Source organism: Siphateles boraxobius, unplaced genomic scaffold (genome assembly GCF_051911475.1).
Source record: "Siphateles boraxobius isolate OS27281-9 unplaced genomic scaffold, OSU_SipBor_1 11, whole genome shotgun sequence".
Taxonomy (NCBI): domain Eukaryota; kingdom Metazoa; phylum Chordata; class Actinopteri; order Cypriniformes; family Leuciscidae; genus Siphateles; species Siphateles boraxobius.
The window spans coordinates 12,593,877-12,722,561 of record NW_027508711.1 but is presented as its reverse complement, the minus strand read 5'-3'; the positions used below and the strand labels follow the sequence as shown (position 1 = coordinate 12,722,561).

Below are 128,685 nucleotides of genomic sequence, written 5' to 3'. Positions count from 1 at the left end.
CAGCGTTGTTACCTTTTATAGCTTTTACTTGAACAGGTATGATTGGCATTAAAGTCCTCTCATTACCGGCCCCTGTATGACCGCAAGTTTGAGCAGACACTACTTTACACCTTTCCTTCAACTCTTTCCCAGATACCTCATTGCGATAGATGTACAGGATAGTTGGATGCACTTCTCCACAAACCTCACATATCAACCGATTGTCACACTCCCTGCTCATATGTCCTGTCTTAAGACAGCCAAAACAAATTCCCTTGGCTTTCAAGAATTCAATCTTGTTTCGCTGAGTCTTCTTCAAAGTAAAACATCTTTCCAATGGATGCTGATTTGCACAGAACAAACAGTTTCCATTAGACTTAAATACCGGGCAGTATCTTTGCTGTACTGACCCAACGTCAGTCTTCTTATTTGGAATTGAAACAGCAACATCAGTGGCAAAACTACTCCCTTTAAATGTTTTGCGGACTTGGGGTTTGAATTTACCCGTACCCTGTTTGTCCTGGATATCTCCAAACACAGGATCAGATGCAACCCTGACCTGTTTTTCAATAAACTCCACAATGTGTGAGAACTTTGCTCTGTCTTGACTGGACTCCATAATCTCACAAGCCTGAGCCCTCCATTGCTCTCTCAGCCTGTAAGGTAACTTTGTAACAACAATCTTCATGTTGCTAGGCATGTTAAGTTCTTGCATGTATGAAAGTTCATCGATGGTATTGCAATATGTACGCAAGAACAAAACATAAGCCTGTAATCCCTGCACATCCTCTGCCTTTAAAGAAGGCTTTCTCCGGATAGGCAGTAGATACCTTGAATTCATTGCCAAAATGCTCTTGTAGTAATCTTTTGGCCAATCCATAGCCTCTGTCTGGGGCCATTTGCTGGCAACTGCGGATCAGGGCCCGTATTCATAAAGAATCTTAATGCAGAGAGTAGCTCCTAGTGACAAAATTCTAAGAAAATTCTTAGAAATGTGGGTGTTTACTCTTAAAATTAAAGAAAAAATCCTAGTGTGGCAATCACAAGGACCACTAAATGTTTTAATCTAGACTACGCCACCCTGGGAATTTCACCCAGAGATTATTATCCCCGCACAAGTTCCCCACTAAAGACAGAACGACATGGAGACACGGGTATGTATGCAAAGTACAAAAGTTTATTTTAATTTATAATAAAATCCGGACACAGAAAGGCAACAAGCCTCAAACACTCAATTACAATTACAATGTTCACAAAAAGAAAGCTGTGGCCTCCATTTAAAGGTGCCCTCGCAATGGATATAGTACGTTCCACTACACACTACACGCTACACACTCACAGCACAAGAGCCCCAGTGAAGTGAGCAGTCACGGCACACGGTGTAAACACCACCACCAAACAGGGAGAGGAACGATCAATTCCCCACGCAAATAGGGCCACAGCTCCTAAAAGATACACAGTCTCCACACCACACACATACCACAAAGAAAAAAAAGAAAAATGTTTATGCAAGCTAGCAGGTGTATAAAAAGAATTCGTCCACCCACAGGCCTCGACGATGAACCTAATAGGCCCAATTCAATAAAGAAAACTATAAATAATGCAATTGACCAAATTCAGTAGTTTTTAACCAAAAATCAATAAAACAAGGAAAAAATCTATGAATGTTATACACAAATCAAAACACTTCAAATGAATAAACAATAAAAGAAATAAATCAAAATGTACAAATATTATATTAACAAAAAAACAATTTATACACAGAAAGAAACAGAAAAATAAACAAATTAATCCTTCTGCAAAAACAAAACAAAATAAAGCAAGAAAAATCCAAACAAACTCGGCAAAGCACAAGGTATTTCAAAATCTTAAAGGGAGCCAAGCATCCGATGATCCAACGCAAGGTGCGTGTAAGCAGAGACTATGATAGTGTAATTTGAGCACAACAGTATCCAAACATTGAAAAACGACTCATAACAAAACAGCGGTGTCACTGCACGAACTGTAGTTCTCCTGAAATTCATTAAAATTATTAAAAGTCAATCTAGATCTACATATATATTTTAACAGAAGTTAGATGGTGACCTACCGTAGCCACGGGCTCAGGTACTCAAAAGGGACATCCTTTTAATGGTTCACGGCAGTCATCATTCACACATCGAATCTTAAACTAAAAGAAAGTTAACGCCGGCGAGTTGCTACTTGACCAGTTGCTATACTTCATTAACAATCAATTAAAACCTGTCATACCCGTACCTGAAGGGCGCAGACACCCGCACAACAGCCATCCAAAGGAAGCCAAAACCACGCTTGTAGTGGGACACAATAGGTCGCAGTAGCGTGCGGCACGAGACAAACAGGCGAGAGTTCGCAGAAGACGCGCTCGGAGCGGTCACAGCAGCGTGCAGCACCAAACAAACAGGCGAGACCTCACCGAAGACGCGCTCAAGCCTAAATACAGGCGCAGATTAATGACGTCACAGAACTTACTATAATGCGGACAAGTGGGCTTCTAGCTCATTATGCCACACTAGTAAAGAAAAAAGTAATTCAGAAAGCATCTTAACCCTTAAAAGTCTTATGGTCAAAATTGTTAGGAGCACGGATGAGGACTTTTAAGAGGCTTAAGAGTTTCTTTAGCAGAGGAGAAAATGGCAGAAAGACGAAGAGGGAGAAGAAATGTGTTGCAGACAATAGATGACAGTGAGTTAATAAGACACTATAGATTACATCGTGCAGGGAACATGTTTGTGACCGATTTGATTAGAGACACAATAACATCTCCGACACAGCGCAGGAATGGCGTAGTGCCAGAAATTAAATCACTGCTGTACATTAAGATATTTGGCAGCTAGGAAAATGCATCAATGCAGCAGTGATTATTTGGGTCTGTCACAACCTTCTGTAAGCAGAGTGATCACAAACAATTACAGCATTCCAGAACCTCTTATTGTGTCGCAGTTCATTTTGTTTACACTGGACATTCCCACCTGGCAGGCCCAAAAAAATGCATTTATGAATATAGCAGGCTTCCGCACAAGCAGGGGGAATGAACCATAAATAATTTATTATTAACTGCTATAGGCTCCCACGTCTGCTTCTGTGCTGTGACACCCGGCCTGAATTTTCCTTTAAGGATGGCCTTGTGTTCATCCACTAACTGGGCTCACAGTAAACACTGTTCCTGTGTCCAGTTGAGCTGTCTTGTCCTTCGTGTTTTTTATTCCATGTTTGCTACATTAAAATCAACATTCAAACCACCACTTAAATAAACAGTGGAAAAAATGTTATCATTCTAATCCAATCAAATACCTTAAAGGAAATTAACAGTATGGTAAATAAAAAAAAGGATTTATATTAGAGGTGGGCATAGATTAATTTTTTTTAATCTAGATTAATCTCACTGTAATCTTGGAATTAATCTAAATTAATCTAGATTAAAATAGTTCATTTGAATTCTGCCGAACCCATTCAGAATATGTGTGCTACCCAAATAATGACTAAAAGTAAGTCTTTGAGAATAGTTCGCCTCGCGTAGGGATGTGAATTTCTGCCAAAAATGCCATTCGACAATAGAGCAAAAGTCGAATATCGTAAAAAATTTTTTTACAGAAACGCACACTCACAAGGGAGGCCAATTTCATCTTTAGCGATTTGTCATCAAACAAACTGTTTATTAATTGAACAAGTAACATGTTTTCGTAGTTTTTTTTTACATAGTAGGCTAATTGGAAGAAGAAAAAAACAATAAGCACGACGTAGCTACAGTCCGTTTTTGCATCGCAAAACCAGATGCTCGTTTGATCAAAAAATAATGTCATGTCAAAATGGTTTTATGTGAACCTGCCTTTACAGGCAATAGCCTCCTCCTTTTTAATCAAATTAGTTTTCAATCAATGTAAACTATTCGTGTGAGTGACTATGCCCCTGCGCAATACACACACATTACCGCGGGATGACGGGTGTTCATTTCATAAACTGTAGGACTACACAATGGTAACGTTAGCTTATTTAACCTGTTAACCTTTGCTAGTGCGCCGACGCTCTGAAGCGTTTTTTTGGAGCCTATAAATTAATGTTTATGTCCAAAAAACTGATAATGTCATACTTTTTAGTAGTGCTATATGGCGTAATAATCTGTTTGGTTGTAAAATGTATTACCTGAATGAAATGAAATCGAATGTCTCGTCCTGTGGAATCATTCATTCACAGACAGCTTACGAAGATGTTCAACTAATACATATCTTCATCGCTGGCAGAAATATGATGCATTTGCAGATTTGCTTTTACTAGACTAAACTAGATCCACGGCCACTTCATCCAACGATCTTGATGTTCTTAAATCTTCCTGTTACGAATCCGAGTCGAGTGTGATTGAACGCGCTTATGACGATTAAGTGCGTGAGGAACTGAACAGATCATTCAGACTGATTCGCGAACCGATTTAGACAGATAGGCCAAACTTGTTTGATGAAGTCTTTGAACAGAATCGACTCAAAAGATTTATTTGTAAATTGAGCATCGCTCATGCTCATACAAAGATACAGCGCGCTTGGAATAAACTCATTTAACAATATGTAATTGCATTAAAAAAATGTAACAAGAGGAACGTCGCCCAACGTAACATGTAAAAGTATACAGCTTGTGTCCCTGACAGGAAAATACCCTGCTGCGCGATCTGTGACAGTAGGCGCGGCGTCAATTATGTCAAATATACTACGCTACACATTGGAATTGCGCGAAAATGTAACGATATTCTAAAAAGCTATTTTATGATCTCAACCCAACTTTGAGAATAGATTAACGGCGATATTTTTTTTATCGCCCGATAAGAGTCTCACATTAACGCAGCACGTTAACGCCGATAACGGCCCACCACTAATTTATATACACATATATAATGTGTGTGTGTGTGTGTGTGTGTGTGTGTGTGTGTGTGTGTGTGTGTGTGTGTGTGTGTGTGTGTGTGTGTGTGTGTGTGTGTGTGTGTGTGTGTGTGTGTGAGAATGGTCAAATAGGAAAAATTACGCATGTAATTTCAAAGTGAAGGCTTAGAATAGACCCTATACTTAAAATCACTCTTTTTTTCCTTCTTGGACAACCAACCAATCACAGTCTTCAAAACATTGTGTCATACATAACAACGGGGTCAGCCCCGCCTCCTCACTTAGATAAAAGTTTTTGTCTTTTCCTTACTCATAGTCGCTCTCAGATCGGTCCCGAATCGCTCTTAAGCTAAGACTCCTACGTAAAAGATTTTAAGCTAAATTAAGAGTTTTCTGAGAGGATTCTTAGAATCTTTATGAATACAGGCCCAGATATTTAGGTTGTCCTCTTGTAAACTGCCGGAGATAATACAAACAATCCTTTTCATTATTAGTTTTCTCTTCAATGCCATGTTCAAATGCTCTAATAAATGCAATATACTGCAATGGGTCACCATCAAATACTGGGATCTCTCTTCTTGGTAAGATACGAGGATTTCCTTGCTGTTGAATGAGATAAGATGTTAACTCCTCTTGTCTTTTTAAGACTTCAAACAGTGGATCACCATAACGAGGAAGAGCATGTGACGTCTGATCGACTCCCATATTGCTTTGTTGCTCTTGAGCAGAATATTGGAAATCAGATTGTTGAGCTGTGTGGAATATTTGTTGATTTCTCCATCCTTTCCTTTGATCCTTTCCTTCTCTGTTATGACTCGTGATACAGAGATCAGCCGCTCCAGCTGTATTCATTGGCTTTGAATTCTCTGTTGCATATTCGTTTGCATCGGGATTCAAACACTTTGGCCGAGAAGAATCAAACTTAAGGTTATCATCTTTATTAATCCCAATTGATTTTGATCTTGAATTGCGTGAACATTTGCTTGGATTATCAGCCCTTTGCAACACAGCGATTTTTGCGTTTGAAGCTGCTATTTGAGCATCCAACTCCAATTGTTCCTTTTTCTGTCTCAAATCCTCCTCCTGAGCTTCAATTGCATTGGAGCTTCAAATGCTTGGTCTTCAATGCAGCAGCTTGTGCCATAAGTGCAGCCCTTTCTGCCTCTGTTTGAATGCATGTAGATGCTATAGCTGAACTGCGGTGTCAGCTGCGTTTACTACGTTTGGAGGTAGCGTAAGACACATTTGAGACGCTGTCTCCAGGACCAACATCACTACATACTTCACCCATTTCAGAGCTTTTCTGACCTTTTGTTGTATCTGATAATCATTTGTTCACCCGTTCAATTAACTCGTTATTTGCTATCAGTTTGGCTTTAAACCATATTTCATGTTTTTCAGCTTCATCAACAGGTAAAATAACCAACAGTGACTCATGTGCTTCTTTAGCCTCTGAACATAACCTCATAAACTCAGGCAGACAAAAGACAGGCGTACCTCAGGTTCATACTCTTTGTTTTCATCAATTAGCCCAGGGGTAGGCAAGTTCGGTCCTGGAGAGCCGCTGTCCTGCAGAGTTTGGCTCCAACTCTGAAAAAAACCACACCTGCCTATAGCCTTAATAATTCTGAAGACATTGATTAGCTTGTTCAGGTGTGTTTGATTAGGGTTGTAACTAAATTCTGCAGGTGAGCTGCTCTCTAGGACAGAACTTGCCTACCCAGGAATTAGCCTGTTAATTGACTATTAGTTTCTGAGCCTTGTGTAACTTAGCCTTTCTTAAATTTTGCAAAGTGCATTGGAATTACGCAAATGTGTGCACACAATATCACATTGCCATGTTAATGCTGCAACAACGTACCTACAATCCAGTCGAACAATCGGCCCTTTAAACAGCCAGATGAGCGCGCGGCAATCCAATGCTGACACCAACAAGAGTGGGAAATTTAATCCAAACGAATCCACTGAGTAAAATCCAGCCAGACGTATTGACGAGACGATCCTCACATGCAGAAACACAGAGACTTTATCCAAACAGCCTCCCTCGGTCCATTGAAACAAACGTGTTGACTTTTAGCCTACTCCAGTTGATCTCCTTTATCCAGTGAAGCAAAGTTTTTGACTTTTTGTACTGGCTTTCCAGTGCTCTTGCCGTTGATGATAGGAGTATGCAAGTTTAGAACGCGTACAAACAGAGTCCATGCAGATGGTTGTAGATGCATAAAAAATGTCTCTTTATTACTGGCTTTATTAAACATGATCGTGAACTTCCTGTGGCCTTTCCTTATACACACAAAGCCATACCTTATACAGTAGATCGCATTGTCACAGTGTTGGGTTTGTGTTCCCCAGGTGTCCACTAGAGGTCCTCGTTATCACGGTGTCCTTCACTATTGACTTCATTTCCCAGCATTCTGTCTGTCACTGTCACTCATCAGTTCATTGCACTCAGCTGTTCCCCGTCATCATTGTTCCCAGCTGTTCATTGTTAGTCTTGTTAGATCTGTGTATATATTCCCTGTCTGTGTTAGTATGTGTACGGATTCGTTGTTTAATGTCCCCACACTTCCGTTCCTGTTGTTGCTTCTTTCTCGTGTTTTGTCGTTTATTCTTGGACTGTCTTTCTTGGAATTTGACCCTTGCCTGGACTGGATGTGAGTACGGATTACCCCTTTTAATAAATACCTGCAATTGGATCTACGCTGTCTGTGTTTGTGTTCGTGACAGAACGAATCCATCGTCACAAGATCCAGCGGTATGTTTTGCCACATCTCTTCCCTAGCCACCGAACGAGAGAGAAGGGAGTTGTTTAAGGGGACCCGGTTGGTAAAGTTCCGTGGGACCCGTGGAGGTCGCCGCAGAGGAGGTGAAAGGGAGATGTATCACGTCCCGTCTCCACAGTCAGAGACTGTTCACGTCCCGTCTGCCCAGCCAGAGACTGTTCACGTCGCGTCTGCCCAGCGAGAGACTGTTCACGTCGCGTCTGCCCAGCGAGAGACTGTTCACGTCGCGTCTGCCCAGCGAGAGACTGTTCACGTCACGTCTGCCCAGCGAGAGACTGTTCACGTCACGTCTGCCCAGCGAGAGACTGTTCACGTCACGTCTGCCCAGCGAGAGACTGTTCACGTCACGTCTGCCCAGCGAGAGACTGTTCACGTCACGTCTGCCCAGCGAGAGACTGTTCACGTCACGTCTGCCCAGCGAGAGACTGTTCACGTCACGTCTGCCCAGCGAGAGACTGTTCACGTCACGTCTGCCCAGCGAGAGACTGTGCACGTTCCGTCCGCCTTCCTGGACCTGGACTATCTGGAGCGTCTGGCTCGGATCCTGGACATGCCCGTGTCTGCTGTTCCAGAGCCGGAACCAGTGTCTGCTGTTCCAGAGCCGGAGCCGGAGGCAGAGCAAATGGGCGTTCCAGAGCCGGAGGCAGATCCAGTGCCCGTTCCAGAGCCGGAGGCAGTGCCATTGCCGGTCCCAGAGCCGGAGGCAGAGGCAATGCCTGTTCCAGAGCCGGAGGCAGAGCCAGTGCCGTCTGCCTTCTTGGATCTGGACTATCTGGAGCGTCTGGTTCGGATCCTGGACATGCCCATGTCTGCTGTTCCAGAGCCGGAGGCAGAGCCCATGCCTGATCCAGAGCCGGAGGCAGAGCCCATGCCTGTTCCAGAGCCGGAGGCAGAGCCCATGCCTGTTCCAGAGCCGGAGGCAGAGCCCATGCCTGTTCCAGAGCCGGAGGCTGAGCCAATGCCTGTTCCAGAGCCGGAGGCAGAGCCAATGCCTGTTCCAGAGCCAGTGCGTGTTCCAGCGCCTGAGCCAGTGTTTGTTTCTGTGTTTGTGTCTGTCATTTTGACCATTTCTGTTCTAGTGACTGTTCCTGAGCCGGTGTTTGCAGTTCCTGAGCCGGTGGCTGCTGCTCCAGAGGCAGAGCCAGTGCCTGTTCCAGAGCCGGAGACAGAGCCAGTGCCTGTTCGAGAGCCAGTGTCTGTTCCAGAGCCGGAGGCAGAGCCAGTGTCTGTTCCAGAGCCGGAGGCAGGGCCAATGCCTGTTCCTGAGCCGGAGGCAGAGCCAATGCCTCTTCCAGAGCCGGAGGCAGAGCCAGTGCCTGTTGCAGAGCTGGAGCCAATGTCTGTTCCAAAGCCAGTGCCTGTTCCAGTGCATGAGCCGCTGTCTGTTCATGAGCCGGTGTCTGTTGCTGTTCCTGTGCCATGGTTGCCCTCGCCCTCTTCACCGCCCTGGCCGCCCGAGGGGTCTTCACCGCCCTGGACACCCGATGGACTGTCTGCTTCGCCCTGGCCGCCCGATGGACTGTCTGCTTCGCCCTGGCCGCCCGATGGACTGTCTGCTTCGCCCTGGCCGCCCGATGGACTGTCTGCTTCGCCCTGGCCGCCCGATGGACTGTCTGCTTCGCCCTGGCCGCCCGATGGACTGTCTGCTTCGCCCTGGCCGCCCGATGGACTGTCTGCTTCGGCCTGTCCCCCGGTCTTCACCGCCCTGGCCGCCCGAGGGGTCTTCACCGCCCTGGCCGCCCGATGGGTCGTCTGCTTCGCCCTGGCCGCCCGATGGGTCGTCTGCTTCGCCCTGGCCGCCCGATGGGTCGTCTGCTTCGCCCTGGCCGCCCGATGGGTCGTCTGCTTCGCCCTGGCCGCCCGATGGGTCGTCTGCTTCGCCCTGGCCGCCCGATGGGTCGTCTGCTTCGCCCTGGCCGCCCGATGGGTCGTCTGCTTCGCCCTGGCACCCCCGATGGACTGTCTGCTTCGCCCTGGCCGCCCGATGGACTGTCTGCTTTGCCCTGGCCGCCCGATGGACTGTCTGCTTCACCCTGGCCGCCCGATGGACTGTCTGCTTCGCCCTGGCCGCCCGATGGACTGTCTGCTTCGCCCTGGCCGCCCGATGGACTGTCTGCTTCGCCCTGGCCGCCCGATGGACTGTCTGCTTCGCCCTGGCCGCCCGATGGGTCGTCTGCTTCGCCCTGGCCGCCCGATGGACTGTCTGCTTCGCCCTGGCCGCCCGATGGACTGTCTGCTTCGCCCTGGCCGCCCGATGGACTGTCTGCTTCGCCCTGGCCGCCCGATGGACTGTCTGCTTCGGCCTGTCCCCTGGCTAAACCATCACCCCCTGTTTCTTTTCCCTTTCATGGACCTGGCCCCCCATCCCTCCCCCTGATCCTCCACCATTCCACCTCCCTCCTGAACTCTTGTGTTTTGTGTTTTGTCTTGGAGCGTCTGGTAGCCGCTCCGTAGAGGGGGGGTTATGTAACAGTGTTGGGTTTGTGTTCCCCAGGTGTCCACTAGAGGTCCTCGTTATCACGGTGTCCTTCACTATTGACTTCATTTCCCAGCATTCTGTCTGTCACTGTCACTCACCAGTTCATTGCACTCAGCTGTTCCCCGTCATCATTGTTCCCAGCTGTTCATTGTTAGTCTTGTTAGATCTGTGTATACATTCCCTGTCTGTGTTAGTATGTGTACGGATTCGTTGTTTAATGTCCCCACACTTCCATTCCTGTTGTTGCTTCTTTCTCGTGTTTTGTCGTTTATTCTTGGACTGTCTTTGTTGGAATTTGACGCTTGCCTGGACTGGATGTGAGTACGGATTACCCCTTTTAATAAATACCTGCAATTGGATCTACGCTGTCTGTGTGTGTGTTCGTGACACACATACAAGTAAAATCCACCTTACGAGCTAATTATCTAATTATACACAGCACCACCCAGTGGACAAAAACGTTACTATCCCCAAGATGGCTCCTACATAAACACAAAAATACTGAGAAAATCAGTCACTGCTTTTGACTAAATAACTTTTGTAACTTTATTTGATTAATCTGTATTTCATTTTTACAATGAAAACAATCCAAGATAATTTCACATTTAATTCATTTATTCAGTTTTATAGTATGTCTTACCTAAACAGCCCTACTACTGTTAGACCTACCTGTAATTTTATTCCATTTTATTTATTTGTGCTATCTTTAGTAGCTTACATTTTTCATTTGTTCTTATTCTATTACTGACTGTTTTGTTGTCTTTTTAAAAATTCAAGCTCTACACTAATATAGTGAATTTTTTAAATCTTTTTTTTTATTTCACAGGAATGCTATTTGTTAAGCTCTAAGCTGTTCCTAATCACCTCTAATGCCTGGCGCACACTACAGGAGTTTTAGGCAGATTTATGCCCGATTTCCCCCTCCCAAGAATCTGAGAAAATATCTTGTCAGGACCTCGATCGGTTCCGATGTTCGGCGCAGATTATCTGGTAATGTGAGGCCTTCAAAGATCGAATCTTGCACCTCCCAATCTGCTCTCACACAAATCGGGCTCGCCCCGATCATATCAAACATGTTTGATATTTATCGGGATGAGCAACATTGTGATTAGGTCAGTACTGTCACAATAGCCAATAAGAAACAAGTAGGGCTGTCGTGGTGAAGGAATTCCATTGAAGTAATTTTGAGAGACTCATCAGCGTGAAATGCGCATAGACTGTAAAAAAAAAGCATATACGGTATTATCTTTATTTATTTATTGCAAAATAAAAAAGTGTTACACTGTTGTCACTAGGCACGAAGACTAATACATGTTCAGTAATGAAACCGAAACAAAAGAAAGTGGAGTAAACAGAAGATACAGTGTCAAAATAAGGGTCCACATAATATAACAGAACATAAACCTGACACTAAGCTTGTTAGATCATTGTTAAATAACAGTTAGTTACGATCCTGGAATCTCACCTAACGAGAGGCTTACTGCTGATATTTCACCAGTATCATCATTGCTCGTCTCTGCGTGTTATTCACAGATGCCACCTACGTCACTAGAAATAGAACGCTGCCATATTGATCTCGCCCGGCGCCACCCAAACTGCCCATTTGAATGAGGGACAAAGATAGAGATAGATGGATAAAATTTTAATTTTAGGCTCCGATCCTTATTTGTTACCCCCAGTTTTCTTTTGTCCTTTTTCATCTGCCCCAGACTTGCCCCAATTTGCCTTCCATGATATATATATTTACCTTGTGCATAACCCCTCCCCATACAGTGGGGATCGTTTGAAGGCGTTCAAAGAGTACATACGGGTATCAATATGCTGTTGCTGGATGGGTTACAAACGTAAAAGTGCGGCACCTGGCCACAAAGGATTTATATTTAATCATGGGAAATGTTGGTATTATATAAAAAATCATATGTATGATTTTGGTGGTAGTTTGCTCTGACTAGGTAGCGAGTTGTTTGCTAGCTAAGTGGCTCAGCTGGTAGCTTGCCAGCTGTTAGCCACGGCTCACGGCTAGCTGTCATTAATCTGGATTAGCCCTGTCGCGATAGTCAATAAATCAATTAATCGCACGATAAAAAAATGAGCTCGATAATTTTTCCGGCCGCGATAATTTCCATTTGCATGCTTTGTTTTCCTCGTGTCTCTGAAACAGAGCTCAATTCATTACTCGCGCGCTGTATAGGAGTCTATGGCTGCACGCTTCGGCTCGGGTGTGTGCGCAAAGAAAGATGAGACATGATACAATATTAGACATTCATACAATATGAGACATTTCTTCTATCCTTTTCTTTTGGTATAGAATAAAATACCAGTTCGGGGTTCCTCTTTCGGCTGTTGTTGCAGCCAACTGCACAACATATTGCAGGCATTACTGAGACCGCCGGTCGTCAAGATGGCTGCGCAAAGCTACAGTGACGTCATGTGAACCGAACAAATAGACAGGCTGTCACTCAGTCCAGTTACACAGTTAGGCCACTAGGTGGCGGCAAGAGACTGCCTTTGAGTGAGTCATACATTTCCGTTGAATTAACAAATAAATTCGGATTCATTCTAATATATATGTAATGAAACAAGTAATTAAAAATATTTTTATATTTAATTTTAACTTTGATCTCCACTTTATAAGGCTCAGCTGCCCATTCCGGCACATGGGCAAGGCAACACTGAAGCTGATGCGTCACCTCAAAGAGATTACGCCATTCATTAGAAATATCCTTAAAGGTTAAAAGGATGATTTTTTTTTTAAAGATTTCACTTTCCTTGGTCACGGCAACCTTTTCCATATATGACTTGATCTGAAGGACGGATAGGCTATTTAGTTTACATCCACTTTTCCGCTTCCGATCTGTTGCGTGAGATCACGTTATCATGGTGGAATCATATCTGGCATGATAATCTTATTAACATTGTGTAGTGTGTGATGCGCCACGATTTTCAAATCTTGTAGTGTGAGCATGTTTAAGATTTGAGGGTAGAAAATCTGCAAAGTTTCTCCTAAAGTGTGGCGTGCAACCAGATTTCAAAATCGGTTAGGATTTTAAAACTCCTCTAGTGTGAGCCAGGCATAAAAGAGAGAATGGAAAATGTTGCACATGTTGCTTGCCAATAAATAAAGAGTTGTCATTTTCATGATACTTCGTCATCTCTTAATCTTTTTAAATAGGTAGGGGCCTACTTAAAATACATTGTTGTTAAGAATAGTATTATTTATCTCTGTGATCATAGGTGACTGTATTGACAAATACTGCTTCCAGTAATCTGTGATCAGCCCCAAAAATCCTGACTGGAGCACCCTTAGGTGAAAATGGTTTTGAGGCGATCGTTTGATTTTGCCTGAAAAGAAAGGGGTTTTGTGAATGTAGTTTGACGAGTTGGCTTTGTGTTTAATGTTGTAAGAAAATGGGTGAACGGTGAAGGTTTCAAAAAGTCGGGCCGGACTTTGAACACTGTACATCTCACTCCTGAGACCTTATTGTGAACCAGTGAAGATTTGAGGTGTTATGCCGAATTCCAGTCAAATTATGTTGTATATTTTATTTAATTATTCAGTGCAGTACCACAAAGGTATAATGTGAAGACAATAATTTAGTGGCATAAATGGGCAAAAATGCCCTGTCACAAGCTTCTATTGTTTTTTTCTGGTTTGTGGTTAACCCTCCAGTAAGAGGCTGGATTATTGGTATAATCTCATTACAGTGAGGTGATTTAACTGAGATTGAGTCAAGGGGTCAGTTGAAACCGGTTCAAACTGTGTACAGTATGCACACACACACACACACACACACACACACACACACACACACACACACACACACACACACACACACACACACACACACACACACACACACACTGCTCTGTGATAGCCTATATTTCTGCAAAGGTACAGACTATTTGTATTGACGACATAATTAAACAGGTAGGCTACGCTTAAGTATATTTTATTATATAAATTGTGCAATTGTTTGTTGTCTATTAAATTCAAATGTTCTTTATTAGACAGCATAATGAATCAAACTTGTTTTTCACTTTGTGCTTGCCATGTGCCAAATAAGTGATGTTTCACAAGATTTTGGTCTATACACTGATAACGTGTGTAATCGTTTGGCTCATACTTGTAGGCTACAAGATAATATTATGTACTAATTTATTAAAATGCACTATTGAGTTTTAACTTATTTTAATAATCACACTTTCTTTTTTGCTTTAATAGTATGCTGTCTTTTTGGTTTAATTAAAAACAAGTAGTTTGTTTTATACAAGTTTACACAGTAAGGTACGCTAGTTCCAGTCATTGAATTTGATTGGTCACCAGTAGGTGGCGCCAAGTCTTTTTATGTGTGTATTATGATAATTGAATCATTCATTCATTCTAAAACGATTCGTCCACTGATTCATTTAGAAACGCCGTGACTCAGTTGTGCTCCTCGGATCTCCTTTGGCGGAGAAAAATAGACGACATAACGGACATTATTGTACAATGTAAGTTACTCAATATTAACGTATTGTTTATTGAACAGTAGTATAAAATAAAAGCATGATCCACACTAGCAGTCCTGCTGTCGTGATGGACGACATTTCTGAAATGGAGACTAAATTAGTTCAGTGGTCAAAATCACATTGAAATCTCAATAAATAAGAACGGGAACATTTTTTTGTTGTTTTTTTTGGTGGGGGGGTTCCATACCATTTTTATTATTAAATTGTTTGCGAGTTTAACTGACACTAGCTGGGTTTAATGCAATTCCCCAAAAACCATACTAGGAAAAATAGTAATAGCAAAAGCGATGTAGGCCTACTCAGCCGTGTAACGTAGTGTACTTTATAGGGTTGGTTAAGTTTGTAGTTAAAGCTGTGACTGTCTTCGAGTGCATGACGTGTCCAACATTCCACACTTCTGCTGCGTCCCAATTCGTTTAATTATAACGTTACAATGTACTAAAAGAATGTACTGTTTTTGTGAAGAAAAAGTAGGCTACATACTTTTGAGTGTGTAGCAGAAAGAGTAGGCTTGCTTTGGATAGGCTACTTCGTCATAACGGACTGCTCTAGGTCATCAGTCACTGAATCCTGTCACAGTTTAAACTGCCCTGTCAGTTAACCTGTCACAGGTAAAATCATCCACATTCAATTTAATTTAATTTTCCCTACCGTTTCGGAGAGCAAGTTTATCTGCCAGTCGTGTGTCTTTCATGCGGAGACTGCTCATGTGTTTGAAATTTGTACATTTAAAAGTTAATGACCAAGCGTATCTTTACAAAAGTTCACAATGCTGTTGCAGATCAAATATAATGTGGATAATATTTAATATCTTTTTGATTATTGATCATTCAAACCCCTTTATCTAAACAACTCTCTTAACCGTCGGTCTCGCACATCCGTAATGTTTGTAGATTTTTTAACACGTTTTAACGTTACTCATGTTTGTTGTTCTAATCGAATCTTTGTCAAACGAGCAATGGGTTGTGGCCAATTTTAACCATTGAAGTGTGTATGGATCTGCACTATGGGCAAAATTATTCTTATTTTATTTTTTTATTATTATTTTGTTTATTATTATTATTTACCTAGAAGTATACTTAAGCCCGGGTCGTGTTTGCGTTCACACAGAAGGCGTTCTGGCAATTTCCCGGCTATTTCCCGGCTATTTCCCGGGATCAACGCGCTGTGTGAAAGGTAGAAATGTAGTGGTCAGGTTACTGAAATGGAGCAGCCTGATGTATGCGGCTGACAAAGCTGAAGACATCCTTGGAAATGAGACAGTTCGAGTGTGCATAAATCTGCGCTTCAGACTCAAAAAGTATAACAACCGGGCATCTTTGGTATAATCTTTTCAACATACTATAATTTGGGACACACTAATTGTAATTTTGAATATTTAGGACAGATAGTATGCAAGTTGGGACACATTTGTTTTTTCCCTTTCTTCAGGTTAAATCATCTGAGTATTTAAAGTGCACATTTTCTTTTTGTAATTTGTTGTGTGAACTGTGAACACACTTCTCACACTTTATGCTACAAAACGGCATAGAATATTGCACAGAGAATGCAAATTGGAACGCACCTAATATGTACGATTTTTGGATAAATATTGCAAAACCACTAAAATAATGTTATATATTTTGTTGACTTGTGCCCTTACATTTTCCCAGCAATGTTTAAATCCTGTGAAATCAGCTATTTTTACCGGTGTAATGGTCCGTGTCATTGCGTCATCTATCAATGACATCATATCCGCGCTACCCTTGATTTCCGGTTTTACTTCCTTAGTAACCATGGAAATACCAAAGACGCCCTAATATATAATGCATTTTATTTGACAGGTGAGGAACTATTTGGATACCCTTTAAGCGACAGAAAACAAACCATTAGCTGCGTTTCCATTACAGATTTGAGCAAAACTTTTGCAATATTTTCTAAATGTTGATAAAATACGATTGCAAAATGACAGCGTTTCCATTAACCGATGTTATGCGACTAAAACTTAATTTTTCCCTCTCCTGATAAGTCATTCCAAAAATCATGGCGAACGATGTTGGTATGTTACATATATCGCAACCCCCACAGTGACTGCTCTAGCAATTATTTTTAATCGAAGGAGACGTAGGCGTGATATCCAAGCATTAATGGAAAGAAAAGCCCCTTATATTTGGGAGCGGCAGCGTATGAAGTGTTTCTGGGAGGACTATAGTATGGCGTTATTTTTTAGTCAAAAGTTATGAGCGTGTAAGACATGCTCACGAGCACATTATGTTATTTCACACGCGCAAAAATGAACCTTCAGCTGGCATGATAAAAGTACTCGCGCACAAATTCAACAACCGAGAGGTGTACAGGTAGCTGCGAGCGAGCGCCTGGCATACTCTCATAGGTTAACTCTGCTTGTACAGTGGAATCCTGCTCGCGCGCAGCGGGCTTCTGCTCGCGGAGTGCTGTTTTGCTCGCGCAGTGGATTCCTGCTCGCTCAGCTGATTTCTGCTCCCTCGAGTCTACATGACTTTTGACAATTTGGGGGCGGAACCAAGGAGGGCACTGACCCTCTTATGATTGGTCACTTTAATCGTAATCACAACCACAGGGACATCTTTGTACTTTGATTGACAGCTCTCATTACAGGAAGCACGGAGTCAAAGTATCTGACGGAGTTTTTATTATTTTTATTGAAATATCAAGATTTACAGACAAACATGGCTGCATAACTTCCTTTTCTTTAGAATAGGATACAAGGACAATATAGTCAGAGGGAGCAGCTCTTAATACAACAAGAATATAAATGTAGTCTTAGTACAAAAATAAGGATATTTGTAAGCAAAATAAACATTTTAATAAATAAACGGTAAGGAATTATAATATAACATGACATAAGGGGAGAATTCAGTCTTTGTTCATCCATTTATCTTAGTTGGGAAGTGTTTTAGGGCAGTGGTTCCCAACCTTTTTTGGTCTGAGACCCCCTTTTTCCCAAAAAAATATTTTAGGGCCCCCCTTCACATTTAATGATATTATCGCTCTTGTAAGCTTGCAGCAAGGATGACAAAATATGTTGTTTTCAAACAAATGGTATATTTACTATAACCAGATATGTTTATGTACAAATAATAGCTTATATTATTGAAAATACAATAACAAAAACATCAGTAGGCCTGTTGTAATTTAAAAACTGCAATGCAAAATTGAAATGCAAAACCTAAAAATATTCCCACTGGTGTGTAGGTAAAAAAAGAAAGAATATAGGCTATTATTAAATGACTGCTGTCTGGGGCCTCAATACTTGCAAGTTATTTGTGAGGCTTTATCAATGTGAGGCTTTATTTTTTACGTTTTTGGCGCTTTAGCGAGCTATAATAAACTTGCGTTTATTAACAGAATAATGCGTCTTTCGGAAGAACATTGTAGCCGGAACTACTTCTCTCTGTGTACGTCTATGACGAGTCACGCAGGTACTGGGCTACTCCGCAGCGGCAGCGATCCGAACCAGTGTAAAATAGTCCCAATGTAAACACTTATTATAGGTGTACCATAGTGGTTCAGGATAAGACAAAAACACGGATTGATAGATTCATGATGAACTCGCTCATTATATAAATTTTGAACAGGAAAAAGTTAAGGACTTTTATTTAATGCTCATTGCTCCAAACTTTTCAAAATATGACGCGACCCCCCACAGAGCTCGCTGAGGCCCCCTTGTGGGCCGCGACCCCCCTGTTGGGAACCACTGTTTTAGGGTATCATATATTTTTTGTGCTTTAGGACCTTTCAAAGCTTTTAAGGATTTTATATACAGTTTAAATTCTTTTTTTTTTTTTAAACTAAAAAAAAAAAACTCCGTCAGATCCTTTGACTCTGACTTCCTGTAATGAGAGCTGTCCATCAAGGTACAAAGATGTCCCTGTGGTTGCGATTACGATGAAAGTGACCAATCATAAGAGGGTCAGTGCCCTCCTTGGTTCCGCCCCCAAATTGTCAAAAGTCATGTAGACTCGAGGGAGCAGAAATCAGCTGAGCGAGCAGGAATCCACTGCGCGAGCAAAACAGCACTCCGCGAGCAGAAGCCCGCTGCGCGCGAGCAGGATTCCACTGTACAAGCAGAGTTAACCTATGAGAGTATGCCAGGCGCTCGCTCGCAGCTACCTGTACACCTCTCGGTTGTTGAATTTGTGCGCGAGTACTTTTATCATGCCAGCTGAAGGTTCATTTTTGCGCCTGTGAAATAACATAATGTGCTCGTGAGCATGTCTTACACGCTCATAACTTTTGACTAAAAAATAACGCCATACAATAGTACGCGATTTCACAGAGGAACTGTGGATTCAGAATTTCTGGATGAATAGTTAAAGGGTTAGTTCACCCAAAAATGAAAATTAAGTCATTAATTACTCACCCCCATGCTGTACCAACCCCGTAAGACCTTCGTTCATCTTCGGAACACAAATGAAGATATTTTTGATTAAATCTGAGAGGTGGATCACTGCTACATAGGCTGCCAGAGGGAATGAAACTTAACGGCCCAGAAAGTCATTAAAGAACATGTTTAAATATTCCATGTGCCTACAGTGGCTCAACTATAAGTTTATCAAGCGACGAGACTACTTTTTTCCCGGAAAAAAAAACATAATAACGACTTTATTCGACTATTCCTTTTCATTCCTTGTGGGCCTGAGACGAGAGTTCAAGAGATTTCCACAACGCATGCGCGAGAACTGAACAAGAAGTATTAGAAGAAGAACGTTCTCTTCTCAGTTCTCGCGCATGCGTCGTGGAAATCTCTTGAACTCTCGTCTCAGGCCCACAAGGAAGAAAAGGAATAGTCGAATAAAGTCGTTATTATGTTTTTTTTTTCGGGAAAAAAGTATTCTCGTCGCTTGATAAACTTATAGTTGAGCCACTGTAGGCACATGGAATATTTAAACATTTTCTTTAATGACTTTCTGGGCCGTCAAGTTTCATTCCCTCTGGCAGCCTATGTAGCAGTGATCCACCTCTCAGATTTAATCAAAAATATCTTCATTTGTGTTCCGAAGATGAACGAAGGTCTTACGGGGTTGGTACAATATGGGGGTGAGTAATTAATGACTTAATTTTCATTTTTGGGTGAACTAACCCTTTAATAAAGAATAGTTAATGAATAGTTTAACAAAGAACTCTGTCTCGTCTTCTGTCCAAACATACATCTTTCTTTACACATCTTTAAAGCATGATCATGTGAAGAATGACGTCAGGTGACCTGTAAATGCGGAAAAAACGTTTTGCAAAATAGTATTTTTTCGAATTGCCTGAGAAACCACCTCATGCAAGTGTAAAAATTTGTATGTGATATATGGGAGATTTTGCAAAATGGACGTGTTTCCATTGGGCGTATTTTTAATTTGCAATTTCAATTTGCGCAATTTGAAGGGTAATGGAAACGCGGCTATTGTTATATAGCTCAACACCGTTCATCTGTGAATCTCTTGTTTTCTTGATTTACCAAGAGTAACATGTTTGAGACAATGCTAGTGTCACAGTTTGACTCTTTGTTTCCCCCTTTTCTTCAGTGTTTTGGTTTAGTCCTATTCAGTTTTCCCGCTCCTCGTTTGTCCTCAGTTTAGTCACCTGTGTCTAGTTAATTTGCCCCAGCTGTGTCTTGTTCCCCTATCTGTTCTCTGTGTATGTTAACCCAGTGTTCTCCCTCACTCCTGGTCGGTTATTGCGTTTATATGGTTGTAAGTGTTGCAGTTCCTGAGTTTTTGTATATTAAATTCCTGTTAGCAGTTATTCCTCGTCTCCTAGTGCTTCCTGCCTACACACACCGTGACAGAATAACCGACCAAAAAGATGAACGTGATGGCTGAAGACAAGCTCGCCACCATTCAGCAGAATGGCCGTTCTTTGGAGAGGTATGTTGAGGAGTTCCTGGATGTTTCCCATCTAGTGAACTGGGGTAATTCCACAATTAATGCCTGTTTCCGGATTGGACTGGATGATGATAATTTATTCCGTCTCATCTCCGTTGATGATTGTTATAAGTCTGTCCCGGACTTTATTAATTATGTCCTTGAATTACATGACTCTGATTTCCTCGTTGACTATGCAGAAGCTAGTCAAAATCATCATTCAGTCCCTATCCGGAAGTATGTAGGCCCAGTTCACATCGATCCGGAATCTTCTACATACCTCTCCAAGAGCTCCGTGTCCCCCGCTTCACCCAAGATGGCCGAGCATTCATCGCGGGTCCCATCCAGCTCCGAACCTGCGCCGCTGGTCCCGTCCAGTCCCGAGCTTATGCATCGCGCCATACCCACCGTACCAGTGGGGATCTTGGTAGTGCTTGAAGAGGAGGATTCGCTTATTGACTGGGACACAGAGCTTCCGCCGCTGATCCCAGCCAGCCCCGAGTCATCATCGCTGATCCAACCCAGCCCCAAGTCTTCACTGCTGGTCCCAGTCAGCCCCAAGTCTTCACTGCTGGTCCCAGTCAGCCCCAAGTCTTCACTGCTGGTCCCGACCGGCCCCGAGCCATCATCGCTGATCCAGCCCGGCCCTAAGTCTTCACCGCTGGTCCCGTCCGGCACAGAGCCTTCACCGCTGGTCCCGTCCGGCACAGAGCCTTCACCGCTGGTCCCGTCCGGCACAGAGCCTTCACCGCTGGTCCCGTCCGGCACAGAGCCTTCACCGCTGATCCCGTCCGGCACAGAGCCTTCCCCGCTGGTCCCGTCCGGCACAGAGCCTTCCCCGCTGGTCCCGTCCGGCACAGAGCCTTCCCCGCTGGTCCCGTCCGGCACAGAGCCTTCCCCGCTGGTCCCGTCCGGCACAGAGCCTTCCCCGCTGGTCCCGTCCGGCACAGAGCCTTCCCCGCTGGTCCCGTCCGGCACAGAGCCTTCCCCGCTGGTCCCGTCCGGCACAGAGCCTTCCCCGCAGGTCCCGTCCGGCACAGAGCCTTCCCCGCTGGTCCCGTCCGGCACAGAGCCTTCCCCGCTGGTCCCGACCAGCACAGAGCCTTCCCCGCTGGCCCCGTCCAGCACAGAGCCGCCTTCCCCGCTGACGCCGTGCAGCCCAGAGCCCTTTTCACCGCTGGCGCCGTCCAGCCTAGAGACTTTTTCACCGCTGGCGCCGTCCAGTCCCGCGAACCCATTACCGCTGGCTCCGTCCAGCCCAGAGATCCTTTCACCGCTGGTTCCGTCCAGCCCAGAGATCCTTTCACCGCTGGTTCCGTCCAGCCCAGAGACCCTTTCCCCGCTGGTCCCGTCCAGCACAGAGCCTTCCCCGCTGGTCCCGTCCAGCACAGAGCCTTCCCCGCTGGTCCCGTCCAGCACAGAGCCTTCCCCGCTGGTCCCGTCCAGCACAGAGCCGCCTTCCCCGCTGGTCCCGTCCAGCACAGAGCCTTCTTCCCCGCTGACGCTGTGCAGCCCAGAGCCCTTTTCACCGCTGGCGCCGTCCAGCCTAGAGACTTTTTCACCGCTGGCGCCGTCCAGTCTCGCGAACCCATTACCGCTGGTTCCGTCCAGCCCAGAGACCCTTTCACCGCTGGTTCCGTCCAGCCCAGAGACCCTTTCACCGCTGGTTCCGTCCAGCCCAGAGACCCTTTCACCGCTGGTTCCGTCCAGCCCAGAGACCCTTTCACCGCTGGTCCCGTCCAGCCCAGAGACCCTTTCACCGCTGGTCCCGTCCGGCACAGAGCCTTCACCGCTGGTCCCGTCCGGCACAGAGCCTTCCCCGCTGGTCCCGTCCGGCACAGAGCCTTCCCCGCTGGTCCCGTCCGGCACAGAGCCTTCCCCGCTGGTCCCGTCCAGCACAGAGCCTTCCCCGCTGGTCCCGTCCAGCACAGAGCCTTCCCCGCTGGTCCCGTCCAGCACAGAGCCTTCCCCGCTGGTCCCGTCCAGCACAGAGCCGCCTTCCCCGCTGGTCCCGTCCAGCACAGAGCCTTCTTCCCCGCTGACGCCGTGCAGCCCAGAGCCCTTTTCACCGCTGGCGCCGTCCAGCCCAGAGACTTTTTCACCGCTGGTGCCGTCCAGTCCCGCGAACCCATTACCGCTGGCTCCGTCCAGCCCAGAGACCCTTTCACCGCTGGTTCCGTCCAGCCCAGAGACCCTTTCACCGCTGGTTCCGTCCAGCCCAGAGACCCTTTCACCGCTGGTTCCGTCCAGCCCAGAGACCCTTTCACCGCTGGTTCCGTCCAGCCCAGAGACCCTTTCACCGCTGGTTCCGTCCAGCCCAGAGACCCTTTCACCGCTGGTTCCGTCCAGTCCTGAACATTTTCATGACCCAGTCACTCTCCCCATTACATTTTTTGGGAGGGGCCAAGGACCCTCGCCTTGGCCCCCCCGAAGGGTCCTTACCACCATGGCCGCCCGAGGGGTCCTCACCGCCACGGCCGCCCGAAGGGTCCTCACCGCCACGGCCGCCCGAAGGGCCCTCACCGCCACGGTCACCCGAGGGGCCTTCACTGCCACGGCCGCCCGAAGGGTCCTCACCGCCACGGCCACCCGTAGGGTCTTCACCGGCACGGCCGCCTGCACGTCCTGCTCCGCCCTGGCCGCCTGCACGTCTTGCTCCGCCCTGGCCGCCTGCACGTCCTGCTCCGCCCTGGAGGCTTCCTCCTCCAGACCACGCCCTCCTCAGCCTCCAGGGCGCCCACCCCCCCACCCCATTGATGTTATACGGCGCGAGGTCGCGCCTTTTTGGGAGGGGGCGTTCTGTCACAGTTTGACTCTTTGTTTCCCCCTTTTCTTCAGTGTTTTGGTTTAGTCCTATTCAGTTTTCCCGCTCCTCGTTTGTCCTCAGTTTAGTCACCTGTGTCTAGTTAATTTGCCCCAGCTGTGTCTTGTTCCCCTATCTGTTCTCTGTGTATGTAAACCCAGTGTTCTCCCTCACTCCTGGTCGGTTATAGCGTTTATATGGTTGTAAGTGTTGCAGTTCCTGAGTTTTTGTTTATTAAATTCCTGTTAGCAGTTATTCCTCGTCTCCTAGTGCTTCCTGCCTACACACACCGTGACAGCTAGTAGCTAACATAGCATAATCAGAAAAATATTTATTTGTAGTAACAGTACAGCATTTTCTCCACTATACAATTTATTTTTAAATTAATTGCATGCCATTTAGCAAAACAAGTCATCCAGCTTTATTAATACTATATTCTAATATCGATCTAGCTTATTGGAATCTACTGGAACTACTAGCTTAGTGTCTCATACCAGCCACCGAGCGAATGCACAGAGTAACATTAACATAACTTTTTACACACAAAAACGTATTTTTAGTACGATTGTTTTGAGCGAGTAAAATAGCGCTGTTACCCCACAATTTTAATTCGACAGATAAAGTGACCTGTATGAGTAGTAGCCTAATTCAGCAAATGCTGCTGATTCATTAGAGTTAAATATTTAAGGTGCTTTAAACGATGTCACAAGTTTTTTAGGCCAAAACATTTTTTGTCATATACAGCAAACATCTCCTCGCTAGCTGCCTGTCCCCTGAACACACTGTAAAAAAACGCGGTCTCTACAGACACCCCAGGCTCCACAAACGGCAACAAAAACAAACTGGGCTAACCCGCACCACGAAACATAACAAACTGTTCCAGCAAATAACAGACAAGAAGGATTTGGGGGTGGGGTTTGGGGGGGTTAATGCGTGATTGAGGAGGAGGGAGGGTCTAGCTAGCCTCCGTTTTGTTTGACAATACTTCGAACGTCAACAAGAAGTGACGTCACCCAACATCGCTTAGAGCACCTTTAACGTGAATTTAAGTGACTAAATGTAAGTCAAGTCACCTTCATTTATAGCACTTTTAACAATATCGATTGTTTCAAAGCACCTTCAAAGTGATAATAGGAAATTAAAGTAACAGAGATTGTGTAACAAAGTTCAGGGAAGAAGGAGCTTATTCTTTAAACTTTAAACTTAACTTTAATCATAAGATAAACATAAAGAACAAAACAAAAGGAGCGGCAGCGGCCGACTGCAGCATACAAGCATAATAAAACAGCAACATAAAATATCCCAGGCTCTCTGCCCCACTCTCAGTAACGTTAATAAAAATTATTACATTATCTCATCCATGAACATTATTTCTGCCCGAGTCCAGACAAATTGTTTTCCATCGGCTGTCGAGGTGAAGACGTCAACTCCCATGATTCCACACTTATTCACATCAAGCTACGCCTTTGCTATTGCTTTGAATAAGTGAAATCTAGCGACAAAACTGTGCCTTTAACAAATATATATTTTGTAACATTTTTAATTGTATTTCTTATTATAATTTTCACAATTATAACATTTTTTTTTGCTGTGAATTGGTAGGTGTGTTTTAAATGTGTGGTAAAACAGGGAAAGTTCATGAGACAAGACACCAAAAAGCAGGACTGTCCCCAGAATATAGGCACATGTGGTCATTCTAATATTATGATTTACTGCGGTCCAGCACTCTTGATTGTGTGATTTTGTTTAAAAATAAAAGCATATGCTATATATATATACACATGTATATATACACACAAAAATAACACTAACATGCTAGGATTGACATTGTCCTTTTCCACAGTGGCCTTGTTTTTGGGATGAAAGCAGAAAAGGTCAGTTTTGGGGTGAGTAACGAGTAAATATTTAACTTCTCTTTTCCAGAGGTGCCTGTGTGTACATGACCAGGGGCAGCTTCTAATAGCTACAGCACAACAGAGATGGTAGGATCACAAATACAAGGACTGTGGGAACACATCCACACATGAGTGAATTAAGAACCACTGGAAACATCTCACCCGTTACCATATTTAGTGTAAGTACACTCACATTACACTTTAGCATACTTTTAAAAATAGTACTTGATATGGAAATAATAAAAGAATATACTTAAGTGTGTTTTGAATGTAATGTTTTTTGCAATTTAAGAGTGCTTTTTAAAGTAGGGCTTATGTACAACTTTATATGTGATATCTTAATTACTTCTGTTGTCTTTGAAATTGAAAAGTGTTCTGCTGAATGTTCTGACAGGCATTGAAACTTGTATGTCATACAAGTATATCTACTATATATATATATATATATGTATATAAATATACTTGAAATGACACATTTGTAATTAAATTCAATTAGATTTCACTTTATTAATGGAATTGTCTTCCAAAAATGATCTCCCATCTCACAGCGTTTAGTGTCTCACATCCGTACACATCCACATCAAATAACAAAACGTAATACAATAAACGCCACTTAAAACAAATACAACATATAAGTATGTAAATACATAACTGGCTGCAATGCATTGATTTAGTCCTTTCTATTTTTCAGAACCCTGAGGCTTACTTAGATCCCCAATTCTGATTTATAAATTTTACAGAGTGATGAACAAAATCTATTAATTCTAGCATATGCTACTCTTAAGTCTTCTGTTGGATAGCAAAAGTTGTTCATTCTCATACAAAATATGAGAAGGGACAGACATAAAATGAAGTTTAAATTTTATACATTTAAAATGGATTCACTTTAAATGTAATATTGAATAACACTACAGTTAAATTAAAAAGCTAAAGTGAGTTGTTTTCCTTTACAGTGATCAAGCGGAAGTGTGTCTGACTTTTAGAGAACACGTTCATTCAGTGGAAGACATGGCGATAGCAGCGCTGGAGTTGATGGGTTTCTTTTTTGGCCTTTTTGGCATGCTTGGGACCCTGGTAGCCACTCTTCTGCCATATTGGGCGACGTCCGCACACGTTGGCCCCAACATCGTGACGGCGGTGGTCAGCATGAAAGGTCTGTGGATGGAGTGTGTGTACCAGAGCACTGGGGCTTTCCAGTGTGAGACCTACAACACCCTTCTGGGACTCTCCACTGATCTACAAACAGCCAGAGCCATGATGGTCATCTCGTCCATCTTCTCAGTCATGGCCTGTGCCGTGTCTACCGTCGGCATGCAGTGCACCGTCTGCATGGACGGCTCTTCGATCAAGACCAAGGTGGCTGGGGCAGGTGGTTCCCTGTTTCTCCTGGCAGGGCTTTTGGCGTTGATCCCCGTGTCTTGGAAGACCCATGAGGTGGTGCAGACCTTTTACATGCAGAACATGCCAGCCGGGCTTAAGTTTGAGATTGGCGACTGCCTGTATGTGGGTTTGGCTTCTTCGCTCCTGTCCATGCTTGGTGGAGGGCTGTTGAGTGCATCCTGTTGTGATGATTTAGATGGTAGCAGGGGAACCAGACGCCATTACCCCTACCCTGACCGCACAGTCCCGCGCGGACAGCTCCTTTCCATGCCTTACCATCCAATTACTCTGCATTCCACCACTAACCCCAACTTTACCAACAAGAACCAGACCCTTAACAGCCATACAAGCACTAGTACCCACTCCAATAAGCCCGCCCAGGATCCCAGGAAATCATCTCGGCAGAACACAGCAGCCGGGTATGACGTCACCGGTTACGTTTGAGGATTTTCCTAATCTTTGCCTAATCTGTCGTTTTGTACCGTTTCTCCTAAAAGCACTAAAGTGATTAATGCTTGAACCGTCAAAAGACTCTTATAATAGGTTGGATTGATGGATTAAGGCGCAAGCAGAGCGGACACATTTCCAGAGAATTTGACTGAACAGAATATGAGGTGCCTTTTGGTTTCGCGTCTCACATTGGACAATGCTGTTCTTTGTTTGGAGGTTCAAAAATACAAAATAAACAGCTAGATGATTTTCAATATGAATCGACAGGATCATATGCTAACATGCAGAGCTAATATTTGAGAATGACTTTTCAGCTGACAGCTTTTATGAAGGACTGTATCATAAGTGGACTTAAACATACAAAATGTTTTTGTAGTCACATGGTTTTTGCAACATTGACTGTTTTACACAGCTTGTTTGAATATTTTAATTTGACAGTAATGTTCACTTTGTCAACATTAACAAATATACATGCACTCACTTTGAGCTCTAAATTATCATATTCACTTTGTAAATAAAGTTTTGGGTTGTTTATTAGTCTTTGGCTCCAGACTCTAGGCCAGAGAGGCTAGCAGCTCAAAAACACTATGATCCTCTTCTCTTAGAAACTACGAGAGAATTTTAGAGTAAAAATGTGAAAGGAAGACAAGTATATGTTGTAGTTGAGTTTCAAGTCAAATAAAAGTAGGCAGGAGTTTAAACGGTTCCGGGGATCTCCACGGGGTGAAAGTCTGTGCAAGAGTTTAGAGAAAACTGTTTTTTTTTTTAAATAAATAAATACAAATTTTAAAATAATAAACAAATCATTCAGAAATTATCCTTTACACTACAATACTATAGTGAGTAGAAATGTAATGTAATAATGTAACAATTATTCTCATTTTTTCCCCAAATAATATTTTACACATTTATATTTTTGACTTTTTAATAGATGAAAAAAGCTTTTTTTATGTTTTGGGACAAAGGTCCCTCACACAAGGATGATCAAATTTGGCATTTAAGAGTGAAAACCCTAGGCTATGATTTTCTCAGGATAGAATAATAGACATTCTTGATACAAAATAATTTTAATTCAGTCTCAGGTTAAAATTACATATTTGTGTGAAGGAAATATATATCTTGGGTCCGATAAGTGGTCGTCATTTTCCCTTTAGTTGTTCAATTTAAATGGTCTTGCATTGTGATTGATTCATTTTTAAAAATAAAAATGTCCATTGTAGTAGCTAATAATATGCCCTTAAAAATCATATATATGACTTTTATTAACGTTTTAAATAAATTGCTGGCAGTGATTGGATTGTCATCCTATTTTACTAAGAATAAAGAAGAAAAGAATATAGTGCCTTTTAAAAAAATGATTTAATCTTTGTAAATTTCATGTAAATTAGCATATCCCTGGGGCAGTTCGTGATTGGGTGGATTATCCTACTGAACTATTTGTTGTTCTTCAAGAAGAAGGGGTTATTTTTGTTTCATTAACTACCCAAATATGTCCTTATAGACACGTACAAAACGATATACTAAAGCCTGTTACTTTTATGCTACGTGACGTTATCATATAAACAAAAGATTTACAGTAGAAGCACTCCAACTGAAACTCGACAGCATTGATTTTAACTCCATTTTAATGTGTAACTATGTGGGAAAGATAGAATAGCAAACATGGCACTGAAATGTAATCGATTCTTTTGGCGAGTCCAGTACTTGCAGGGTTCACTGACTGCGAGCCAAACGTTGCATATAGTTTACAGAAGCAAAAGTAAAACATCTACTACACATTGCAACAGCAGATATCAGTATCTAGATCATGTGTCACTCTGCTTCTGCTGGTGACTGTCGGAGAACTGTTCATTTTGTGTTAATGGTGACTTTAGTAATGGAGAAACAGTGGCATCTGCTGGTCAACAAAAGAATTACAATTATACTTTGAGCCGTTTGTTTTGGGATTTATTTTATTAGAGAGATTCACAATGTGACCTTATTTCAAAATGAACAGCATATAGAATGTATTATTTACAAAAACAGAATGAAAAAGCCACTTAAATACATTTAGGCAAGTTTCTCGTTGCAGGACTGTTCATCTTTTTGTATTGAAGAAGGGTTGTTGGGATCTACAGAGGATCCATCAGTCTGTGCATCAGTCTCTTTATTTCTTTCTCTGCCAAACTCAATGATCAGAGGCTTTTCAAGCAGCTTGTAGCCATTTAACAAGTCTAGAGCAGCTTGGGCACTGTTGACATCTGTGAAACACAGAAGGCAATTAATCCAGATGTTACATAGCATACTGTACCAGCAACTGTATACTTATGTGCCCAGATGCGTTGTATGAAGTTCTGCATTAAAGGGATAGTTCACCCTAAAATAAAAATTATGTCATAATTTACTCGCCCTCAAGTTGTTCCAAACCTGTTTCTTCTCATTTCAACCACTAGCTGTCAATATTAGAGGTCGACCGATAGTGGATTTTACTGATACTGATAACTAGGTTGGACCGCACTGGCCGATGAACGATTAATCAACCGATAGTTTTTAAAAATGGATTCCAAATGAAAACAAACGTAACACATAGTGCTGAACTTTATTACAAAAATTGAAAACAGTACTGAACTTTTTAAATATAAAAAATATTAATATATTAATTATACCTTGATCATTCATGTTAGTTCATGTTGCATTAAAGGTGCATTGCGCAACAATTCATGTTAAAAATATCCGTTTTCTCACCCATACATGCATAAACAATTGCCTGATGGGCTGAATGAGCCCTTCTCTGATCACTGCAATTGCCTCTATAATCCTGTACAGTAAAATAAATAAGAGGGATTCGGGCTCGAATTTGAGACTGGGCGTGACGTCATGCGCGTTCACGCTCACCAGGCTATGTCTCGCAGGTTTGTGTATTCGCCGGCGCCGCCATTCTCCGCATCAGCGAAGACAACTCGTGCGTCAAAGGTAGAAGATGGATCCGTAAGATATAGCCCAGTCTCTAATGTTTGATACGGCCAATCTATGTATGACAACAAATGACGATGCGTAAAATGTGTAATGCTTTAGCGTAAGTTAGATACATGTACAATCAGAATTGGTTTTACTACCATTGTTAGTGAACAGTTTCATAAACTAGGAATTGTGTTCGGAAGAATAGTACATCATGAAACATAAAACATATCCAAAAAAGCATATCCAATGCTAACTATGTTTTTGTGTATGGCCTACCGGTAACGTTAGCCTTGTGTCCATTGCTAACATGCTAAGGTGTTCATGTCATTGACCAACAAGGAAGAACGCCGTTGCATTGGCTATATTGTATTTTTCGGTAAAAATAGTAAATTGTTCCCGTGAATGTGGTACATTTTGTATGTAGTATATATGAGGTATGTGGGAGCTCGTATTCTATCAAAACAAGGAAAACGTAAAATGTTTTGGTATTGTGATAAAATACATGTTTTATTCTGAACATTGCAGGAAGGGAAATACAATGGTAAAGGGGTAAATATTTTTACTTTACTCATACTGTTTAGCAGACTAACTATTTACTAAATAAAGTATTGACACATTTCACATTAATGTTTGTCAGTGTGTATTGTCCCTGTCAAAATATCTAAATCAGCTACATGTAGTTTAGTGATTAGCAAAACAGTTCAAGATTCTTGAGTGTGATATAACATGCTGAAAAATATGACCGATAATTAGACAGAAATTTTGAGTAAATTATAACAGAAAAAGGATGTATTGTTATTAGAATATTCTACTTAGCAAATCAATAACAGGCTGAACCCCGCAAGTCTGCGGCGGATTAGCCTGTTTGTCTTTTATGAAAACGTCATGGTGACATTTGATTGTTTATTACCTTGAGACATTTGAGTGAACGTTGTTGACCAACCGTGTATGGTATGATTATTATTTTGAGCTTTTGCGAAGTAATCAATTATATTGTTCATGAACGTGTTTTCATAACAATACAATCATAGGTGGATACAGTAAACACATAAACAAAGTTTTCTACTACCCCCGTTTTCCCCTCACACATAAGAGTAATTAACTCATATGTGTTTCCTTCCATATATTTGAAATCACTTGCAGATTTATAACTTTATTACCTCTGAAGACATTTTGGCTTTACACCAAAGATCTGTGCAGCAGATGCTCCTTTAAGGCTCATTTATACTTCTGCGTCGGACATACGCCGGAGCCTCTACGCCGTAGACTACGCATTGGTTTTAATTTATACTTCTGGAGAGGTGCACGTCAGGGTACGCCGAAGGGTACGCGCGCAGAAGTATAAATTGGGCTTTATGAACAGCTCGTGCTCGTGCATGCGTGCGTGTGGTCCATGAGCGTGCACAACTCTGGTTGCAGTTTCGCTTGTCGCCAGAGGGGGCGTAGTTCTGCAAAAACTCAGAGACTTGCGTTTTGCACCTTTAACTAATGTTAAGAGACACAACTTTAAAATATAAAAACGTATTAATGTTGAAATTAACAATGAACAATACTTTTATTAGCACTCTTATTGTAATGCGTTACAATTTCATATAAATGCAAACAGTCAAGCTTACAAACAGCCATCTTTAAATATCTACACAAAGGCCATAGCGTTGAAATTAGACACATATGTATACTTTCATACTTTATTTGCCTCCATTTTAGAACACTTGATTATCTAATCAAAATAACAAAATATGTATTACAGTTGGTCGAAACTGAAACTGAAATCGAACGCGTTTCCGATTTGTTTATGTGTCTGTCGGCTGCATGACGATAAAGTTTGCTTTCTCATGACAAACTTTAAATATTCAACTTCACTGTATTACAAATGCATAAAAGTGACCAGCCAGACATAAACTAATGCAAATCGTATACTCGTGACATTAAACATTTGGGTCAGACACTCGAGGTACTGCTAATGTTAGTGTCCTCTCAGCCTCGAAGGCAAACATACTGCTGTACTTTCTCTACTAATGCTACATCTAGACAACAAATGAATTACTTTATAATGATATGAAAACATGTACTGTAGTGTACCGTACATACAGTTTCATTGTTTTAAATCCGTATTTGAAATGTCCCTCCCTCAGCCTCACAGTGGTTCTCAAACTTTTTTTTTACCACACCCACCCCCAAAATTTAATAAATAAAAACGAAAAGATTTTTTAAATAAAAATAAAAAAACGTGCAATGAAAAACACCTGCAATCCACTAAGTAATGTCATTATTTCATATAACAGTAAGTATTGAGAATAATAATACAGTGTTATAATAATGTTACAGTGATGCTTTGGATGACCAATATATAAAAGTGTAAATATATGACCGCTTTTGACAGCGCCTCACGTCACGAGCTCAGCTTCTTGTTCGTCTTTTCACTGGAACACGGACAGCGGCTTGAGTGACGAGTTCACAATAGCAGCTTGGGTTTCAGTCCGCTGAAGAGGTGCTTTTCTACAGCGAGCAACTTCTATGTTGGGCTTGTTCCAGCGGTGACAAGTCAACGGACTGAAGAAGAACGATTCAGTGTACGGCTGTTTTTTTTCTATTTTCTGCTGATCTCCCCCCCCATGCAGTTTCCTTTCGCCCCGCCAGGGGGCCCCACACTTTGAGAACCACTGTCAAAAGAAACTCCGTGAGGCGCCAGTGATATTTTATTTCGCCTCTAGAGGTCGCTCTCAGTCGCTCCAGTAACGGACGCAAACTGAAAAACAATCATTATGGATTTTTGCAGATAACCATTGGTTCCAGCAATCGGTTATCAGTGTCTATTAATCGGCAAAACTGATCAATCGGTCGACTTCTAGTCTATATTACATACTGCACCTATACTGTATGGTTGTCTGTTATGGGAAATAACATAGCACAATGGAGTCTTTCTCTTACCAGGGAGCGTAATGAAAGCCTGGCCCTTGAGTCGGCCAGTCAGCAGGCGGTACAGAATGGGCTGTTTGTCGTCCTTCTGAAACCTTGAAAAAAGAGAAACCAGCTGAGCCACGGTTGCTCGTGGACTCATGTTCTTCACACACAGGACCTACACACACAAGAGACACACAAATGTATTCTGATGTATAGAAACAGCTTTGCATACATTACCATACAAAAGTCTGGGGTCAGTAAGCTTGTTTTTATTTTAAGAAATTAATACTTTTAATCAGCAAGGATGTGTTAAATTGATCAAATGTGGCAGTGGAGACTTTTAAATTGTTACAAAGATTTCTATTTCAAATAAATGCTGTTCTTGAACTTTCAATTCATCAAACAATCCTGAGGTTTTTTTTTTATCACGGTTTCCATAAAAAATTAAGGAGCACAACTGTTTTCAACTTTGATAAGAAATGTTTCTTGAGCTTCAAATCAGCATGTTAGAATGATTTCTGAAGGATCATGTGACACTGAAGACAGCAGTGATAATGATGCTGAAAACTCAGCTTTGCATCACAGGAATAATTTACATTTTAATTAATATTAAAATAGAACATTTTCTATTTTAAATTGTAGTAACATTTCACAATATTACTGTTTTACTGTATTTTTGATCAAATAAATGCATCCTTTAAAAACATAAAAGAATCTTACCAACCCAAACATTTGAATATAATATATAATACAGCCCATTTTTTAAATGATATTATAATATTCCTTACTAATTCATTATTTCTTTCGTAAACATTTGGTAACATTTCTAAAGCAGGTATGTTGCTATTATCCACACTTACGTTGGATGGATTTCCTCTCTGGTAGTTCTTAAATCGGGGAAAATTCCGTATATCCTTTTCTGTCTCCCGATTGTTCTTGATCTCTTCATCTGAAATTTCCTCTATCCTTCCGCTTACTGTAACAGGCCCATCATGCCCTTGGGCAAAGGCTGCACTCAGTGAGCCAATGGACTGACTAACTGTCATTTTCATAGTTTTAACTCTTTTTTCATAAGACTGTGGTTGGAGGACAGTGTCCGATACAGGGCTTGAATACTGGGCAATGTGTTGGTCTTTGGATGGGCTGGAATCATAGACTACGTGAGTTGATTGGTCAGTTTTAGAGCTTGATGATTTACATTGGATATTTTTGGCAATTTTTGGTTGAGGAAAACACTCTGAAGTACCAGCAACATGTTTGTTCTGGCCTTCAAGAAAGTCTTTATAGAAATGGTCCATTGTGATGGCAGATGTCGCCCCCTGCTGGCTGACCAGTGACTCTTCTTCTGTGAATAGAAAAGACAGCAAAGATTAAAACAGAAAAAGCCCCTACAGGTGTTATTTAGTACTACTATATTCTCAAACCTCGATGGTAAAGGGCAGTGAGGAAACTGGAGCGGTCACTGCCGTGGAAAAGAGCCTTTTCGATCTCCATCTCCCTCCGGGAAAGCGGCCGACTGCTCGAGAAACGCTGAGGTCGGGCCAGCAGCTCCGCATGTGCCACCATTTTATCCCGGATGGCCTGTAGGCGCATGTTCCTAGCCTCTGGAGCCACACAAACACCTCTGTCCTGTAAAACAGTGAATTGGGTGACATTGCACTGAGTGACCTACAGCTTTTACATTTCTCACTTTCCTTACAGTTCAAAATCATTCGGTTTAAAATCCACGTAATGTTAAAACTCCAAACAGACCTTCCAAGAGCTCTCCGGCTGGTCCCTGCATCTCCACAGCTCTATTTCAGCTTCTGTAAGGCCCAACTCTCTTAGAGCGGCCAGTTCCTGATCCCCGTCCTGCAAAGCCTGGAACTGGGACAGACTCCTCACACCCGCTGCCTGTTCCCCAAAAGGCTTGTATACGGCTGCTGGAGCAAAGCATTTCTTCTTAGCGACACACCTACAACAATGATGTGAATGAGGAAATATATTACAATTATAGATTTGATTGCCTATAAAATACATGATTTCTTAATAATAATATATATATATATTTTTTACAAGTTTATTTAAAAATAAAAACATTAAAAAAACAACAGAGTGCTGCAGGGCGGAAGCCCTTTTTTTTTAGGCCAAAACACCAGAACAGAAACGAGTTTGCATTTTAGCACTTCTGGTTCCAACGTCCTGATGTCAATGGGTTTTTGGTTTAAATTATGACACTGAAATTCATTTATAGCCAATGTTTAGCTATTTACTTCAGGCGAATGTATTTTCAAAATTCATAACATTTCTGTTCATTTGTGAAGATTGTCATGATGAAAAAACATGTAAGAATCCAGAGTGATACTTATTTACAGGTTGGCCTACAAAAATATGTCCTCCCTGAAATGCTCAATTGCTTCCAACTAAATAATCAGACACCAACTATCAAGTCAGTTACTGCTATATATGTGTGTGGACCAAATTAAAATCAATTATAAAGCCATGTTTAGTTATGATAAACTGACCGCTCAATGTTTACATCTGTATCCAGTTGCTGTAGCAGCAGATTGTGTAGTTGTCTCTGGCCCTCTGTCTCCTGTTCTTCAGGGATGGGCACATCATCACAGGCATGACGTGTAACCCTGAAAATCACAAAACATTTCTGTCAACCGTTTTTCACACCAAATGCACTCACTTTAAACTCTCCCCACCACAAATGCATCCTGATTTTTTTTGCAAATATAATTATTACTTTTATTCTAACCAGCATAAACTAAAATAGTACATGATAACACTATCAAGATGTGTAAGTAGAATTTAATAACATATTTTTTTTATTACAATTACAAAAATTTTTGCATTTAATCCTGATTCATGAGGTAGAAAGCTGAAAATGACCATGTCAAATACTAAAAATTAGCATATCATGAAAAGGGTCTCTAAACGAGCTATTAACCTAATCATCTGAATCAACTAATTGACTCTAAACACCTGCAAAAGATTCCTGAGGCTTTTAAAAACTCCCAGCCTGGTAAATTACTCAAAACCACAATCATGGGTAAGACTGCCGACCTGACTGCTGTCCAGAAGGCCATCATTGACACCCTCAAGCAAGAGGGTAAGACACAGAAAGAAATTTCTGAACAAATAGGCTGTTCCCAGAGTGCTGTATCAAGGCACCTCAGTGGGAAGTCTGTGGGAAGGAAAAAGTGTGGCAAAAAACGCTGCATAACGAGAAGAGGTGACCGGACCCTGAGGAAGATTGTGGAGAAGGACCGATTCCAGACCTTGGGGTACCTGCGGAAGCAGCGGACTGAGTCTGGAGTAGAAACATCCAGAGCCACTGTGCACAGGCGTGTGCAGGAAATGGGCTACAGGTGCCGCATTCCCCAGGTCAAGCCACTTTTGAACCAGAAACAGCGGCAGAAGCGCCTGACCTGGGCTACAGAGAAGCAGCACTGGACTGTTGCTCAGTGGTCCAAAGTACTTTTTTCGGATGAAAGCAATTTTTGCATGTCATTCGGAAATCCAGGTGCCAGAGTCTGGAGGAAGACTGGGGAGAAGGAAATGCCAAAATGCCTGAAGTCCAGTGTCAAGTACCCACAATCAGTGATGGTCTGGGGTGCCATGTCAGCTGCTGGTGTTGCTCCACTGTGTTTTATCAAGGGCAGGGTCAATGCAGCTAGCTATCAGGAGATTTTGGAGCACTTCATGCTTCCATCTGCTGAAAAGCTTTATGGAGATGAAGATTTCATTTTTCAGCACGACCTGGCACCTGCTCACAGTGCCAAAACCACTGGTAAATAGTTTACTGACCATGGTATTACTGTGCTCAATTTGCCTGCCATAGAGAATCTGTGGGATATTGTGAAGAGAAAGTTGAGAGACGCAAGACCCATCACTCTGGATGAGCTTAAGGCCGCTATCGAAGCATTCTGGGCCTCCATAACACCTCAGCAGTGCCACAGGCTGATTGCCTCCATGCCACGCCGCATTGAAGCAGTCATTTCTGCAAAAGGATTCCCGACCAAGTATTGAGTGCATAACTGAACATAATTATTGAAGGTTGACTTTTTTTGTATTAAAAACACTTATTTTATTGGTTGGATGAAATATGCTAATTTTTTGAGATAGGAATTTTGGGTTTTCGTGAGCTGTATGCCAAAATCATCAGTATTAAAACAATAAAAGACCTGAAATATTTCAGTTGGTGTGCAATGAATCTAAAACATATGAAAGTTTAATTTTAACATTACATTATGGAAAATAATGAACTTTATCACAATATGCTAATTTTTGAGACGGACCTGTATATACATATATATATATATATATATATATATATATATATATATATATATATATATATATATATATGTATATATTATGTAAATGTAGGTTTAGTTGTGAGTTTGTTATATTATTTATTTGCTGTCAGAAAACGCGAGGTACACTTAACCATAGACATCATATAGAGACAGTCTATATGATGTCTATGCACTTAACCACCATCCAACAGATATACGCGTGTTTCCTCATCATTAACCCTTCACAAATGTATAGCAATCAGCAAGTAATGTGGCTTGATTCATCAGTACAAGAGCTCATATTTAATATGGCTCTGTGGGAATAAGTCTTCATATATTTATCATAATGCGGCAAACGTTCACGTACTTTCAGACACAAGTTTAACTTGAAAACATAAAAATACCCTTTCGCTTACCGCTTCATGTTTACACCAGAACCACACTTCCGGTTTCAACAGAAAGGAAACGGTTGAAAGGATCATGGGAAATGTAGTTTAAATCAAAGGACCAGTCGAGCAAATCTCATTCTTGCTCTGCAAATACGCACATCTGTGTCAAGACCTAATAGGATGCAGAACAGTGATATGGGATCAACTTCAATTAAATGTGGATATTTATTGATCATATCAAATCCAACACTCATAAACAATTTAATTAAAATGGAAAAAAATGATGTTTTATTGAACTGCCCATTTACAGAATCTAAGCTGACAATTTTTTTTTAATTAATGCTTATATATATATATATATACTATGTGTGTGTGTTTATACTCTTATACCCTACAATTTAAGGAGGTGATGGCTGAAATTACTGTGATGATAATGAAACTAAACATTTATAAATCACAACATTATTAATGAGTGCCTCGTTTTCAAATTTTTTTCATAATTTAAGAAACCAAATATTACATGTTTATACAGTAACATAAAAATTGCTCCACAACCTGTCATCACAACCTTTTTTTTTTTTTTTTTTTGTATACTGAAAATGCCAGAAAATATGAGTTTCTGGCTGCAATAAACACAATTAGGCTAACATCATTGTCTTGGTTAAACCTGGATCTAAAGTCCTTAACAGGGAAAAACAGCCACAAATGTCTTCAATTAATACTTCTAATAATCCTAGAACAATAGGAAATGACATATGGTTTGCTAAACGTCCTTTTGAATAGAGAACATATGGCTTTAGTTGAAAAAGATCTGCTTGCATAAACCGCTACGAGTTAAGTCATGATTTTTATTTCTTAAGGCTGTTCATGACTTTTTTTGTGTCAATAACATAAAAACGTAGATTGGTCTAATTTGATATCAAAAAGTAAGACTGTCTGTCCAATGACTAATGGCTATGTTTATGCAACTGACCCCACTCACTAGGCTAATGACGTCACAGCCATGAGTACATTTACATATGATCGCCCACATTCGCCCATGGTGAAATCACAAGGAGATTTATATTGTTTCTAAAAAGAAAAAAGAAGAACCCGGTGTTATTTGTGTGCATCTAGATGTGGGGTAAATCCATCAAACGTTGTGCCGTTCCCGGCTGTAGGATCGAGCCCGCGTCTCTTCACAGCCTTCCAAAGGATCCCAACTTCAGAAACGAATGGCTGAAGTTTCTCTTTACTGATATTCCCTATCGTTACAGTCCGACATTAACGATCTGTTCAGCGCATTTCAGTCCGGACTCTTTTGTGAACCTGTCACAGTTTAATGCAGGCTACGCAAGTAAACTCTTATTGAAGGAAGGGAGAGTGCCGACTATATTTGACCCGACACCAAACCCGCAAACCGTAAGTAAGATTTCTTACTCTTTTTTACATGTGAAGAAGTTGGCTGGTGATAACAGGTGTAATCAGCACACAAAACCCGTAAGTACACTAACGATAAAACACCTTGTAAAGTTATTTGCTCCTTATCGCTTCATGTTTCCCATTGTACAAGAACTTCCTGTTTCAATAGGAAGTGAGCAGCCTACGTGAAGAGGATTGTGGGGAATGTGGTTAAAACCAACGGAAAAGGTAAAGGTTTGAGTGATTTAGACAGTATGATTATATAGAAGCCCTCATTCATTAATAAACAACTTTTCTTTTTAATCATATGATATAAAAACGAAGAAAACAAACACAACTGAAAGGTTTTTGAGACACTAGCAATGTTTTAGTGATGACCCTTAAGTTGTTTAGGCCTTGTTCTTTTTTGTATCACATTTGTTGTTGCTATATTTTCTTTTTTAAATATTTTATGCTGCTTTAAAAACAGAGTAGACATACTGAGTACCAGGTTGAGCACTTAAATGCATCCCCATATTGGCTATAATATAATTTTAATGTTAGCCTACTCTTTTTTTTAGTTTATGCAAACTAGCTTTTTGTAGCTTAGATTTCATAAATTGGGGCAGAATGAGTTTGTCTTTTATTTCAAGAGAAAGCGAATAGGAATATGCTGCTGTAAAAATAAACAAACATAGATTGTTAAAAGAACCACAAATAAAATATATCAAAATTTGTTTGGCCTATTTTCAAAATGACAGGGAAGTCATGCATTGTCATGATTTGCTTTTTGACATACGAGGATTCTGATTAAAATTAATTTTTAATTAAATTTAATTAATTAAATTTAATTTTTAATTAAATTTAATACCATTAACCCGTTAGGAAAAAATAATCTTTTTTATATATTTAAAGTATATTCAATCACTAAAATGGGGTATATTAGCGGGGGAAATTCATCAAACAATATGTGCAACATATTCCATTCCCAATCTTAGAGGTGATTAGGAAGTTAGGAACAGCATAGAGCTTAACACATTAACAATTCCTGTGAAATAAATTATAATAATAATAAAAAAACAGTCTTATCAACAGAAAGCAATTGTATGTCAAACCACACTGCATAGTTTTCACTGTATAAATTAAATATGGTCTATAGAGAGGCCATAGAATGGAAAACTGTATTTACCTTGGCATAGTTGATTAATAAGAATTCTACATGGAACTGACATACTGTGAGCCTCAAACACCATTGTTTCCTCCCAGGGGCGTAATTTGTGGGGGGGGTTGGGGGGTTTAGATTTAATATTTAAATCTATGCATTACAACCCCCCCATTATTTATACCATGATCACAATATCAGGAGGCATACCCAAACTTGAACCCCCCCAATGTTCAAACCAAATCTACGCCCTTGTTTCCTCCTTCATATGTAAATCTCTGTTTGCAAAAGACCGCTGAAAAACGGGTGAATCCCAACATAACACCGACTGTGACGTTGCATTCATATTTATGCCCCCAAAATTTGCATATACCAGCCCATGTTCTAGGCCAGGCAGTGTTAACATGGACCTGCACAGCCGAATCATCAGATCAGAAGTTGTGCAGGTATTGTGAAGAAGCAAGCAAGGACAATAGGGAAAATGGCAGATCATGGATATAAATGTTATGTTCCAGGCTGTGCAGGGGATGTGAGCAGTTTTCATACCCTTCCCACAGAACAGAACTGTCAACAGGCATGGTTGATGTTTATCTACAACAAGATACCGCAACATTTTAATTCAAAGTTGTTAGTTTGCTCTGCCCATTTCACCACTGACAGTTTCTCTAACCTAGGACAATATCAAGCAGGCTTCGCTCAGCGTTTGATAGCCTAATAAAGAAGGGGGCAATTCCAACTATATCGCCATTACAATCCCTACCGCAAGCAGTAAGTAACGTTAGTGATTTTATCCACTTCTTGACTGTTGAAGCCATTTCTGATAAATTTAATTTAACTTTCTTAGTGAGCTAACAACACAACGATAATTTACCCTGTGTTGTCGAGATTGCGAGAATGCAAGATGCGAGTACATAACCTTAGCTAACAAGCAAGTAGCCTAACGAGCATAGATATGACAAATAGTATGACGACCGATTTACAGAGGTTAATATTATTTCGGGCCTTTTTTCTTTAATACAGACACATGTTTTTTAATTTATAATAATGACATCTCATAATTAACCCATATAGAGATTGCGCTGTCAGAGTTTGGCAATATTCACACATAATTTATACACATAAAACATGATATCAGAGTTTTAAAATCAAACACATGAAAAGAGATCAATGGGTCACGGTTTTTTAAACCAATGAGCATTAAGCTGTGTCGTCAGCAAGTCGTTTCCCATCGTGCTTTTGATCAGGCAGTTGTGGAGAGCAACTGCGCGCGACTGCAGAATCCGACACGTCCGCCTTTCGGTCGCAAGAGTTTTTTGACATACGTCAGCATAACATCAGAGCAAGTCGTAACGATTGTCATTGTCGAAGTGTGTTTGATTTTACATTTTAAAGCAAAAATATTATATATCGGTGACAAATAAGACAATAATAGGCTACCAAATACCTATAAGCCCTGGTTTTGTGCATACAATGGGAATGAAATCTTGCAGTGCTGAAAAATGAAAAAACAAATACATTTTTACTAAAACAGATGCTATTATGTCGATCTATGGCAAAATTATTAATGTGCTCAAGAATGTATTTAAGCAATAAATGTCCATATCACTTCCCCACTGGGTATTTTTTAAGCACTGCACATTATTTACAGCAGTGATTTTTTTAAATATAGTTATGCAGCTCTGAGTGTTAATATTTGAAACTATTTTTTATCATGAACACGCAATGCAGGGGTGGATAAATAAATAATTTTCAAAAACCTGATGTTACATTCACAGATAGTCATGTTAACAGGTTGACACTTATTTAGGCCTAATAGGAACCTTTATAATATAGGCTACAGAACCAATATATAGGCCCTCATATTTTATTATCAGGTTAACAAGGAAACATGAGTTTGCCATTAAACATTTTATTTGCTCTTTGTATCAAATAATGCAAGCATTGGACAACAAATCTAGTAAAAAAATAATAATTGTGCTTTAAAATTTAAATCAGCTGCTTGTGTTTGGGTTTGTCCAAAGTCTTAATTTAATACAGTGAATTATCATCATTCATAAAATCCTGAGTTTTTGCAGATCCACCGATCCTGATGGAAATGAAGAAGCCAAGTGAATGATGCCTAATGTATGATGCCTAATGTAAAAGTACACTGAGGTGCCGTCACCAAGTGTTCGTTTTTAAACAATAACTTCATCTATTCTGTGTCTTAGGTACAATAAAACATTAGCCAATATATCCTACCATGTTAAACAGATAATAAGATACGATTAGAGTTAGCACTTAATATTTCTTTAAAACGGCCAAATCATTCACAAAATTGTAAACAAAGGAATGCGCATACTCAGGCTTGAAGCTTATACCAGTAAGATTGCTATATTATATACCAATTAACTTGGACAGGTGTCGCCCCGCCCCATCGTCCAGACTGTTCTATGGGGTACTACTACAAATCTGTAAAACAGCCAATCAGAGCAGAGCTCTGGCCCTTTTAAAATGAGGTAATAACAGGTCATTTCATTCTCGGGACAAATCCTAGGGTTGTAAATGGGGATGTAAAACCGTATCTGGAGAATTTTCACCGTCATTTTTACCTAAGCAGTGTTCGAATTATACCGTGAGCTTCGGGCCTACAGCTATTTCGACTGGTGACGTAACTCTCCATTTCATAGGCTTACACACGAGAACCACTAATCTATATGCGAAATTCTGCGAAAGCTTCTGTAGTAGTTCAAACACACACATTTGAGCACGTATCCATGTGACAAACTTGTCCGTGAGATAATAAACAACTGCTTGCATTAATGCAACCATTCTTGGCTTAGTTTCACCAAGATACGGACAATATTGGTACAGAGAGCCACAGGAGCTGCGTGAACTTTTAGCCTGCTAGCTAGACTATGACTCCATTATAGATGAGAGAAACACTATGAACAACCAAATTAAGACAGTTCTGAAAACCTGTTTATATGACGAGCTGCTCATAACATTTACCACAAAGCACAACACATGATGATATACATGGCAGTCAAAACTATAGGCAGAGATTAAAGTTGATTCAGCCACTTACTTTTAATTTTTCGCCGACACACCAGGTAAATGTTTTGACAGCTAGTGTGATATCATAGAACCATAGCAAAGAACACAGTCTGAACGTACCAGAAAAATGGTACAGCCCAAAGGGGAGTGAGGGTTTGAAAATAGCATTTCATTAGATTATTTCCTGAATTGTTGGTATGTGATGGTAATGCTGCATTTAAATACATACAATTTTGGATAGGCTAACATTATTATTACATTTTATTACATTTTTTTCAGTACCCCCCAAATTATTATTTTCATCACTTTTGGGAGGATCCAAGTCTCATTTAGGGGGGTCGGACCCCGCCAATACCCCCCCGTAATTCGAAATATGCCTAAAGGCTGATTTATACTTCTGCGTCGGACCTATGCCGGAGCCTCTACGCCGTAGACTACGCTTTGGTTTTAACTTATACTTCTGCATCGTTGTCCGCGTTGATGCACGCAGAGGTAGCATGTGAAACCCGAGGGAGCGGTTTGAGCAGACCAATCACAGCGCTTGCATCCGCGTAGAATTGACGCGTTGTTACATTTTTGGAGAGGTGCACGTCAGGGTACGCCGAAGGGTACGCGCGCTACGCACAGCCTACGACGTAGCTACGGCGTAAGTTAGACGCAGAAGTATAAATTGGGCATTAGCCACATACCTTCTATGTAGATATCAGAGAACAATTTAAAATATTGTATCAATGCATTCTATGGCACCTTTAATCATACTATATCTACTAAAAAGCAGTGAGTGATTTTCTCTTTGTCTTATGTTGTTTGATTAACATAAATGACTCAGACGACAGCGGGAATATTAGGCTGCTGTCACTTTAAAACCGGTTGCACGGATCCAATAACAATACATATGTGACTATTTCCCAAATGTTTATGTTAATTTAAGACATAACCAAGCAAATTTTAAGCAAATATCACCAAGCTGGAAAAAAAAAACGTTATAACCGTTTACCTGCAAGGTGTGGTGTATGTGCCAGCAGGGTGCGTGTATGAAAATACATACGTTGACAGGCAGGTAGGACATCGTATCGTTGCATTCGGACCTAATTTATTTATATATAATATATATATATATATATATATATATATATATATATATATATATATATATATATATATATATATATATATATATACACACATACATAGTATACATACAAGTGTATAAATATCTGGATGTGAAGAAACTTTCAACCAGGATAACAAAAAATGTTTCTAGGGCAAATCACCTACCCTGCCTTTAACACTGAGAATTAGAATAATTGTAATGTGACGGTTGGGTGCAGATGATTTATTTTTAACAGCAGAGTCAGATGACGTTAGAGATGATCCAAGCATCTCTATGAAGTGGGTTTTCATGAAAAAAAAAATGAAAAAAAGAAAACCTAAATAAAATCCGACCTGCAAACAAATACTGGATGAAAGAAAAACACTCCCAATAAATGCCCAGTGATTCTAGCAGAGCATTTACTGTGTTATTATATAAGCATATTGTGCATCATTTACATGATCTAGGCTACTACTACATTTGATGTTGATTTGATAGGAAACATAATTGTATTATTGCCATTATTCCAGTTGAAATAATTTTAAATGCAGCTTAAGTATTTGACATATGACATATTAACCTTTAACTTTAATGCACTGCAGTCAGAGCCATATAGCCTAGGCTAATGTGTTGTTTTTAGATAAATCGTTCAGAGGGAAGCTTTATGCATTTAGACAGACTAGCTCATTAATAGCCTATTCGTATTATTTTTAAATTGTAAAGAAATAAAGATCCATCGTTGATTGTCGAAAGAATTCCAGGTACTGTTTACTCTGAGTCAACAAGATTTCATGTTGCAGTTTTATCGTGGAAGTCTATTCTGATTGGTCCAGGAGCTTTCTACTGTGCAAAAGCAGGGAGATTCGCGCTCGCGCATTACATTGATTTGTCATTAAAATAACGCCATCCCCCTCCCCCAACTTGCGATTAATTTATATAAAAACTCTTTGAACTGTCACTTTCAGATGTGTCCCTTACCGCTTCAGGTTTCCTGTTGTAAGGAGACTTCCGGTTATCACAGGAAGTGTAGGTTGAAAGGATTATGGGAAACGTAGTTGAGAACCAATAAACTAGACTCCTCAATCCTCTGCTAAGAAATTCTGTGAGAATAACTAGTATAAAAAAGACGTTTCCTAAAAATAAATAATATTTAATAATAGTACATAAACAATATTTTCATTTAAAGCCAATAGAAAGAGATCTTATCTGAAATATATTTCGGTTTTAACGGGTAACTAAACCCTAAAACAACTTTTTTTTAGTTAATGATTAGTAAGACTGGGGCTTTATTAGTGCTGTTCATTGATTCGAGTAAATGTTTTGACATTGGGTATAAAGTGTTTTAATTCTACAATGTATGTTGTAAAAACGTCTGAGTGCAGCCCTCTTCAGGTTGAACGGTGGAGTTGAATTTTCATATTGGAAGTTGTTTCGCCATATGATGTAAACAGGCACCAGCTCACCACACCCTTGGCATAGGCTCAGCCCCTGGTATAAAAACATCTTGTTCCATCAAAACCACTGTAGCGAGTCAGGAGTTGGAATTGCAAGTATTGAAAATGAACAGGATAGCTTCAAGTTAGCGTAGATGTTTAGCATTAGATTTTATTTAGTACAGTGGTTAGGATGGGACGTAGGTGAAGTGTTGCTGGTTGCAACAGCACTGCTGGACTGCATAGATTTCCAGCAGACTTGGAAACTAGGCGCCAGTGGTTGCATGCACTTCGCCTGGAAGACCGTGAGTTCCTGCCTAGAGCTCAAGTGTGCAACCTGGATTTTACGTAGGATTTCCCCTTGAGTTACCCTTTAAATTAAACAGATGCAGAATGAAAAGTTCGCTGAGTGGTAATATATATTTTAAAGACCCCTAGTGGGCCTCTGCACCCCAGTTTGAAAAATCTTGATACAGAATGGTATATGACGTAAATTTTTACGCCAGAACACAGAAGCGAGGTAGCATTTTAGCATTTCCAGTTCCATCGTCCAGAAGTCAAAGTTTTTTTAATGGATTTTTTGTTTAAATGGCTGAAATAAGGTCTGTGGAGAACACAAGCTCAATATACTTTCATGTTTTATTCTAAGACATAAAATACATCATTATCACCCCACTTTTATTTTTTTTAAGCTGTTACATGTCTTGAAATGGTGTAGTGTGAGCGACATTATTAAGTTAATAACTAATGATCTTTGCAACTGAAGTGAATCAATCAAAACTAACTTTAGCTGGACCTTAACTTTATTCAATTTCATTGAAAGAGTTGTTGGAAGCTTATTGGTGGTGAGGTTGAAACCGTGGGACCGTGGTGTAGGCTAGTTCGTTTATAGCCTATAGCTTTTCACTTCAGGTGACCGCGTCCACATCTATAAGCTTCAAAATTCACAAGATTTGTTCATCTGTGAAAATGATCTTGATGGACAAAATGTGTAAGTATGATATAATAAACTTTTGTTGGTCACAAAGCTTTTTTTTGTTTTGTTTTTTTGTGTGATAATTTAAAAGCCGATGGAAAAATCCTATTGGTGAGGAAACAGTGTGATGCTAACTGCCAATTGTCCTACAAAGGGATGTCATACCTGTACCACTCTATAGACTTTTATTATTTTATACAGCTAATTATATTTAAAGTTCTAATCCTACCAATATTCTGCATTTTAGAAAGAAAGTAAAAACACTGAATTATTTTAAATGAGGACAACTGTCCCTAAAGTAAGCAAAATCAGATAAAATAAAATTTCATTTTGGGGCCATAAATGTCTGATTTTACCTTACATTAGGGGCAATTGTGTCTCCAAACCTCCACACATCAATGAATGAACATGAGGTATCATCTTTGGCAAAAAGACCACAAGAAGCTTCGAACATCCGGTGCAACTTGACGTCATTAGGTGAGTTGACCCAGGTTGTGTGATGATGATGATTCTGAAGTCCTATTATCGCAGTGGCGCGTTTAGCGCCGCTGCTCGGGCTACACACACACACACACACACACACAGCGGCTGTGATTGACACAGCGAAGGGGTGGGGACGCAGGGTGGGGTCAGCAGCAGGGAGAGGCGGAGGAGAGACTCACAGCTCGAGCCCAACCTTGAAACACGGCAACAAACACACACTGAAAGACGACCGGGGCGACGGAAAGAGGGTTTATTTCTCGACGCCGGGGATATGATTTCTGTGATCCGCCGAGGCAAAGAGAGCACCCTTCTCCTCTAATACTGAGGTGGAAAAACTGACATCGACTGTAATTCAAATATCACCCCGCCCGATCCGATCGACCCCCCCTCCACTCCACCCCTCCGCCGCCGCTTAGATACCGAGATGCACACGGAGACTCGGAACAAAAAAGTAAGTCCGTTTATCGTTCGCTATAGACTCATTTGCGACGTAGCTGGTAGCTTTAGACGGCAGTCTCTGTCCTATTTCCATTCTGCAGGAGTTCCTCATCTATGAGCAGTTACCCGGTTTCGGTTTGCTCGCCGTTAACCGTAACGAGCCTTTAATAGCTGAGCTGCTGGGTGATTACTTCACTCCTCTGCCTGCGCCTCTGAGCCAGCCCGTTATCCTAAAGCCACCTAACGATAATGCTGGTGCATTTGAAATACTTGTGCAACTTGTGAGAAAGTCAGTGTGTCACATCCGTCAGGGTCGTCTTATCTGCAGTGCTGTTTTAAAGCTGTGAACGCAGGAAGGAAGCACGCCGAGTGCCGCTTGCTGGAGAGACACCATCTTAGCTGATTTCTTAAAGGGACAGCATCCTTGAATTTGCATGCGATGAAGAAATTGTTGTTGCTGCTGGTAATTCTCTGTTCTATCGGCTTTTGTCATCCGCTCTCAGTTCTTAAAAGGCTAAATATTAATGTGTTGCCGGCAATGCATTGCCCAATAAGAAACTGCAGCTTGTACTCATCTAGGACTGTCTGTAGGCTACTGAAAACTGTCACGAACATCCCATGACAAGGTGGGGGTCACATTTGTTGTGTGCATTTGTAAACTGTCTGTTTATTTGTTGTTGTTGCACGAAAGTATGTTCTGGAACTTTTAAAGGGTAATATTGATATTTAGAGCTGATAATGCCTGTCACCATCACAAAATAACAGTCTAACAGGATGTTCAGCACCCCAGCACACAGCAAAGAGGATATTTTGTTATTTTGGAAAATGGTTTACCAAATGAACACATGTGATGGCCCAGACAATGGTCATTATTCAGAAATATGAACTATTTCACAGCAGAATGCAGTGATAGTTCAATCACAATCAAGTTTATGTTAGACTTATTATTTTAATATATTTGGACACTTTTAGCTTATATATATATATATATATATATATATGTATATATATGTGTGTGTGTGTGTAATGGATCTAAAAGTATCCAACTCTCTTGCAATAATCAGCCTGGCCAATATATTTATCCATCACTAAGATGCATTTTTAAGGTAATTAATGGTAATAGTGGTTTCCCAAATTAATTGTCAGTTATATAGCAATGCCTTGGACAACAGTCATTATTGCAAAAGAGTTGACAGCAGAATGCAGTGATTGGCCAATCAGAATCAAATAGAGTCTAATTTATTAAAAGATAAACAAAAACCATCCAGCTTATTGGATGTGATCATCTCAATATGCCTAAATGTCTTGCCAATATATTGATCCATCTCTACAAAGACACATTGTTAAGGTATTGCACATTTGAATCTACTCTGTAGAGCAACCCGTAAGTGTAAAAGACATGTAATCGCACACCACTTTTTGCCTTTAATATCTTCTGTTGGTGTGTTCTGCACTTGAGCTCATTTCTTTGGAGCAGCGTCTCCTGCAGGAGCAGTTACTGAAGGAGTCAGGGAGGTGAGTGGACTGAGGCGTTATCATTGGAGGAACAGAGAGTGCTCTGGGCGTGCCAGACAGCTGGTAATCATTAACATCTGTGGACAAACTTTGGTCAAAGTGGTTTGACACTCATCTAACCCTCTGTAGGTCTCAGCCTTTGGGTTTTGTCAGGTTGACATAGTTTCAGGAGGCTGTTTTAGGTTGAGGCATCCATTGGCAGCCCAATCAAGCCTGCTAGCCAGGGGGTGATGTAAAGTGTATCTGTTTTTAGGAGTTGAAACAGTTAGGGACTGTCACGGTCCAAGAGCACAGTTATTTTTAGGAGAAGGGTGCAGTTAGCCCTGGGTGTGACTGAGGTTGTGTTTTTGCAGGGCGGCTATGGTGCACGCCTAGCAGTTTCTCTCACTCCCTGTCTTAGATCGCCTCTCGTGTTTTTGACTGCACTTCAGTCACACCCTTAACCTGTCCTAAAGCTTAGCTCTAAAAGTGAAACACAATTAGTCAGTGTTCAGTTTTGTATAAACTTGATTCGGTATCACTCTTCCTCCCTTAGATATTTCAGGTAAGTCAACAATATGGTGTAGTGCCTCAACATCACATGCTTTGTTGACCATTGCCCCCTCTTAAAAGGCTCATTGTCTGCTCTATTGTCAAGAATGTTAACCATATGAAGTTGGAGCTTCTGACACCTTCAGTTTCGGCCTTACACTCTGAATACAGTACAGTGTGTGAATACAGATACAGGTGGGATAAGTCCAGCATGTCTTTTATGATCCACTAATACAAGGTCATAAAAGACTCTCACACTCAGTCAGGTGTAAAATCCCTTTATATTCTTACACCCTGCAGACTAGGGTCAACATTACACCTGCAGATCTGAAGTTCTTCCTGTTGTTCACTAGTTTGCTGTTGTGGATGCATGTATGATTAGTTAATATAAATAGTCTTTTTGCAGCTTAAGTCATAAGTGAAAAACATTTTATTGTAAAGCTTGTATTTCAATAAATATTCATCATTTCAAGGTTGAACATAAACATTAAAGTCCCCCTGTAGTCATTAATTATATCCCTTAAAACTAATCTTTGATCACCAAAATGACATTTCAATGTTTATTTTCCTGTGAAAAAAAAAAAAACGTAACGGTAACGGTATAAACACATAACGGTAATATGATAGCCTTTTGCTTGACTACGTTATCAAACGACTAATGTGTTGCTATTGTTACACAAACCATGTTCTCGTTAGCTGTCTCAGTCTGTCTTCTTAAAATCAGCATCCTTAGAAATGCATTCAACATCATAGAATGTCAGTGGAGAAAGGGATATAGTTCATCATAACATCATAATATACATCATATATATAATTCACCTGCTATGTTGTTAAATGTACACAATTTTTCATGTCAACAGAAAAAATATACTGCTATGGCTGCTTTTGAGATTCCCGTGCTTCACAGCAAAATAATGATGATATGCAAAACCCGCCGGCACGTTGAAATGATATGTTACAAGGTAGTTTGTGACGTAAGAAACACCAGCGATTTCAAACCGTGTTTTTGAGACTGTCTCTGGTTCACTGCAGTTTTATAAACGTTTATTTCTGTTGTTCTGTATTCTCTGTTTCATTTCCGACTGTATAACAGTGGTCTGGGCCAGTTTTGCCACCTTTTGGATTAAAACTAATTAGTGCATAAAAAATTTCAAGGTTCATGTGCTGATGACTAAATGTGTTTCTCGCACACTCTACGTATAAAAACAAAAGTATGCTTTGGGCTTTAATTAATAAGCTTCGAACAGATACATTCACATTTTTGTAGAGGTCGACCGATTGAGCGGATTTGCCGATTAATTGTAACGATAAATCTGTTTTTGGCAAAAATCTATAGCGATAGTTTTTCCATGTTGCGTCCGTTACTGGAGTGGCTGAGAAGTGTCCGCTGTCATTATACAGTACGAGAGCGACCTCTAAAGGCAAATCACTGATGCCTCATGGAGTTTGTTTTGACACGTGAGACTTCGCTACACAGAGTGGTACACTTCAGATGCAGATTTAAAACAGTCAATGAAACGGTACACTACAGTACATGTTGTCATACCATTATGAAGCAATTCATTTGTTAGCTAGAGGTAGCATTAGTAGAGAAAGAACAGCAGTATGTTTGCCATCGAGACTGAGAGGACACTAACATTAGTAGTTACTTCAAGCGGTTAAAGTGGGGTGACAAAAACACATGGAAGTCTAACCCAAATGTTTAATGTCACGATTGTTACCATCTTTTTGCATTAGTTTATGTCCAGCTGGTGACTTTTATGCATTTGTTAGCCAGCGATGTTGTATATTTAAAGCTAGTAATGTGAGAAAGCTAATTGACAGAAAAATAAACAACTAAGAAATATGTTTTGAATGTACACACACCGATGGCGGCAAGCTATGACTCAGTAGGTGGTTCAAAATCCTGCCGCAACACTCATATAGTTTTCCATTAAATTACATAATATATGTCCCAAATAAATTGTTGTTAATGTGTGCATAATGACTGGAATATTGTGCATTAAGCTAAACGTTTGTCTTTCTGTGGCTTTAATAAATTGTAATATAGGCTTATATATATATATATATATATATATATATATATATATATATATATATATTACTATTAAAGCCACAGAAAGACAAACGTTTAGCTTAATGCACAATATTAATAAATTGTAATATAGGCTTTCATATATATATATATATATATATATATATATATATATATATATATATATGAAAGCCTATAATACAATTTATTAAAGCCACAGAAAGACAAACGTTAAGCTTAAAAAATAAATAAATAAATATATATATATATATATATATATATATATATAAACAAATTTTCTTCATTTTAAAAGTAAATTAAATGTCCATGGTTCAGTACTATTTTTTTGTGTAATAAAGTTAAGGAGTATTTTACTTAATTGGCCATTTTATTTTCATTAAGTATCCAAATTAAAAATTATCGGTTAATTATTTGGGTATCGGCAAGTGCGGTCCAACCTAGTTATCGAATCACAAAATTCATTAGCCTGCTGACAGGTTTTATGAGGGTTTTAGGTTTAAAACATTTTTTTAAATGTTATTAAGAAAAGGAAACCTTATAATCTCAAGGAAATCACAAATGAATCAGCCCTCTATGTCATTTGTAGAAACGACAGTTCGTTAAATGCAATAATCCAGTCCTAGCTTGAATTTTAAAAATGAATTTTACGACCATTGACTTCAATATCACCATCTGCCCCCTTCATTTATTTCGGTTTCTCAGCAGCTTGGTTTCTAATAATCTATATTTTACACTAATATCCACCGTTTTCAGCTCAGTGCTTGTGCACATGGTACATTATTCTACTGAAAGGCCTCAGTATCAGTTAATAAACAAAGACATATTTGAGCTCGTGTTTTTGGTCCTCCACTTTTAAAATTGTAATGAAGCTGAGTTCACAACCCAGTTTGCATCTATAGTGTGACATTTTCAAGTGAAGAAAAATTCTGTACATGATGTGTGTGAAAAATACATTTGTTGACGTCAGCCAAAGAGTAAAGTCCTTTCAGAGTTGGGAAATGTATGACTTTTTTCCAAAAACACAATATGACCAGAAACATGAATTAATAAATTACGCCTATATAAAGATGAACTGGTACCGATAGTATTACAGAGATAGTTGTATTAGTACATCTGTTAACTAAACGTATTAAGCCATCAAATATCATTCTTATTCTTTTGGTCTCTCAACCCAATATTTGTAAAAATTACAAATGGAATGAAAATGCAAGTTTCTGTATTGCAAAGTACCAAAAATGAAAGTACTGGTACTTGTTCTGGAAAAAGAGGTTTTGGTGCATCCCTAAAAGTAAATAAGATACATTGTAATTTAATTTATTTTTAAAATAAAAATAAGATCAATTTCAGCTAAAGCCTTGAGATTTTTCTGTTTTTTTTTTAGAGCTTGTGTAGGCTATATTGCTGGTGGCGGAATAAACAAACGTACATTCGATATAACCAAAGAAGGGTTTTTTTTGGTGTTTTTTTTTACTTTGGGAGCTGTCAAGAGGATTCGGTTGTCCGAGAGAGCAGAGGAAGTGAAACACCAGCATACTGGCTGGAAGGAAAAATAAGACTTGTAAGAAAGAGGTTAAAGGGGACTTGCAGCATTATGTAGTTTAGCTCCCAGACCTAAAAGAAGCAAACCAAGTTCGAAGTGAGGTTTTGGATGAGTGGGGGCTCTGGGGTGTGTTTGTGTGTATGGTACGGGACTGTAAGGATATTGTCCATGTCTCCCCAGATTAGAGCCGATGTGACAGAATGACCCCCTACCATTGCAGCACAATCATTAACCAGAGAAAGAATCCCGTCCCCATAGCAACCCCTGCAGTTCTGCCAAACTGTCTGCAGTGAAAAAGAGGGAGTGGGGGTGGGGTGCTCGGGGTGGGGAGGGTGTGTCTCAATGTGTGTGTGTGTGTGTGAGACTATTGATGCAAGCCATTGCTCAGAATGTGAAGATTACGTGATTTGGAAAACTAGCTGCGAACCTTTGTTTCTGTAACCCCCTCTGAACAAATGCAAATGCTGGACATTTGCATTAGCCTTTTACTGTAGCGTAATTATAAGGAGCGAAGGCGAAAATGTGTCTTTCTACATTCTTCCAGGGAAGTGAAGGCTTGTCTGCTCAGGTATGTGATTTGGGAATTGCAGCTTGCCCCTATACCTTTAAAGTTGACATCACCAGCTCCTTCTTGCTTTTTTTTTCTATCTCGGTGCAGCTCTGCAGCAGAGATGAGCTGCCTTACAGAAAGACAGAAACTTCTTCCTTCCTGTCTTCAGTGCTCGTCTGCTTCACAGACATTTAATGGCTTGAGACGAGGTGAAACATTGAGGTTTACACATTGACACATTTGAGCGACGCGTCATTTGAAGAAACTTTATTTCTGCTGGTATGCAGGACAGACCTGGAGGTAGAGGAATGAGCAGGTTTAGACTTTTGTGCGTGTGTGTTTTAGGGTGGGGAGGGCTATGAGAAGTAGCAGCAGAGTTTGCGTCAGAAGGGTGTGGTGAGAAGTTCAATGCTATGGTGACTGCCAACCATGAAGAGAAAGTCCTACTTGTGAGCTTGTTGGAATTTATTTGCAGCTAATATATACACCCAACCATCACTGTACTCTTAAATAAACAGTAGACCCCAAAACTACAATTGTGTTATTATTTACTCTTCATCATGTTGTTCCGAATCCGAACCCTTATGATGTTAGTTTTTCATAGGAACACAAAGAAGAATTCTGAAAAACGTTCAGTTTAACCACTCTGTCAAGCTCCAAATAGGACCGAAAAGATCTTAAGGTCCTGTTCAAACCTGGTATTAAGATGCGTTTTGGTTGATCGGATCCCAAGTGGATGATGCTAAATGCAGGTGTAAATGGGGTGTAATATTTGTCCACTTTTAACCACTTTCAGGGGTATTCAAAAACGCATTAGACTGGATTGCTTTTGTAGTGTAAACGCTAAAACGCTGTTAAAAATATCCTGTTTTAAAAAAGAAGCAACTGTTGTTGCCATAAATTTACTGTAAAAATACTTATAACCATATATTTTATTAAATATGTTAATATGCCAACTTAAACTACCAAAATCTGCCTTTTTACCTTTAAATGTTCATAAAACATGGTCAATACTTGTATATAGGCGCTGCACAGGGTCATACATACAAAGACTTAACACCATCAAGGTAACTTGCATTACGCTAATATATTGTAATAAACATTAACTAAATAACATACAATGTAACACAAATTACTCTAATGTAAATTACTGACAACAAAATCAAAAAAAACAAAATGGTTATAAAATGCAATCATATGTGGTGTAATGCAGGGAACTTCTGGGAATGTCCTTTTACTGTAAATATGGTAATTCATAGTTTTTACTTGCAAAAACCATTTGACAGTATGTTAAACCACTTGCAGTCTTTCACCGTATATGGTAAGGTAACTTACAGTTAACCAATTAACATGTTTTTATTTTTCTGTAAAAATTACAATTTTAGAAAATCGATTCCAATTCTGGAATCAGATACTTAAGGTCAGGAATCGGATACTTGTTATAAAAAAAAAAATCATTATGTGTCATTACAGATAATCAAAGAACAAAAGAAAATTGCTCACTGATCTTGACTGAATAACTTTTGAAACTAAGTATTAATCTATATTTTATTTTGTATATAAAAAAACTATGCAGTGTTATTTTACATTTGTTTTCGATTTCTGAACTTTGTTCAGTTGTATTTATTTGTGCTATATTGATAATTTGTTTATTTGTTATTGTATTAGCAACTGACTGTACACTTGCCTTTAATAATGTTTGAAATTTACATTAGTTAGTCTAGTTTATTAGTTAGTTGTTCTTTAGGCTGCTGATTTTTTTCATAGTAGGTCTATTCAGCTGCAACAGAACGTTTTGCAAAAAGACAGAATAAATATGTTTGGTATCCATTTTTGCCTCTTTTTTTTAACCATGTTGGAATCAACTGTGAATCAATAAGCATAATCGGAATTGGAATCGAAATTGCTAAATTTCACATGATACTTAACCCTAATCAGAGCAGAAAAGAAAACTGTTCTCCGAATGCTTTTCCTTCGCCCATACATTTACCCGCCCAAAGACACTTCCCTTGAAGAAATCAGGACAGAAGTGGTTGAAAGTGGACAGAAGAGAAATATTAAAACACCAGGTGTAAACGGGAATCTATAGACCAAAATGCATAATACCAGGTGTAAACCAGGCCTAATGCTATTTAACACCCTTTGGAATTATTTTTTAACATGTTTTGTTGGCCAAACCTCACTGACATTAATGACGCCGTGTTTGATTTAGGAACTACTGTGGAAATGCTCAGTAAATAATGGCTTTTAAATTTTGGTATATTACAAATATCTATCAAATGGCTTCAAAACACGTTAGTATACAAGTTATGTGAGCTTGCAAAGTAGTAAGTAATGACAGAATAAAAATTTTTGCAAGAACTATTCCTTGAAAGGCTTTTTGCAATTAGCATTTTCTGACATGCATTGTTTTAGGGTGATATGTGTTGAAATGGAGTCGGTAGCCCTTCTTTTAGACCTTTTGTAGCCCAGAAGCTCCTTCTTCAGTCATCCAGTTGGCCTTGACTTAATCAGGTGATTCTCTATTGGTCTCAACTCTCAGCTCAAAAACTCCTTAGGTTCTCTTTTCGGTGCTCACTTACTCTCATTTCATCTCTCAGTAGACTCCTCTGAGGCAGGGCCTCAGTTGCACACAGCCCTTTTGTTCCAGCACGACTTCTGTGCGTGAGGGTGACATGACTCTGTCTCACAATTCTTGCAGTAGAGGAAGGGTGGAGTTGTAGGCAGCCAAGAGAAGAGACTTCCCTCAAGGTCAGCTTCTACAGTCTCTGCTTTTAGGTGGCCTAAAGACACCTCGTACTGAATCTAACGACTTCCTATTTTTGCAATCAACCCGCATGCTCTGGTCCAAAAGGAATTGGCTGACTTTTTTTGCTTCTTCTATGTTGTTTTTGCTCTGCAAAGTTCTGCAGAATAGATTTAACATGAATCGTTGGTCACTTGACATATAGGTCAAACAACCTCATCCTGTCCTTAACCTCCTGTCCTTTAGGTGCAGTCACATTAACCATTGTGTGGTGAATTTCTGCGCACAAAATCCAGTAATTTCAATAAGAATCCGCATAATAAAGAGTCCTGATCGTGTCAGGGCAAAACATTTCCCCATGCATATTTTGCCAAAATGTAACGGCGTCTTTAATGGGAAGTGTTGTCTAAAATAAGCTGCAAAGTGGACCAGACTTTATGACAATTTTCAAAAGTCTGGCTTTATGAGACTTATTTCAAAGTCTGGCTTTATGAGACTTATTTCAAAGTACTGTGGTATTACCATCTGAAACCATCACTGGTTTCACAACTGTACTTTGTAAGGGCATAGTGCTGTAAAGGAGAGAAGCCCAACACACAGGTTGGTTTTTGGCCAAAGGGAGGCGATGTACCTTTAAGAGGGTAAAGGAAAGAACCAGAGGGTAGGACAGAGTGCTTGCAACAGTGTGTGTCACAGAACCCTCTGCCTGACTATCCCCCTTACACACCCTATGCAGCTGTGACCTTACATGTGTATCCTCCCCTTCTGCCTCTTTTCTCTTTCCCCGTCTCTCTCACTCTTTTTCTTTCTCTTCTTTCGCTCTTGGACCGATGAGTTGATTACATAGAGGAACGCAGTGACAGCACTGGCTGGTACACAGAGTAAGATGTGCCCCAGGCCCCAACAGACTGCATTAAAATTACACTGTTCTGACATATTTAAACAGCAGCGGAAAACATGTACACGTACACACAGACCTGCACATGCATATGTACAACCATAGCTCTTGTTTTCTTGACTAAAAGAGTAGTACCAACCCCCCACCCCCACCCCAAGTGATGTGCGGGCTGTCTTCTCCAATGAACACTAAAGGAACATCTCATTTGTTTTCGTAGTTGATCCGCGAGCACCTTATTTGGCAGGGCATGGAGTTAGTGGAGCAACTCTGAGAAAAGCAATGACAAAGTAAGTTTACTTGTCAGTCAGTTACTCTCTTAGAGGTTGGTTCACTTCACACTCATGCCAGAACTTATTTTACAGCATTCAAGAATTACAGCATATAGGACGGGCAATTTAAAATTGTGCCTTACATCAAATGTCAAAAATGACAACTGCTCAAAGTTCTTACATGTAAGAAGAGCTTGCATCCTAGCAAATAAAGCAAGTATGGAGACTTAGATACCGTTATTTTACATGAAGATGACAGTGGAGAAAGGTATAACGGTGCAAGACCGAGTGTGAGCACATAAAACAGTTCACAGAAGCTTTTTATATAAAAAAGAGAAGAATTTAAGAATTTGACATTTTAAAGACCTGATGAAATTCCTTACAAGTAAAGTTTACTATGCTGACATATTTCCAATTGAAATAAATAATCAGGGTGGAACATTGGATGGTGAGTTTTTATATAAGAAAATAGCCTTTAGCCTATGTAACAGCTGTGAGCAACGGTTTGCTACTTGCTATTGCTAATTTTACTAGACAGAAATTTGTATACTCCAGTGATTGCAAGATGATTCATCATTATTTTTGGTCTAGAAGAGAAAGACATGCATTTTAAATGTGTATCTGATATAAGTTTAAAAAAAAAATCAAGATATATTTAAAAAACTATTTATCTGTCAAATGTTAATTTACATTAGCTTATAGAAGCATCAAAGCAAAAAAAAAAAAGAAAGAAAGAAAAAATCTGATGTTTTTTGCATTGCAACATTCTTTGGCAGATTTAACATAACCTGTTGGTAAATTTAGATATCGGTCCAACAATCTTGTCCTGTTATATGGTGTAAGTAACAGTCTTTAGGGAAAGAACCTGCTGAATGTAATGAACTAGATTTAGAATTTATCTTGATTTTCATATTTTTCAAATATGAGTATGCGAGAACATTCTTTGTTTAAACCAGATTTATACACCACCAGCTTGCTCCCTAAACACTAAATTGTGTCTCATCAATCAATAGGGCAACCACCCGTCCCGCTTTGCTTTGTACCGCACAGAATTTTCACTCATTGTCCTGCACACGTCGCATATTGAGAATATGTCCCGCATTAGTCTGTTGGTTTTTAATTATCATATTAAGAAAACGTGCATTCGTTCTTTTGCCTTTTTAAGAAAGCATTTTATTTATTCTTTTTGCGGCTTAGTTTTTCACCTATATTTAACAGCGCTTCGTCAGAAGTGCAAATACAACAGCCATTTTTTAAAATCTTATCCAATGGTTGAAAAGAGAGGAGTAAACACGGTTGTGACGGCTGTCAATCAAAATGTGGAGCGGTGATTCATTCCATGTATTTCCTTTCAGAAAACAAATGGACAATTTGGTTTTAATAATTTAACAGAATTTATCAACTTGTTGCCTGCTGTGGTTGTTCTAATTAACATCCTTTTCTAAAAATATGAAAGTTTTTGGTTTAATATATTCTTAACATATATAAGACTGTCAATGAACTAATTTCATGTTGTTTTATATTTTATTTGTTCATTATTTATTTTGTTGGATTTTAGTTGGACTTTAGTTGGATTTTAGTTCAGAACTGTTTCAAAAATAGTGATCTGCATGATGCCTGCTGCCTTTGGGCTCAGTGATGTTGAATTTAAATGACATGTAAAATAAAGACATGTTATGTTACAGTGTGATGTAATGGTGTTTTCTGGAAGGGAATAAAGAACAAAATATATATCAGCTGAAAGGCAGAATTCAAATGTTTTTATTAATTATATAGACATTATATAACAGTTTCAGGTTATGTTTTAGTGTTGGTAACATGTCCCACACAAATTTAGTATTCGTACCACTTTTGTTTTTTTTGATGGTGGTCACCCTATCAATTAACCAAGCATTTTACCTGACTTCCTTTAGAAGAGCTAAGATCAAAAAAGCACTATCAGTGGAACTGTGCAAACTAATAATTGGAAAGAAACATCCAAACTAGTGCAAATGTACCAAAATGTATAATATACAAAAACAAAAGAGCTTTAAAGGAGCCGTATGTAAGAATGTTGCCAAAACTGGTACTGCAATCACTTTCAAATTACTGTAGAGCGGTGTATCCCCTCTCCCTCCTCCCTGACTCGAGGTTGCCAGATAGGCTGCAGGATACAGCAGGAACGTAGGCTGCTACAAGAAGCTTTTTCTGTTAATTATGTTTATGATTCAAATGAGAGATGTTTTGCAAAGTAATTACATATCGCAAAAATGTACTAATGGCGATTAGCCAAATATAATCGTAAAGATGTACGCTCGTATGTGACAGTACATTGTTAGAACAGTAGCTGTTAGTCTAACTTGTAACGGTAACGTTAGGTATCTGTCATTAACGTAAGTACAAGCACAAGCCTCTGTCACTGTGTAACCGATATCAAAGATAAAGCTATTCATTTAGCTGACGCTATAAGTGAAAGCGACCAGCTGTATTTTTTAACTTACCCTGCAGTACACTTCCATAAAGCTAAAATATGTGATGTGAAAGATTACGTGTCATTCTATTATTTTTGGCTGTAGAACTTGCATGATAATGTTAAACAATAATGGGCGTGCTAATGCTGTTTTCCTCAGCGTCTCATCATAATGACAGAGAAACGGGCTCTGATAATGCATTGCTAATGTTAGTAATGACGACTCACCGTTTTTATTACCCAAACAATTCCTTACCTTTTCAATTCGATGACCCACCTCCTCCATATGAGCTAACGTAACGTTACTTTGCACGAACATGCATAACTTTGTTAGACTGTCATGAATATTTGAAATGTCCATTTACATCAAGTACAAGTTAGCCAAACATAATGAATCTTACCTGTCCAGGAGAAAATTAGCAACGTTGGCGTCTGACTTCAAATTCTTCTCCGTTTTCAGCCGTCTCCATCTTTCAAAGGCATCTCCTATACAGATCCTTGTTTTATTTCGGACTTCGTCACGAAGTATTTTGGATACATAAAGAGTTTTTTTTTGGTTTTGCAACGTTAGACATTTTTTTTATCCGATTCCGACACGTTTGTAGCTGCAGCTGTTGTAACTGGCAGAGCTGGCAACCCGGATGCCGCAACACTACTGACTTCGTGATTGGTAGATAGGTGGAGGGTGGCGCATCAGACCAAAACACAACATGACAACATCAACATCAGTTGAGGGCTGCAACTTCACTTTTTAAATGACAATATCCTGGCCGGACTACTGTTGTCAGTGATATAAGTATTTGAAATGAACATGATTTCTTAATGTCTAGTGACATATCAGGGCCATTTTATGATTAATTGAAATAAATTTCTTACATACAGTTCCTTTAACAAGCAAGCGAGATTTTTTTTGTCCCACTTATTCTGATTAGGTAAAAGGTTAAGGAAACTTTCTTCACAATAAAGTAATTAGTGTATAATAATCCATGAGCAGGATAATTGGAGACAGAATCTCACCTCATTACCTATCTTCAAGCTTTGCCATGCCCCATGTCAAAATCTGATCTCAAATCAGTTTCATCTGTCGTATTTTGTGTATTCACTCTGTAGAAGAAAGCTGTTTTTCCCCTCTCTGGGCTTATGGGCCATTGTGCTAGACTGTAGACCAATGTGTGTGAATGTCAAATGTCAATGTTTATGCGCTAAACCACCCCCCCCCCCCCCCCCCCCCCCACCCCACCAGCCTCTATTTATTTATTCTGTGAGCTTACATTTTTATGGCAAGAGTTACATTAACAAGTACCTAATTAACAAGAGTTTAGTTTCTTGAATTGCATAGTTGGGTTAATATCTACAAAAACACTAGTTAGAGCAGTGATATGTCCTTGGTACAATGTTGTGAGATGGTTGTTATGCCATATTCTGTTTTATTTAGATACCCATTTATCAATACCGAAAATGAGTCTTGGATTGAATACAATTTGGGACATGGACTTAACAAATTTCCTCTTAAACTCTGAATGGGTTCACTCTTAAACTCCGCCTCCACTTGCCTCCATCATCCAGAGAAAGAGTGGGGCAGCTCTTGCACTTTGGAATTTGGGCAAAGGTTTTACTTGTGTACAGTGGTCAGAGAAACTTGTAACACAACAGCAGGGTAGATGGAGAGGCCCTGCCTTCCCTCCCCGCTGTTAGGAAAATTGTCCCACACCACTCAGAGAACAACACACACCTCCCTACCCCCTCTGCATGTTCTTCTTCTGCACCCTCTCAACCACTCCTCACAGGGGGGTCCAGTCGGGCCTAGTCGTGGTATGGAGCATGAGCCAGCGTCCAATCTCTGGTTACATGATTGTGCAACATGCAGCTTTGAACAGCCTTTCGGCCCTTCAAAGCTGAAGTCCTTTAACTTCCTTTTCAAGGCCTCATGCTAGGACCAGTCCCTTTTGGTCCTTGTAAGGCCTCATCCACACTACTGCGTTTTAGTTTAGAAACGGTGAATTAAAACGAATATGACCACACCAGCGTTTTAGCTGCGTATTAGAACTGATCTCCGTCCACATTAAAACGACTGAAAAAGCGGATCACGTCACCATTCACCTACACTGAGCAGGCGCGTGCCGGTGCAAACAGGAATCAGATTGACTATTCCTCAGATTTCGCCGAGGTTGATAAGTGCTGATCTGGACATTTGAAAGTTTTCGCACCATTCCTCAGGTACCACAACTTCATTGATAAAATTATCCCACCATGCACTGGTTCTTCCCGGCTTAACCCAAAACCGACGCTCCATGTATGGTCGATACCGCCGCTGCACACGGGAATTGTCACAGATCGCTCGAATAATAGCTTGCCTCCGGCGCTTGTAGGCAGTTATAGCATTGTGAAATGCAGAATTTACTTGCAATAACGTAACTGGTAGTCCAGGCTGTTGTTGTATGTTTTCTTCCATTGTATGATGTAGGGGTGTGCCATATCATACCGTCCACGATAATACCGGTATACATTTTTACATGATAAAAAAAGTGTCATATCGCGATATCAATGATATAGCGACGCGATGACGTATGGCGCATTTACGTTCCCTAGCACGCACAACAACAACACCTGTCTGAGTGCGAGAGCAGCCTGTCAGCCTCCGATGACGATTTAGCAATTTCACAAACAGCTTGAGTGTTCAGCGGGGCTGCCGACGCGCGTCTTCTCTCGCGCGCGTTTAGGAGTTGGGACATGACTAAATGGTCTCTTGCACAATCGGGCCATCAGTGCATCGTAACTAAAGTTTATAATTTTCAAGTCTTCTTAATTCTAATCAGTTTAAACATTCAAGCGGTTTTAAACTATCCAGTAAACTACTCGCGCACTCTCTGAGAGAGCTGCACTGCGTGCATACATAGAGTACGGTAGGCTACAGCTCGCAAGAAACTAAAGTTATTTTTCGCGGATTATATCGCTTTAATGGGGGGAAAAACGAAAAATTGTGTCAAACTTCCGGTCTTGATAAGTATACTCATAAACACAGTCGGTTATGTATAAAACGCATGTGACAGTGTGACAGACAGTATAATGAAAACAGCAATGGATCCGTGCACTAGCTGTAAAAGTGACAGCAGCCATAGGCTATGCGTCTGTCATTAATGTTGTCGTCAAAACAACAAAAGATAGCTTTAATTGTAATGAATGCGAATTATTAGCCTATGTATTTAATTTAATCAGGAAACAGAACTAAAAGACTATGTGTTATTTTACATTTGATTACTTTATTATGTTTCTGTAGTATTTCTGAATACTGGTGTTAGACCTACACACATTTAACATTTAATTCAAAGATTGAAATCAAGCTTCCTTGTGTTGTGTAAACTCTTAACAACAAAATTACCACATTGTAAAAACGCAATGAGTGAGCAAACATTTAGGCGAGATAAACATAATAACAAAATTTGCAACAACAACAAAAAAAATGTCTATATCGTCATAAATATCATTATCGCAAATGTCCTTGAAATATCGTGATAGAATTTTGAGGCTATATCGCCCACCCCTAGTATGATGACACCCAGAGAGCTGAGCGTGAACCTCTGCGTCATCGTTTCTAAAGTCCTCCGTTTTGACCCGTCTTCACTAAAACGCCCTCCGGAGATTCAAAACGCAAAACGGGGTCGGCAGCGTTTCTAAACTTCTCCGTTTTAGGTCTTCGTTTTTGCCGTTTTAGTGTGGACGGGAGGTTCAAATGTAGCAAAAGGTCTGCGTTTCTAAACTAAAACGTAGTAGTGTGGATGGGGCCTAAGTCTCATGATTTTCTGTTATCAGATTCTTCATTCTCAACAAGAAATAGGTGACCTTAGATCATCTGACATGCATCAGTTGATGGTCAAGTTTGGAGAACTGGGATTCAAGGTTTGGAAGCTCCTGATATTTTTTCTGGAAGTGATCAAGAGATATAATGTTCCATGGCACTAGGGCTGGGTATGTGCTGCTAACCGTTTCTTCAACAACAACTGGTTTATATCATGTAGATTATAGGTTACCTCTTCACCCAACCAAGTTTCAGCACTTCCTTTTAAAATGCTTAAAGTCCCCCAGTAGTCAATTTTATCCCTTAAAACTAGTCTTTGATCACCAAAATAACATACTTAAACGTTTTTTCCTTAAATTTTTTTTCATGCCTTTAAATTAGCTTGAATGTTACTCTGCACCCTTGCCTCATTTAGTAGATGAATATGCAAAATAGCCCCACCTCCACTCACTCGCACCAGCTCAGAGATCCACTCCTTGACTATCACACGTTGACCTGATTGGTTATAAGGTAGTTTGTGACGTCAGAAACACCAGCTATTTCAAACTGCAATTTTGAGACTCTGGTTCACTTCAGTTTTAAGTAGAAAATACTCAGCAATGGTTTTGACTTATGAATTTGCACATGGTTTGTCTTAAAGAATTTTAAAAACACCACATAGACATAAACAACAGTAAAAGCTTGATTTTCACCACAGGGGGACTTTAAGACGATGAGGATTGTTTAAGGTAAAATTTCTAAAGTTGTTCAAGAGAGCCAATAAATGAGAACTAAAGAATGACTTTCTTTGGAGAAGGAGGGGTGGACAAAAGGGTGTGTGTGGTGAGCAATGCAGTCCCAGACGGCCACTCTACCCACGCTGCACTGAGGCGGGGACTGGTTTGCCACGGGGGCTTGGGAGCAACTGAGTGAGAGAGAACGCCATGACCCAGATTGTGATGGTTCTCTCTTCCTCTCCCCCTCCACCCCCATTAATTCTCTTGCTTCTTCACATCATTTTCTTTCACTCATTTTTTTTCTACTTGATTCTCTGCCTCTGCTATCCTCTCTACTTTATGCTTTCCTCTCTCTAATCCTTGATGTTCTCTCTCTCGGTAATGAGAGCCCCCTCCTCTCTCCATAACTTCCTGCTGGGGTATAGAGGGGCTGGGGTCACACCCACCCCACCCTCTTTTATTCCTGGAACTACCCTCAGCACAAGCTCCCTGGGGAGGATTTACACACATGTATACGCAAACATACTCTGGTAATGCTTCCTCACCGATATACATCATCATCTCTCCAAAGGTTTTGACAGTGGACGAATACTCCTCTCAATCATTGAAGTGCTCATATACTTTTATATTGCTGGAGCCAGTCTTGTGTGTGTATAACTTGCAGACAGTGTCCAAAAGCTACTTTATGCCAATAGAATAGCATTGAGAGAAAAAACGTACTGGCCATGAAATTGATTTTACATAATTTTTTATGAATAATGTTTTACAAATATTTTTATCCTTTGGGATTGTCGACATTGGTATTATTTAGCTGTGTTCTTCCTTGCATATTTGTGAAAGTGCAGCTCATTGTGACTGTTGAGATGAGGCATTCTCCGTCATCTATTCTAGCTGCAACTAAAACAAAAACATACAGACTTATCATATTTTCAACTTGGTGGCTCTATGTGAGGAATATTTATTGTGTTCAAAAGGAGTTTGAAAAAAGGAAACCTTGATAAATTGACAAATAAATGATACAATCTCTAAGACTTTAAGTCTTTAACTTTCTTCAGACCAAACACTCCTTGATAGATGGAAAGATGTGTTGTGCAAGATCCTATTTCCCTTGGACACCAAACCGATTTCATTGGCTAAGACAATTTTTTATCGGTATATTATTCAGTGCCTAATTAGAAATAATAGAAAATGTACTGTGTACTTAGGTTTAATCTTAAAAAACAATTTCCCCTTTCGTTGTGGTTCTAGTGTACTTCAGCAAATGACAGCCTATCATTCATAACATTTGTCTTAAATGTGCCAATTAAAGTCACACAATTTTAAAGCCACAATTTTATTTACTCACCAAAGCCACTTAGTGAGTACTTTTTGGGCCCTGTTTACTGGCATTCTGCTCTCATTCAGTTTTAAATAAGCATTTGTTTCCAGCTATCTCAGACAACATTAGCAATCAGAAGACATTTTGTTCACCGTGCACGTGTTTGCTGTATGTCCGTGCCAGGTTGAGAGGAGGGGCACATTGAGAACGGCCACACCCCAGCTTATGGGGGGCCACACCTCTTTGTGGAATCCACTGCAGCTGGGTCACATGACCCCCACTCCCACCCCCATGCTTAAGCATTCCCACATTTCTCCCTCTCTCTCTCCACTAATACCGCTGCTCTACTCTGAGACAGGCCTCTTTCCCTTGCTATTCGGTCTTAAAGAACTGGGTGTGACTGCTCTGCTCGAAGAGGGAGGTGACACAGGATTGCGGACTACTCCTCCCTGCTTGTTCAGTTGTTCTTTCTCTCATCTTGTCTTTCTTCAGCTGGTCAGTCTTTAGAACCATCTCTTGAACCATTAGAAACATTTTTTTTGCCTTTCTCTTCCTTGAGATCTTCCCATTTCTGTGATTTTTTTTTCCCGCTCCATTTTCAGACATCCCCCACATCTGATTGACCTGTACTTGATTTCCAATCATCTCTTTTGTTCCTTGATGTCTCTGTGTCCTCCTCCCCCAACTATCTTTAGCTTAAGAGAGAGTAACTATCTTCTTACTCTTCTCACATCAGGCTGTTGAGGCTAATGGATTCTCTCTCTCTCTAGCCACTGTGACCTCCTGCTAACTTTTCTTTCTTTTTGGATAACTCAGGTCATTTTGTTCAAGCAAATTGTAGGTTTTACAAATCTGTTCAGAGGTAAGCATCCTGCTAACTTCTCAGACTGTTGGTCAAACTACATCTCAATGCTCTGATTAGCCCTTAAGTGTTCTCTGTTTTTCCTTTGCAGTGTCAGACGAGTCCGAAGAAATCCACTGCAGCCACTTCTGAGCCTGTTGAGGAGATGCCATCCATACAAATCAAGTCTGAGCCAGAGGAGGTGGAGTGTATGGTGGTGAGTGAGCTTTTGTAATGTGGTGTATGTTTGTGTGCAGGGTTTGAACTTCCTAGTGGGAGAGTCCTGGGAGAGTATGAAGCCTAGAGTTATTGGAAAGGGGTGTGGTTGCAGTGTCGTGAGAATGAAGTCAGTGGTCCTCAGGGTTCCTCTAGACTGGGAGAACTTGGATCTCCTCTCTCAAGATAAGGCCAGGGCATAATATAAATGTTAGGCCAATGTTTACTTTATACTACAAATGCATTTAATATTTTTTTTAGTTTTAAATAATGATTGTCTGGATTATATAATTTGTACATTCAGTAGTTGAAGTCACAGTGAAATGGAAGATTTCTGAAATACGAGTGAAACGGATCATGAAAAAAGAAAAAAAAAGTAGGATGGAGTTCTATCTATCGGTTGTTGATTGGATGGAGGCTAAGGATGTGCATAATTAACTGGTTAACTGTTAATCGACAGACTGATTAATGCTATCAGTTAAAGGTATTGTTCATCCAAAAATTAAAATGATCTGATCTGATGACATTATAAAGATAAAATGCAGTTCATGAATCCCTTTAAGTGAAATATATTTGTATCATAATAATATATATATATATATATATATATATATATATATATAAAATTTAATATATAATATACATTTTTTGGGGTATTTTTTATGGGTCACAGACTTTTATCCATTTAATTCTAATTTAACAAATCTTGTCAGTTAACAGTTAATGATCGGTCAAGGAGCATTGGTATAAAAAAACGACAGATCTGAATGCAATCATGGAATTGATTGTAGGAAAGGAGGTTCGGAGGATAAAAGGTTTATGTGGACTAAATGATTGGAGAAGGTATACGTCACTAGAGGGAAGTTGTTTCACCATATTTTTTTAATTAAAAATGATGTGGTAAAATAAAAAGAGAAAAAAAATTAAACATGCATAAATTAATCATTCACAATAAAATCAATGATATGCATTTAGACAATATTTTTATATATAGGGCAATTTTTATTTAAAAAAATGTAGCTTTTAGGCATCTTTTGCATATATGCTTTGAAAAATTGTTTTTCTCTTCTGGGAAAACAGACCACAAATGTTTTGTCCAATCAAAAAATAAAAGAAATCGCACAATGCTCGTGGTGAAGAACCACTAAATTAGACAGGAAGGTGCTGTCTGAGGGAGATGCAAGATGACCAGCCATAGATTTTTGTTTGATGTTTACTTTCTACCATGAACCTTGCAAACTTTAACTCTTGACTTTCTCGGAAAAGCTCATACTAGCTGCCTTGCAACATAACACAACTTTGTTTTTCCTGTAGACCAATACAAACCCGTGCACCCTGACTCCCGGAAATTGTGTGAAGTCAGTGAATCAAATTGAAGTTTGTGTTTTTGTAAAGCACTTCCTGTTTTGCGTTCAAAATGCAGCAGAAATGCATACCATAGACTAGAAGTAGAGAGTAGGAAAGACCTATATACAGCTCCACCTATCAGTATTCCTCAGAACAATGTTTGGGAACTTGGAAAGGCTTCCATTACTAAATATACGAGAGAGCATGAGGAAATGAAAGAGTGATCATTAACTGGCATTCCCTCTGCTGTGTGGTATCTTATAGACCAAAGCTCCCCATAAGGAAGCATTACCTAATATTTTTACATGCCAGTTCTCTCACCCTCCACTTTTTGGTGGTTTCTTTCTGTACCTTTCCATTTCTGTCCTTCTGTCTTTTCTTCCAAGTCTCGCCAAAGCCCTAATAGGATATATCTAGGGAGGCTTCCGTTCTACTGTAGTCATGGCAACGAGGCTCTGGCGGGAGTTGGAACGACTGTGATGTAGCCTCCCCAATACCCCTTCGCCTGAACACACACACTGACACACTACCCCACCCCCTCACAACACTCCCACTCCCACACAATACAGTCCTTAAGCCGTAAGACACACATGGAACACCACATACCTGCGGGGGTACAGACATGCTCACATCCACATACGCCATGCATGCCCGACATGTACACACTCACTCTGGAACTAACGGGTGCACTCATGCAAAAAGATGTGCTCCACACCCTTTTATCCTCATCCTCTTCACACACATATACACACACAGCCTTCTCTGTGTCTAATGCGCTTTTACCCAGCCAGCACTTCATAAAGACTCGACTCACCAGTTTTTATTATAGAACAGCTTTGCCAGGGGTGAAAAACCTGAAAAAAAATCCAATGGGGAAAAGTTCAGGTCAGCTGCTGATCTTTTCAGTGAGATTTTCAGTTTGGGCAAAAAGAACCTTGTATCTGTTGTCCATTTCACATGCGCTATCTGATACGCCATGCAGTTGCGAAAGGGAAGTTAGGGGCTTGCAGTCAGTTGCCAGGTATTTCAGGTAGTCTTGTGCTCAAACACATAACCGTTTGTCTATCAAATAAATTTCCGTAAACAGGATAATATTGTAATCTGGTAGGCTGGTGAGGCCCAGGGCGGGTAGTATTGTTTGTGAGAGTTAGGGATGTAAATTTACATAAATTCCCATAATCAATTGTTGTTTAAATTAAAGGGTTAGTTCACCCAAAAATGTCGTACCAAACCCAGAAGACCTTTGTTCATGTTCGGAACACAAATGAAGATATTTTTGCTTTCTGATCCCTCCATAGACAGCAACGGCACTGCAACTTTCAATGCCCAGAAAGGTAGTAAAGACATTGTTAAAATAGTCCATGTGACTACAGTGGTTCAAAAGTAATGAAGCAATGAGAATACTTTTTGTACGTAAAACACAAACAAAAATGACGACTTTATTCAACAGTTTCTTCTCTTCTGTGTCAAATCTCCTACGCTATTCGCATAGTAAACAAAGTGCAACGCTTCCAGATTCTACGCCAGAACGTCGCCTCACTATTGGCCGACGCTGGTCACGTGAGCACCACGACACATGCGTGTGATGCTGAAACGGCAGCTAGCCAATAATGAGCCGGCTTTCTGACGTAGAACGCGGAAGCGCTGCACTGTTTACATTACGTCAACAGAGTAGGAGAATGTCGTGGAAGAGATAGTTGAATAAAGTCGTATTTGGTTGAAAGTTGAAAAAAGTCATTTTTTTGCGCACAAAAAGTATTCCCGTCGCTTCATAACATTACATTTGAACCACTGTAGTCACATAGACTAGTTTAATGATGTCTTTACTACCTTTCTGGGCCTTTAAAGTTACAATGATGTTGCTGCTTATTGAGGGGTCAATGGATTTCATCAAAAATATCTTCATTTGTGTTCTGAAGATGAACAAAGGTCTTACGGGTTTGGAACGACATGAGGGTGAGTAATTAATGACAGAATTTTCATTTTTGGTTGAACTAACCCTTTAATGATCAATTAATCGATTAAACATTAACCATAACCTCTTAAATTCGAAGCAGGAGGCGCTTCTAAGTTATCATGTTACTTAACAACTACTTGCTTAACCAACACAAAATGTGTTGTTTCAAAGCTTAGAAGCATAGCTTTATAGTGATACTAGGGAATATGATCAACACTTCACATTTGCTGAGTTTTAGAAGTGCTCTAAAAATTAACTGCTTTACATGAAAATTTGATATGTAAAATCATATTGTTACAAAGGCCTCAACTAGCAGAATAGAATGGTATATTTCTTTCAATTAGACTACTGAGATTAATGACCCTATTTGGTGGTGCAGCTTTGTTTTTATGCCTAAAAAACTTGGCATAGTGCAGCACCAACTTTCATGTTTGCCTTTAGTTTTGTTTCGTTTCATATTGGATTTTTAGTTTGCTTGTCTTTGTTCCCATGTTCTCGCTCATCATTAGTTACTATGGTTTTTGATTAAGTTCTCGCACCTGTTTGATATTGAGTTTGATATCTTGTGTATACAGTATATGCCCTCTGTTTCAGTTCCTCATTATCTGAGGTTGGTTGGTTGGTTGGTTTCAGTTCTGTTACTTTGATTCTCTCTTTTGTGTTGTTGTATTAAAACTACTCTACTATTTGAATGCATACCTTTCTTTTCGTCATCCTTTGTGGACCTAATTTTGAAACCATCATCCTGTCTTTGAATTTTAGTAGTAGTGGCTACCCACTCTACTGCTGTTTTTTGTAACTTTTGCTTATTTATATATAAAAAAAAGTTTATTAATACATACAACTAGGGCTGGAACAAAGTATTATTTTTTCAATCGATTAATCTTTTGATTTTGTTTTGATCAATCGAATAATCTAATGATTTTTTCCCCCACCTGGTTAATCCATATAAAAAAAAATTCTGAATAATTGTTTAAACCTTTGGTTAATTTACTGATAAATGATAACCAATAATTTATCAATTAATAATAACCGAAACTAATTTATGCATGGACTTTTACTTAATTATATTATTTATCACAAGAGACAAGGTTTATTGCAGGCCTAATTAGGAAAGGTGTTTACCATGGACAATTTTTGTCACAGTCAATTTTTGGGGTTTACAGCAGTAACTGCTTACAAGTGCAAATCCGGAAATGTTTTGCTCATTCAGAAGATTAAAATACCTGCTTTAATTTTTTCAGCTGTATGATCCAACAGCTGAAGTCACAACCACATTCTAACTTAACATACCGTTAACCATAGCAACAGTGTCAAACATGGCGGCGATGTCCATAAAACCGCAAAGTTTTGCCATGACCAGTGCGTACTAATTAAATGAATTAGTCCAATCGATGCGCGTTCCTTAGATATTTTTAATAACCAACAACAAAGTTTAATGCTTTGTATCGAGTTGCAGAGAGTACGTTTGAGCCGCGCGTCTCGCAGCCACTGCAGCTCGTAAAAAAAATATATATATTGCTGTATGTAAAAAAATTCAATTTAGATGGAGTACGATATTTTTGTAATGACGACTGATTTTCAGCATGTCCTGGAGCCGCCATCATTGGGGAACATAATTATCTCGACGAATCGACGCATTTCATTCAAACCGACAAATTTACTTTATCAATATAATTCATTACGTTGATGCGTCAATCCAGCCCTAAATGCATCTTCATTTTCCGAGACAGGAATGCAAATAGTTGCTTTAACATAGATAACTGATAATTGATTAGTAACCAAAACCGCTTTTACTCTCTCATTTCTGTGGTGGAAAGTAAATTTGGTGCACTCCCTTGGGAATATAATTATTGGTCATCAATAAGGTCAGCAGAGGGTCATAATGCCATCAGTTCATCATTCCTAACAATATTAAACGGAAGCATTTTTCACCATAAACTCATGTATAGTTTCAGCCTCTCTTTTGGTCTACCAGTTTGTTCTGCTTTTCTACACTGTGAGAAACATGGATCAATGTTCTCTGCGCTGCCAGCCTTTACCATAAGCAGTTCCACTTCTGTCCTCATTCATATGCTTTCAGTACTTTCTCACTGGACTGCTCGTTCACTTTGGATCTTTGATATGTTAAAAGTTAGCTGTTATTGTTTTTTTATTTGTTTATACTGCAGTGTATCCACGGCGAGATTTAAATCTGACACCCAGCAGAAGATTATAGCATACACTTGAAAGTGTGTAACTTATGGACACTTCAATTGTAGTCAGCTTTGTTGATTTATAATGGTAACAATTTTGTTTTGACACGTCATGCCATACTGCGCCATAGTGTAACCTGTGTAACCAGTTGTTTACTGTTGCCAGTTATGTTGCGACTTGGCACATTAATATAGAGTGTGTGACTAACTATGCTTGTATCAGGTGTTTCATAATGGCCTCAAGCATGGCTTATCTACTCTGTCTGATATTCAGAATATATTACTGTTTTTAAGTCGCTAGATAAAAAAAAAAAAGTTGTTATGTATGTTATATATGAAAAATTCCCAGCAAAAATAAAGGTTTGTATACAGTTAACATGATACCAAAAAATCCTGGTATCATTTTAGATTTTGGTCATATACATACCATAATTATTATTAGACCTTAAAGATGAACTGAACTGAAATTTGAAAAAATTTGATATAGCAGATGTATTTTATTTAACCTCATTGGTACAATTATTAAAATGGCAGAATTTGTTAAAACGGATAAAATGGTACGTTGAAAATGTTGTTGTTGTTACACGGGCGCCGCCATGTTGGATTTCAACATTCGACTACATCACTGGCATGGTAGGCTACTCCGTTGCCAACCAACACCAGCAGAGCTAGCTTCTCTCTACCCCCTGCCTTGTCAACAAAATTATTCTAGTCATGATTTCTAGTGTTTAATCCTAGGTATGAGAGACAGATGTGTTGAAAACGTCAATAAGTACATGAAGCGTCTGACATCAAATATTTTATTTAGCTACAAGTCCAACGCATACTAGAATCCTTGATATTCAGCTGAGGGGAAAAGATGTAACGTTAACGTTAGTTCACTGCACAGGATGGGAGCAGAATCTTATTCATCCTTCCAAAATGCCCCCTCGCCCAAAGAGTGAACTGCCGGTACGCTGTTAACCTTAACAGTCGGAGAAAAGGATATAAGTTAGCCTAGCCTAGCCCAGTCGCCAATTCGTAAAATACACTGTTACATACCAGCTACTTTTGGGGCGCTCCAGCGTCTCAGCTCGGACATCCCTTAGAGATAGCATAGCCACCTCCAACACGTCTCTCTCACCGCACAGCATCCGAAATGAACGGTGCATGGTGATGCATTTTTGACGATCAATAAATGTTCCAGGTTGACCTCTCTTCAACAGATTGACTCCGGTGCAGTGTCCTGTTTTTTTTTTTTTTTTTTTTTTTGCTGCTTAAAAAAAGCTATATTGATATTTTTAGTTTAAATGTTTAATTTAAATTACTTTTAATTGTCATAAACAACATGTTATCAACGTTGATTTGTTTCAGTTCAGTTCATCTTTAAAGGGACTATGTGTAGTTTTTTTAGGTATTTTATTATCTAAAATCAATATTTTTATTCATAAATATGTCCTCAATGGTGTACAAATACCTCAGCCAATTATCTGACTTATCCTCTTAAACGAAGAATTTATTATCTTTATATACATGTGACGGGTAGGTCCACGGAGGCTTCCATGTCGTTCCGCCATCTTGAAAAACTATAATAGCAGAGAGGGTCAAGAAGTACTAGACCAACACGTTTCCACAACGCGTTTTCGTTCAGAGCCAGCGTCACGTGACTGAAAGCACCAGAAACGGAGGAGCAGAGCAGTGAGAGGCACTTCATGGCCCCGGCAAGTTTAAAAGGCTGCATTGCACTGTTAATATTCATACTGTAACATTTGTTTGTTCGTTGTGTCAAATTGCAGTTTGTTTGAAATAACAAACCTGTTCACCTGAAGGAAAACTCGACGTTGTGCTATTAGAAGACATCCTGTCATAGCTTTTTGGTACATAACAGCTACCGTAGATGCAACACGCATTTGAAAAAGTGAGGCGCTGGAGAGCACAATTCGTTTGAATGCAAAATACAATTTCACCGCTAGATGGGAGAAATTCCTACACAATGTCCCTTTAACCTAATGTCTCTGTGAAGTTGTCTGTTTAAGTTATATATATATATATCAAATGTTTTGTAAGCAGTTTGTTAGCAATGTTGATTTGTGAAGAACTCGTATGATGTGTTGTTTGTTTCTCACAATTAGTTTACGTTTCTGTCTGCTTCTGGTTAACGCAATCCAGACGTATAATTAAAATGAAATAGTAAAAACATCACACAGATCAAACACAAAACACGATTTGGATAATGACAGCCACAAGGCTTGTCTTTATCACAACACTCACTCGCCGCCTCAGGCCGAGACGGTTTCCTACAACTGCTAATAGATATTGAACACACTCAATTATCATCCCACACAGCACTAGTGATAATTGGGTCACTTATGGATGTCGTTCACCTGACTCCAGCAACACATTTTTACGGGATTTCTTTAGCTTTGAGCAATGGACAACACGAAAAGTAGAGTGGATGAAGGGTGGGTATGCAGCGAGGTAGCAGGGTGGAGAACCATAGAGAGACAGAGAGAGAGGAGGGCGGGATCGGGAGAGGGAAAATGAGTCAGCTGATATACCTCCCAGTTTCCATGACAACCGGAGGCCTTTCCCACCCACTCTCCCCTTATTCTCTGTTTCGCTCCCACTCGCTCTCGTTTTCTCTCACTCGTTTCCTCCCAACACCTTCAGTTACACAACTCTGTACAACCTCTGTCTGTACCTGGTTGGATGTAGGGGAGAGCGGGGCACAACCTAACACATTTTGGTTTTGGCTCAATTATTAAAAAAATTATTAAGTTAGATTCATCTTTCTTTTTACACAAGCAACATACACATCTCTGCTACAAATGAACACTTAAGTTTTTTTCTAGGGCCTACCATTTTCGTACAGTTGCACTGAAAGTGACAGAAGTCTAAATGTTACAACTTACCCCATATGCGGGGTTAATTGTAACAGACAGAGGGGTTAGTTGTAACACTTGTGTGAAACGCACATAATTCAGTACTATTGTATCTGTATAGTTTGATATAGTTTGTGCATCTGTATAGATAGATATCCATACATCCATCCCTAATCCAATCATCATTCTGTTATGGATCAATATCATGGATAGAGATATAGGAAAGGGCTGCACAGGTTTGCAATAAATAAATAAATAAATAAAATCATCAAATATTGTAATTGCAATTGAATTACATTTGTGTGTGGCAGCTGCATGTAAAATTATTATTATTAATAATAATAACAGTAAAAATGTTTGCATGAGGCATCATTCAAGATCCTTACTGCAGAGGGATTTTAGTGGGTGTAGCTTGTGCACATACATACGCAGATCTTTGCTTTGACTATGTGTGTATAAATGGGAGTGTCGCCGTTTGGCTGTGTTGAGCTGGACTCGTGTCAATTCCAGGCCTTCTCCTCTGCCCAATCTGGCCAGCCATTGTCCCTGTGTTTTTTGGAGCTTCAGCTCTGTACCCTCCCTTTCCTTTCCGTCCCTCCTAATCTCCTTCCTCACCTCATTATCTCCCTTATACCCTCGTTTTCTTCAAATTTTCTTCTATTTTTCTGCCTCTACAGAAAGAAGAGCCATTAGATGATTTTCCTGAGCCCACAGACCTCCAAATCAAATCCTCCCCCCCTCCGCTCTGTGACATCAGCGCCCGACACAACGATGACGACCAGACGGAACCCGTGGACCTGTCTCTCAACAAGCCCCGCCCCTCCCTGCCGATAGCCTTGACGACCTCCACCCCTGCAAACCCGACTCTCCAGAACATAAGCGCCACCATCCCGGCGGTGCTGTCGGCGGGCTCCATACTCGCGTCCACGCAAGGGGTCGGAGGTCAGCAGATCCTCCATGTCATCCATACCATACCCTCTGTGAGCATGCCCAGTAAGATGGGGCAGCTGCAGACCATCCCCGTGGTGGTGCAATCCTTACCGGTGGTCTATACAACCGTACCCACGGATGGAGTGGCCACCGCCGCAATCACAGTACCTCTCATCGGGAGCGACGGCCGGTCGGAAGGATCAGGTGAGATGGCTGTGCACTCTGACCTTTGAACTGAAAGAGATATAGAATGAGCTTAAAACCGCATACATCTATACAATAGCTACAGTAGTAGTACAGTGTAGTAGCTTGTAAGTAAGAGTCATTAATGGTAAAAGTCAGTGTAAATACCTTTTCATGTGAGCAACAATTAATTGCGATTTTATCCAAAATAAAAGTTTGTGTTTACATAATATATGTGTGTGTACTGTGTATAATTATTTTGTATTTATGAATACACACACATGCATGTGTGTATATATATATATATATATATATATATATTTTTTTTTTTTTTATTATTATTTATATATAAAATATTTCTATTTATATATATATAATATATAAATTATATATATATAATACAAATGATATATATAATTTATATATATATAATATATAAATTATATATATATAATATAAATGATATATATAGGCCTATATATACAGTATATAAATGCAAATATTTCTCAAAAATATACATGCATGTGTGTATTTATATATACAAAATGATATACAGTACACACAAAACATTTGTATTACGTAAACACAAACTTGCAATGCGATTAATCACGATTAATTGTTGCACAGCCCTAGTATGTGCTGCTTTGCTGATGACAAGACTTGAAATCCGAGCAAAGTTTAATAATAGATCTGAGTTAGTAATCTACTTTTTTTACTTGTTTGTTACCAGAACTGTGAATCGATCAAATATTTAATGAAATTGAAATATAATATTAATTAATAATAAAAGTATAATATTATTAAATATTCACATTTTATTTATCATAATATTTTCATAGTTTAAACATTTAAGTTTATTTTTTTAAGGAAAAACAATATGCACTCTACCATATTAAAATAAGTTATTTCATTGTAATAATATTTCACAATATTACTGTTAAGAAAACTTTTTAACAGCTGTGTATGCTATAATTTAGTCTATAAATGGTAGGGAAAGTTTTATCATTGAATTAATGGAGATGTAATCTTACATCAGTTCCAATCATCTCTGAAGGTTCAGATCAGTTTTTAGAAACCATACAGAACAGAATCCAGAAGTTATAATGTCAAATTTAATGAATCTGTTTATGCTGGTAAAAATAGTGTTAAAGGGGTAGTTCACCCAAAAATGTAAAAAATAAATAAATCTGTCATCATGTTGTTCCAATTTCTGGGTGAACTATCCCTTTAATTACCTTTTTAATGGTATCATTACCTTTAACAGCTCTCGTTCTTGCTGTTTTTTGACATCTTAAATTAAAAATTAAAAATCTAATCATTTGTCATTTGACAGGCTCGTTATACTTATTTTTTTTTTTAAATCCTCAAAGCTACTAAAGCACCAGTTATGGAATCCAAATCACATTCATTCCTATTCAGTAGAGTAACATGCTTTTGCAAGTACAAATGTTTTTGTAGTCATGCGTTAAGTGGTATTTTAAAGTTGGTCAAAAGTAAGAATGCAAATATGAGTCTGGGACGAATCTTGTCTCCTGTATTTAAAACTGTTCATATGGTTTTGCTGATCTTCTCATTTTTAGCTCTACCCGTTTCCTTCAGGAGGTCACACCCTTGGTCACACCCTTTTACAGTTTCGTGCCATTGCCGTTTAGTTATCTGTGTTCAGACGCAGCTTCTACCCACACATATGGATGTGCTTATAAAAGACATAAAAGAGGATTTCAGGGTGAGGCAGAAACAAGCTTAAACTTTTAATTAAAGGAGATAATGAAACAGAAACTTGAATTCCTTTTAAATAAAGGCTAAAAAATGCTAAGAAACAAGTACAGGCCGTGTTACAGTTTCACTCACGGAAAGGGTTTTCTGAGGTTTCTGATTGAAAAAAAAAGCTTTTTTGTTTAAAAGAAACGATACTCGGTTACTAACGTAACCTCGGTTCTCTCTAGAGAGGGAACGAGTATTGTGTAAGTTTAGCTTACGCTACGGGAAAGATTCATCTTCTCGAGATACTATCCTTTTATAGAAATTATTAGAGAAATTATCCTTAATTTTGTATTCCTTGTCAACGCAGTGCAGCAGCTAGCAGACCTAGAGCAGGCCATCTCGCGTGCTCATTGGCTGCCCTGCGGCAACTGCTGCAGCCTACCAGTGAGCCCGGCGTGACGTCACGCCCAATGAAGGGCGCCCGCGCCTTCATAGCGCCACAGCCCGCCAGAATGGGCGTGGCTTAGCGTTTAAAAGTAAGGGCTGTAGGCTGAATTCTCTGGTTTTTCGTCGACGGAAGCAAAGTCGCTCGTGGCGCGAGCACGGCCGGTTAAGCAATACTCGTTCCCTCTCTAGAGAGAACCGAGGTTACGTTAGTAACAGAGTATCGTTCTCTTACGAGAGGTTCTCTCGTATTGCCTAAGTTTAGCTTACGCTACGGGAACACTTTGTCAACGCCGTGCGCGCCAAGCATCCACCATGAGACCCCGAGCTATCAGGGGAACCCCATAAGTGCAAAATAAGGTGGCCAGCCACACGGGCCATCACTTGTACATAAGCACACGTAGGAAATACAGAGCAGCGCGCTGGTCTGTATAGGCACAATGCACATACCCTACTTAGTGCAGCTCAACCAGGAGAGCTGAGTCATGTGAGAGTGATCTGAGCAGGAGATCTGGGCAGAATACACCTCTCCTTCAAACTGACAACAGTTTAGCCTGCAAGGCAGGAACTTCTAGGTTATAAAACCTGACAAAGGTAGACGGGGAGCTCCAGCCCGCCGCTACACATATGTCATGGATAGAAATTCCACTGTACCATGCCCACGAAGAGGCCACGCCTCTCGTGGAATGAGCCCTGATGCCCAGAGGGTATTGCAGACCTTTCGACGCATAAGCGGCTGCTATAGCGTCCACTATCCATCTGGACAGGCTCTGTATCGAGGAGGCGAGACCCTTGGTGCGCCCACCAAACGAAACAAAAAGCTGTTCCGAACGCCTGAAGTAGGCGGAGCGCGTAATGTAAAGTCTCAGGGCACAGGCAGAGGTGATACACATGACTTTCGCTGTCAGATGCTGGGAGAGCTGACAATGAAATTACTTGCGCTCTGAATGGAGTGCCGATCACTTTAGGGACATAGCCATGTCTAGGTCTGAGGATGACTTTAGAGTCATTCAGCCCGAACTCCAGGCACGACGCAACTGGCTGTGCGTCGTTTCTGCGAACGCTGCCACGGCCGCCACCTATACGTTGAGTGTGGATGGGGATCTTCCCTTATCCAGCAGCTCTTGTAGGAAGGTGAGCAGATGCGCCACCCCGCATGTTCGCGGGTCCAGACCTCTGTCGGTGCACCATCCAGAGAACACCGACCATTTAGACGCGTATAGCCTTCTCGTGGAAGGGGCTCTAGACTGCGTGATCGTGTTATTCACTCCTTCTGGCAGGGCAACGAGTACCCGTTGATCAACCATGCATGCAAAGACCAGCGCTCTGGATGGGGATGCCAGATCGTACCGCGAGCCTGAGAGAGGAGATCTGCCCTCACCGGAATCGGCCACGGAGCTGTATGTGACAGCCGTGCTAGTTCCGGGAACCAAATCTGATTCTCCCAACGCGTGGCTATGAGGAGCACCCAGTGGCGCGTTTCCCTGGTTCTCTTGATCACCTGTGGCAACAGAGAGACCGGAGGGAAAGCATATAGCGGGAGGCTGGGCCAAACCTGGGCCAGCGCGTCCTCGTCCTTCGAGAAGAATGTCGGGCATTGAGCGTTGTCTTTTGACGCAAATAGTTCGACTTCCGCTCTGCCGAATAGGCACCACAGTTTCTGGACCGTTTGGGGGTGCAGGGACCATTCCCCTGGGGGAACATTGTCCCTGGACAGTTTGTCTGGGCCGTCGTTCAAATGGCCAGGCACATGTGCAGCCCTCAGCGAGCGCAGGTGCATCTGAGACCAAATAAGGAGGCGTTCCGTCAGATTGTAGAGATTTTTGGATCTGACACCACCCTGACGGTTTACATAGGATACCACAGACATGTTGTCCAAGCGGACAAGAACATGCTGGTCCTGTATGAACGGCAGGAAGCACTTCAGCGCGTTCTCGACCGCTATCATCTCCGGACAGTTTATGTGAAAACCCTTCTCCTGGTTTGACCACTGGCCAAAGACCGGTCTGCCCTCGAACAGCGCGCCCCAACCTGAGTTGGACGCGTCTGTCGAGATGACTTTCCGATAAGAGATGGTTCCCATCATTACTCCCTGCCGGTACCAGTCGGCCACTAACCAGGGCTGCAGAGCCGCTATGCAGGTCTGAGTCACTCTGATTTTCTGGCCGCCAGACACCCAGGCTCGGCGGGACACGCGAGCATTCAACCACGTTGGAGCGGGCGCATGCGCAGTAGGCCCAGCTGAAGCACCGCTGCAGCTGATGCCATACAGCCCAACATCCTCTGAAAAGTTTTCAAAGGGAGAAAGCTGCCCTTCTGGAAAGACGCGGCTAGGTGGCGAACACGGCGCGCGCGCTGTGTTGATAAACGAGCCGTCATGGTCACCGAGTCCAGCTCTATTCCTAAAAAGGAAATTGACTGGCTGGGCAGTAATGAGCTCTTGGTCCAGTTGACCGTGAGACCCAAGGTTTCCAGATGACTGAGAAGCACTGTTCTGTGAGATGGCAGTTCTGTCTCTGACTGTGCCAGTATCAGCCAATCGTCCAGATAGTTTCATTATTCGCAGCCCCTGACTTCTCAGGGGGGCGAGCGCCGCGTCCATGCACTTCGTAAATGTACGGGGATTTTAGGGACAGGCCGAACGGCAGAAAGGTGTATTGATATACCTGACCGTCGAAGGCGAATCTCTTTAAATTGCCTGTAACGGGGTACTATCTGAATCTGAAAATAGGCATCCTTCAGATCTAGAGAAATAAACCAGTCTCTTGGGCGAACGTGCGCGAGGATTTTTCTGGTCGTAAGCATTTTGAACGGTCTTTTCGCAAGTACTTTGTTCAAATGTCTCAGATCTAGGATAGGTCTGAAGGCTCCGTCCTTCTTGGGTACAAGAAAATTTCGGCTGTAAAAGCCTGACTCGCTCAGAGAAGGTGGTACCTTTTCTATAGCCCCTTTGCACAGCAGTTTTGCTATTTATGCGTGAAGTAGGTGTGCTACTTCCGCATTCACTATCGTCGCGGGCGAGGCCCGGGGGGAGGTTTGTGTTAGCAAGCGTGAGTGCTCTCTGGCGGGCACGAGACTTACATTCATAACCTGCTTTTTTGATCGTGTAACAGAGCGGGCAGATAGTGGGCACAAACCTGTGGACACATTTCTTACAATCAACACTCAAGTGGCTTTTCTGCGCTTTATGAGAGTGTGCTCTGTGAGTGACACGGGATTCGGAGTGGATATGTGTAGGGGTGAACACTGGGGCGTGGGCGCTTTCACTACACTTAAAACACTGACGGCGTGAGCCAGACCAGACATTATACTCTTTTTGAGATTTCTCTGGCTCGCCGTGAAAACGACGTTTGTGTGCAGGCGAGAGGGTGAATAAACCGGCTCGTTGGCTACTATTTGAACCACTGCAGTAGCCTGTTTGAAGGGGACTGACAGGGAAATGAACTTTGACGACGGTCCGGCCGCAGCGGGACACGCGCGTCTTTTCTCTCTCGCTGTTAGGAGGGCTTCGCGTGCTCAGACTTCAGCGTAATTCTTTGCCGAGGCCCTCCGGGGGTCGGCGGTCTGTGACGGCTGTCTGAGCGCGATCTAGGGCGGCCGCCCTGGCGTCGTTGCGAAGGCTGTGCTGGACGCTGGGTGCTGGTTCGCACAGGCGGCTGGCTCTTTCTCTCACGAGAGCAGCCTGTGGCGGAACTCGAGCATCGGGGCAGGAAGAGGTTCATGGCCTGCGTGGTCTTCTGCACCTCAGAGAAGCGGTCAACGATCCCGTTCACCGCTGGGCCGAAGAGACCAGTGGGGGAGAGCGGGGCGTTCAGGAAGGTGGCTCGCTCAGATTCCCTCATATCCGCGAGCGTTAACCAGAGGTGCCTCTCTGTAACGCGCCCATGGCTCGTCCTTTGGCTTAGGCTGCGGCTTTGGTGGCGCGGAGAGAGAGATCCGTTGCACTTCTCAGATCCGTAACCGCAGCTGGATCCCGGCCCTTCTCATCCCACTCACGGAGGAGGTCGGCTTGCAGGATCTGAAGCACAGCCATTGAGTGTAGAGCAGACGCGGCCTGGCCGGAGGCGGCATACCCTTTCTCGGCGGCGCCGTCCACTTGGGAGAGTGACGCGGAGGCCTGTGACTGAAGTCTTGAAGAAAAAGATGTACTCCACAACTTCGTCAGCTCCGCATGAAGTTCCGGCAGGAATGGAGCGGGCCTAGTTGCTGAAGCTGTATGGCGGCGGCGACTCTGAAGGAAACAGCCGTCAAGCCTGTTCGGCGCGGATTCCTCTGGCAGCGACCACTCGAGCCCGAGACGGTCAACAGCCTGTGTCAGCAGGCGCATCAGTTCCGCATCAGCTCCAGCGCGTGTACGGGTAGATTCCTGGATCGACGAGGTGGCGGAATGAAGCGATTATTCCTCGCTGTCCGATGCCAGGAGGGAGCAGCAGTCTTTCGTGGCGTGTTCCTTGGCCTCATCCTCCGATGCGACGGCAGTGAGGCTCGTAAACGGCAGCTGCGCGTCAGTGAGGAGAGAAGGCGAGGCTCGAGGGAGGTTCTCCGGCGAGCAGGTCGCTGTGGCCACAGGTTCCAGCTGTCTCAGGTAACGACGCTTCTTCCTGCGCGGTCCCACAGAGGGCGGAGTGACTGCTGCGGTGTTAAACGCCTCGACTCCTCACAGAGCTCTGCGTGTTCCAGGCCCAGGCAGAGAGTGCAGATCAGGTGGCGGTCTCCGGCGCTGAGCGGGGCACTACACGAGCCGCAGGAAGTGCGAGGCATCTTGAAAAAGACGCTCGCTGCTCTTTTAGAATATTTTTTAGCAAGGCAAAAAGGATACGTCGCCGGATAACGTAGCTCGCACGGATGACTGAAGGTGCCGAAGACGGCCGGCTTCCTCAGCGCTGTCCTAAGCTGGCTGTTCGCTGTTCGACGGCGGCGGTGGCTTCTCTCAAATCCAGCGATGCGAAGAGCTCGCTGAAGAGACGAAAATCAGAGAATTCAGCCTACAGCTCCTACTTTTATACGCTAAGCCACGCCCATTCTGGCGGGCTGTGACGCTATGAAGGCGCGGGTTCCCTTCATTGGACGTGACGTCACGCCGGGCTCACTGGTAGGCTGCAGCAGTTGCCGCAGGGCAGCCAATGAGCACGCGAGATGGCCTGCTCTAGGTCTGCTAGCTGCTGCACTGCGTTGACAAGGAATACAAAATTAAGGATCATTTTTTGGCTTCAGTATCTCGAGAAGATGAATCTTTTCCGTAGCGCAAGCTAAACTTGCGCAATACGAGAGAACCTCTCATAAGAGAACATTGGAACATGGACTTGTTTCATCATCTTTTGACATAGCATTTCACTTTTAAGCAGGACAAATACAACTTTACCATAGTTTCCCCTCAAATTCCATAGTTACAATGGTAATTAGTGGTCTTGTATTATTACTATTGCTCATACTTGGGGTTATCGATTTAAGGCAAGTCATTTCACTTGGTGGCCATCTTTGAAACAGCTCCTATTTTGTAATTGGAAACATCAAATTCTCTAAAGCTGCTCACTAAGCTAATGATTAAATTTCGTTTTTGAAATCACTAATGAAATCTGACGATCTCATGCATTTAGTTTCTAAATGCTCAAATCATGACCAAAAACTGGATTTTTCAGAATGGTCCAGTCAATGCACATGTGTGTCTCAGAACACTGACTGTTTTTATAGAACCAAAAGCAATAACTTTACCAAATGTCGACTGGTTCTTTTTAGGGCTGCACGATTTGGGGAAAATGTCATATTGTGATTATTGAGGTCAATATTGCGATTGGGACATGCGATATAATAAACAAATGGTTTCATGAGTCAACTTGCTTGGTTCTAAAGCAAACTGCACACACAGATTAGTGATCATTCTGAAATGTGTATTTCTCAACTCGAACTAGCAACAACAACAAGCCATTGATGTCTGGATAAAAATCGCAAAAAAGAACTGTATTCTGGTGCGCGGTCTGTGCATGCGCATGATACTGGCGCGTATCTTTCTGTGAGTCACTGTCAGGACATTCACAGGCAGCGCGCTCTCTTTTGTCTTGTGCATTAATGGTTTAAAAGCATTCGCACGAATAAGAGCGGGATCATGTAACACTAGCCAAAGGATGACAAAAAATAACAGATGCTGTGTTAATAAGCGTTAACAGCCCTAATTTGTTTATTTCATATAAAATCGCAGCATTTTGCGTCATATCATCGTATAGGCTTGATATTGCGATTGCGATTAATTGTGCAGCACTAGTCCTTTTATTTAGAAGGCGGGATTTTTCCACCTTATTGCACTTTGCACGTTCTCCATTCATAGTGATATAAGTGCACTGTCTTTGTATCAATAAAGTCTTTGGGGATTTCAAACAAACCCCTTAGACTAAGTATTAAACCGTAATATATTTTTTGAAAGAACCTATGCTTCACCAAGACCAAGAATGGTAACCCATACTTTGAATTTGTCTTCTGAATTTAGTTAATTTAGTTAGTGAACAGTACTCACATTAGAAGCAGTGAGTAGGGAACACACACACACACACACTGAGTAGTGGGCAGCCATTTTGCTGCGGCGCCCAGGGAGCGATTGGAGTTTAGGTAACTTGAGAATCAAACCCGCAACCTTCTGATTACCAGTCTGACTCCTTATTCATTGGGCCACATCTGCCCCATTTTCTTAAGAGTGAAATGGTTTGTTCCACCTGGGTCTTTTCCTTCCTATTGCCCTTTTAATTTCAGGTCTTTCAGTCTCCCCTGAAAGACACCATGCAGGTCTTGGATCGTAATAAGAACATTAAAACACACCAAAAATGAATAAAATTTGCTGAATGTTTTTTAATGGGAGAACCCCACCCAAATAACACTACGGAAAAAAATGCTAATGCTTGTTTAACACACTGATTCAACCCCAAAGTTTAAACTCAGGGAGGAGTTGTCTGGCTCCTTTTGATTTCGGTTATTAACTTTGTATGTAGCTCTTTGAAACCAAGTAATGTAATGGAGAGATTATGAAGGTCAGTAAATTGTGTTATTTGGGTGGGGATCATCTTCAAAGAAACCATAATGTAGATCAGTTTCTTTTGGATTAAATTCTTGGGAAAACTACCAAGGTGGAGGACTCAGCATGCTTTATTGAACAGGCCCATAGCACCCCATGTTGTCTCCAATGAGAGGCTGTATATTAAGTACCTCTGTAGAAGTTTTTTCTTTCTTTCTTTTGAGTAACTTGGGACAATTGGATTTAGGGAGAGTAGACAATTAATAAATGGGCAGCACCCTTCCCCCTTTCATTTAGAAGATAATCTTTCCAAACTCCTGGGCATCTTCAAATCATCTCCTTGTCGGTGGTTAAAGGTCACGTCAAGAGATATCAACCCAGTACTCATCTAGCCACACCCTGTGTCAACATTGAACATGAATTTAACTTTTCTCTATTTCTTCATCCTGTGGACTCAAGAACTATCTGGTTGCCAAAAACACAAAGAAGATGTTAGGTTCTGGAAGTGATGTTGTTTTGAATTAAATTTTCGTCAGGAATGCTTTTCTGTATTTGATATAATTGCTTGTCCAAGTGCTTGACTCACACCTCATTTCAGTGGGAAGCTTTTTTAACAACCCAAACATGTGAACTAGGGGTCGACCGATTATCGGCGCTGATACTAAGCATTTTTATGGTTATCGGTATCGGCCATTTTCAAAACCGATTTGCCAATAAAATATTTTAATTTTGAAATGCGCTATATTTGGCTCTGACGCAGCCACCCCCGTCTGAACTCCCCACTCTGTGGACTAGACCAATGTCCCCACACATTTGATTTGTTGGGAGTCACGAGTCCGGCCAATCAACGTGGAAAGCTGAAGGCACTGAACACCGAAAGCACTTGCTGATTCACTGATCACGCATCAGTTGTCTCTCAAAGTTAAGGCAGCTACAGACTTTGCTGAAGTAGCAATAAATTGCTACACTGAAGTTGCAAAACACCTCAATGTAATAGGGCCCTGTGATTTCCGCGATGCAGAAAACATGGACTGAATTCCGGAATCAAGTCGTAAAAACGGAATTTACTGTATAAAGCGGAATGTCACAGAATCTGTCAACTTTTCGATTAATTAATAAAAAGCAGGTCAGTACAAATCAAATCGAATTTCAAACCGCAAAAAGACTATTTAAATATGAATCCGGCGTGTTTCTAAATGAATGGCGCAGAGGTTCATTTTCCACACACTGGAGCAGCCGTGACGCTTGCGCTGTTTTCAGCCTCAGCCGCATCATTTAAATGACGACATGATTGCATAAACATCATCTCCAGAGCGGCTTAGTCACTTCATGAGCTTTTTAATGCTTCAACTGAGAAAAGTTATCGTCATATCATAAACATGCAGAAACTCAAAGATCTCCACGGCAACCCGTCAAAGTAAAAGTTAGTTTTTTCATAGGGCCCTAAAAATGTCATTTTAGTTTAACTGTAAATAAATTGAATAAGTTTGATGATTTCAATTAATTAGAAATGCTTTTGAATTACTAAAATTTTATTTAACCATTAAAATAGAGTCTTTAAGTTTTACAAAATGTTTACAGAATGCGGCCTGCACCTTTTAAGCTATTATTATTAATAATAATATTATTATTAACAGTTCTCAGATTTAAAGATATGTTTAAAATCATTTTAAGAAAGTTTTTGTCAATACCCTTTGTTATTCTTAATTTTGACATTAACTTACATTTTTACACCAGACATAGGCTATATATAGCGGTTCAAAATATCAGTTATCGGTCTACTTGATCTGTAATAATAGGCATCGGCCCTGAAAGTCACATATTGGTCGACCCATAATGTGAACAGGACTGATAGATAAAGTTCAGGAGCCCACGGCAAGCCCATTGAGTTTTAACAGACACCCTAAAGCATGCAGTGGGTTTGACGGGGGGTAATTGGGAATGAATAGGGGAAAGTCACGTGAGAGGAGACAATGCCTCTATGATGCTATAATTGGATATGATTGGTTCGTGCAATAACTCACACCCCTTTGTACACGTTTGTGAATCAGTCTGAAGAACAAAATGATGATGTTAAAGGATTAGTTCACTTCAGAATTAAAATTTCCTGATAATTTAGTCACCCCATGTCATCCAAGATGTTTATGTCTTTCTTTCTTCAGTTGAAAAAGAAATTAATGTTTTTGAGGAAAACATACCAGGATTTTTCTCCATATAGTGGACTTCATATAGTGTTTCATTCATGTTGTCGACATGTCCGTTAAGAAGACACTGTTTTTTGTGTTGTGAAAGCAAAAAAAAATTAACTTCCAAAGGATGACTCGAATTGACACTGTAAAACTGACACCATTGTTACTGTTTGTATCATTGCGTAAACAAGTGTTGAGGAAGAGCTGAAATTCAGATATGGATAGAGATGCGTTTTGTTTCAGACACGTGCTGTAAGCGGTCAACCAATCACAACAGACTGGGCCATCTGACCAATAAGAGCAAAATAGGCTCTTGGAAAGGAGGGGTTTAGAGAGACCGAATCATTCATCGAATGTTTCAGACACTGTGAGAAAAGTGGTGATGCTGCAATGCAATGAGAAAACAAAAAATTAGGAACCTTTAAAATTATATAATAGTGGCACTTAAATACTATAAAATTATTGTCATTAAAGGGTTAAATACTTAAAAAAATATCGAAACTCATGTTGATTTTCCAATTCAACATTTCACTCAAATTTCTTTTGTCTGCTTTTATATCATGTCATTTCAGTGCGTATAAAGCCAGGCTCAACCTCTCCAGTGGAGTTTCAGTCTGACAGTGATGCTGAAAGCGGAACAGAGTCTGGATCAGCCTCTTTCAGCACGCAAGGGATGGATCCCAGGTGAGAGAAATATCCCATATACATCTGAATATCTAAATCCCGGGATATGTACAGACTCAGTGTGTGGTAGATCACTGACATCCTGGTCTAATGGCATCACTGAACCACTCCTCTGGATGATTATGTAACCTTCAACACACTGGAGGCCCATGGCTGCTCTTTGCGTTGATTTCAAGCTGGATGCATCCTCTTCTGGTGTGTGTGTTGCTGGGCAGGGTTCTCTCCAAACTGGGTGTAAACAATGTTACATAACTTGCAATGTCGTCACACCTTTGAAAGAGGGAGTAAAATGCAAAGAAGGACAAACAGAAGTGGCAGGGTGACAGGGCAGGATGGAGTACAAGAGGTTCTTTTGCCAGTGTGTGTGCAATTGTTCGGACATGCGGTCTGGTGATTGCTGGGAGAGAGAAATCCGATGGAAATGAGTTGAGTTGGGGGGGGGGGGGGGACGGACTGGTTTGCAGCCAGGGAGTAGAAAGGAAGAGGCTGAGAAAGAGAGAGGAAGGAAAGGAGGGGAGAAAGAGATGGGCTGAAAAAAAACCATGGCAGTGGGAGAGGGAGGGGGATTGGAGCAGGAAGGGAAAGGGAGAGAGATCGGCATTGAACTGGAAGCTCTCCAGCTGTATGGAATTTACACGCACACACACATACACATAGACACACACACACACACACACACACACACACACACACACACACACACACACGCTTGCTCTTTATCTCTCCCTGCTGGCCAGTTAGGATTGTTGCACTTGGGGTCGTAATGGTGCTATTTACATATATAATTATTTGATGCAAGAATCATTTCAGGTTGTGTTTTTATACAGCTAGGTTATTTTATGCATGCATATAAATTAGAGTCACATATTTGATTACCTCTCTATTGGTTATATCAAACCCCTTCTCTAGTTGTCAGATAAATGTGTAGTTCCAAGCCAAACATGAAACTATGTAATGGCAACTAAAATGCACTTTCTTATTTTTATCATCTTTTTGTCTGGGGCTTTGTGCCTTTGTTTTCTATTAGAGCTGAGTCAGTACAATAGAAGTAGAGGGGGAAAGCGCCACAGGTCTAAAACACTGCAGCTTGAAATGTTACTTAAAACTAGTGAAATGTCAAGTTGATCAAAATTATACCATGTAATGTAAAAGAAGGGGTGATTCATCTGGAGACTTGGTATTACTTTTCTGTGACACTCACCCTCCAGTTTCTTGTGACCAATATGTAATTAATTTCTGTAATTACAGCTATAATAACACCGTTGACCATTTACTTAATTTGACACACATTTCAACATAAATGATGTATTTATAATCAAGTAAACCTAAGGCATCTGTCCAGAAAATGTTAATCTTGGAAAATTACTAACAATATCAAAGTTATACATACATTTACTTTATAAAATCAGTAAAGATTTTACAGCAAAAATATATAGAAATATACTAAAAGGCCTTTTAAACTTGCTAAAAAAAGTATATACAATTAGACAAAGGCATGTAGTAGATTGTAAACAACAGGTTTTTGATCATGTTAAGAGGCCTTAAAGAATTGAGTATCGTATCATACCATTGGCTTTATAGGGTTAAGAGTGTTGCAATAAAAGTTTTCATTGTATCACTGATCTAATTTGCTCACTGTAATCCAGGTGATGGATTAATCTGTTTTATTCATGAAGATCATGCTGAATGTTTGTACCTGCCTTCACATGCTCAAATGCGCTCTTAATCTTTAGATAATCCAGGGATAGGTTTGGTATGACTTGAATTGATCGCCACACCCTAACAGCGGAAACGTTTCACTTTTTGTTCCTAGTATGAATACAGATGTGGACATTCAAGTTGACCCCGACTCGCCGGACATGAAGAGAAGACGTGTGCACATGTGCGATTATGACGGCTGCAACAAAGTCTACACCAAGAGCTCGCATCTGAAAGCCCACCGGAGAATACACACAGGTATGCCTTTTTTCTGCTGTTATTTTTGTCAAAATTGTAATTTATTTATAAAAATCATAGAAATTATTTATATATCATCTATCTACCTATATATATATATATATATATATATATATATATATATATATATATATACACACACAGGTCCTTCTCAAAAAATTTGCATATTGTGATTGTGAAGTTAATTATTTTCCATAATGTAATGATAAAAATGAAACTTTCATATATTTTAGATTCATTGCACACCAACTGAAATATTTCAGGTCTTTTATTGTTTTAATACTGATGATTTTGGCATACATCTCATGAAAACCCAAAATTCCATCTAAAAAAATTAGCATATTTCATCCGACCAATAAAAGAAGTGTTTTTAATACAAAAAAAGTCAACCTTCAAATAATTATGTTCAGTTATGCACTCAATACTTGGTCGGGAATCCTTTTGCATAAATGACTGCTTCAATGCGGCGTGGCATGGAGGCAATCAGCCTGTGGCACTGCTGAGGTGTTATGGAGGCCCAGGATGCTTCGATAGCGGCCTTAAGCTCATCCAGAGTGTTGGGTCTTGCGTCTCTCAACTTTCTCTTCTCAATATCCCACAGATTCTCTATGGGGTTCAGGTCAGGAGAGTTGGCAGGCCAATTGAGCACAGTAATACCATGGTCAGTAAACCATTTACCAGTGGTTTTGACACTAAAGCTTTTCAGCAGATGGAAGCATGAAGTGCTCCAAAATCTCCTGATAGCTAGCTGCATTGACTCTGCCCTTGATAAAACACAGTGGACCAACACCAGCAGCTGACATGGCACCCCAGACCATCACTGACTGTGGGTACTTGACACTGGACTTCAGGCATTTTGGCATTTCCTTCTCCCCAGTCTTCCTCCAGACTCTGGCACCTTGATTTCCAAATGACATGCAAAATTTGCTTTCATCCGAAAAAATTACTTTGGACCACTGAGCAACAGTCCAGTGCTGCTTCTCTGTAGCCCAGGTCAGGTGCTTCTGCCGCTGTTTCTGGTTCAAAAGTGGCTTGACCTTGGGAATGCGGCACCTGTAGCCCATTTCCTGCACACGCCTGTGCACGGTGGCTCTGGATGTTTCTACTCCAGACTCAGTCCGCTGCTTCCGCAGGTACCCCAAGGTCTGGAATCGGTCCTTCTCCACAATCTTCCTCAGGGTCCGGTCACCTCTTCTCGTTGTGCAGCGTTTTTTGCCACACTTTTTCCTTCCCACAGACTTCCCACTGAGGTGCCTTGATACAGCACTCTGGGAACAGCCTATTTGTTCAGAAATTTCTTTCTGTGTCTTACCCTCTTGCTTGAGGGTGTCAATGATGGCCTTCTGGACAGCAGTCAGGTCGGCAGTCTTACCCATGATTGCGGTTTTGAGTAATGAAACAGGCTGGGAGTTTTTAAAAGCCTCAGGAATCTTTTGCAGGTGTTTAGAGTTAATTAGTTGATTCAGATGATTAGGTTAATAGCTCGTTTTTCATGATATGCTAATTTTTTGAGATAGGAATTTTGGGTTTTCATGAGCTGTATGCCAAAATCATCAGTATTAAAACAATAAAAGACCTGAAATATTACAGTTGGTGTGCAATGAATCTAAAATATATGAAAGTTTCATTTTTATCATTACATTATGGAAAAGAATTAACTTTATCACAATATGCTAATTTTTTGAGAAGGACCTGTATGTATATATATATATATATATATATATATATGGTTAGGTTTGTAATTTGGGGTCTGTAAGATTTGCAAGTTTGAAATGAATTAATGCTTTTATTCAGCAAGGATGCAATAAATTGATCCAAAATGACATTTATGAAGTTAAAAAATTCTATTTCACATAAATGCTGTTCTTTTAAACTCAAATAATAAAAAAAATTGATCAGTTTCCACAAAAATATAAAACAGCTATTACAATGTTTTCAGCATTGATCATATTAAAGTCCCCGTAGTCAATAATTGTATCTCTTAAAACTCATCTTTGATTACCAAAATTACATATTTAAACTTTTTCTTTGAAAAAAACTTCTTCATGCCTTAAAATAGCTTGAATGTAACTCTACACCCTTGCCTCATTTAGTATACGCGGTTTTATGAATAAGCAAGTTACCCCGCCTCCACTTACTCACACCAGCTCAGAGATCCACTCGTTGGCGATCACTCGTTGATGTGTAGTTTGTGACGTTAGAAACACCAGCGATTTCAAACCGCGTGTTTGATTCACTGCAGTTTTAAGCAGAAAATACTCAATGATGTTGATTTATGCATTTGCACACGGTTTGTCTTAAAGCATATTAAAAACACCACATAGACATAAACATACACATAAACTTCTTTAAAAGCTTTGGTTTCCTCCACACTTTAAGAACTGTTTCCTGATTACCAAATCAGCCATATGAATATTGCCATATTGCCATAATTTCTGAAGCATCATATGGCACTGAAGACTGGAGTAATAATGCTGAAAATTCAGCTTTGCCATCACAAAAATACATTATAAATTATATTAAAATAGAATATTACTTTTTTTACTATCTTTTTGAGTAAATAAAAGTAGCGTTGGTGAGCATTAGACGCCGACCCAAACTTTTAACAGAAGTGTGTATATATGTGTATATTTTTAAGTTTGTATTTATGTATATAAATCAGTCATATTGATTGACGTGATGCTTTTACAGGCGAAAAGCCGTACCAGTGCACATGGGAGGGCTGTACCTGGCGCTTTGCCCGTTCGGACGAGCTGACGCGACACTTTCGCAAGCACACTGGCATCAAACCCTTCCGCTGCACCGACTGCGACCGCAGCTTCTCCCGCTCTGATCACCTGGCACTTCACCGACGGCGCCACGTCATGATGTGAAACACTTTTCCCGCCTCCCTCCCCAGCCCTCACCTCCCTGCCTGCTCCTCAGGAGACATGCGCGCCCATCCGGGGAGTCCAAACGCTGTTGACGTCACCTCCCCAGTCTCCGGATAAGAACATGTGTTGGATATGGAGAAAGGGTGACGCAATCATATTGGTTACCCCTCCTGGTCAGAACATGACTGCAGTTTTCAGCTAAGCTTCTTAAAGCCACAAACCACCCGTCCACTGGTGACCTCCACCTTCATCTAGTACAGATGTCTAGATGCATGCCTGATCATTAGCCAATACTTGAAGGGACTACAAGGAAGGTAAACCGTACGCAGCACTGCTGTCAGCAGAGAGTGAAGATTGGGGAAGGTACCCCTTATCGAGAGTTGTTGAAAGTTAGAAAAAGATAAAAGTAAAGGATTTTATGCAAGATGGTTTGGAAAAAGTAAAGTTATGTAATAAATGTAGTCATTTTAATGAGATAGGTGGGTTGGAGATACATCTACAGCTGCCTTGTTGAATTCTTACGTTTTATCCAAACTTTTTGTTGTCCTAAATTTGTATACACAAGCTCTACATGCATCTTAGGGCCTGAACGTTTCTGTGTGGATGGAAGTTAACGTAGAGCGCATTGTAAAGACAGCTGAAGATGTACCCTCGTTTTACAGTTCTTTTTAAATTTTATTTAACAAATCAGTTTTTATATGTACCCTAACCCAAATGAGAAGTAGAGGCAGGGGGCTGACAAGACTGTGAATTTTTGTAAAATATTTTTTTTTTATTAGTATCTGTTGTCTAAGCATCTTCCCAAAAATAGTTTGGCGCAAAAAAACAGTATTTCTTTTTGTTTTTTAAAAGACATTTTTATTGCCAATAATGGCATCTAACATAAAGAACACCTTTTGATGGGCGTTAATCTAAACTTCAGATATTATTTCATAAGGCTGTGAAAAAAAAAATGTTTTAAAAAAAGCAGCATAGCTGGCAGGGAAAGGGGGGGGGGGCTTACTAAAATTGTCGCGTGTGTGTGTGTGTGTGTGTGTGTGTGTGAGTGTGTGTGTGTGTGTGTGTGTGTGTGTGTGTGTGTGTGTGTGTGTGTGTGTGTGTGTGTGTGTGTGTGTGTGTCTGTGTATAAGCACACTTGTTTGCATATTTGTAAAGAAAGACATAATCAGAGATATAATAGTAAGATGTCTAGATGCATTATTACTTCTAGCCCATCAGAGCCTTAATTGAAGTAACCGTGCAAATCTGGTTCGATACTGGGACCCCTATTTTTGTGAGGCACCCTGAAAATCCCTATTTGCACCTAGTTCACAGTGACAAACATGTCTTAACAACTCCTGCCCTGATATGCATGATATGCAAAAATACCCCCTCAACCATCAAAAATATGTTATTGGACAGAGATATTATGAAAATGTGTGGCTGAGTCCATGTAAATCTGCGAGGAGAGGGTATATCCTGGACACTTCTTCCTTCTAACTAGCACTCATTGCCGTGGTCATAATTTCAATCGCTAGCAGCTGATTAAGTGCGCATTATGCCTTTTTTCAGAAGAAACGCTTGTGCGATTCCAGCCTTTGACAGTTAAGTGCATGTCTGCAGCAGCTGCACGATCAGTGGTCCAGAGAGCAATGTAGTCGTAATATTTTGTATTGTTCTCTTGCTTCAACTCAAAGTTACTAAGCACATCTTTCTAGAAGACTATATGCATTTGATTGCGATCCCTTTCTTTTTCTAAAAACTGTTCATAGACTTACAGACAATGAATAATTAAAGAGTTAATGTACATACTGTATATAATCTACAAAGTTCTTGAATAATGTAACGGGTGGATTTCTATTTTGAACACTGACTAGATAATGTGAAATACTCGTTTTCTTTCTCTTTTTTTGTTGTTTCTTTGAATCTTTTTTTTTTTGAATCCCTTGAAATGAGTCCCTAATGTGTTGTACACCCCTAAAGTGTTGCATGGAGAGTAGAGGTTTCTTTGTGAAGTCGGTGAGCATGTCAAAGCGTTGGTGCCCTGACAGATGTGGCCTATAAGCACTGATAATCCACATGAAATGTGTGCAACCATGGCCATTCGTAGCATATGCATGGCCTATTTATAACTACTACTAAGACATGCTGGTAAAACATGTACCTTCATACCATCCTAAATTGAAATTATTGTATTCCAAGATGGCTTAATGTTAGGAGTCAGCCTCTTATCAATGTTGAAGTGCCCACGACTGAATTTTGTGACATGCTTGTCTATCTAAAAGTATGTTTGCTTTCATTACTTGCATATGATTTGTTTAAAATAGTGTGCGACCTTGTGCTCAAATCATGAAAGAGTTTGGGTTTCGTGTGAGTGTATGTGTATGTGTGCAAGTGTGGTTATCATTAAATTCTCTTTTAAACTTTCAGAATCATAGGTATTTTATATTGAATGCAGTAACTTATGGGCCAGTACTATATTACTCAGTGCAATGCAGTTATCATTATAACAAAACAAGTAATTAATGTTATTTCTTTTGTATTTGTACAGAACAAGTCTGTGTAAAGATCAGCGAGGAAAACACGAGCTTTTTGATACTGTGAGAAATGGTGTTAAAAGTCAGTTTCCCTTGTACAGTTGTGATTACCCACTCCTTTTATAGAATAAAATGTTTTGGTGCAACACGGTGCGTTGTGTATTATAATTCAGGTCCTGTCTATTTTTTTCCCCTAATAGTTTTATAACAATTTTTCCAACAAAAATGGACCCCATGCCCATTTCATTATTAGTCCAGTCATTTTTTGAAAAAAGGTTAAACAAATTGCAACAGAAGCAAACTCAACTGACTTTGTATACTCAATATGTTCTGAGTAAGGGGGGGCCCAGAAGCCCCAAAGAATCCCATTAGGGGAAAGTTTCGAAAAAGAACCAAATTTAGCCTATTCATTCTTTTTCTCACGTGAATAGGGTAACAATTTTAACCTTTAGATATCAACATGAAAATTACTGAGTTGATTACTTGCATCAAGACAAACAAAAAATGTATTACTGGTTTTTTGAAATTGTTTAACATGGGCAAACGCTGCATAATCTAATTACATATGTGCTAATTTGCAGAAATACCCAAACAGATCTAAACATTGGGTATAGCAGGTGAAAATGTCTTGTTGAATCTTGTTGACATATAACAGTAAAATACATCATGTTAAGGTCCGAATGGAACCCATTTGGGCTACCCATGAACATTAATACATACAGGCAGGAAGAAACCACCTTTATTAATTATTATTGCAGAGATAGGGTTTGGGCATTGAGTGCATTGTGTACGTAATTAGATTTTTTTGATCCAGACACTTTATTTTACCTACCTTTTGTCTTCTGCATTCTCCTTACCCTTGTCTCCTGTTCTTCCCTCAGACGCATCCTCCAGAAACAGTCCCTCGGATCCAGTCACAAACCCCATCTCTGCAATAATAATTAATAAAGGCTGGTTTCTAAAGTACTTCTTCCTGCCTCTATGTATTAATGTTCATGGGTAGCCTAAATGGGTTCCATTCAGACCTTAACATTAGGTCTTTTACCTTTATATGTCAACAAGATTCAACATTTTCACCTGGCTATACCCAATGTTTAGATCTGTTTGGGTATTTATGCAAATTGGCACATATGTAATTAGATTATGCACCGTTTTATCCGTGTTGACATCAATTTTTTTTTTTTTTTTGTCGTGATGTAAGTAATCAACTCAGTAATTTTCATGGTGATATCTAAAGAATACAACTTTTAACCTATTAATGTGAGAAAAGGAATGAGTAGGCGTATGAATAGGGTATATTTGGGTCTTTTTCTAAACTTTCCCCTAATGGGATTCTTCTAGGCTTTTTTTTTTCCCTTACACATATTGATACAAAATCTTGCACTTCTGGTGCAATTTGTTCAAGGTTGACCACCATTTTGTCTTAAAATGGCTGGACTATATGATCTGTCTCTTAAACATCACCCAATAATGTAAATTATGTCATTTACTGTCATCAAATTGTTCCACACCTGTATGAGTTTCTTTCTTCTGTTAAACACAAAAGTAGATATTTTGAAGAATGTTGGTGAACACTAACCAGACAGTTGACGGTACCCATTGACTTAATTAGTATTTTATTTTTCCTACTATGGACAACTATAGGGGGGTTCAGGTACGACGTCACTTTGTAGGCCAACCGGCAGTTAGTATCACGCTGCTTCCCTCGACAAAAACCCAATAGGATTTTCCCACAGGCTTTTGGATTATTGCTAAAAACAAGCTCTGCGGTCAACAAAAGTTTATGATACTCGCACGTTTTGTCCATCAAGATTATTATCACATGAAGACAACTTTTATGAATTTTGAAGCCTAAATGCAGTCGCCAGAAGTAAAAAGCTAAAGGTAACGTTAGTGTATAAACGAACTTCACCACGGTCCCACAAATTCAACATCATCATCATTAAGCTTCCGACAACTCTTTCAGTTTTTATCTACAAACATTTTCCCAGAACTTTTGAGTAAGAATAGTTTGTAAGAGCACAATTGTAAGCATAACGATGCTGTAAAAGAGGAGTGAGCTTACCTTTTCGGCGTGATGACACGTAAAAGCTTAATAAAAATCACAAGTGGGGTAATAGTGATTTATTTTATATCGTAGAATAAAACTTTACAATGTCTTGAGTTTGTGTTCACCACAGACCTTATTTCAGCTATTTAACCAAAACCCCATTAAAAAAAACATTGACTTCTGAACGATGGAAAATGCTAACTCGCTTCCACGTTTGGGCCTACAAAGTGATGTCAAACCTGCGCCATGCACTATGGCTAACATCAACTGTCTGGTTCCCAACATTTTTTTTAAATATCTTCTTTTGTGTTTAGCAGAAGAAAGAAACTCATACAGGTTTGGAACAACATGAGGGTGAGTAAATGATGACAGAATATTCATTTTTGGGTGAACTACCCCTTTAAATGTGACTAATTTATTAAGACGAAAGTATGATCCAGGTGTTCCTGGATCAACATCTTTGTAGGATTATCACTGTTCAAATCAAGTCCCTCACTTTTGGTATCAGTTTCACTCAAAATACTGTACCCGAGGGTTTATATACTCATTTTGTTTATTTTAATATGTAAATGGCCTTAATTAAAAAAATCCATCGGTCAATGTCTTCAAAAATTTGCTGTGTAACCATGAGACGGTGCTGAGATGTTCTGTTGTTTCAGTCAGCGACTGCAGCGGTGTGGCGCCCTCTAGAGGTGCAGATGAGTAACAGCTCAAGGCAAAGCTTTGTGCGGTGGCCTCTTTTAAAGTCTTATCATTCAACTGGTATCAAATAGGTAAATATGTATTATGAAGAAATATTTTATCATTTTGTCCATAAAATTGCCCAGCATGGTCTAACCATTAAAGTCAAAGTCCAACACTAACTCGGTCAGGACTTTAGTTTATAAGAAGTGGTGCTCTTCCTTTGTTTGTTCTTAAGAATATATTACCCTAGTGTCTGCTAGGATAAATTATGGTCAAAACACAATCTTTATGACACTCACTTCTCAACTGGTGCAATAATGATTAACACAGACCCTGAGATAGGCTATACAATAGTACATTTCAGTTTATTAACTTTACTTGGAAAAAATCTTGAAAACTTATTGCCTCAGAAAAATATAGTAAAGTTTATCAATATATTCAAGTTTTTATAACTTGGATTCTGAGTTTTACTGACTTAATTTACTGAGTAACAGTGTACTCCCAGAGTTCATTGCAAATAAGCAATTGCCTTTTGATTTATTTGACCATTTTATTTGCTGTATTGTGTCAGTACTAGCATAATAATAGCCTATATATATTTTTTGTAATGGTCAGTCTTATTAATTTACACATTCATTATTGGTTGTAATTTATATGTTGAATGTTGTGTGACTAAAGCAAGATTGATTGTAAGAAATTGATACAAACAACAAATAACTGATTTGTTTTTGCATCAATGGAAAATAAGTGTAGTTATATAAATGAAGTTCCAAGTGCCCAACAAAAGGGAACACAAATCACCATAAGGGTTGCTGACAAGACCATTTTAGGAAATCAACATCAATTTATGAAGTGCTGTTCTCACACAAATTTTGGTTGAATTGACAATTCACCATTCAAGATGACTGAAAAATGAGCAAAGGTAACTAGGGAGAAAGATTAGTGCAGAAGTGGAGGAATATTCTATTAAGAATTGCCCCACTTCAGATATTTTGCTTGACAAAATAGAAGTCCTACACAAACCAGTCAAGAAACCTCAATTTTCTGAGTTACAAAGGCATAGTAAGTGAATAGTATATTACTAAATTTTTACAATTAAATAATAATAAAAAATGGTTTAAGTAAAGCAATGGTTAGTAGCCTACAAGGTCTTGGTTTTTGAGCGATGTAGCCTACATTCATTGATCCCTTCTGCAATTTCAGCAAACAAAAGTAAAACAGACGACATTTGAATAATCTGAAATATCCCTATTTTCTTTTTTTCAAGACATGTTAAAGTCTCTTCATTTCTATCAAGCGGTAGTGTAGGCAAGTTTTAACTGGATTCGCTCTGCCGCGATAAGCACAGTTAAAACCTCAGGAATGAGCGAGGCTTAAATAGGCCTATGTTTAAGAATACCTAGGTATTCTCAACAATAAAGGCAGTTTTACCTTTACTCTGGGCAGTAGCACTCACTGTTTTGAAATAGTTTACATATTTTCATCTTTTCATCTCCACAGAACACGCTGTGAACGGGTGTTCCCCTCATCAGTCATCATCTTTTGTTATAGGCTGGTTTTCATTCTGTAAATTATCCTGTCAGACTGTAATTATTAGTTCTCTGTTTCAGCTAAAAGCTGTTCCCCACCCAATTTTAGTCCTTCATTAACTTCAACTGTTGGTGTTTTTTTAATTTTTTTTTTTTTATAAGCTGACTCATTGTTTTAACAATACAGCGTTTAACAATATAGCCTACAACTTAATACCTTGTGGAAGGCCTGGCTCCAGCTTTGAGATGTAAGGTGGGCCAAGTGATTCCTTTAACATTATTTATTTATTTTCGTAAAAGATTTTGAATCTTTATTTTATAACAAAATGAGCAGGTCTTAAAAGGTACTCTATATATAAACACACAGGGCTCAATGATTAGGAGTTTACTGGCTACGCGCCCAGCCAAAATTTTCACTGGCCCCACCACAAAAATAAATAGCTAAATACATAAATAGCATTTTATTAAATAACACTAAATAAAGACACTTATGAACAAATTACTAGCAATAAGCACAAATACAAAACAACAAAGTAGAAACAAACAGATTTTAGGTAGGTCTAACAGTATCAATACAAAACATTACAATGTATAAATTAGATATTAATCCTTATTAAAGTTTTAGAGCTACTAAAAGAGCAACTACTAAAGAGCAAAGTTTTAAGCTACTGTCACTTTAAGAACAAATGCATGGAAATACACATCAGGGCCCGTATTCATAAAGATTCTAAGAATCCTCTCAGAAAACTCTTAATTTAGCTTAAAATCTTTTACGTAGGAGGCTTAGCTTAAGAGCGATTCGGGACCGACCTGAGAGCAACTCTGAGTAAGGAAAAGACAAAAACTTTTATCTTAGTGAGGAGGCGGGACTGACCCCGTTGCTATGTATGACACCATAGACATCATGTATGACACAATCTTTTGAAGACTGTGATTGGTCGGTTGTCCAAAAAGGAAAAAAGAGTGATTTTAAGTATAGGGTCTTACATGCGTAATTTGTCCTATTTGACCATTCTCACACACACACACACACACACACACACACACACACACACACACACACACACACACACACACACACACACACACACACACACACACACACACACACACACACACACATTATATATGTGTATATAAATCCTTTATTTTATTTACCATACTGTTAATTTCCTATAAGGTATTTGATTGGATTAGAATGATAACATTTTTCCACTGTTTATTTAAGTGATGGTGTGAATGTTGGTTTTAATGTAGCAAACATGGAATAAAAAAACAAGAAGGACAAGACAGCTCAACTGGACAGAGGAACAGTGTTTACTGTGAGCCCAGTTTGTGGATGAACACAAGGCCATCCTTAAAGGAAAATTCAGGCCGGGTGTCACAGCACAGAAGCAGACGTGGGAGCTTATAGCAGTTAATAATAAATTATTTACGGTTCATTCCCCCTGCTTGTGCGGAAGCCTGCTATATTCATAAATGTATTTTTTTGAGCCTGCCAGGTGTCAAGTGTAAACAAAATGAACTGCGACACAATAAGAGGTTCTGGAATGCTGTAATTGTTTGTGATCACTCTGCTTACAGAAGGTTGTGACAGACCCAAATCATCACTGCTGCGTTGATGCATTTTCCCAGCTGCCAAATATCTTAATGTATATTTTTTTTCTGGCACTACGCCAATCCTGCGCTGTGTCGGAGATGTTTTTGTGTCTCTAATAAAATCGGTCACAAACATGTTCCCTGCACGATGTAATCTATAGTGTCTTATTAACTCACTGTCATCTATTGTCTGCAACACATTTCTTCTCCCTCTTCGTCTTTCTGCCATTTTCTCCTCTGCTAAAGAAACTCTTAAGCCTCTTAAAAGTCCTCATCCGTGCTCCTAACAATTTTGACCATAAGACCTCTTTTAAGGGTTAAGATGCTTTCTAAATTAGTTTTTTCTTTACTAGGATTTTTTCTTTAATTTTAAGAGTAAACGCCCACATTTCTAAGAATTTTCTTAGAATTTTGTCACTAGGAGCTACTCTTTGCATTAAGATTCTTTATGAATACGGGCCCAGATTTTTCCCAACCGTTTACTTTTTATTTTAACATATTTAAGACGGTTTTAAATGGCGTTTTAACGTAATTTTCAATGTATTCGTCCGTTTAAGTGCGATTAAAACTTTTCTCAAACTCAAGATAACTTGAGTTCCCTTTCGTTGTCACTCCGAGTTACGTCGGATGACGACGAATGGGGTTTCGCTTAGAAAGCCTATCAACTTCGAGTATTACAAAACGAGCCAATGGCAAAGAAATGCCATGGGTCTGCGGAATTTGCATGGCGTAACTCCGCCCCACCTCGTGGGTATAAAAGGAGGAAGCCGGCAGCAAGCAGATATGTTTTCGCTTCGGAGCCAAGTGTATTCTTCTCTCCACAAGCCATCTCTGAATTGTCAGCTTTACAAACGAGTACCTCGAGTGTTGGTGTGACGGCGATCTACGGCGAGAGCATGCTTCCTGCTGATCTGTTGCAGTGGTCTGCCAGTCGGTGCGTTTCTCCCCGGGTGCTTCAACACTTGAGTTTTCTCTCACTAAAAGAGCTTACACGTGGCACGTCTTTTTAAAGACGGCTCGCCCGTGCATTTCTGGTTGCAGCGGACTGGTATCGGACTCTGATGGGCACGAGCGCTGTCTAGTGTGTTTGGGCTTTGATCATGCTTGAACAGCGCTCGTGGGTGACTCATGTTCTCGCTGGGAACGTGATCATCGCGTCATATATAGGTCGAGACTCGGTGAACTCGCAAGAGTGAGAGTCCCCTCATCCACCCCCCGATCTTCGGCTGGTGGCCAGGGTGACCTGAGGGTTACGGTCTGGATCTAGGCGCCGACTATGTGTCCGTGTCCCCAGCCCCCCTCTTCAATGACGGTGCCCGCTAGTGAACTGCTGATTCCCGCGAGTCTACCCTCTGGTGGCCCGCGTGTTTCAGTTGAAGCTACAGAGGAAGATGCCATGTCTGTTGCAGCATCACTAGGTGGGTTTGAGTCTTCTGGAAGTGAGGGCTCGTCACAGCTGCCACCTTCCGGTGTGCATACGGCTGTGCCTGAGTCTGATCCGGAGATGACGACCATGCTTTCCTGGGACGATGGGTTTTGGGTAAGGCCGCCGACCCTCGTCCACGGCAAACCCCAATACCTCTCTTCCCGGACGTGCATGATGAGATCTCGAAGTCCAAGAAGACCCCCTTGTCTTCTCGGGACCGCTCGCTGATCTCATCCGCCTTTCCTCCCCTCGATGGGGCCGCTGCCCATGGGTACACTGGGGTTCCCCCGGCTGAACGCTCTGTTGCGATGCTATGTGTCCTCAGAGTGCTTCTTCTCGGCGCAATCCTAAGCACCCGCCCGTGGCCTGTAGTTTTTCGTCTACGCTTGTGGCGAGATCCTATAGCACCACGGGACTGGCAGCCGCCTCACTGCATGCCATGGTCATTCTGCTGGTCCACCTGACCCAACGAGGGTTACATACGTAACCGTAGACGTTTCTTTTGTGTCTTCTTGCGTGTGAACAGTTTAAATTTGTTTGAATGTTTATGAAGACTGTGGTCACGTTCTAACACTGCGTTCTACTTTCTAAATAACAAGCAGAATTTATGTTCAATTGAATGTTGTTCATTCTCGGAAGCTGAACTGAACATCACACCAATTTTGCAATCAGTTTAAAAATAATAATAATTGTAGTTTTAAAAGTAGATTCCACTTGTCTCATACAATATGATATGCTTAGATGCATAATCCGGTTGTTTGCCCACACTATGAGTTAATGTATAAAACCCAACAAGCTGAGTCAGAATTAATTAGCAGTGGTTTTTAACCCAGCATTCCAATAACTATTGACCCTCATAAATAGGCAATGGAGACAGACATTTCCATGTTTTAAGTATTAAACAAGTACTATTCAAATGTCATTCCACTCTCCCAGAGTCAAGGAAGCATGTTAACACACAGAACACTTTGAAAAGACACTAGCTATGAAATGTGATTATTCTTTTATTTTCAAAATTCTGTATTCAAACTACTACATACAAAATGTTAAACTGATCACTTATTATGCAAGACCTACACACTCAATTCACCCACATTCAAGACAAACGTAGCAAAATCCCATTTGTTCATAATAAAAACAATCAGCTTCAAAGAGAAAAGTATTTACATGTAGTTAAACTTTAACAACAGTATATGTACAGTACTTTTTGATCCATCAGAGTTCCCTTCATAAGAGCAGGACATGTACAAAGGGAACTGGAGAACTTTTTAGACCCGTCTTGGAGCCCATTACAAAAGCAAATGCTACGATGTCCACAACAAATACAAATTTGTTCTTGGGAAAAGAAAGGGATTGTTGTGCAGTTTCAAAACTTTCCACATATCGCAGTCTCTTCACTTATTTTCTTTAAAGTTTTTTACCTTTATAAAACAATCAACTGTTGTGTGAAATACAAATTTGGCACACATGGTCAAATGGGGCTCTTGTGAGCTCATTTTTCACATTCATCACAGTCATACAAAGAGCTGAAATGTCAAACATTCGACTGATCTGAGCGCTACTTTTTTACAATCTCATAAAGATTTGTATCCATGGATACACAACTGTGAGAACAGCAAACATTTCTTTTTTATCGCAGCATCTTACCCAAAAGCAAACAACTTTTTTGTGAGTGGGAAATTCCATATAAATAGTATAGACTAGCGTCGTCTAAAATGAACAATTAACTATCACCTTGGAATTAATAAATCAAACTTTACATTTCAAGTTATTAGGAAGACACTATATGGTCCCGAAGGAACATTTCCAAATTTAGTCAAACAAAATGGATGGAGGTCAGGTATAAAATTCATAACATCTTTTCACATTAATCTACAAACATAAACACGTACAAAACATATGTACATTAGTATACATCCGGTTGGAGCTCTTTGCTGTGATGTCCAGTCCTCTTCATGACAAAATGTGTGGAGAGCTTTCATTAGTTTGATCTTCGTACACGTGAATGACTGTGAAATATTTAGAACAATAAAACTGTTATGAAATCCGTTAGTTTTGGTGGCGCTTCATGTGCAGTGCCAGGTGGTCTGAACGAGAGAAGCAGCGACTGCAGGCGATGCATTTGAAGGGTTTTGCGCCGGTGTGTTTGCGGTAATGCCGTGTCAGTTCATCCGAGCGTGCGAAACGCCAGTCACATCCTTCCCAACTGCATCGGTATGGCTTCTCACCTACATACAAAAAAAGAAAACAGAGTTAAATCTCATTCACTGAAAAAAAGAACTAATATTTACTTTTCTTTAACACGTTTTTGCACACAGATTTTTAAAGTAAATTTAATATATGGAATCAAGTAAACTCTAGTTAACTAAGTTAAGTAAAATTAACAAGGAAAATAAGTAACTGTAACTTGGCCAGTAAAAGTTTGTTGTAATTTCTACTTAGTTGAAGCTTACTTTGTAATATTTTGTTTAAGTACAAATTAACGCTGAATTAAACCAGGCTTTTAGTGTGTGCTTGGAAACATCTAAGTAAACAATACAAAAGATATTACGTATAACTTCTATTGTGTTGGTATGTTATCTACACAATAGAATTTATGCGGCACCTTAACACAGAAACCTCAATAGTTGGTACATCTGGAAGACACTAGTGTGCACCTGACCTAGTGTACACCTGACCCGCCGCTAAACCTACCCGTCACTGGGATTTAGACAAATCGTACGATTTAGCCACCTCAAACTCAATCATGTACGAATTCGTATGAATTGGTCGTCGAGATATTGTTGTAACATTCCATGGATCGTTTTTGAGTATGAATGTGTCATTTTATTTAGAAAATTAACAGATGTCACAAAATGTCAAGCTACTAAACCTAACAACACAAGAAATGGTAAAACTGTGTGAAAAAGCGATTTTTCATGCCGCAGTGCATGATGGGAACACCATCAGAAAAGTTAAAGCTGCAGTCCGTAACTTTTGGCGCTGTAGTGGTTAATAAACACAACTGCATGCGTCTTTCGTAAGAACATTGTAGCCAGAGCTACTTCTCTTTGTTTATTCTTATGACGAATCACGCAGGTACTCGGTTAATCCGCGGCGGTAGGTGTCACGCTCTGTCTAAAATAGGCCGAGTATAAACACTTATTATAGGCGTACCGTAGTGATTCAGGATAAGACATAAACACGGTTTGGAAAATGGATTCATGATGTACTCACTTATTATATAAATTTTGTCAATTTTGAAAGTAAAAAAAAAAGTTAGGGACTGCAGCTTCAACTTCAAGTAGCTTCAACTTAATTTTATAACATTGATATTGACGCTTTAATTTCTACAAGCTTGAATTGAGTACTAATACAGAATTTACTTTGTTTTTTTAATTATTGCCTGAACTAACTTTTTCATGTAGAAATTACATTAGTTTTTTTCCTGTAGTATTTACCTCACCACAGAACAGCTTTAAAAGACGATACAAAATGTTACAAAACTACGGAACCTTGAAGAAAATATGTATATGGGGAGTGAGCTTCAAAATTGGCAAACAGAAAACTTAAAACAAACGATGTCATTTATTTGATTTCAAGGCAACGTTTCGAAGTCCAGGCTCATACAAAGTCCAGCTTGAACATGTTACAATTTGTGCTGTGACATTTTTAAATGGCAGTTATAGAGGAATTAGACATGTATGTGCTTGAGGTTTGGAGAGTAATACAACTCCCATGTGTAAACACGGAAGTCATTTCCATGGCACTTAGCACACACTGATAACATCAGACATTGTGAGGTTTGCCACAGCACTGAATCCTGAAAAGACAATGCTCATTCAACACTTTTTTGATACTACCACCACAAAATTCACACCAAATCACTTTATGTTATGAATAGACTAAATAACGTGTATCTGTATGTTTGTGCATGATGGAGAGAAAAAGGAGAAAGTGAAAGAAAGAGTTTATTATATATTTTTATGTTATAATTCAGATCCTATATGTGTTCCATTAGCAGCTGTCAAATGAAAGTCCCATCCGTTCTTTTGATTAACGTGCCATTTCATGACAACTGGAGTTTGACTGACAGATCTAAGCAGGTGCTTTTGTTTGGTTGCTTTTCATGTATAATAGCTTTGTGTTTCGATATGGAAAAAAATCTTTATTTAGGTATATTAAAGGTATGTTGTTGTGCATTACCTGAATTACTGTGAGCAAGGCCCAAAACTTTTTTTTTAACCCCACCTTACAAAAGTGTGGCAGATTATTTAATTTTTTTACTGGCCATGGTTTTAATTTTTTTTTTTTTTTTTTAATTAACGCAAGATTTTTTTAAAAATGTTTTTGAAAGTTCATAATGCTCACCACGGCTGCATTTATTGTATCAAAGATACAGTAAAACATTAATATAGTGAAATATTATTACAATTTAAAACATTTGAATATATTTAAAAATGCTATTTATTCATGTGATGGCAAAGAAAAAAAATCTGCATCATTACTCCAGTCTTTAGTGTCACATGATCCCTCAGAAATCATTCTAATACGCTTTATTAGAATTTATTATTATTAACAATATTTTTTGCTTAATATTTTTGTGGAAACAGTTTTTTTTCAAGGTTCTCAAGGACTTTACTTTAAATTGAAATCTTTAGTAACATTATTAATGCCTTAACTGTCACTTTTGAACAATTTAAAGCATCCTTGCTGAATAAAAGTATTCATTTAAAAAAAAAAAAACCTTTCCTTTGTCACTTTGGAACCTTATTATAGTCCAACAAACACTAGTTTTCTATAAGAGTTTACCCACGTAACATCAAACAATAATTGTTCTGAAATATCATGTTTCAGTTCAGCTACTAACTTTACCACAGTGAAACTACACAGCTCTCAGATATGGGAAATAACTGAAGAGAGTACAACTTCAGCTCTTTGACTGGCTGTTTGAATGGAGCTGAAAGCTCTTTAAGCTTAGCACTCATCCCTCCTCTTTTTCTAAACATGAAACCAAAATTCAAAAGGAGATGAACAAACGTCCTTCTGACAAAAGACTCCAATAGCTCAGGGTCTTGAACAAGGTAATGCATTGCCCCATATCAAACACTTTAGCTTGTAGAATCTGTGTTGAAGGGCCAACAAGCTCAAACAACAGAGATATTATTTGGTTAGCTGGAGGTTGTGCAACGGCTAATTTGTTATCGCAAAAGCATTTTACTGCGCACACACAACCATTATAAAGACATAAAAATGTGGAGGTTGAATATGGCTAACCACGTAAATCGACATACAAATTGCTAATTTTAGCATTCATTCAGATTCACTTAAAGAGATCAGTATTACAACACTATCATCATCGCTTATAACCTCCACAACTCACAGGGATAGCCATAAAATCACCATTGTAAGATGTTTATCAGTGGCTTCTGTTTGAGGAAGGTGGGCAACAAGTTCCATTACTAAGATAATACAGGCTTTCACAAACGCACCAATTACCCCCAAAGTAATTAGGGAACATTTATTCTAGAACGATGTACTGAAAACAGAAAAGTTTTCCCTTGTGCATTTCACGTACAACGTCCCCAAAACAATCCCCATTTACACAGATTCGTGAAAATGACTAAAAGTGCAGTATTATTCTACCAGGCCAATAGTTGGCGACGTCACTTTGTAAAGAAACACTTCCTGCATATAGAGTAAACATGTAATACGCATGCGCATGACTTCAGTTTTCACAAATTTGCGCTTTTGTTTACGCTGTATCATTTTAAAAAAAACTTGTACTTTGAAACCCGTTTTCAAAAGTCGTGTTTTCAGGCCCCAAAACGCTGTTGCCGTGTAAATGAATGGCCAAAACACGAGGTTTTGTAGTTAAAAACGGTTTCGTGTAAACTGCCCCTGTGAAAGTTTTGCATTGTGAAAGCTGTTAGGCTAGCACTTTATATACAGGATAAGGCTGCAAGAATATATTCTGTACAATTCCTGTGAAGCATGTTTAGATATGCTCCACCATACTGGCAAAGTTTTTTTTTTTTTTTGAAGAGCCGTTAGCATAACCCAAGCTAACTGCTTAAATTACTACTTAGGTTACAAAGCTAACAAAACGTTTTGCAGGCTTGTATTTAATTGCTTAGTCAGAGCACATCTAGTACATCCTGACATAATTTTTTTGATCTTATGAAAAGAACACATCATTCCTGAAGACATTAAAATTACCAGGGTTATAGACCTGTTTTCACTTTCATCTGTCAGCACAGAATGTTCTAGAGCTCTTAACTGTTGTTTGACAGTTTTCAGTACGGCGGGATCTTTCCCAACCCCCGACATCTTTTGAAATACAACTCCACACCATGTCCACCTGAGGAATGATGACCTGACGTGAACAACAGAAACATATGCTGATGCACAGAGGGTTAAACAACCCAGAAGACATTTCCTCAAAATTATATTATGTCACTTCTTGCATAATGTTCAGTTTTATCCAAAACAGATGAAAGTGAATCTAGCAATATTTGATCTTGTTGGTTGTATAAACGGCAGTTCGACAATTAGTATGTCAGGTTGAGCGGTGCTAAAAGGTTAATGCAATATTCCATTTGAAAATTTTGTGAAAATACTATTAAATAGATAAATAGTTATGGCTCCAACTGTATTACTCAACATTCTATATTACAACTCCAACTCGTGCTGCTGGGCAACCGTTTACAGACTACAGGCTATTCAACTTTTCTTTAGATTTTTATTATGTGGGCTGTGGAATTAATGTGTCAGTTTAGTGGAATTAATTGTTTTTTAAAAATAACCTATTAAAAATCTTAAAATGCATTTTTCTCTTAAATTACCTTATTTTAGGGGCTTTTCTCAGCAAATACATTTTTACATATACAAATAACCGATTAATTTACTGTGATTAATAATCGTGCCATTATTTGATCATTTTTAAATCATATTTTTTTTTTGACAGGCCAAATTAGTAGAATACATTTAGCTATTTATTAAACATTGGTGTATTTTATTATACTGCAAAAAGCCACTCGAGGCTGTTTTTGTGGTACATTTAGTGGATTTAATTATTAAAAAATAAACTATTACAAAACAATATCTATATCAAAACACATTTTTATATATTGAATTCTTCATGGTCTGAGGAGAAAAGCAGTGAGACGCGACATATTCAATGATTTTGTTCGCCAAAATAATGCAATAAACCACACAAGGCCATATTTTTTTTTCCCCACAATTAAGGTAGTTTTAGGCACTCATTTGAATCATGCCAGGGATTGACCCTTAACTGTAGTAAAATACGTAGTAAGGCAAAATCTCTTGTGCAATCTCAAAAGTGCTTTAGTTTCATCCATGCTAATACTCGATTTCCTAATGTACCACATGGGAACATTCGTATAAGCTTAAACACGAGTTGTGAAGATACCTCTAGGGCACCAGTAAGTCGGAATACAGCAATAATGATACCTCAGGCTACAGGGAATCCCTCTGCATTCACGGTGACCACCCCGAAATGTTTAGAAGAAAAAAAAAAAGAGATAACTAGGCGGAAAAGGTGCTTTTATCAGTTTAACAGCGCTTTTAAAAAAATTGCACCCTTTGGTGTTGGGAGGGAAGATTTCGGTTTAATTCTAAAGTGTGCTGGGATTGCAATGGGTTTCATCTTACACAGAGTTGAACACACTGAAACTGCCAAGTTCTTTCCTCCCGGCAACTCACTCCCCCCCCGAACACAGACAGAAAAAGCAGGAGGAACAGGTTTTTCCTCCGCCACTTGCCGATTGCCCCCTCGGGAAAGCATGCAGGGCTTGTACAGGCATGCAGACACAATGTGTATAAAAGCATGAAAAGAGAGTCTATTAATCTCTCCCTCCACCCTGTTCTCTGTCTTTCTACATCGCTTGTCCTAGGCTGTCATCTTCTCTGCAAGCTGTTGCTGTATTTGTAGCTTTTGTGTTGATGGTACATTGCATCTGGTCAAGCAGTAACAACTGCTTCTAACTTTAGAAGAATAGTTAACCGCCCTCATGTTATTCCAAACCTGTATGTCTTTCTTTCTTCTGTGGAACACAATAATGGATCTGTCGTTCTTTAACATGCAGTTACAGTTAATAAAAGTATCAAAAAGGTGATTCAAAAGAACTATGAATCACCAGTAATAGTAATATTCCAAGTCTTCTGAAGGCAATATGACTGCTTTGTGTGAGAAACAGACCAAATGTAAGGCACTATTCACTGGTAATCTTCCCTTTCAGTGAGCTTTTAACCGATGCAACTGCATCACCACCTAAATTTTCCATGGATCCAAATAATCTTATCAGATTCCAATCTAAAATTATCAGATTGATGGTGCAACAGGACTGAAAATCCTTCATGTAAGCCCCTCAATCAATCCGATTGAGCTTGATCCTTGATTCGATTGAAAGAGATGGTGTCGACCTGAAAAAACCTGATCAATAGGAAAAATATAAGCATTTAAACGCTTAAAGGTGCAGTAAGCAATTTCTAAGAAGCATTGTTGAACATATGAAATCAATCCAAACAAACACTCCTCCTCCCTTCATTGCACTGCCCCCAAAATGCATAAAACTCACAATGCAAGAGTTTATGTCTCTTTATCATAGCAAAAGCAGAGCAAAATAAAGCTTTGCGAAAAATGAAGCAAAGATGATGAACGAACGACAAGAGAAAACAAAAAATTAACAGAGTACACAAGTCGCACACACTCCAAACCAATGCTTCTCACATCTGGAGCAGAAACAACACAACTTCGGAGTCCGTTTTCAGGCCTTCCCGCTGAGGTCTCTCCAGCTCTTGGAAGCTTTTCTATTATTAACACGGGGCCTGAAGCTCTTGCCTGATCAGAACTCTTCTTTTTCCAGTGATATTTCTCTGCTTTTCTCTTTTTTAATGTCTCTCAGCCATCTGTCTTCCAACAGTCTTTCTTCAAATCTTCTTCTTGCTCAATCTCTCTCATGACTGGACAGGCTGCCCCCTGCTGATTGGCTCACTCTCTCTCCTCCCCCATCATGAGTGGATCCGCCCCCTTCTGCTGATCGGCTCACTCTCTCTCCTCCCCCATCATGAGTGGATACGCCCCCTTCTGCTGACTGCCTACAAGTTTGTTGTGGTACTCGGGCTGATCCACTTTCAACAGCATGTCTCAGTAATCGCTTACTGCACCTTTAAATCCAACTTTTTTCTCAATTAGATTAAAAAACATCTTGCGTACATGCTCAGTGCCATGATGCTTATGCTTGCATTGTTTATGTCTGTATGTTCATGAACTTGTCAGTGGAGGAGACTGAATATATTTACTAAATATTAGCTTGTTCTTCTGACATATGTCAGGTTTCTTTTTACATTTGTCGTTTTGACTGACGTTTTGTTCAGAATACAAGTAATGCACATGTAATATGTGAATGGGATTGAAATGTTTTAGGTTCATATTAACAAAACTTTCGTAATCTTAGATTGGATTCAGTCTGATTGAGGAAAATTGACAAGGGCGGATGTCAAGATTACGACTTACATTTTGTTTGTTCCTCACACAAAGCAATTGTATGACTTCAGAATACTTGTGGGATACTTTTAAATTGCTTTTGCACCGTTTATGAAGCTTGAAATCCTCAGTCTCCATAAACTGAAATTGGATGGAAACGTTCTTCAATATCTCCTTTTTCTGTGTTCCACGGAGTTAAAAGAAAATCATATGCCATTGAAACGACATGTCGGTGAATACATTATTGCATAATTTTCATTTTTTGGGTGTCTGTGTTTGGTTTCTTACCTGTATGAGTCCTTTGGTGTGCTTTCAAGTGAGAGCTCTTTGTGTAAACTTTAGTGCATCCTGGTACAGAGAAAATTGCCCAAATGTTAGTTGACAAAAGTCCCTGATAATCTCTGCTCATCTTCAGGAAGGCATGGTACATCATGTAATCCAAACTATTTACTGGAAAGGCACACTAACCTGGGAAGTCACAATGGTGAATTCTTCTCTTCTCCAGCTCAGGGTTGTTCCGTCGGTTGTATCTGGGCCCCGTGAGGATGCCCTGACCGTGGGCCATTAGCATGGAGTGAGGGGTCATCTGTCCAACCTTCATTCCCATTCTACCCTGGTACGGTGGGGGAGGGGAGGTAATGAGATCCACCTGGTTCTCCGGACTGCCGGGCTGGGAGTTGGGAGGCGATGGAGGCAAACTGTGTGGCTGGGGTGAAGTGAAGAACGGCTCGGGCATTACAAATTCACCAGATTGCGCTGTCAGGGCAACAGTGTTCAGGTTGAGCATGGTCCTGCTGGACGAGCCGATCCCGTTTATGGATTGACTCTGGGAGAAGGTCATTGTGGTGAGGTCGCTGCTGCTGATGGGCATCTGGTAGACTGACGGCTGCTGAGGGCCGATGTGGAGCTCGTCTGCGACAGACATGTCGGGTTTGATGAAGAGGCTGTTGACCGTCTGGGGCACACTGAAGACGGAGGTGAATTCGGGGAGCGCCTGAATGCCGCAAGGTTCGTCCACGCCAGGCTCGGTTTTGATCTGATGCACCGGAGGTTTATTTGGGCGGTAAAGGCCAGTGCGAAGATGTGTGGTATTGGGCAGGATAACGTTGATGTTGAGACTGTAAGGGGCAGGCTTCTCATCTGCAAAATACTCATCCACCACTGAGGCACTTTCCCGACGGTACTTCTTATCCATCATGTTTAGGGTAAGCACCGGGCCGCTCTGGGGCAAATATTTATCCATCTCCATCCGTGTCTGAAATGAACAGAAGATGATTATTATACAGTACACTGTTAGAAATAAAGCTAGGCTACTTTATTGGCATTGGTGGTTCCATGAAGAACTTTTAACATTCATGGAATCTTTCCATTGCACAAAAGGTTCTTTATAGTGGAAAAAAAGGTTCTTTAGATTATTAAAATGTTCTACACACAAAGTAAAAAAAAGGTTATTTTGAGAACTGCACACTGAAAGGTTCTTTGGGGAACCCGAAAACCTCCTTTTGGAACCTTTACTTTTAAGAGTATGCCAATAAAACTCTGTTACATCAAAATATTTGCACATAATAATAGTGATAATATTATATAGTAATACTATTTTTTATAATAGTAATAAACTTTTTATGCTTCAACTGAATATTTTATTAAAATGTTATTTTGTTGAGTGCAATCAAACTAAATTGTAAAACGAAAAAAAAAAAATTAAAATCTGTTTTAATATAAATCATTTGCATAACCAGAAATCCAGATTGACAATTGACAGGTATTTTTATTTTATTTTATTTAGCTTATTTAATTTAGCACTTAAATTAAAATACAGTAATTTATTTATGACTTGTTCAATGCCAGAAAATAGCCAATTACTTTCTCTATTTTGGAAAAAAAAACACACCAAAAAATCTAATTTACTTAATTTTCATTGTATATAGTAGGTATAACTAAATTATTTTAAGTTGTATAACAAGACCAGAACTGAAACTGAAATGGATTTATGAAAAGGATAAATTTAATTGGATTTTTTTCCCTTAATTAGGAAAAGTTTATTGAATGACATTTTTATTTATTTGTTTGCATGCAGTCCAGGTAGATATCTTTGTGTGTCTTGGTAATGAATTAGCTGGAATCAAACTGAGATATCTGTTCTGACATTTTACTCCTTTCACTTTTCAGTTGTTCAAAAAGATTGTTTTGAGCGAAGGGATTTGGCTAGAATATACTATGTATTGTCTTTCACACTAGATGAAGTTGATTTGTGATTACAGTGCCTGGCACAAGCATTGGGAGATCATCATGCACACAAAGCCAAGAGCTCTGCATAGTCTCTAATGCAGCACAGAGTAAACAGAAACCTCTATAGGTGTGGTGGCCATGAAGGACTATAGAACACAAAGCAAAACCAAAACAGTGACATGTGATAGCAAGAGGAGATATTGGCACAAACAATGTACAAAAATAGAACTCTAAAAAACGAGTGCACCCAGGAGAGCCATTCAGTTGCAACGGTGCTGTAAACCCCCGAGACTGATAAAGAACCAGATTTACCAAACCAGTCAATTGACAAGTCAAATGTGCGATGATGAAATGGTTAGCACATGCAAAAACCTGAACAACATAAATTCCTGTCTTGAACAAAACGTTCCAGGTTTATACAGTCCATAGCGTCTGCAGCGTGTAACCAAAATAAAGACCACTAGCGAGGAATGCTTCTATTTTTCATATTTCTCTAATACACATTTCATAACAAATTATATTTATATTATTTTATATATGAAAAAATTTATACATTTCAGAATGATTATTTACATAATCTTTTTACTTTAAGGACAGCAGCACTCAAGCTTAAAGCTTAAAGACTTTGGCTACTACCCTTTGTAGTCATGTTGGTTTCATAAGTGGTAATCAAATCAGTTGATATTTCACTGGTTTTGTCCACCCTTCTGTTAAACTCTCACACAAATGAATTAGGTTGAATAGCTGTTAAATTCAAGTACACTATTAGATAATACCAATCAGTTGTGTCAATAATAATTTTATGTAACAATAATGTTCAGTCTGTGGTGTAAAAAGGTCACATTTGCAATTAAAGAAAAAAAACACTTAAGCAAAACATGGTCAGGTCAAAGTGTCTGAATACATTTTGGTCCCGAATTTTTATAAATTTTACTGGTAGTCCACTGTATTTGGGTATAATATTTCACAGTTTACTTTATTTTGCTATCCTCACTTACATAAATGAACTATAACGTCCTGCACCCACTAGTAAAAATAATATTACAAATGATATCTGGAGTCTGAACAATTTTTGGTTTGACTATATATATATATATATATATATATATATATATATATATATATATAGTAGTTTTGGTAACAATACAAGATTATGCTAAACAACTTATAGTTATCTTTTACATTCTTGGACCCCACATTAAATACACAACTGCCTTTATTGTTGTCCTCACGGCAGTCATTATATTAGACAATAAACATTTCAAAAGCACTGCAATGTCCATCTGTCTGAAGTGGCAGCTATGTCAACAATAAGGCATGTATTGTCGAAACGCATTTCCTTGGCAACCCACTGATGTGGTTTCATGTACAAATATCATCTTTTGAGGTAACTCATACCCTAACGTGTGAGGTCATGTACTCTCTGGGAATGTACAATGAATGCTGACGCTTCTGCAGCTTTTCACGTAGCTGTGGATGAGCCATTTACTGCCGACGATTGTACTACTTTCAGTGTTATCCTCAACAATTCCACCTTCATCCCCATCAGGCCAGCTTGGAAAGTTAAAACCCACGTAATTAATGCAAAATAGCTTTCGCTTTATCTCCAGACCTGGCAAGCGTACTGACCCTGCTCTTAGTCCTGGGCACAAACGGGCCTTGTGTTGTGGTGGCACTGGAAGAGAGGCAAGTGCACATGGTCATGGCCTCCGTTGGCCTTTGAGACCTGGTTCTGTTCACTGGGTATGTGTTACCCCCTTTCCACCAAAGCATTTTGAGAGCCGGTTCGGAGCCTGTGCCTACTCGCGAACCAGTTCTTTGTGTTTTGACAGCCAAAGAACCGGTTCTCGGCCAGGAAAACTGGTTCCAAAGCGGCACCAACTCTTTGCTGGACTAGAACCGTTCTTTTACCACGTCTTGCTTACGTCGGGGGCGGGTTTAGATGTGTTCTAAACATCTTTTCTGACCATAATATAGGATCGCAAAGCCAGGAGAAACATTTGCAGAAACAAGTCCGCCGTTGTAATTGTTATGCTTGAAGTTGGCGCAAGCGTTTCAAGTTTTAAAAAAAAAATTATTGAAAACATTATGTAAGCAAAGAAGAAAACAGTCACAATACAGAACAAATAAACGGAAAGAAAAAAAAGACACAAGACAGGGGTACATAACTAATCAGAAAATATTACAGATCAAAGGAAAAGATTAAAAGACTTACATACTTCAATTGTTTTTAAAGCCTTCTTGGTACACGAGTTAGAGATAATACCAAAGTAATGTTGTCCTTGCAAGCGTTTCTAGCTAAGACGTATGGCGACGTACACAGTGACGTAACGACCTCGTTCGTTGGGCGCTCTAGTCAGTGGAAAAACAAACAGGTTTTGAGGAGGTTCGCAAGTTGAACCAACACCGAACCAACTTTGAACCAGCACCAGTTCCGAACCAGTTCTTTTTTGGTGGAAAAGGGGTATTGGAGGAGACTGAACAGCAGCTGAACCCTGGCCCAAGAACTGAGTTAATGATTGGAGAACATTTACAACTGCTCAGTTATGTATTTTAGGGGCCGATAACGACTGGGAGCCGAGTTAGGCATAAAAATAATCTTTGAGATAAATATGATGGTGGTTTTTGTGCTCCTCAGTATCAACGTTCTTTAAAAATATGGCTCACTTTCTTAAAAAATGTCATTCGCTCTTAAAAGGATTCACCCAAGAAGAGTCCTTTGTTATTTGTTATCAGTTCTCTCACCCACATGCTGTTGCAAAGTTGTATGACTTATGACTTATGACACACACACACACACACAGACACACACACAGACACACACACACACACAGACACACACACACACACACACACACACACACACACACACACACACACACACACACACACACACACACACACACACACACACACACACACACATACAGTGAAGAAAGCTTTGTCCATACAATGAAAGTCAATGGGGCCCAAAACAACATTTTACTGCGTAGATCAAACACACACACACACACACACACACACACACAAGGCTCAGAAGCCTCAGAAACCCGGAGATGGGTGCGTTTCCCAAAGCCAACTATGGTCGCAAGTTCCGTCATACCCAATAGAGTTCAATGGAAATTGCGATCATAGTTGGCCAAAGATTGCTTTTGGGAAACGCACCCTGGAATGTGTCGTTCTCAAAGTTTCCCACCCTATTTCAGGGTCCAAGTAACTGGTTAGCCTAAAGACCTTTTTCCGAATTACAACACAAAAGGTCTTTCCCTTTGAAATAATTGCCTTTTATGGCCCAAAAGGAATTCAAAAAGATGGAGATTTCCACAGATCCCAATAAACCAGAACTGATAGCCTTCTTGACTGTTTACTAGAGCCATAACAGCACAAATCATTCGAGGGCAGATGGAAACAAATCCTTTGAGACAAAAATGATGTTTTATGGCTTTGGGGGAAATAGATAACAGTTGTTTTGGCTTTTCAGGCCAATGAATATTGAAGGAACCATCTTGACTGCTCTTCACAGCAGAGGATATGACAAGTGACCTTCCGGATTTGTTAAATGCTGTGAAGAAACCAGATTGAAAATTAAAGAAAATTACTGCAAGAGAGCTGCAGATGGACGTATCACTCAGAGTGGACAGATCTTTTGATTAGATGTGAAAAATCAATAAGTAATTAAGTTAATCTTAACTTAAAAGGACTATTTTTAGGATTATTTAAGAAATTGTATTTACTTTAGAGTTTGATTATGGGTAATTATCACTCCTTTAATAGCAGGTACTTTTTCCCAACAATTACTTTAATTCTTGAAAGCACACAAGGTTAGCATGTGCTTCTCATCACCAACACAATACAGGCGTCAACAAGTTAACAAGGCCAAAGCGAAGGCCCAGGCGGCTTCCTTCAGTGAAGCTGACAACCTACATGAGCCCTGTGGCCATTTCAGCTTTTGAAGGAGTGCAACGAGGTCATCAGTCATTGGCTAAACCAGTCATAAACACTGGTGTTCTAGTTAGGATCCCAAATGATCCAACAGAGCACATTCGGTTTGCCATTCAGACCCATCCATGTTCAGGTGTCATTGTGGACTCCGAATACGATCATCAAAACAGAAAATAAAACATCACAGAAATGTGTAGAAGATACGGTTGGCCATGACCAAAGCCAAAGAGCAAACTATAGAGAAAGAGAAATCTGAAATTAACTTGTAGATTAATCTGAATTTTCTCTGTGGGGAAACTAATACAATAAACTTCTCAGTACCACTGTCCCAGTGTTAAATTTTAACCATGACTTTATACATAACTTTAAATACGTTGCTGAGCATTTGTGTATTCTTGTACCCCAGTAAACATCAAGGTATATGTTTCTAATTTGATTATTTATTTTGCTTTTCAATAGACTTAACAATACTTAGATTTCACTCTTATAAAGAAGGTTATGTTAAGTGCCAAACTTGTGCATTTACTAGCAAGTTAAGTATTAATGCCATAGTGCCCTTGTAAAGCAGGTTGAGCTCCCATTTATCTGGAATAATATATTCATGACCAAGTATATTATATTCAAACCAAGTCACAGTCAAGTATAAGCAAGACCATTTATGAGAATAATATGAAGTCAATGTTTATTCCAAAACCTAGTCGCAAATTTAAAGAGAAATGTGTTTTTAGGTAAAATAAACAATTTAAACTAAAATATTTAATACATCTACAACTTCACTGTAGTAAAAAATATATATCTTAAGATTAAAAATATGAGATTAATTGTTATATGTGTTAATAATAATAATGTTATTGTTTGTAAGCAACTTTTCATACAAATCCTGCTAAATGAAAATGTAAAAGCAATGCGAGATAAATAAACAGTAATTTAGTGGCCTCTTATGTGAGGATGTAACATGCACACTGCAACGAGAACACAGGTTACACAGCCTAAAAAAGATGCCTGTATTACATTCAATATTTTATCAACAATGTTTCATTATGTATATATATATATATATATATATATATATATATATATATATATATATATATATATATATATATATATATATATATATATACACCAAATACTTGCATTGCAGGAAGCCTTTCATAAAGATTATTTTCTATTACCAATCACGTGCCTTCTCATACACTGTATCTGCTCTATCTTTATTGGGATGTTTATATATTGAAATATTGAAAGTCTTGACACCAAAGAGCGCCTGTCATACCTGAGCCATTTCAACAGCGTTTGTTGGGATTCTAACCGCGGGTTTGACGTCCTCAAACACGGACGAGTCCTCCGGCCCATCCGCGCCACACATCCGCACGGGTTTAAGCTGTGTGAAAACGGCTCTCTCTTCTGTATTCGGAGCGCTAACGACCAGTCCTACACTTGCCATTTCTATATGCAAATGACGAATATTGTATTAAAAACTTATTCTCAATTACGAATACACATATACGGGGTTATTATAAACGTCCTTGTCGGTACATCCAGACGCGCGGTGTATCCAAAAGCCCTCCCTGTGTCCCTCAGGTAGCCTTACCTGTTGTAAAGTATAACACTGAGAAAACGTAGTACATGAGTGACAGCTGCCTCAGCCAATCAGAGCGAAGGAAAGAGCGCAATCTCCAATCACAGTCCAGGAGGGCGTGGCTCACCTGAGAGGTGTATAACATGGAGGCTTCATCCATCAAGAAAATGACACCGATGCTATCATATTGTAAACAGTCTCCCCCCCCCCCCCCCCATTACATCTATCTATATAAACGATTTGTATTTGAGGTGGAACCCTGTTTAGTTTATGAACCAAACTATTGTGCTTTTATATGCCACAGTCTCAGTCTACAATGTTTCAATCATTTTAACAACATAATTCAATAGCTCTTGTGCTGTGTGGAACCCACACAGACATTACATAAGGCATTAGTGAATATTGTAACATGCCCATTTATTACAAGTGAAACTCTGTAAATCCCACTTCACCTGTTAAGCTGTTATTGTTTTGTCTGAAGCATATTTAACTCAAACACATCTGAGCATGAATCTATTTCCACCAGATACCTCACAGGAAGCACCAAACCAACCAGTTTTAATTATTTATCTTGATGTAAAGATTTAGAGCAGCCATTCCATTGCTCCATGAATTTTCTAGACTTAACACAGCAACGTGGACGGAGGATGAGAAAAGGTGATGGGGCGGAAACTGGATCATCTGCATTCCTCCTGTTTTATCAAAGAGCCTGAGGATGGGTCAGTCAAAAACAGATGTGGCCACTGCAGGTGTTACTGTTTAGGGCCAATACGGAGGGAACTGCCGCTGTGAGAAAGGTCAGACAAGGTGAAAACACCTGTTCATGGATTTATAATGGGTTGCTACCTTACAAATGTTATATCATGGAAAGATTCACTGAGCTTAGTGCAGAATGACAACACCCACAATGCTTTGTGTAATGTGCATATTATATAATATACATGTTAAAATGTAAAAGGGATAATAATGCTTAATTTTATTTAAAATCGTGTTAAGAGAACACACGAGAGCTACAACAAACCTCTGCTTCTTAAAGATGAAAGACTCTTTGTTTTATTTGAACGTTCTTTGTTCATGAATGTTATGGGCATACAAAGTGAGGAAAGGAACGACCTTGGTGACAGTACAGGCTGTGATAGACTTTAATTATAATAATCTGCAGCAAAATTATGGTTTTTAGGAGTCAACACCTCCCAGTTCAGAACATAAAGTATTCTGTGTCCATCAATCTTACATCACTTCAAACATTCCAGAGCATTCTGGAGATCTTTGCATAATGTGAACCTATATTTGGAGAAGAAGGTATATAGAGTAAGCTACTTAATGTGCGTGATTAGTATTTCCCTGGTTCTTTCATTTGAATGGAAATTGAATTTGGGGTAATAAACATGATGTGGTTCTTTTAAAGGGGACCTTTTATGCAAAAATTACTTTTACATGGTGTTTGAATATAAATGTCTGCAGTGTACACAACCACCCTATAATGGTGAAAATCCACCCACACCTCTTTTTTTAATCCCTATAAATCATAAGCAGCATCTCAAAACAAGGAGTCTGGAGATTCTACTATAGTGACATCACACATGTCTAGGCCCCGCCCACGACTGCTGACGACTCTGCCCTATTTGCATAGACTCCTCCCCTGAGTGAGCTGTAAACAGTCTGCCATGTTTATCTCCTCGCCAGAGCATTTTACAGCAGCATTCGAGTAAGAAATGTATTCTTATTAAAGCTACTGAAGTTATTCAATCAAGCAGCAGAGTTATTTTCTGTTTTTTACAAGTGAATTTTACAAGGTGGCTAATTCATGTGAGTGAGTGAGATTCTTGTTTTTTTCTTTTGTGGTTGTAAAATTGTAAAGAGAATCTTCAGGTGTAATCCTTTGCCTTTCCACTACAGTCCATTTTATGATGCTTCTAGTTCTGCAAAACGAGAAAAAAACAAAACAATAGAAGGTTCAATAACAGTTGAGTTTTCCAATTTCACAACAGACTGTTGTGTCAAGCACAACAGGGTCGTTTCCCCCGCTGATTCTGCCGAGTGAGTTCGAATGAACTCGTACGAATTCCTACGATGTTTGCTAAATCATACATATTTTACAAGTTGCCCAATTCGTATGAATTTGTAGTAATGACCTAACCCTGACCCCGCCCCTAAACCTACCCATCACGTGGGGTTAGACAAATCGTACAAGTTCATAAGAGTGAGGTCGTAAGAATTCGTACAATTTAGCCACCTTTTACTCACGAATTGGTACGAATTGGTCGTGAGATAGCATTGGAAAACCATGTATCAGAAGTTTAGACAGATATGGCTATAAAACACATGCAGATAATACATTTTCATGATGATGAAGAACTGCAATGTCACGTGAGCGTGACCTGATAATCAATAGAGATGATAATCAAAACCAAACAGATGTTTTAGTTTTAGTTAGAGTATCTGATGCACCTGATGTAAAGGCTCCTCCCTCTTCTGGAAAGCTGGGTGGGGAGAAGCAACTCATTAGCTTTTAAAGATACATGCACAAAAACAGCATGTTTTTCCTTTCACTCATAAATTGTAATTTACAATAAATGATCTGTGGGGTATTTTGAGCTGAAACTTCACAGACACATTCTGGGGACACCTGAGACTTATATTCCATCTTGTAAAAAGGGGCGTAAGACCCCCTTTACATTTTATAAAAGTAGAATTGAAATGAATCAAAATGAAAAGATATTCATAGAACTTCAAAAAGTTTTGTAATTTATGATTATTGTTTGAGAAGTTAATCAAGACAGAATTAAGTACACTAACTATTAAAGAATCTCACCTGAGCACCTTGAGAGCGGCGTGAGCGCTTGTGTAATCAACAGACCTGTCTTCGTATCAGATTTGCATGGGCAATTGGTTGATGGATTGCGGTGAGTTTCAGTGTGTGGTTACTAGCGCTCTGCCTGCAATTGCTCACCTTCCTAAGGTCAAATTACAGCAGCAGCTCTCGCACACACTCCTGAACACGTGTGCTATGGGGCAATACTTACCTATCCACTCATGCTGTGTTTCGATGCCATTTTGCTTCATTGTTCAATCGCTGTGAGTATGACAGATATGCTAACATTTAGCATCTTGTATTTCACTGCTGGAAAACTTTTCTCAGTACACTTTCACAGTGATCAGCTTAAAGTGGCCACACAACAACTCTGTAAATGAATATCTGAGCATTGAAAGTAACTGATGCATTCCGGGGGCCAGAGAGCCAGTGCCGGCTATGGATTTGAGAGCCAAATGTTGACTGAGGGAGGGTGTCCTTCAGCCCTGAATAGGCCCTGATTGTTCTCCGCTATTACAGCACTGCTGCTAAAATGTGTACTTTTCAATACGGTAAGAATCAGCATTGATCTAAGCAAACCGTGCAGCGCCAACCAACCGTGTACACGCCTAGACTCTCATTGTGAAATGACAGAATGAGTAGTTTGACAAAAGGTGAAAAATTGATTTTTTTTGTTCTTTCAGTGAATACAAACTATGGTCACTTTCTAAAACACAATGCTCATATGTAAAAAAACAACAAAACATCACAGTACTCTATAACTCACTGTTGGGTTATTATTATGTCTGCTAAGAGCATTTAGAGAAATTATCGGCACATAAGCTGTATTGCTCTCTCTCTCTCTTTCATGCTGTCTCATGTAAATACATGCTTATACAAATTTAAATTATGGCTTCCTATTACTTCTGGCTTTAAAGGTCCTGAGTGACCGGATTTAGAGCCAAAACAGCTAACGTGAAAGATAACAACACATCTGTGATCAATATGTTATTGGAACCATTCCCAGTTTTGAAAAAATTATTTCAGAATGTTCTATGAAAGTTTTAAAAACTTTTTTTCTTCTTCTTCTGTGAACGTTGTGGGAGCATTCCATTTATCATTCTTCAAACACAATGAGAACATTACTTTTGAATGCATAATCTGAAAGAGTACAGAATCTCCAGATCAAAACACAGGTGAAGAAGAAGCAGAAACAAGCGATAGGAGATTTGCTAATGCACGTTATAGTCTTTGAAAGAAAGAAAAAAACACAATTTTCTCAGAAAAATGTTGGAAACACTTTATAATAACTGCATGCTATGAATCATTAGTTAAGCATAAGTAATTAGTTAATTCATTATTTATAAAGCATTGTGCCAACATTAATAGACATTAGTAAGCAGTTTATAAATACAGCTATAAATGCTTCATTCTTGATTTATAAGCATATCTATAATTTGTTTAATAATTGTATTTTACGAAGGAGACTTAAAGGCTCAGTTATCTTCTAAACAGAAAAAGGAAACAAACACGAGTGATATAGAATTCATAACCGACATTCAAGTGTTGATAAAAAGAATGTACAAAGTTAGAATAAAATGTTTTTTTTATTAAAAGTAGAGGCTCAGTTCTTTCTTTAGATTTATTGTAGCTACACTGTAAAAATTACATGATTAATAAGTCATATGACAACATATATTTTTACATTACTTCAACCCATCAAAATAAGTTAAGCCATTTTAATCAGTGTTTAAACTTATTTTTTTACAGTGTATGTTCAGATATTCATGCAACAAAATATTCTATTAAAATGAATGCAAAAATGCTGACAGTGGCTGGCAACTTTTTCTTTTTTTAAAAAGTACAGTTGATATATGTCTTCTATATGGTCACTGATCAATGTTTATATGTGAATAAAATCCCACATTTAATCTGTTCTCCATATAAAGTGAGCGTGTCTCCAGAAAATTTAGGACTAAACCGCTCAATTCGTATGGATTCATCTCTTTATGATTTTTTTGAAACATCAAGGTGGTAGACTGTCAATAGCGGGACAGTAATCTCTCAGATTTCATCAAAAAGTCTTCAATAAGAACACAAACAAGTTTTCACATAATTTGCAGTTCTGAAAAGAGACACCTGGATAAACAAAATGTGCAAAATCACAATAGTGCAGAAGGCAAAACTTCACATGGGTCATTTGAAACTTCACAAGGTGAGCTGTTGTAACGCTTGAAATGAAGGCATTTATTGTAACATAAAAGTCAAGAAATTTAGTTTTAAACATTGAAATATATTAATATAATTTTAAACTTTGATTTTCTTTAGAAAACAGTTTTATTGTCAGACATTCAGATACCACAGTGATTTTTAAACAGACTGTTTACCCAAGATCTATTGTAAAAAACAAAACAAAAAAAAAACGTCAACGATCATATTGTTTGAAAGACAAAGGCACAGAAATCTACCAACTTCCCACAGACCTTACTCTATATTCATACCTGTTATGTGAATCACTAAGGAAACCAACGGGTTAAAGGTGACATCTGTAATGTTTACTTTATAACAAAATTACGTATGTGCATGTCCATTAAAAAGTATTTGAAATCAAGCAGGATGTTGCATGCAACTTTTAGAGTGTAGTTGCACAATTCTGAGCACCGGAATTCAGTGGGAAGTGACCATATATGGGCTCAGGAAATGCTGGAATTCCTTCAGGTGAGATAGAGAATGTGGAATGAGGTCAGAGAACACGGAGTTAAACCATTTCTGCGTACTATCAATAAAATATGCAATTTGAAGTCATTCACTGTTGATACACCTGTCTCAGGTACGCAAAGTCACAATGACCTTGCGTGAGAAAAAGGAACGCAACTGTCGACATGTTTCAAAAACGAATATCTTAAGCAATGTAGACTTTTGATATTGGATGATGTAATGTGTGTTTTTTGCTTTTATGTTGGCAAAGGACCCTTTTTTGGAGCCTAAGCAACTTCCTTTTATATGGGGTGTAAAAGTGTGAGAAAACTAATCCTTCAATTTTGCATTATTCAAATGTAATATTTTTTACATTATTAATTATATGAACACAAGACAATTAACACGTTTGGGTCAGTAAGATTTTAAATTTTTTTTAAAGAAATAAATTATTTTTATTCAGCAAGAACTTCTATTAATCAAAGAAACCTGAAGAAGTATCACGGTTTCCACAAACATATCAGGCAGCACAACTGTTTTCAAAATTATAATAATAATAAATGTTTCATGAATCCAGAATGATTTCTGAAGGATCACGTGACTCTGAAAACTGAGTAATGATGCTGAAAATTCAGCTTTGAATCACAGGAATAAATTGTATTTTAAATGTATTATTAAAATAGAAAACAGTTGTTTGAAATCACAGTAATATTTCACAATATTTTTTTACTGTATTTTTAATCAAATAAATGCAACCTTGGGGAGCATAAGAGACTTCCCCAAAAAATATGTAAGTTACCAATCCCAAAACTTTTGAAAGGAGGTATATATTTTTAACTTTATTAACTTATATTATTAATATTGTTAATACTCTGTTATCATCAATATTTCCAAATCACTTAAAACAATTATTTTACTTTTTTTTTTACTTCCTGATTGCAGGTTTTAATTACATTTTGAATCCCATGCTTTCAACATGATCTCAGCCCACTGTATGTCACCTGTTATAGCACAGCCTTGTTTGCTGAGGTTTTTAAAATAGTGTTCTGTTCCTGCACAGCTAGTATCTGTTGTATTTAGCCGTATTCAATATCAATATTCTGATACTTAAACTAAAAACCTGCTTTGCAAGGACCAAAGGAGAACAGTTAAATGTTTTACAATGCCATTACTGCAACATCTATAAATAACATTTAGATTTTACAGTTGGATAGTGAAAATGGAGCACAACAGGAAGGTGAAGTTTGCCATACTGTTTGACTGATGTGATAACGTCTACGGTTACGTATGTAACCCTCGTTCCCTGAGTAGGGAACGGAGACGTTACGTCGGATGACGACGAATGGGGTTTCGCTTAGAAAGCCTATCAACTTCGAGTATTACAAAACGAGCCAATGGCAAAGAAATGCCATGGGTCTGCGGAATTTGCATGGCGTAACTCCGCCCCACCTCGTGGGTATAAAAGGAGGAAGCCGGCAGCAAGCAGATATGTTTCTTCGCTGAGGAGCCAAGACTGAGCTCAGGCGATCCCCGCGGTACAGCGGAAAGTGGCAGGCAGACGTAACGTCTCCGTTCCCTACTCAGGGAACGAGGGTTACATACGTAACCGTAGACGTTCCCTTTCGTTGTCACTCCGAGTTACGTCGGATGACGACGAATGGGGTTACCAGTCTAATCACGCCACCTTCTCAGCTGTCTTCCAGTGCCCTGCGTAAATCGAGATCCCTGTCAGCCTGGACAAAGGACTCCATATAACACAGGAATACCAAGGTACACTGGGAAGCATATCCCAAGCTAGGGGAAGTATGCAATTAATGCCAGCCCGGAGGGGGGGGACTTAGAGAATACACATATGACCCGAAGGAAGCATATGGGAAACACTGGGGTGTCCAGCCGCAGGTGGAATATTTCAACCCCAGGGGTGGCAAGGTGGCTTGCCAAGGGAAAGACACACGCTCAGAGAGGCTTACAGTGGAAATACACATGTGGGGGTCGCTCAGAGGAGGGACCATGCACACGGGAGGCACCTAGCCGACGCACAGGCGATAGACACTGGCGCCGACGTCAGGAGTGCTGGAGGAGCTCAGGGCTTTCGGAGAAGCTCACCTGAGAAAAATATCGCACGTATCCAGTCCGTGGAGTGGAATGGCGAGCAAGCGAAGACACCTGAGCGGGTCCGGTACTAGCTGGTTGAAGCGAGTACACGAGGGGACACAGGCTCCACTCGGAGATTATAGAATCTGGCGAATGTGTTAGGTGTCGCCCAGCCTGCAGCTCTGCAGATGTCTGTTAGCGAGGCGCCATGCGCTAGAGCCCAAGAGGACGCCACACTCCGGGTGGAGTGGGCAGTCACACCAAGGGGGCACGGTCGACCTTGCTGCTGGTAAGCCAAGGCAATGGTGTCCACTATCCAGTGAGACAACCTTTGCTTGGAGAGAGCCTTTCCCTTCAGCTTCCCACCATAACAGACAAAGAGCTGGTCTGAGGTCCTGAAACACTGCGTTCTGTCTACATAGGCGCGGAGAGCGCGTACTGGACAGAGCAGTGCCAAGGCTGGGTCTGCCTCCTCCGAGGGCAGCGCTTGCAGGTTCACCACCTGGTCCCGGAAGGGAGTGGTAGGAACCTTGGGCACATATCCAGGCCGGGGTCTCAGGATCACGTGAGAGTAAGCCGGCCCAAATTCCAGGCACGCTTCGTCAACGGAGAATGCGTGCAGGTCCCCAACCCTCTTGATGGAGGCCAGTGCAACCAGGAGCGCTGTCTTCATAGACAGGAACTTAAGCTCAACTGATTGCAGGGGCTCAAAGGGAGCACTCTTCAGGGCAGTTA

At 39.9% G+C, this 128,685-nt stretch overlaps 4 protein-coding genes across 11 annotated transcripts; 2 read left to right on the top strand and 2 right to left on the bottom strand.

Moving 5' to 3' along the window:
- The first annotated feature begins 14,514 nt into the window (after positions 1-14,514).
- cldn2 (claudin 2) lies at positions 14,515-27,571 on the top strand. Its single transcript, XM_077197261.1, has 3 exons — positions 14,515-14,618; positions 25,236-25,386; positions 26,161-27,571. The coding sequence occupies exon 3, from the start codon at positions 26,216-26,218 to the stop codon at positions 27,029-27,031; it is 816 nt and encodes a 271-aa protein (XP_077053376.1). The 5' UTR covers positions 14,515-14,618; positions 25,236-25,386; positions 26,161-26,215; the 3' UTR covers positions 27,032-27,571.
- Positions 27,572-28,971: 1,400 nt separating this feature from the next.
- On the bottom strand, positions 28,972-45,222 carry rbm41 (RNA binding motif protein 41). 5 transcript variants are annotated; one of them, XM_077197116.1, is made up of 8 exons: positions 45,206-45,222; positions 37,584-37,728; positions 35,386-35,502; positions 34,634-34,835; positions 34,306-34,510; positions 33,742-34,226; positions 32,909-33,056; positions 28,972-29,277 (listed from the first exon to the last, which is right to left on the bottom strand). In XM_077197116.1, exons 2-8 carry the CDS (start codon positions 37,589-37,591, stop codon positions 29,087-29,089), a joined length of 1,356 nt encoding a protein of 451 aa, XP_077053231.1. In that variant the 5' UTR covers positions 37,592-37,728; positions 45,206-45,222; the 3' UTR covers positions 28,972-29,086. The 5 variants fall into 5 exon arrangements, with proteins under 5 accessions (XP_077053231.1, XP_077053223.1, XP_077053203.1 ...); XM_077197108.1 differs by lacking the exon at positions 45,206-45,222 and adding an exon at positions 39,060-39,136; XM_077197088.1 differs by lacking the exon at positions 45,206-45,222 and adding an exon at positions 38,976-39,131.
- On the top strand, positions 38,537-95,983 carry klf8 (Kruppel like factor 8). 3 transcript variants are annotated; one of them, XM_077197149.1, is made up of 7 exons: positions 38,551-38,957; positions 39,127-39,185; positions 66,895-66,999; positions 76,036-76,492; positions 88,381-88,492; positions 90,306-90,448; positions 93,140-95,983. In XM_077197149.1, the coding sequence occupies exons 2-7, from the start codon at positions 39,162-39,164 to the stop codon at positions 93,319-93,321; spliced, it is 1,023 nt and encodes a 340-aa protein (XP_077053264.1). In that variant the 5' UTR covers positions 38,551-38,957; positions 39,127-39,161; the 3' UTR covers positions 93,322-95,983. The 3 variants fall into 3 exon arrangements, with proteins under 3 accessions (XP_077053246.1, XP_077053264.1, XP_077053255.1); XM_077197131.1 differs by lacking the exon at positions 39,127-39,185 and having other exon boundaries at positions 38,537-38,957; XM_077197140.1 differs by lacking the exons at positions 38,551-38,957; positions 39,127-39,185 and adding an exon at positions 47,116-47,570.
- Positions 95,984-104,111: 8,128 nt separating this feature from the next.
- Positions 104,112-123,288, bottom strand: klf5l (Kruppel like factor 5 like). 2 transcript variants are annotated; one of them, XM_077197194.1, is made up of 4 exons: positions 123,181-123,288; positions 113,081-113,867; positions 112,901-112,960; positions 104,112-105,353 (listed from the first exon to the last, which is right to left on the bottom strand). In XM_077197194.1, exons 2-4 carry the CDS (start codon positions 113,859-113,861, stop codon positions 105,175-105,177), a joined length of 1,020 nt encoding a protein of 339 aa, XP_077053309.1. In that variant the 5' UTR covers positions 113,862-113,867; positions 123,181-123,288; the 3' UTR covers positions 104,112-105,174. The 2 variants fall into 2 exon arrangements, with proteins under 2 accessions (XP_077053309.1, XP_077053300.1); XM_077197185.1 differs by lacking the exon at positions 123,181-123,288 and adding an exon at positions 120,060-120,392.
- Between the last annotated feature and the right edge of the window lie 5,397 nt (positions 123,289-128,685).

Excerpts from the sequence above, each read along its gene's own strand:
- klf5l (XM_077197185.1), bottom strand. The coding sequence starts at position 120,230 with ATGGCAAGTGTAGGACTGGTCGTTAGCGCTCCGAATACAGAAGAGAGA. Across the intron at positions 113,868-120,059 it reads ACGCTGTTGAAATGGCTCAG|ACACGGATGGAGATGGATAA; the intron begins GTATGACAGGCG and ends TGTTCATTTCAG. Across the intron at positions 105,354-112,900 it reads ACACCAAAGGACTCATACAG|GTGAGAAGCCATACCGATGC; the intron begins GTAAGAAACCAA and ends TTTTGTATGTAG.
- cldn2 (XM_077197261.1), top strand. The coding sequence starts at position 26,216 with ATGGCGATAGCAGCGCTGGAGTTGATGGGTTTCTTTTTTGGCCTTTTT.
- klf8 (XM_077197131.1), top strand. The coding sequence starts at position 38,673 with ATGTGGGGTAAATCCATCAAACGTTGTGCCGTTCCCGGCTGTAGGATC. Across the intron at positions 76,493-88,380 it reads CGGCCGGTCGGAAGGATCAG|TGCGTATAAAGCCAGGCTCA; the intron begins GTGAGATGGCTG and ends ATGTCATTTCAG. Across the intron at positions 90,449-93,139 it reads CCACCGGAGAATACACACAG|GCGAAAAGCCGTACCAGTGC; the intron begins GTATGCCTTTTT and ends ATGCTTTTACAG.
- rbm41 (XM_077197116.1), bottom strand. Across the intron at positions 33,057-33,741 it reads AGAGAGGAAATCCATCCAAC|GTCCTGTGTGTGAAGAACAT; the intron begins GTAAGTGTGGAT and ends TTGTGTGTGTAG. Across the intron at positions 29,278-32,908 it reads GGCTTTCATTACGCTCCCTG|ATGTCAACAGTGCCCAAGCT; the intron begins GTAAGAGAAAGA and ends TGTGTTTCACAG.